We start from the raw sequence: 144,179 nt of genomic DNA, 5'->3' as shown, positions 1-144,179 counted from the left end.
CTGTCTGTGCAATTTAGCAAAATAACGAGAGAAAGCCCAAGAAAGAAAATGCTCGATTGATTGTTGTGGGATATAGAGCTGTGAGACATTTGCGTATGTTGAGAGCAGGAAGGCTATCACGCTATGTCCGGGAGGAAGACTGGATCGGGCGATATTTTGGTAAACAGATTCTGTTAGGACAGGAGTTTTGGCGCATACAAGCTGAGACAATAAGAAAGTGAGCGTTATCTATTTCTTGGCCGGGGGGGGGGGGGGCTATGAAATTTAGTAGAGTTAGACATGGTTGTTATTTTAGATAGCAATGTGAGTTGAATATAAGATTGATAACATTGCTAGATGCGTTTGCAATGGTATGTAGCTAAGCGCAGCGAAGTGTGCGTCAAACGTGGGGTAGGGTCCGTCAGCATTGCTAAGAAGAAAGCAGGTTCTGCTATTGTGGAACGGAATTCTGCAGCTTCTTTGCCGGACCGCAGTTAGAGTGAGGGTACAGAGGAACGCCGAATGCGTGCGGCTCTGCTTGGACTGCACGCTGTGTAAGTAAACGTCCAGTCGTTAATGGCGCCTACATACAACTAAGGCCTGCTTTCGGCTGCAGCTCGCAGTTGCGCTCCGGCCCGATCACGACAGCAGGTGTGTGTAGGTGAACACGTATTTGGATAGGAATTTCTCAGGTGTTACGTATGAATGGGGGAGCCGCCACCTCATGCTTGCTGAAGCCGAGCAGGCGTTGTGCGCGGCTTTCATCTGAGGGATGCACCACTTATCACTACCTCCTCTGTACTCTAATGGAGAGGGGGCTGTGGACTGTGCTTGCTCGCATTGAGTGCATTATTTCGGGAGCGGGTCTGTAGGCCGTGATATGCGCTGTTTGGATAGTTTACGAGTACTTAGCGTGTCTACAAGCCAATGTTCTGTATTATTTAGGAGCAGTTCGCAGGCCTGTACTGAAATTACTTCGGAATGTTAGAAGTTGTTTGTGTGTTCAAAAATGGGTTCAAATGGCTCTGAGCACTATGGGACTTAACATCTATAGTCATCAGTTCCCTAGAACCTAGAACTACTTAAACCTAACTAACCTAAGGACATCACACAACACCCAGTCATCACGAGGCAGAGAAAATCCCTGACCCCGCCGGGAATCGAACCCGGGAAGTTTGTGTGTCTGCAGTCTGTGTATTGTGACCCCAAGCATAATATGGCGAGTGTTTTTGCGTCTGTGTGATAAATATATGCGATCGCTAGAGAAAATGTTTGAAAATAAATAGAGTGAACTACTTCTTTTCTCCCCTCAGCTCCCCAGAGCAGACTGAGTCGTTTTCCCTCAGGATCTTGGTTTACGTCACGAAACGGACGACAGCATCATAGACCTCGTGGAGAACACACTGTTTGCCGCCATTACGGATAACTGTACTTCTGTCATCAGCTGGTATCGCTGTGGTGTCCTCTGATGGCCAGGAAATGTACTAAGACACTTGGGGTCTGGTGCTCATGGTGAACACACTAGGTAGCGTCATCTTAGATTACAGTACTTGCGTCTCTACAGCATCCTCTAGTGGCATCGATATGAACAGAGTCAGTTGGGCTATGGACTCAGTGGGGGATGCACTTGGTGGTGATGCTGCCTCTAATTGTTTAAATAAAGGATGGTGAATGATTTCGACAGTTGAGGATTAGCAAGCAGAGTCTTTGACATGGATTATTATTATTATTATTATTATTTTCGATTATTCCCATTTAAGGGAGCGTTTGAACTCGAATTCCTTTATGATGATTGTTTATGATTTTTCTGAGCCCAAATTTTCTTCATGTGTTCACTGTGTTGTTTCTTTCGCTCCGCTGTCCATTTGCATCCTGGTCTCTTCTGCGTTGTGGTGTCAAATTTATGTTTTTTGATGATGTTCCTGAATTCAGTTCTATTTTCTGCATCGTTTACTGTTATTTGTGCTTGTCTGAGGTCCTCTTCAACTTCTTTTATCCATTTTGTTTTTCCCCTGCCTGAGTTGATGACTTTAAGAATTCGCTTTGAAATTCTGTTTTCATTCATCCTGTGGATATGTCCGTAGAATTGCATTCTTCTTTTCCTTATTGTATCCGTAATCTTGTCTGTGTATTTATATAATTCTGTTGCTGGTCTCTTCTTCCAGATTCCTTGCTCTTGTATCAGGCCAAAAACTTTCCTGAGAATTTTCCTTTCTTGTTTCTCTATTTCTTTGATTTTAGTTTGCCCACCTATTTGTGTTGTTTTAGATCCATACAGTGCCTCCGGAAGTACGACGGTGTTGTAGTGCCTCAATTTTGCGTTAATGGATATGGACTTTTTGTTATAATAGTTCCACGTGAGTTTATATGCTTTCTGTAGTATTTTTTATTCTTTCCTCATTGGCCTTTAGGTTGATCCCTGATGGCTGGATGATTTCTCCCAGGTACTTAAAATGTGGTACTTGTACGATTTTCCCATGTGTTGTCACAATAGGCAATTTGTCTTGTGGCACTCTTTCTATGTACTGGGTTTTCTCATATGAGATTTGCAGGCCAGTTCTTTGTGCAATTTCGTGTAACTTCTCTATGGCGTTAGTGGCTTCTTTTCTATTACTTGTGAGGATTGCAGAAGCTAAACACTTCAAATTGAATCTATTATCTTTTCTAATGCCAATTTGGATTCCTTTGACTTCTTTTTCCCATGTCCTGATAATTTTTTCAAGAATGATATTAAAGAGTAATGGTGAAAGTCCGTCACCCTGTCGCACTCCATTTTGGATTTCAAATGGTTCCGAGAAATCCCCCATAAATTTAACCTTTGAGACTGTGTCAGTTAATGTTTGCTGAATGATTGCTCTTGTCTTTCTGTCAATGCTGAATTCTTCCAGCGTCTTGCAGAGCGCTACTCTGTCTATTGAGTCGTAGGCCTTTTTAAAATTTACAAAAGTGACCACTGTGTTTCGGGTGTTTCTCATCTGGAGAATCATTTTCAGATTCCAGATATGCTCTATGCATGATCCTCCCTTGCGAAAACCAGCCTGGTATTCTCCTATTTGTGGGTCAGCTTGTTCTTCTAATCTATTCATGAGAACTTTTGATAGGATTTTACATGTGTACGGTACGAGTGAGATACCCCTGTAATTATTTGGTTCAGTTTTGTCTCCTTTTTTGTGCAGTAGATGGATGAGTACGCATTGCCATTCAGAAGGGATCTGTTCTGTTTCCCAAATGTTTAATACGATTTTGTGAATTTTTCCTGTTAATCTTTCATCAATTAGTTTCCATAGTTCTGCAATAATTCCATCTTCTCCTGGGGTTCTATTGTTTTTCAGTGTCTTTATAATTTCTACTATTTCGTTGATGGTTGGCGGTTTAGCGTCGGGATTTGGTGTAGACGTCTGGTAGTGAATATCCTCTGTAGGTCTTTCGCAGTTGAGAAGTTTGTTGAAATAGTCTGTGAGGATTTGGCAGTTATTCTTCGTGTTAGTTTCTAGTGAACCATCCGGTTTCTTGAAGCAAAGATTGGGTGGCTGGTATCCCGCAATATGTTCTTTAAACGTCTTATAAAAATTCCTGGTGTTGTTCTTCTTAAAGTCTTGTTCTATCTCATCTAGTCGCCGTTTGTCGTAATTTCTTTTTTCCCTCCGAATAGTTTTCGATGTTTGTTTTCAGAGTAATAGAAATTCTTGCCATTTTTCTGATGTTTTGTGACTATTGAAGTTTTTCCAGGCATTGGTCCTTTCTTCTATTGCTTGTTCACATATTATATTCCACCACCTGTGTTTTCTCCTTCTCGGGGGTTGACCCAATTTCATGGTGGATTTGAGGACGTCCACAAGTTCTGTCCAGTTTGTGGTGTTTGTCTGACTAATTTCCTGTAAGATGTTTTCCTTGTTGTGTTTTATGTATTCGGGGTCTGGTCTCAGCACCTTATTTAGTTTTGGCTTTTTTTCTATTGGATTGTAATGTGGTCTTTATTTGTAGAAGATGGTGGTCTGATTCAAAAAATCCTCTTCTCGTTTTCACATTCAGAATTTCTGCTGTGTTACTCTTGGAGATGGCCACATGGTCTATCTGGAATTCACACAACATTGTGTTGGGTGACTTCCAAGTATACAGTTTCTTGTTTGGTTTTTTGAATTGTGTTGACATAATTACGAGGCCGAAATTTTCGCAAAAGCTTATCAATTTTTCCCCATTCTTGTTAGTTTTCTTGTGAGCTGTATGGATTCCGGTGATTTTCCTGTATTTTTTCTCTTTGCCTAATCGTGCGTTAAAGTCGCCTAACAAGGTTATTACATGGTGTTTGGCAATTTTGTTTGTCGTCTCTTCAAAGTATTTCCAGAAGTCATCCACTTTCTGGCGGTTCTTCATGTTATAGCTATTTGTGGGTGCGTGTGCGTTGATCAAGGTATATGCTTCGTTGGCCGATTTCACGGAGAGCGTTGATATACGTTCTGAGGCAGACTGGAAATCAATGACAGAGTCGCTGATAGACTTGTGGACTACAAATGCTGTACCAAACTGTTTGAGTCCTTTCATCATGTTTGGTTTTCAAGTTGAAAACTAACTTGGTGGTGGTCCTTCCGAGGAAAGATCACGAGGGATACGACTTGATTGTTGAGATCAAGAAGGTTGTTGCAGCCGCACCATCTAGATGAACAGACGCTGACCCCTAACCGCTGGATACCAGGCAGACGTTAGTGGATTTCGGTTGATAGTTTTGGTCCACCCCGGGTATTTTGTTTCCCCGGTACCCTCCATATCTGGAGAGCATTCCCCTATCCGCCACCTGGGGAGGCGCCCGATGCCCGATGGGAGACTATCAACTCCACACGAGGATTATTATTATTATTATTATTATTTAAGATTTGTTTGGCTATTTGGACGTAAATGTATTGCATTATTTATGAGGGGTTCGCATGTCTGTAGGCTGTGGAATGCATTATTTTTGACGGTTCACAATTAGCAAGCGTGTTGCAGGTCTGTATGCTGTGGGACATGTCAGAGCGTGTGTTCTATGATAAATATACTCCACCCCTAAATAAATTTCTCCTAAATAAATAAAGTACACTCATTCCTCTCTCCATCAGCCTAGTGCAGGATGAGTCCTTTTACCACCCGGCCCTAGGCGGCCTGGTGACTTAGGTTAGTGGCGGTGGAGAGCTTCGTTAGCAACACTTTTCTTATGTTGGTAGAGAAAGCAGAAGTGACCTTTCTTCACTGCCAGAATTCAAACTTGGCGCCAATTCCTAGGAGGTGGTGGCAGTCGGGTGGTTGATGTTAGTACAAGTATCCTTTCTTTCCCACAGTTTTCTTAGGTTGGTAGCGAAATCACAAGTGACCTGTCTTTACGCTATTTTCTTAGGTGTGACGCATTATCAAGTTGGAATTTGAATTTTGCGCAATTTTTTTGGGGATATGGTTAGGTTAGTGGAGGTAGACCAAGTGTACAATCTTACACCTTGTGGTGTAAGCCATCTTGAATAACGGTGCATGCATCACATTCTGACGTGAAGGTGGTGCTCTCTTTAAAAATGGTTTAAATGGCTCTGAGCACTATGTAACTTAACTTCTGAGGTCATCAGTCGCCTAGAACTTAGAACTAATTAAACCTGAGTAACCTAAGGACACCACACACATCCATGCCCGAGGCAGGATTTGAACCTGTGATCGTAGCGGTCGCTCGGCTCCAGACTGTAGCGCCTAGAACCGCACAGCCACTCCAGCCAGCTGGTGGTGCTCTCTGGTGTCATCAATGTGAAGTGGACTCTGAACCTTGTGGTGGTGGACACACTGGGTGCAGCCATCTTGAATAACAGTACTTGCATCATGATCTGATGTGACAGTGGCGTCCTCTAGTGGTGGCGCTGTCTACTGTGTCAGATGGAGTCCGGATCTAGTGGTGAATTCACTGGGTGTCGCCATCTTGGATTGCATCACAGATGAGAGCGCCCTCTGGTGGTGGCGATGTGTACTAAGTCAGTTGGAGTCCTGACCTTGTGGTGAACACACCTGCATGGAATCGTTTAAAAAAAGTGTTATGTCCAAGTCTTTTTCCCACAAATCCTTAGGAGGTGGTTTCAGTCTGGTGACTGAGGTTACTACGTCTTTTCTTTCGTGCCATATTGTTAGCTTAATAGAGATACCGGAAATGAATTTCTTTTACCGCCAATATTAAAAGTTGGTGCCAGTTTGTAGGAAGAGTTGGCGGTCGGGTGACTTAGGTTAGTGGAGGTAGGCCAAGTGAGTTATTTTCACGCTATTTTCTTTGCTTAGTAGAGATAAGAGTGGTGTGATGCATTATCCTGTTGTAATTCAAACTTGGCGCCATTTCGTAGGAGGAAGTGGCGGTCGGGTGACTTAGTTTAGAAGAGGGAGCCCAATTGACCTTCTTCCTGCGATTTTCTTAGATTAGCAGCGAAACATCAAGTGACTGATCTTCCTGCGATTTTCTGAGGTGTGGCACATTATCATGTTAGAATTTGAACCTCGCACCATTTCCTGTGGGGTGGGGTATTAGGTTAGTGGAGGTAGCACAATTGACCTTCTTCCCGCCAAAATTCAAACTTCCCGCCAAAATCCGCCATCTTGAATGATGTCACGGGTGTGCTCTATGGTGGCGACGATATCTACTAAGCAAGTTGGCATCTAGAGCTCATGGAGAACACACTTGCTTGAAATTGGTTACATAATAAAGACAAGTCCCGATTTTGCTTAGTGTGACGTGTTATCCTTTTGGAATTTTAACTTCCCGCCATTTTTCTGGGCGAGAGGATTGTGGCACTTTCTCGCAGAAATTGAAACTTCCCGCCAAAATCCGCCATCTTGGATGATGTCATGTGCTGTTGCCAAGTCTACAGGCCACCATCTTGGATGACGTCATCGCCGCCATCTTGGATAACGGTACTTTGCGCTAGGATACAGGTTGTTCCAATACTGTCTATCTATGAACTAAGTGTGCCAAGCCTGATATGAGAACACTGTTCATATTTCTGTTAATTAATTAATATATCTATAACTCTCGTAATACTTTGCCTACATAAATCCCAGTATACTTTGCGCATATAAATCCCTGTTGCAGTTTCGCAATCTTTTGAGCAAACGAAGTCGTTCGATTTACATCACGATAACATTCTGTTTGATTTTTATTTTGGCAGTTTTCTAATGATTTTTGTGTTTGTGTCTTTTAGCACTTCCATACTTGTTTCAGTGTGGTTCAATGCATATATCATCAACAGGATTTACATGTGAACAGAACTGGCAGCTTGTTAGGGAGCCTGAATGTCACTTAGAGAATTATCCAAGTAACTGACCATCAGCATAGCTTAAAGTTACATGAAACTTAATTTCATTCATAAGTCACGTCGTAATTCTGACATAGGACCTGTTTAACACCTTGGGAATGACGTCACATGCCACTAGAATAAAATCAGCAGGCTCATCTGAACCTGGGTAATCAGCCAGTTATGGTGACAGTCTTGGCACGCTACCGACAGTAGCAGCAAGCACACTCTTTGACAACTACAGGCAAGATAGCTCGATATTGCTTTTGTCTAGTATGAACGAGGCAAAACATTACTCAAGGTTTTTGTATACTTGTTATAAAGTAAATGGTAAACATAAAGTGGATCCTTGGGCCTGTAGCCCTGGATAGCCAGCGGCCACCAAATAAGTACATCCGCATGAGTAGTGAAACTGGGATTCTACGTTATTAGTGGAGATCCACATTGCTGCCATTTCAGATAAACGTAAGTAGATCTCATACGAATGCCAATGTGCTATTGCTGATAGCTTAGGTTCTTTTTTTGATGCCGATGTCCTCGAGGCCTTGGAATAAACGAATTAATATCAATAAATTTTTGAGGGTATGTGACCGCTATGTCAATATATAAAATTCTTCAGCCTTTCGGCCACTGTAGCAAATGGCCTTCCTCAGTGTCGAGTGTTAGACATCCTTTATTGGTGTTTGCTTTATTTCTGGCAACTGGTGAAAACAGGCGAATGAGAAACGGGTGGCAGTTGTGACGTAGCGCTGTTTACTTGCTGCCTAGTGCCGGCTGAGGCGTGCCAAATGGTTCAAACGGCTCTGAGCACTATGGGACTTAACATCTGAGGTGAACAGTCCCGCCGGTCGCTGTGGCCGAGCGGTTTTAGGCGCTTCAGTCTGGAACGGCGCTGCTGCTACGGTCGCAGGTTCGAATCCTGCCTCGGGCATGGATGTGTGTGATGTCCTTAGGTTTGTTAGGTTTAAGTAGTTCTAAGTCTAGGGGACTGATGACCTCAGATGTTAAATCCCATAGTGCTTAGAGCCATTTGAACCATTTTTTTGATCAGTCCCCTAGGCTTAGAACTACTTAAACCGAACTAACTTAAGGACATCACACTCATCCATGCCCGAGGCAGGATTCGAACCTGCGACCAAAGCAGAGGCGTGCCAGTACACAGTGTACCTACAGACGCTGCGGTCTCACGCGCGCTTGTGTGGATTGCTTTGCGAATGCTGTCGTCCAGTAGCCCCGTTAATACTGAGACGTATAACACCCCTCCTCCTTCTCTTCCTCAATACCCTATCAGATTACGAAAACAGGTTGTTTCGAAAGTAAACAAAAACTTAAGTTTTCTCATTCAGCAGTCAGGATAACACCCTAAGGCAGGCCACTTGCAACAGTGGCCGAAACGTTGGAGAATTTTACATACTGATAATGTGGTCACATACCTTGAAGAATTTTATTGACAGTAATGGCGACAGCGATAACCTACGCTTACATTAGCCCACCCGGCTAGCCGCGCGGTTTAACGTGCTGCTTCCCGAGCAGGAAGGCGTCCCGGTCGCTGGCACGAACACGCCTGGCGGATTAATGTCGAGGTCCGGAGTGCCGGCCAGCCTGTGGATTGTATTTAAGGAGGTTATCCATGTGCCTCGGCGAATGAGAGCTGGTTTCCCTTATTCCTCCTCATTTACACTGTGTTGGCGATTGTGGCGCAAACAGTATCTCCAACTCTCCACGCAAACATTTAGGGTTACATTCGTCTGGTATGAGACGCTTCCGGCGGGTCCACTAGGGGCCGAACCGCACACTAGCCCTGGGTTCGGTGTGGGGCGGCAGCGGGGTGGGTGGACTGCTGTGGCCTGTTGTGGAGCTGTGAACCACAGAGGGCTATGGCGGGACGAACCTCTCCGTTGTTTCTAGGTCCCCGGTTTAATACGATACAATACGTTTACATTTCACAAATTAATGTTTGTCTTAGATGTGAGCGTGTCTGTGTAGCCTTCTTTCACTGGTTTTAAACACTGCTGATCACCGATTTAGTCATGAAATGTTATGAAGGTACGTATATTCTTTGGTTGTATTAATCAGCATGCCGTTAAGACGCCTTCACAGATATCAATAACAAAAGATTTCCAATTTTCTTAATGCTCTGAGTCGGTGCAGACTGCAGAGAAACCGCATTACTGAGTAGAGCAGGTTAGTTGTCGACAGAAGGCATCTGAAAAAGATCGATAATTAAGCCCGTTAATTATTCAACACTTCAGTGAAACGTTTATCACCAATCACAATTTCTCGAATGTAATTATCTTAAAAGCTGGTTGTCGCATCCGGCCCACAGTCGACGTAATTGAAACACGTCCATGTCCCGCGCCTTTATCATCTCACAGGGTTTTCTGTAACTAACACAAAATATAAATCTTATAATAAAATATGCTTCTGTATTCTGAAAATACCATTCTTGTAAGATGAGTTTCACATAAAAAAGAAATGTTGTTTTACTCAATAGTGACTTGAAGTATGCGGAAGAAACTACTTTCTTCATTCCTAAATAACTTGTAGCACGAATCATACGTAACTGCAAATAAATCTCATCTAAAGCGCTTCACTAATTCTAAGGATACGTTTTCGAATTGAGGTTGTGAGATCCGTCTGTAGTCCCAAAAATACTTCCTGTATTTCATTGCTTGAATAGAATTTTTATAGGCAGAGGATTTCAGTAACACCTGCTGGATTGTGTGTGTGGAGCCTTATCAGAATTTAATGTTACTCCATTTGATTTGAAACACTTGTTGATGTTTTCGAATATTTCACTAGCTTCCTTTCCAGTGAGAGAAGTGGTACACCTTTTTATATCTACTCATACACCGTACGTGACAAAATTGGTTCTTCCGACAATACATGCCGATGACCAGTTTCGTATATAAGAAACAACAGACGACTCAGCGTAGAGACCTGTGGTCGACCATGTCTGATTGTTTCTAATTTTGAGAGCCTGTTGCTACGTTTTCGACATGGCACTGGTGCTGTCTCCTTTTCGTCATGTAGTTAAGATAAAAACCACGGGCTGCTGTATCTTGTATTCCATAACACGAAGATATAATGGTTGACAGTTATTACCAAGGATTTCATATTAGTATGGATAATTAAAATATAAGCATGGAGTAAACAGAAAATACTGACTAAAGAACAGCGGGTTAGTTCGAAGTCGATGTGCTGTTTGCCAATGCTATCATATGGTGGCAAGCTTGATACAGTCAAGTGAATAAATGAAGATATGTACGCTTTCAGCAGCCTATGCACAAAATAATCTGACGTATTCAGATCAAGTGCCTGGAATACCATCACGCAAAGCAGCAAACGCGTCCGGTCAATATAAAGGCAAAGGCACAATATGCGGAGGCCGTAACTTGCTCTCCAAAATTTGCACGCGTTCCATAATGCATGAACCTCGACACGCGAAGAGTCGGAAATCTTTTCGTCAGGACAGATCATCAGAGAGTCACGTTCGACATTATATAACTGCGTGGCTACCTACTAGTGAAAACATTAACAGCCACGGACGGTAAAGCGTCGCAAACAGCACTGGTTTGTACTTCCGTTTTATCCATAACTAGATGGAAGTGAGGGCACTAATTAAACAGTTTAAGAGAATATTTCGGCTCAATCACTACTGCAGTATTAATCACCTTAAAAGTTGATCACATTAAAACTTTTTTATGAGATCGGTTTTTAGGGTAGCTAATATTACGAAATGGTTTACCCGAAATATTTTGAGGAGTTATTATTTGTTGATGATGCTGTGGTCTCCAGTCCAAAGATCTGTTTGATGCAGCTCTCCACGCTACTCAATCTTGTGCAACCCTCTTCATCTTCTAATGACTACTGCAATTTACATCCATTTGAACCTGCTTACCGTCAAGCTATGGTTTGCACCTACAGCTTCTACCTCCATGCACTTCCCTCCTTTACTACAACTTCTTCATAGCTCAAGATCTGTCGTATCAACCGAATTCCTTTTCTTCCCAGTTCGATTCAGTCCTCCCTCATTAGTTATTCGGTCTATCTGCCTAATCTTCAACATACTCGTGTAGCACCTCATTTCAGAAGTTTCTGTCCTTTCTTGTCTAAACTGATTACCGTTTTCATATCCGTACAACGTTACATTCCAGTCTTTCAGAAAATCCTCAGAAAAATCTTCCCAACATTTAAATTTATATTCGATGATAACAAATTCCTCTCCTTCTCAAATTCTTTTCTAGCTATCGCCAGTATGAATTTCGTATCCTCTTTTCTTCGACCATCGTCAGTTTCTTCGGCCCAAATAATAAAACGCATCTCATTTTTAGTGTATCATTCCCTAATCTCGTATTCTCGACGTTGAATCATTTAATTCGACTACATCCCATTTTTCCAGTTTTGTTTCCTCTGTTGTTCACCTTATAAGCTCTTTCAAAGACCCTATCTCTTCCGTTCAAATGCTCTTCCTGGTCCGTTGCCGCCTCTGTCAGTATTAGTACGCCTTCGGCAGTCCTCAAAGTTTTAACTTATTCCGTATGAACTTGAAACCCCAACCCAAATTTATCTTTTGTTTCCGACACAGTTTACTCTCTGTATACATTGAATAGCACTTGGGACCGGCTATATCACTGTCTCACTTCCTTCTCAACTATTGTTTCCCTTTTATGTCCACTTCTTATAACTGCTGTCTGGTGTATGTACATATTATAAATAACCTTTCGGTCCCCGTATTTTATTTTTGATACCTACCGTATTTCAAAGAGTGTATTCCAGTCAACCGTGTCAAAGATTTCTCTAAATCCAAAAGTGCTATAAACGTAGGTTTGACTTTATTCATCCTATATGTTATAGGATATGTATTGCCTCAAATGTTCCCACATTTATACGGAACCTACTTTTTCAGTAATAAATTCTTGTCAGTATTTTGCGTTCACGGGTTTTTAAACTTATAGTTCAGTAATATTCACAACTGTCAGCAACTGCCTGTTTTGAAATTGGAAAAACTGGACTTGTGACATTCTACTTGAAGCCCAGAGCTACTTAGCTTCTCTCACAAATCCTGCGTCATGGCAGGCTATTCCAGGGATCACAATAATTCTGAGAAAATGTCGTCTATTTCAGGAATATTGTTTCGACTTAGATTCTTCAGTGACGGGTCAAATACTTCTCACGATATCATGACTCCCGTTTCATCTTCATTCACTTCCTCTTCGCCTTCTATAATAACTGTCTTCACTTTCGTTTCCTTAGTCTAACGCATATATACATTCCTTCGCCCTTTGGTTGTTGACATACACTACTGACCATTAAAATTGCTACACCACGAATATGACGTGCTACAGACGCGAAATTTAACCGACAAGAAGAAGATGCTGTGATATGCAAATGATTAGCTTTTCAGAGCATTCATACAAGGCTGGCGCCGGTGGCGACACCTACAACATGCTGACATGAGGGAAGTTTCCAACCGATTTCTCATACACAAGCAGCAGTTGACCGGCGTTGCCAGCTGAAACGTTGTTGTGATGCCTCGTATCAGGAGGAGAAATGCGTACCATCACGTTTCCGACTTTGATAAAGGTCGGATTGTGGCCTATCACGATTGCGGTTTATCGTATCGCGACACTGCTGCTCGCGTTGGTCGAGACCCAATGACTGTTAGCAGAATATGGAATCGGTGGGTTCAGGAGGGTAATACGGAACGCCGTGCTGGATCCCAACGGCCTCGTATCACTAGCAGTAGAGATGACAGGCATCTTATCCGCATGGCTGTAGCGGATCGTGCAGCCACGTCTCGATCCCTGAGTCAACAGATGGGGATGCTTGCAATACAACAACCATCTGCACGAACAGTTCGACGACTTTTGCAGCAGCATGGATTATCAGCTGGGAGACCATGGCTGCAGTTACCCTTGACGCTGCATCACAGACGGGAGCGTCTGCGATGGTGTACTCAACGACGAACCTGGGTACACGAATGGCAAAACCTCATTTTTCCGGATGAATCCAGGTTCTGTTTACAGCATCATGATGGTCGCATCCGTGTTTGGCGACATCTAGGTGAACGCACATTGGAAGCGTGTATTCGTCATCGCCATACTGGCGTATCACCCAGCGTGATGGTATGGAGTGCCATTGGTTACACCTCTCGGTCACCTCTTGTTCACATTGACGGCACTTTGAACAGTGGACGTTACATTTCAGATGTGTTGCGACCCGTGGCTCTACCATTAATTCGATCCCTGCGAAACCCTACATTTCAGCAGGATAATGCACGACCGCATGTTGCAGGTCCTGTACGGGCCTTTCTGGATACAGCACATTCTCCAGATCTCCCACCAATGGAAGACGTCTGGTCAATGGTGGCCGAGCAACTGGCTCGTCTCAATACGCCAGTCACTACTCTTGATGAATTGTGGTATGGTGTTGAAGCTGCATGGGCAGCTGTACCTGTAAACGCCATTGAAGCTCTGTTTGATTCAATGCCCAGACGTATCGAAGCCGTTGTTACGGCCAGAGGTGGTTGTTCTGGGTACTGATTTCTCAGGATCTATGTACCCAAATTGCGTGAAAATGTAATCACATGTCAATTCTAGTATAATATATTTGTAGCAATTTTAATGGCCAGTAATGTATGAGTTTTTAATACACATACAGATGCATACAGATGCTTCTCTTTAGTCACAGAGTTAAATAAAGTAAAAGTTGTTCGTAATTAAAGAGACTCTTCAATTAAATGTTGAAATGGCAAAACTTCATATGAAACACAAATGTACACCGGGTGTTTGGAAGGAAGTGCCCCATTTTCTTACAAGAAATAGTGTTGGTAAAAAAAAAAGAACGCTGCTCATCGGGGCTCAATTCGAAGCGGTACTCATCACTGAAGACAGCTGTGTTCCAGTCAGTGAGATTTGAGGTCGAAGGCATGTCTGGAGATGTCCCGGACAGCGCCACACGCCCGCCATGCGGCCCGACGTCCTCGGGTGACGGTCTGGAGTGACACTTCTTTTTCATAACAGGACGTCTTGGGTTGTCATCCACGGAAACTTACAGCACAGCCGTACGTCGACTATTTTCTACGCCACGTTTTGTTGCCCTTTATGACAAGCCATTCAGCACGATAATGCCCGCACGCACACGGCGAGGCTTTCTGTAGCTTGTCTTCGTGCTTGCCAGACCCTACTTTGGCCAGCGAGGTGGCCGGATCCCTCCCTAATTGAGAACGTTTGGAGCATTATGAGCAGCGCTTTCCAACCAGATCGTGATTTTAACGATCTAACAAACAAATATGGCACGATATCCCTCATGAGGATACCAACAACACTATCATTCACTGCAAAGTCAAATAACTGCTTGCAGAAGATATTGACTTACTCAGTTTGTGAAGCTCTTTCTTTTGAATAAGTCATACGAGTTTTCTGAAAGTTTACTCATTTGTTTATGTGTACATGTCCACCACATCAATCGATATCCGTCCCGTTCGGATAATTTCTTCGTGGTTCGTCGATTTTTGTGTCTTAGAGTGTACTGAATACCTTTTTATGATAACTTGGCCGGCGTCTGTGGCAGAGCGGTTCTAGGCGTTTCAGTCCGGAACCGCGCTGCTGCTACGGTCGCAGGTTCGAATCCTGCCTCGGGCATGGATGTGTGTGATGTCCTTAGGTTAGGTAGGTTGAAGTAGTTCTAAGTTTAGGGGACTGATGACCTCAGATGTTAAGTCCCATAGTGCTTAGAGCCATTTGAACCATTTATGATAACTTGTGTACTGTAAACAGTAACGGCCCTATATGATTCCAGAATTACCTTTTGCGTTCGTTGATTTCGTTCCGTTAAGATCCACGTTTTGAGTTTTAGCGCCAAAGTACACTGCGATACTGTAGACAATATCGTGTGGAATCAAAGAACATGGCCTCAGCTTGGGCGCCATTGTTTTCGGTGCTTTGATTCTGATAGTCTAATAGAGACAGTTGGATTTCGCAAGATCTCCGTTTGCGGATTACATGTTAATTTCTATTCCACTCTTGAGCGATTTTAGCTGATTTTCTATTTTGGGCTCATTTATCTCTTTATATATGTTTAACATCACCCATTTTTCGGATGAAAGGTAACGAATATTGTATGAGCCAGGAATAATTATTTGTCCTCAACCACGTTAATAGTAACTGATTCGCAAGCTGAGAATGCACAATGGTACCTCGGTCATAGCAGCTCGCAACTACCTCCAGATACTAGGAGAAGCATCAAGTGGAAAATGGCTCTGAGCACTATGGGACTCAACATCTATGGTCATCAGTCACCTAGAACTTAGAACTACTTAAACCTAACTAACCTAAGGACATCACACAACACCCAGCCATCACGAGGCAGAGAAAATCCCTGACCCCGCCGTGAATCGAACCCGGGAACCCGGGCGTGGCAAGCGAGAACGCTACCGCACGACCACGAGATGCGGGCCATCAAGTGGACATGCTTGTTACCCACAGCTGAAGAAGAGGACATGGCGCGCTACGCAGTTCGTGTGTGTGAAAGTGGACAAGTGGACGACTTTACGTAAGACGAGAACCCATAATCCATTTCGTTTTTTCTTTTTTTCTAATCACGTAGGAGATAGCAAACAGCTCGGAAGAGGAACTAAAAGGAGTGTTTTGAAATGAGGCTCTAAGATGAGCATATACGAAAGTAAAATACGTTTAGTAGAACATAGTGGGATTTACTGAGGCTATGCTCAGAGAATTACATTAGTAAATGAGGTTCTGAAATTAGTAGATGAGTTTTTCTTCTTAAGCAGCAACATAACATTACGGCCCAAGAATAGGGGATATAAGATACACAGATTGTGTACAGCAAGAACAGCATTTATGAAAAGAAAGGAATTATTAACATCTAATAAACTTTAAGGCTAGGAAGTCTTTTCTGAAGGTATTTGTCTGGAATGTAGCCTCGTACAGTGAAACATCGACGATAAACAGTTCAGGAAAGAAGAGAATAGAAGCTTTTGAAATTTGGTACTGCAAAAGAATGTTGAATATTGGATGGATAGATCGAGTAATTAATGAGGAGGGCCGGCCGGAGTGGCCGAGCGGTTCTAGGCGCTACTGTCTGGAACCGCGCGACCGCTACGGTGGCAGGTTCGAATCCTGCCGCGGGCATGGATGTGTGTGATGTCCTTAGGTTAGTTAGGTTTAAGTAGTTCTAAGTTCTAGGGGACTGATGACCTCAGAAGTTAAGTCCCATAGTGGTCAGAGCCATTTGAACCATAATGAGGAGGCACTGAATAGAATTGGTGAAACAAGAACTATTTGGCATAACTGGTTGACAGAACATCTAGCCTGTTGGTTTACACGACAGGCGGCGTCTAGGAATTGTCGATCGGTAAAAAACTGTGGAGGGAGATCAAAGGCTGAATACAGTAATGAAGTTCAAACGGATGTAAGCTGTAGCAGCAATGTAGAGATGAAGAGCCTCACACAGGATAGAGTAGCCTGGAGGACTGCACCAAATTAGTCTTCGGACTGAAGGTCACAACAACAAACAACTACTGACCGAACAGGAAAGCAGGGATATTTAAGTGGTCACAAAATTGTCCTTGGCCACACACAATAAGGTGGCGTCTGGAGTTTAGATACAGATGCATAAGTAAGTTGTTCTTGAGTGTATATCGACTATATCTAAGATATTTTCGCGAAACGAGTTCGCACGCTATAAAAAAGTGACATAGTGATGTATCCCTGAAAGTTTTTTTAATTATCACTAAAATTATTTTGTAAGTTGTCACTGATAAAAGTAAAACTTCGCAATCCTCAGAATTTTAACAGCTGCTGTGAAAGTGTTAGTTCCCACAACATGGCGTTGTATGAGACAAAGACAGTGTTACAGGAAACCAAATTTAATGATTTGACGAAATAAATGAAGAAATAAGAATATAAAGATTTCCACAAGACGCCACTGGATGCCTTCCTAGGTCTTCGTCATTATAACTCCATTCGCACATGTTTGCATTATGCTTCATGGTTCAAGAAGATTTTACATTTTAGTGACGCGTGGCACTGGAGGTCGTGTCCATTAATTGGATAATGCCAGGCTAATCAGTCGCTAATGAACCAAAACCGGCTCTGGAGGTAAGAGGCTTAACAGCTGACGCGCACGAGCTGGCGTGCATAGCGCGTGGTGATGGAAGATGTGCCTGCCATGTAGGGACAGCGTAACGAAATCCGCCGAGGGCGGCACGCGATCTGAACCTCACGCACACCACGCCCTCCAGGTGTCCACACTGCTAACGACGCAGTTAATTCTGCCTATAATTAGCTGTGTCACACTGTGATTAGATCCATTCGAAAAACGTGCGATGTTGTGTTCTGGTAAGTGCTTGCTGAAAACTTTATTTGACACCTCTCCGCCGATGATTAATGCGATGGAAAAATCACTGTTAACCATTCTCAGGACTTCTTGGACTGTATCCTCTTCTTCTGCTCTTTGGATGGGATTGAATCACTTGTTTATTTAATCGGCTCTCATATATTCGCTCGAAAATTAATCTTGGTTTCTAATTTCTATATTTTATCATGTAGAATGTGCATGTTCGCCTCTTGTGTCACAAACCAAATCCTGACTCTGTCCGGTAAGGCACAACTTTCCAATTTGGTGACGAGGACACTGTAAACCAGGGTGTTAGTGGAATTAAAGTCCAAGTGAAAGAAATAAGTTCCCAGACGCCAAAAGTCGATGATTCGACAACATAAGATGTATCTAGTCTGAATTGCCCATTTATACCATAGAAATCCTGTATCTGTTGAGTGTGCAGCTGAGATTGTAGTTAAGGAATTCTCACAAAACAATGAAGGAAAATTTTCAAGAACCAGTTGTGAAGGCGGACGTCTTATAAGGCAGTACATTGCCTTATCGTCAGAATTTGCACATTAGTATTAGGAAAATTTGAAGTACTTCCAGCGGTTTCCAAAAAATCTTTCTATGTCATACTGCTGAAGTATGGGGCAGAATTTCAAAACAACAGATTTGTTGTGCACTGCAAGTGTGTCCAGCAGAGTTCAAGAAGTCGTGAAGGCGAAGGTTTGAACACAGCCCGTATTAATGTCCACTAATAGATGACTGGCTGCTTTTGATCGGATAGTGTATGCAAAGAGATTCTGCATTGTGGGTAATAACAGCCGTCGACACAAGACAGACACATGATGAATTCGGCAGTGCATACCTATAGACATATTGGTCACGTGGAGTGCATTAGGTCTCCAGTCCAGAAACGTACAACACGGAGCAAGACAGGTTTCGTTGCTACTTTGAGAAATATTTGAATAAAGAAAAGAGTTGATACTAAAATATGTTGATTCTGAAAGGCAAACTGAAACTGTTTGAAATTCAGGAAAAATTATGAACCTTTCTGGACAATGATTTAGAAGTGCTATGACTAGTATCGCCTACGCTCGAAATTCGACCAACTAAATCAGTGCGCCTCATCCGAGATAAAAAAAAAAGAGTCGTTTATCTTACAGTGATATATTCCACCGAGATCTCTGAAATTTCACTATCATAAATAACCCATAGCAAATGCTGCATTTTAGCTATGAGTATTCTTGAAATAATTCTTTGATTTCTGTCTAATTGTTTGATCATTCGAAGTGAGTCCTTGATACAGTGCATTGAAAAATAAAGTTTGTGTTAATGGCGGCAACAAAACTTATGACAACACAATGTGAATGCCGTGGTAGTCGCGCAAAGTAACATCAGACGCCAAATGATATGCATTACTTTATCTGGACTACAAATTCATCAGACCGAAAATACAAAACTCAAAATTATTTGACGTTACGTTCAATGCACATTTAAATGTATCTGTAAAAACAACTATAGGATTATTATTACCAACGTCCACATTATTCCTGTTACTTTGTCTACACAGAAATTGTCCTCCATTCCGACTCGTTAGTACGTACAGTTCCATGTTATAAGGAAAGTAGTAACCTTTCAAAACCTGATTGATACGTTTGGTAGAAACCGGTAGCAATGTGGGAGACAGAGGAAAACTTTTCCTTTTGCCTGTCTTAATGTTTATGTACACACATAATTTTTTGTGCACATGGCAAAGTACCTTTTGAATTATATAAGTTTCATTGGCCTCCGTGTATAACTAAGTTTAAAAATCAGTTCTTCAATTTCTGATGTTCACGTATTAATATTGTGATCGTACAATAAACTAGATGCACTGTCATTATAAGTGTCCACATTACTCTCCCTTTCTCTGCGCAAAAATTGTCAGACTAGCTCTGCGGTTTTTACTCCGAACTGTCAGCATCTTTCTTGTAGCCATAGTCTAAAACAAACATAGTTTCCGTATAATAAGGGAAGTTGGAAGTCATTGTTATTTAAAATGAAGAAGATAAAAATCAGGTACTTACTTCAAATTTTGTGGTTAAGGTGGCAAATGACCACAAAGTTACTCTCACATACGAGTAAAAGGAAGCGAAATAACGACGTCTATATACAACTTTATTTGCAGACGTCGTTACTACGATATCTAATTTCCACTGCTGACATCAATCGCCCTAGGAGTTGTCACATTGCAGCTGCCCGGTATGGTTGTGTTACTGCAAATGAACCAAATAAACATGAACGTCCCTAGATTGCGATCCACGAAACTTTGTTACTTACGTGTGTCGGGAGATTTTAATGCGTGATAGAGAAGGTATCATCAGAGTTACAAATACAGAAACGTCTACGTCCTTTTATCTCTCTTCACGGCTACATACACACATGGTTTTTTCTTTGTGCACAACTATGGCAAAGTACTTTTCGAATTATATAAGTTCCATTGGCCTCCTTGTACAATTAATATTAACTCTCGAGCTGGCGCACCTGCATATAAAGTGAGCCAAGCAAAAATAAAATGTTTTTGTTTCACAACTGCAAACCTATACCAATTCCTTCAGTATTGCTTCAGGTAACACAGCGATAAATTGTGTTGTCGTACGTCCAAGTGAGCAGCAGTAATACATAATACAAAGCGAGCTAAGCGAGAAAAAACTTTTACGATCACTTCAAAAAAATGACCCCAGTTACGAACTAGCAACATAATCCCACCTTGAGGCAGTTGTCTACGAGATAATTAGTGATGGAATAAGCAGCTGACCGAGATCTGATGCAATTGCACTGCTTAATACTTCGAATGTGTCATTACTTAACACCTGTCCTAGGCAACAGAGAGTTGGAGTGAAAATTTATTTCATTATTGTTTAATAAAACAGTAGTTTAGCTCATATTATGCAAGATTATTTTCTCCTTGTTGAAATAAACTAAGATTATTGATTGGCGACTCCATGGAGTGTTCTGTGCACCACGACCAGATAATGGATATAATTGGAAAGAGAATCAGCATTGGTCGTATTTCTTTGTTTTATTATCCGCAAAATCGATTTTCGGTCACTTAGTGACCATCCTCAGTGCTGTAATATAGAATTAAAATTGGTAAGCACTGGTATCAACAAGCTTAGAGCGATCACATTTATGTGTTGATACCAGTGCCTACCAATTTTAATTGTATATTACAGCACTGAGGATGGTCACTGAGTGACTGAAAATCGATTTTGCGGATAATAAAACAAAATAATAATAATAATAATAATAAATAAAAAAAAATACGACCAATGCTGATTCTCCTTCCAAACTAAGATTAAACTGTGATTTTGATGATAACATAAGGAAACCTATTCTGTATATGTGTACAAAGTGCACAGCGCGCCCACTCGTGTTATAAAACACGGCGCGCCAGTTCGAAGGTTAAAAATCGGTACTTCATTTCTCGTGGTAAGTATTAATAATATGATTTTTTGGTAGTTCTCGATAACATAGACGTGACAGTGAAGAATCGAAGAGCAGCAAATCGCTAGAATTGCCGAGTGGCGTGAAATGACGTCATAGACGATGGGAACAGTAGAAGTGCGAGAATCGCGAAGTTGAAACGTAGTGACAGACGACGTGAGAACGGCTGGAGAATGCTTGCAGGAATGAGCAACTGGGCAGCGTCGCAAGTTGAAGTTCAGTCGCCTGTCAGCAGTAATAAAAACACCAAAGCGGCACTGCTAGCTTGTTATTTGGTACGTGACTAAGATGAATATCGTTCATAATGGTTACGCATTTAAAGTGGGGTGTACTGAACAATACGAACGAACGCCAAGAGTGGTGATACACTGCTGGCCACCGTAAATGCAACACACTGAAGGAAGCATCCGAATCAAGTGAAATTTACACCATGGGTTTGCAACGATGAGATATGCAACTGATTAGAATTTCAGCGCAGACGCACATCACGCGCGCCTGTGGCGCCACCTCATAGCGCCATTTAAGGCTTGGCGATTTCGACGAGTGTACGTTCGGCACGTGTGTTTACCTTGTGGTTGTTTCACAAGACGATCAGTAATGCCTCGTAGACAACAGCGAACATCGTTTGATCAAGTATCCGAGCTCGACAGAGGAAGGATAGTGGCTTACCGAGATTGTGGATTATCAGACAGAGAAATCACTAGTCATGTTGGACGAAACCAAACAACTGTAATGCGGATATGTGACCGTTGGATGCAGGAGGGTACGACGGACCGACGTGGTCGATCGCATTCACCTCGGTGCACCACTACACGTGCTGATAGGCAAATTGTGCGCATGGCAGTGACGGATCGCTCAGTGACATCCCGAACCATAGCACAGCACATTGCGTCTGTAACGCATCATCCAGTGTCTGCGCGTACCATTCGACGCCGTTTACAGCAGAGTGGTCTGTCCGCAAGACGTCCATTGCTTCGTCTACCATTGACGCAGAACCACAGACGTCTCCGTCCCCAATGGTGTGATGACAGACGGATGTGGACGGCAGAATGGAATGACGTTGTCTTTACTGACGAGGCACGCTTCTGTCTGCAGCACCACGATGGTCGGATTCGAGTGTGGAGACACCGTGGAGAGAGGATGCTGGACAGCTGCATTATGCACCGCCACACTGGTCTTGCACCGGGTATTATGGTATGGGGCGGTATTGGATATTACTCTCGCACGCCTCTAGTACGCATTGCCGGTACTTTAAATAGCCGGCGCTACATATCCGAGGTGCTGGAGCCAGTTGTCCTTCCTTACCTTCAGGGCTCGGCCACAGCCATATTTCAACAGGATAATGCGCGACCACATGTGGCACGCATTGTCCAAAGGTTCTTCGTCAATAACCACATTGAATTGCTTCCCTGGCCGGCTCGCTCTCCGGATCTTTCGCCGATAGAAAACATGTGGTCCATGGTTGCTCAACGAGTGACCCAGATTACATCCCCAGCTGCCACACCAGATGATCTTTGGCAACGTGTGGAAGCTGCTTGGGCTGCTGTACCCCAGGAACACATCCAACGTCTCTTTGACTCAATACCGAGACGTGTGGCAGCGGTGATCTCCAACAATGGAAGCTACTCTGGCTACTGATTCTGGCAGGAACCACATGTCACAGACGTCTGTAAACGTAATCATTTGATACTTGGTCAACATGTTATCTACAAAATAAATTTTGTTGTGCTACCTCTTGTCTTTCTAGGTGTTGCATTTATGGTGGCCAGCAGTGTATTTAAGCCATTTGTTATAGTTTTATTGACATTCTGGGAACAATGAGAATCGACCAGGTACGTTTCATTTGTTTTATTTCATATGTTTTGAAACCATTCAGATTTTCTTGTTGCGATTTTCATCGTTGAAGTTATCTGAATATCTTTTTTCGTCCCCGCGTAATATATTTTCAGTGAGTCATTCTGGACCTAATAAGGATTTGCTTATCAGCGTTATACACACTAGCAAAATACGCTTTGTCAGGTTTATATTCCTTGCATTTCATTTACCAGAAAAAATAATTTCCTCTGTGTATGTTAATAAACAAAAAGAGATGTCCAGCCTGTAAATTGTATGTATTATTACAAGTATGCCTCATATGGCGCAAATCAAATTTCTTACATCATTAAATCACTGCCAGATATGAATGGAGCTGTGGAATTAACGAAGGACTGACCCCAAGGTCTTTGAATTACTAAGCAGACACTATGCCACTTAGCCATCAAGACACAGACCAATGTATGACGTTAAATACTTGTTAGTCGCGGTGTGTTATGAACTAAATGAATAGTTCTAAGTGTAATTGTAAACAACTACTAAAGTCATTGTATGACAACTCTTTAGCAGTAAAACATGGCTTTTATGTTGGTTGTTGTGCAAGCAACACAGAAATTATACACTAGAACACCTAATGACGTTGTAGCTGTAGTAATCACAAAGAAATGTAAACGGTGAGGCATTCCTAACGGCATATCACAGCACATAATACGTATTTTACATAGAAAGGAATAATTTGTCGGTTTCGTCAAACGAACTTTTCCGGGTTAATTATATCTGCCCATTGTTTGCGTCTTACTTCATTTATCGGAAATTCTAGCGACGTGAAGTCACTTTCACTAGATTTAACACAGTCGAAAGCGAAGCAGCGTGGAATAATTCTGTACTGTACTTAAACACTGCGTGATCCCTATTAGTTACATCCATCAAAATTTAGTCTACAAAAATTGTGTCAGAATCTAATACGACAATCAACGTTGCTGATTCGACTGTACACATGATACTTTTATAGATGAGAGCTTACGTAAAATGAACCAACAAAGGACGTTCATAAGTGCACCAAGACCTACCGCATTTCTTCCTGCAAATAATTATGCCTCGGAGTAGGTGTTGGAAACGTTATAATTGGTCTCCAATAGCAACTAAAGCCACAGTAAACACAACAGAGGGAAAAATACGGGTTTCTGAGCTCTAAACTAATCAGTGTCTGTATCACCATTGGCCATTTTCTCTATACTTACTCTGTAGACAAGTTCACAATTCAGATAACACTAGGAGATATTGGTAAGTCGTGGTAAGACAACAGATACACCCAGGATATATAAATGGAAACCAAGGAGGAATGAACAGAAAATGAGACCGTGGAACAGTGATCCTCACAACCAATGTATTATTTAATGTAAACTGGTATACAGCCACTGCTTTGATTATAAAGTTAATGTTAAAATGCAGTACCACCACACTCTCAAACTGTAGGTTCCATCTAACACCTCAATTTTCCTGCATTTATTAATTTCTGTTTATCGTATTCATATAACTTAAGTTGTTCGTGTATTCTGTATTTACATTGACAACTGTCTCTTCTCTTTTAATTGGTTGTGTATCACTCTCCATGTTTCATACCTCTTGATGCAGCCTTGCCTAGTACTAAGTTTATCTTATTTCAATAGTTTTGTTTATCAATAGATACCGTTATGTAGGCATGTTATTCTTATATTGTGCTAAAGGTTTTCCTGTCAACTCCATTGTTATTTATGTACTGTTCAGTTTTTACTATTTCATTGCAAAGATGTTACTCACTGTATGTTTCTACTTCACTCTAGATGTGTTACTTCTCTTCCAGTGTTGTCTGCTAACATTTAACTTCTTTGGTGATAATACTCAGTAAATGCCTGAAGATGGCCTTGTAAGCCGAAAACCGGTTAGCAATAAAAATAATATTGTAGAACAAAAGCAAACTGGTGCTTTTCATTTATTACAACAAGAATAGGATCAGAACAATGAAAACAGGAAAGACGACTGACGTTAACGGGCTGGAAAACTAGGGAAGTCAGTCTTAGCCCTGAACTTAACGCTGGAACTAAAGGCATGATCAAAGGAAGAGAAATAAAACTTTTGCTCTACAATAACAGAGAACAAGAAAGAACGTGAACTAAGAAAGGATCGAATAAATGTACAGTGAATAAGACGAAGCAATCAGCTACAAACATCAACGTAAAAGGAATAATGCTGGTAGCGATCACCAACACAAGGGGGGATTTTAGTATTCTTTCTATTGATTTATTTAAGCAGAAAACAGGGAAAAGAGGAAATAATGACCTTTCAGTATGTAGCTTTAAATTAATTGGATCCGTTAATCACAACGCGATGGTAGTTAAGATGGAAGCCCGTATGGAATTGGAACTGAATAACAACATAATGGAACATCCCCTTTAAAAGGTGACTGGACTTTCTGATCCGTTTTTCAAGGATGAAGGATGCACAGATCGACTTCAGGACGGAAAGTTAAAATTGTTCGTTGAGAGAGAAGAAACAGATGTCGATTTACTAAGACCCAACGATACCCAGCTGTGTTCTGTGATCTGATTCAAGAACTAGATAGTGAAAATGGACCACTACAAGATGTGCACCAGGAAGAAATGGAGTAATTGAATGGAAAGGTACTCGCAAAAATGGACAAGAAAGAACAAGCTTGCTTAAATTTCGGATTCAAGTAAGAACTTAAGATGCCCGGTATAGCTGTTCGGATGAATTTTCAGAATGACTTGTCTTATTGATGTCATCTTAAAACGAAGCCTTAAGAACGTTACTTCCTCCCAAGAACTTGGTCCGAATGATCGAATATAAACGATGAAATTCAATATATATTTCGTTGGCGATGGGAGGAAAGGAGCATTATGACAGGAAAATACTACACAAGTGCGACAGTAATGTTTGAGATTTAGTTCGTATACAGAATTAATAAAGCCACCACTCATAGCGAGGCTTATAAAAAAAGGGAAATGTTGTAAATGTACAGTATAGGATTGCTTGCATATCATATGCTGGAGCATATTTAGTATGTTAGCCAACTTCAAGACATATTAGACGATGATTTCTTTAACAAGATTTCGAATGTTTTTACATTTAAGAAGAAGAGACAGAAAGTTGCCAAGCAGAGACAATAATTTTGTATTGGAGTAACATTTTGGATATTTAGTTGGAAATGACATGTAACTGGTAAGTAAATGAAACAAATTCAATACGAAAAAGCATGGAAACATTTTCATATATCATGATTATGCACAATCGTCAATAGAACAATCACAGGACTGTTGCACCGATATTCGATATCGTCACTCTCTTCTTTAGTACTAAAATATTTTGATTTTAATGTAACGTGTAATCGGGATTTTTGGGAAAAAGGTAAAGGATATTTAATACACTGTTGACGTCACGTATATTCTGCACGCTCGTAAATACGGCTTACACATACGCCGACGTTGATTACGGTTGCTACGCAGTTGTTGTAACGCAACATGTTAACAGAGTTTATAGAGGTGTCTTCACTTTTCTCCTTGGCCACTACCGGAAGGCACGGGCCAGGTTGGCCTTCGTCCACAATCACTATTATCCCAACTCGTTCATCGCGATGCTGCTGCATCAAGCGACTGTTTCGTTCCTGCACATTATTGTGCTCGGAATTATTTCTGTGTTGAATTTTTCCGTCGGGTGGGCCCCAATTTTGACTCGCTTGAATCGCCTTTTGGTTAGCCCACCCCACGTGTCGGTCTTATATCGACTACTTTTAGGTTGTTGGAATTTGGGATAGTTGTCCCCCATGATGTCTCCGGGTCTCTTCTTATTATTTCCTTGCTGATTATTGACGGACCCGTTCCTATTTGAGTTCGTGTACGTTGCATTCTGTTGTAGTTGCCTGCAATCACCGTTGCTATGATCACTGTTGGTATGGTAATCGTTCGTTTTTCTGATTCCGTTACTATTGCCGTTTTTATTATTATTAATTCCGCCGTTCTGCAGAGGGTGTTTGCCGTTACTGGAGCTAACCTTTCTTCTATCTTCATGGATCAGATCTAGTGAATGTACAATATCCAGTACTCTTGCCAAGTAAGCTTCATGGACGCTAATTAACTGCTCCCTGACTGGAATAGGTAATTTCGGTTTTAATATTCTTAACATCTCTATCGTTTTCATGGGTTCGCCCCAATAACGAGTTTTACTAATATAACTCTCTATGTATTTTCTCGCCCTACCTAAGTTCGGTTTGTACACAGTAGGATTGTGCACCTCTTGTCTTAGACGTTCTTGCGTACAAGTACTCCAATATTTTGCTAAGGAAATTTTCTCAAATTCTTCGAGTGTTTGATAGCTGTCCGCTGCCAAAAGTGCGGCTTCACCTATAATATGTGAAGTCATAAACTTTTTTTGGCACTCGGTCGAAACCTTGAGCAGGACGTGTCAAGAACTTTTGATGTAAATGACCGGATACACTGACAAATGGCCTTACATTAGTTAATTCAGCGATAGGTCCAGGTTGTACCTTATGCATCCTTGTCCAGGTATGTAAATTCCTTGTTGTTATAATTTCCTCTCAATGCAAGGAAGGTTTTGAAATTTTAATTTTCGAATCAGGAAACATTAATCAATTAATTACAGATGCAAGAAAAATACAATATAATAAAATAATGGTTTCTATTTAACTTTGTCTTTTGCGTAAATTCGAGCCGCGCGTTAGGGCACCACTTTATCGTCCCTCCCTCTTTTTTGTACTAAATGGTTTTTATGTTAATATGTGTTCGTGACTGTTGGGGAAAAGGTAAAGGATATTTAATAAACTATTGGCGTCGCGTATATTCTGCGCGCTCGTAAATGCGGCTTACACATTCGCCGACGATAATCAAGGTTTTTCTTGTAATGGTTTAATTACGTTACCTAAACTCGCGGATGGCTCACGGACAATCAGAAGTAGCATGAAACTATTACTGTTAGTGGCCGTTAAATTAACTGCTGCGAAGAGAGAAACGATATAACCTCCTACGTAACGTAAGAGTTTTTACGCAAGATAAATAATTTCATTGATATCGAACTAGATTACGCATTTCCTTGACAGAAATAAATTTAATTGCAAACTCAAAGGTATCGCGAAGTAAACCTAAGCCTTGTTGACTCCTGTAACTGAAGATATCGATGCAATTCCGTAAAAATTCTGATGAATTGAACTTTGCAAATATTAATGCTTGAAAATTATTAGCAATATTCAAAGTATTTATTATGTTAACTTGAGGGTGAAGCCCAGTATTTAGTATTTAATAACATTCCAGTTAATGGCCGCCTGTGCGCCATTACGACAAAAGAAAGCCAGATGAGTAATCTTCTACACAACTCACTTTAAATAATTATTTTTCACTTAAATGTTTCCACAGAGTGGGGGCGGTTTTGAATAAGAACAGAAGAAATTCACGTTTTACCGTATATTGTAACAGAAAATACGTACATCAAATACTTAGTGCGTCAGAACAGCTAAGCGATTTATTTCTTCAACAGCAGAGACAAAAAGTAGAATTTCATCTTTGAATCAAGTCTTTTTATAACCTTAACGAGATAGGATGTCCATGGTTACAGAGAATGTCTTTACATTGTATAGTTACTCTCTGATACTAAAATACATATTTTATTGTTATTTTTAACACAAAAAATATCATATTAAGGAGCTGTGGGTTTTATACCAATCTGTCGTATTAGCTACAGTTTTTATCGACAGAAACATACTCAGTTTAGTGCTTTCTTTAAACTTAACATTTACACGTCTGCTATAGGTTTAGTTTAAATTCTATAGGGCTTTCTAGGAGAGGTCACATACATTGTGCTGATGAACTGTTCGTGTGTCGGTCAATATGACTACGTCAGAGAGGGAGAAGTGGCCATCAATCTGAAGACCAAGCACCACTGAGCAAGAACATGGGTTGAGAATGCAAGATCACTCACTCAGTACCCTGACAAAACGAAAGACACCAGATAGCCCCTATGAAAGGGGAGGTTCTGGAATATTACAGATAGGGCAGGACTTCTGGAGGAGGTGATGTAACAAGAAAACTGGGACAAATGAAGCCATTGCCTCCCATTGGTGACACATGTACGCTCCAGCCTGCTATGAGTGCTGCTATTCAGGGAAATACTGGGTGGTAGCCTTAAATCTTTCAGCGCAAATATCTCTGCAACAACAATAGACACTGAAAAACGGCTTTCATGGGTAAGAATGTAAGGCAGGATCTCATGAAAATAAGTATTATGAGCCATTCTAAAATGTAAGCAAATATTGTATTCAACGCAAACTTATGTTTTTTGTAAATGGACACCCCGTATTATCTCTTGTGCAATCAGTAACACGAAAAATCACAAAAAGAAAGGCGTTGGTTGCATCGCAATACGTCATTTATACACCGAGAAATTGCTAAGCCAAATTGGCTCTTGAAATAAACGAAACGTGCCACTATAGCACATCCCGAGATGCAAGTGTTGACCCCACGTTGCCCTTAACCGCGATGTGATTGACATACTACGATGCAACAAACGCTGTACTTACTGCTGTTTACAATGTTATTCAGTTGACTGGAATCAGTGCAGATGTCCAGTCACACAACTTCATATAACTACCATTTGCCCCTCTGTAATATCCTTGGTGAGCCATTACTTACGTTTACCCTAGCCGATGATATTCGGATATTCGTTACCGTTATGTCCATTGTAGTACTATAGTAAAGATCAATAACGAATGAGTAAACCTTTTACTCATTTTTCATTCTGTGTAAGTGGATGTAAGTATTGTTCCCAATCCACAGAGTAACAGTGTAAACAGCAATAAGTACAACGTTTGTAGCATCGTAGTAGGTCAATCACATCGCGATTGCGAGCAACATGGGGTTCGTGCTTGCATCTCAGGATGTGCAACAGTGACGCATTTCGATTATTTGAAGCTTCAACTTCGCTTTGCAGTTTGTCGATATGTAATTGATGTATTGCTATAAAACCAACGCCACTTTTTGTGGTGTTTGATGTTGTTGATTGCATAAGAAATATTATGGTGTGTCCATTAAGGAAAACGTAAGTATGTGTTGAAAATAATATTTGTTTATATTTTAGAATGTCGCATAGTATTTACTTTCATGAGCCGCTGCCCTACATTCATAACTGTGAAAATCGGTTTTCAATATCTATAACTGTTCGCTGAAACGTTTAAGTGGACCACCCTACACAGGGTGAAGAAAAATGTCTGTCACAAAATTTCGGGCAGTCAACGGACGTTAGAGATTGGCAATCTGGCAACACTGTAATCAAGTGTACGGTAACTATGTCAGTAAAAAGTGCACTGCTGTGCATATGGTGATATATCTTGACAGAGGTACTTACCATACACGTGATTACAGTGTTGTCAGATTGCCAGTCTTTAACATCCATTTACCGCCCGCAATATGCGGAGGACGAAATGTTGTGGAGACATTATTGTATTACCAGTATGCGAGGAATCGCGCTGCGAATTCCGAGTGCGCGAATTTTAGACTTTCTCAGATGTTTGATATATCCAGGGTATTCAGGTGAGTGATGCCGTCTGTGCAACTTAAAGACTAACAAACAGAGACCACTTGCGGCATAAAATGGTTCAGCCACCTCCAATCCGTGGACTCTGACGCACAGCTGCTGGCTGCTGCCTAAGCTGAGGGTTGCATGCAGTCAACTTGGTGCCTCCACTCCGCTGGTTTACCAGCTGAGTGACTAGTTTCCGTTGTCAGATTCATCTCTAGTGGGTCGTAAGTCCAAGCCTGCCCAGCTACGCTATCGCTATCATGCAACCTCTATGAGCTTACATTGCTGCTGACCATTTCCCAGAGTGGGCTCAAACTGACATTTTTGATCATGCTGAGAACTAGGGTTAACACCATCTACCTCACTTTGTCGTCACTGTGGCCGAACCATGAGCAGCGCCCACAGTAAACCAGAGCGGTCGGTTTCTCCCCTGTCGCATGATATCAGCAGCTGCGCCCCCCTGCACGTGTTGCCTGCAGGGCAAGCGAAATGCCGACACCAACAAACTGCACGCTCGCGGCCCTGTGCGTCATCGAGGCCAATAACCTTCTCCCTGACTACGTCTCAGTCCATGTAAATCACATGAATATAGAGCTGTTATAACCAGGGATGTTTTACTGACAGTTCGCTGTACCATTCCAGCCACCACCACACCCACAACCTACATCTAGATGGGGAGACGGTTCTCCGTGCTGATTTGCCACTAGTCGATCCTCCCATCACCGCAGGGATCAATCTGACGGGACACGTATCTCATCAAATGACGTCCAGAAATGGAGTGCTAGTGTGATGTTGATATGACATGTCAGTCACCTAGCGAATCCCTTGCGGTCTCGTTTGGCTGTTGACTGACAACGAGAAGCGAGTACCTGTTTGCTGCATTTATTAAAATTATACAATGCACAGCCACGGAACCCAACAGCCAGTGGAATGGATAAATTATTGCGCAACCAAGCTGTCGATATAGCTCTATTCTACTCTCCAGGGCAGTCACTCGCCAGTTCCCATTACACATGCAACGTCTACTGTCTGCAGTAATCACACTTCAGAGGCAGTGTCCAAGGCATTTCGGATTCGATCGTGGGAATACAGTCACATATTTACTCAAGCATAGAAGCTGCAGGAAGGCCATCCAAGATGGAATGGAAAATGAGAACGACACAAGTGATAGCAGACATGAGAATGAACGCAGGGATCAAAGGCAAACCCTGAAACTGAGTAGAAAAAAGGCTGACATACCTCCAGAAGACGAAGTTAGAATGTTCTTTGCGAAAAAGCATTTGAATCACTTAGCATGACGTTTGAAAATCTTTGGAAAGGTCCCGCAGTGCGACTGTTGAACCAGTAGTGAATGAATTCCCAAAAATACTCTTCCAGTTAGAATGTTCTTCACTAAGACTCGGAGTGTGAACTGACAATGAACCCCAAATGACCAAACTGTGAACTATGAATGGCCTCCAAACGACTTCTCAATCTGCTTTGGAAGACCCCAAACAGCACCTACTTGGCAATTTTTTCCCCAATCTGTCCTTAAGGGTGCTGAATTCTTTATTACATTGTCTAATCACTAGTGTACTCAAATTCTTCGTCATCCAGTGAATGATGGGCGTGTGTATCACGTCCTCTCTGAAACGGTACAAGATGACAACCTTTCCAATTTTGCTAGCCCTGGACGGCGCCTACCGTGTATCACGAGAATTCAAGCGACGTTTTCCTAGCAGTTGAAATGTCACATTTTCTTGAAAAAAACATTGGGAACGCCGCTAGAGCCACAAAGAAGATGGCAGCTTAACACAATCCCGTTTGTTCACTGCTGGAAGGCCTTTACACTCCAGCTCAAGTGTCTCAGGACCTAATAACTCGGCGTCGTCCTTCAGCAGTCAGACTTTAAATAAGATAACCCTTTCAGACCGAGTCAGAATTCAAAACCTCTCCATCTTCTGCGGCTTTCGGGAAAGTGTCACAGTATCCAGGCGGGACATGACTGCAACCATTTCGTCTAAAGCGACGGACTGCAAAGGATTAAAGTACAAGTGTTCCACAATGCGTTTCTTTTAAGGTTGATGGAAATATATGCTATCATACATAGGTAATTTGTTTTCCTTTGCAATGTGTACACAGCTCATGTGGCTGACTGGAATTTTATTTAAGACTTTTCTTAGGGAAAATTTGTGGTACAATTGGAAGTGTAAAGGGGACGTCTTTTAGTTCTGCTTTTATGATTTCCTGAGATAGATTGGAAGTGCCAATGGTAATTTTGAGATTGATTAAGGATGTTCAAGTATAGTTAGCAATGTAAAAATCTACTGTGAGATGGGTCTAAAATTTGATTGTATGTAGCAGAAGGCGCTTAAGGTCAGAAAATTACTATTTCAGTTTTTTTGCATTACAAACGCAGTATTTGGTTTAAGAAGCGAAATTAAATTCTGCTATAAATTTAAAGACATCTTATCTAGTATTTGTGTTCTGCTGTTACTACTGAGGAGTTGGTGATGAATGATTTTTGCAGAACGATTAATCGCTGATTCGCAGTGAACAATTGCAAGATCATTCATACAGCAGTGCAGTGCAAAATACTTACCTGTGTGAACAGCAGTGAAATAAGGTGCACACGGAGCAGAATGTTGCAGCACACTGACGACGCTGTCCTAGCGAAGGCCAGTAGTTTCGCACGCAAAGCAGTAATGCTGTATATTAAACGACGACAAACACAGCACCACACGTAATAGCTATGCAGTGAACAGTTGAACTGCAGCAGACTGAATGTTGTTAAACTGGCAAGGGGATCGCAACTGCTGATCGTCAATGACTTCCTCCAAATTTATTGTACGTGCAGAGCTTCACCAGAAACGAATGTAACGGAAGCGAGAGCTCCAGATGGCCAAGTGATAAAAAACAAATGTATTTTAGCGACAAAGGGAAGTGGCTCAGTAGTTAGCACACTGGAGTCGCATTCGGGATGACGGCGGTTCAAAACCGCCCTCGACCATCCTGATTTAGGTTTTCCGTGATTTCCTTAAATCTATTCAGGCAAGGACACGGCTGACTCCCTTTCCCAACCTTGCCTAATTCGATGGGACCGATGACCTCGCTGTTTGGTCCCCCTCTCCACATCAACCAATCAACCATTTTTGGTGCGGGCCGGGGGAGGCATGAGGCATTTAGTTAGCGTAATTTCCAGGCAGCGGCTGGCGCAGTGAAACGAGTATACAACAGTAATCCGAGGATCATGGGGCGAATCCCACTGCCGATCTTTATTTATTTTCAATTATTACGTTACTTTTGTACTGCAAATACGAGGCGTATTCCGAAAGTAAGGTCCGATCGGTGGTTAAATGAAAACCACAGGGAAAATCCGATAAATCTTTGTATAGGTGTGTTGCACAGTCTCTAGTATGTCCGTTGATTGCGTCACGTCTGTCTTTTCAGTTCTGAGCGCATAGTGAGCACATGAATATGGCTAGAAAACTCTCTCTCCCGCCAAGTATGAGTGCCCGTGAGAGATATCGCCTGATTAGATGCAGCCCACGCAACACAACTTTCATGCATTTCCTCCTCCAGGAGAGTTCTGGGCCACACTCTGCGGGGGCAATGAGACACCCCTGCAGCGCTTTCGATGGGAAGTGTCTGATTGCCCTCCGTACAGCCCGGACTTTGACCCCTCTGATTTTCATTTCTGCTGACATAAACCGCTGGCTATGAAGTCGACGTTTTGGCACAGACTATGAACTGCAGATCAGCATAGACAACTGGCGAAAACTGCAGGCGGCTGCCTTCTATGACGAGGATATTCTAAAGCTGGTACAACGCTACGACGAATGTCTCAGACGGAGCGGCGACTATGTAGAGACGTTGCTGGAAGCTATAGCTAACTGTTGCAAATAAAACACTTTTTATTTTCACCGTGGTTTCCATTTCACAACCGATCAGAACTAATTTTCGGAATACGCATTGCATCTAGAAACAATGCTAAATGTATTGTATTTATTAATATTTTCATAAAAGGCAGGGAAAGGAAAGGCAAAGGAAAATTGGGGATTACAAATAAATTTCCAAGGACACTTACAGCGTACACGAGAATTCCGGAAATAAGTTTCCAAGAAGGGATTTAACTAAAGAGTATAGGACTTCGTATTCTGTTAGTTTCATTTCGACCTTCGAGCAGCCCTCGGCATCTGCACACGAACAGTAGCTTTCCGGTGAAGGTAAAATAGGCCCGTCGGCCGCTGGGGACAAAGTTAGCTACGACTCATTCCGTCAATTCCGTTATATCCCGTTTAGGAAAATGTTAATAATGTAAACTATTGAGTATTATTTCAGTTTATTTGCAGTAAAAGTAACATAAAAATTGAAAATAAAATATGCCCAGAGATACATTCTCATGCCCCTTGTAGTACCGTTCAGTACTCTTTCTGCCGGGCCGACCGCTGCGCTAACATGCAGGGCTAAAAGCCGTGCCCAGCCCACGCCAGATATGCTATTTTTCTTTTTTCAAAAACACTTGGCCATCTGCAGCTCTTACTTCTGTTACTTTCATTTCCGGTCAAGCTCTGCATGTAACATAAATTTGGACGAAAACGTTTATGTCGAGTAGGCGCGCACGCCTGTACAAACTGCTGTACATGGCGAATTCTGTGGTGGCGCTGTCTTAACGAGGCCTACGAGAAAGACAGCCCCCGGCGCGTACCTCACGATGGTAGGCCGAGTTCGCTCGCTCTCTCACTCGCTCAGCTCAGCAGATAAACTGTGTTTCTACACCCGTTAACTCGTAACTGGATGTGTACGTACAAACTAGAATTCCATCTTCTACTGGAATCCATTATTACGGAATGCTACTATTATTAGTCCTACAACGATAGGAAGTGCATAGGCCTACTAATAATTTGTTACGGCTGTAATAGGGTACAATTGTTACGGCTGTACTGGGGTACAATAAAATTAAAATCATGTCAAAATGATTGTCATCACATCACATCTTGTATGAAATAAGAACTGTTAAGCAGAAGTGACTAAATGCTAAAAAGAAGTCTTTATACGATATATTTAGAGAAATGATGCTAAATTTTGTTGTACGATTAGTAATCAGTAAGACTTCATAATACCAGATTCCAGTAGAAGATGCTATTCTCGTTAGAACGTATACACCCACTTGCGAGTTAACGGGTTTCGAAACGCATTTTGTCTGCTGAGTTGAGTGAGCGAGCTCAGGCCTACCACCGTGACGTACGCCCCGCGGCCAGTTTTTCTAGTGGGCCTTGTGTCTTAAGGGGCGACGTATGAGAAAATACACGGTTACGTATAACTTTTACTGTTTGAGAGGTAAAGGAACCGAATTCTGTACATATTGTCATTAAGTTATTGGCTATAATCTGCAATTTTTTCAATTTTTTCTGTCAAATGATTTGTTCAGGACGTTGCTAGATACTTGCAGGATGCATTACATCACTATCTTAATGTGAAAAGTTGTTCTTAGTAATTAGATAAACAAATCTGTGTACTAGTTTCTCAATACCACTCTTAGAACTCTCTTAACAGTGTTTTAAATTTACATGTATGATATGTAGCTATTTATCTTTCACAAAGTTTAAATAAGTAGACAGTAATACATTCTGAAAAATTTGAACCTGTCTTATAAACATAGGAAGTTTGTAATGACAAAGTCTGTGGCAACTTTCACCTTTTTATCTGCAATACTTCAGCAGAAAATATTCCTTACACGGTGAAAAATGAAAGTTGTGGGACAGGCAGGAAAAAGATTTTATTAATATTTATGCTAGAGGCAAGTACCTTAATGTTGACCATGAGCATACGTTTGTTTTTTTCTTGTTTTTTTCTCTGCATTAGCTCTTTTCTTCTAGTCTGTTCCTTCTCGTTTGTCCTTTTCTCAATGTGTTTCAGTGACACTTCAGAACTAGTAACAATAAGATTTCAGAGTAGCAACCTCCATCAAACACCTGTCGTAAGGGTCCTTAATATTCCACTGTTACCACCATTGAACATCATACAAGCATCGTGTGATGAAATTTTAATAATAGTAATTGGATGAAATATTGTCTTTGGTCGTATTTTATAAATGAGGTTATTGAAGCTTTCGTTCAGATGTTGTGTTCAACCAAGTCTGCATTTCTTTTAAAAAATCGTAATTAATCGCATTATAAATGGTCTCCCAGCCTTTTATACTCTACAGATGTATTCTTTGATGGCAGGAAATGATAAAATATCGCAAAAAAGGACAGAGTTGTGCAGAAAAGTGGGGTGTGGCGCTGCGCATTGATTGAAGCAAGGTGGCTTTTACATCACATGTAGCACGTATTAAACTCTCAAAATTGCAGACAATGTTTTAACTTGCTACGGAGCTATATGGTGTCAAAAAAATTCATCATTTTTGACAAATTTTTCGTTATTTCCCCTACAACTGCTAGTGCGACGTGAGATTCAAACCAGCATAATCCACTCGGCGTCACTAATGGCGACAAATGATAGACGACCGAACTGTGCACTCGACATACAAATGGAGTGTGTTTCACTAAAGGTGCCTAGGAATTTTGTTTATGTTCTGGAAGCGTGTTTTTTTCTGACTATCCTTCTAGCATGAATGAGGTAGGCTGTGTGTCTAAGTAGATATGTTATCTCTCATGAAAGCATCCTCATCATTTAATGTGATAGTTCCAATTTGTGTAAATTTCCTTGGATGATGAACTATGATGACAAGAGAATTTTTACTTCATGACACGAAGAAAAGAGTGTCATTAATGCTTTATGATTATTTTTTAATTACGGAATTTGGCCAATTGTAGACAGTATTTGCCACAGTTTTTCTTACCTCCCTAGAACTACATCGTGCGTTGGCTGATGGCCTGCCTTTGCTCAGTTGACTTCACTCTCCTAGGCTGTGGTTTCTGTTGTTGGACAGGAAACTTGGCAGTATTGATCAGTAGCGTAAAATTTCCCTGTCCTGTACGGAGTCTTCTGTGATTTTAAGTCTTCTTAAGTTCCTTCTTGTCCCTTTTATCCATCCTGAGGAGTTTTTTAATTTGAAAATGAAACAAAAAATTTTCTTTGTTAGCCTGTTGTCATTCATTCTGCCAATAAGACCGTAAGATTTTAATCTCCTCTTCCTTATTGTGTCTGTGATTGTTTCTATGTTTCTGTATAGATCTTCATTTCGCCTCTTTGTCCAGTTGTTATCTTAGTTGTCTTGTGGTCCCAAAATTTTTTAAAAGTAATTTCCTTTGTTTTTCTTTCACTTCTTTAGTATGTATTCATAGGATCTGTAACTGTCCACGATTAAAATGTGTACAAGACTGTAAGTTCAGATAATCTCCTCAGATACATGACATCCTGCGATGCAGTTTCTGGAGGTGTCTTTCATGTCGCTAGCAGTGGTAAATGTTGGGAGGAAAGAGACACTGAAGTCGTCGTAATTCACTGCAAAAAATATTCTGACCTATGAAAATTAATGAAAAATTGTGTGAATTAAATTGTTATATTTCTTGTAGTATTACACCTCTATTCCTTTCAATATTTTAAAAAGAATGATGACTGTAATTATAAAACATTGGCAATATCTAAAAATTATTTCCACACGTTTACCATAATTAATTGAGGTTGAGAATCGCTATTACGTTTTTTACTGTGTTTTCATTAAAGAGTTGCTATTGATATTGTGTATTGAAAGATCAGTAAGGAATATTGCTGTTCGACAGACAAATTTTAAGGGACGAGTTTAATTCTGTTAAACAAAGAAATTAGAAAACAAACAAATACACTATTATGTGAGGACGAAAGTGTAACTGGACTGATTTATAACACAGCCGGGGCCTTGTCATATTACACCTCCCCTGGCTGTAGTGGAAATTAATCTGTATAGTTTTGTGATTGACAGTTGTGTTTGGGTGTTTTTGTCTTGCTACACTTCGCTGTCAGTTAGAAAATCACTTGAGCATCTGTTCATCTGCTACCAGCTCACTTTCCTTTCATTTGTCAGGAATAAGATTTGAAATCAATGAGAGAATCGAACTACTCTCGGGTTAGTGTCGAACTAACAAGAAGTCCGACGCCACTGTGAGCATTTAAAATAATCAGTGTAACATTTATGAGATAATTGTGGAGAAATAGATAATGAGGTGACTTACGAGAACCATTTGGACTTGTCTTCATAATGTATTGTAATTCCATTTATATGACATTCAGATTCTCAAATCGATAACGTAACCAAATCAAGTCATGGGAAGATGTAAGAAGTGTTTTGTTATCAAAAGGAAAGGCGGAAACAATTTCAACCAAGGGGAAATTCTAAGTGCTGAAACCGTAACGCGTTTTAAGTCTTTATGTCATTGCTTGAGTAGACTGTTTCATAGCTAGTGGAGTTTAATTACGCGTTTTGAATCGTAAAATAACCTACTGACCCTTGACAATATTTAATGATACCCCGTTTATCTCGAACTATTTTTTTGTGATATCCTTTCTCTCCAGTGAAGGACCTGGTCAAACTGTTTGTTCCTATACTTTTATCATTTGAAAAAGGACGAAATCTGCATCTTCTGACAATATAAGTAGAAGACGCGAGCATTATTACAACTGTTAAAAACCCGCAACTTCTCTCCTAGTCTCTCTCACGTTTGTGCACTGGTCTACCACCAAACATATGAAACTAAGACATAAATGTAATCTTTGTCTTAAATGAGTGTGTTAAAACATCACGACACAACAGATGTTAAAAGAATAGTTCACGACAATTTGGCTGGTTGATAACATACACAATGCGCATACGTCAGAAGTACTTCACCTGTCACCCCTTCAGAACAAGCGTCGGAGACTTCCCAACTTGATCGTGTGGGTGGACATTATTGGGTGATCCAAAGTGTCCATTTTTTCGTGTGAAAGGAACCACGACCAGTAAGTTACTCTAAGAAGAAGACTCCGCAAGTTGAAACGAAAATTTGCCAATACTGTTACCACTGTCCATGCACAAGATACGTCTCACAGAATCATCATGGATTGTAAATCCCAAAAGAGAACTTCTGTACTCTCCAAAGGGCTGCTGGACAGATGACGGTTACGCCCTGATATATTGCCTAAGGATGACGCATCATGAATAGCCTCCCAACACAGTTAAGAAGGAACAAGCACAAATGAACATGGTGAGAAAGGTGGCAGGTGGCACTTGCACAGCAAATATATCAGTTATTCGTGGAGCATTTCCTGTATCGATACACTCGGCAGCAAAAAATTTGCGCGCCACTTTCGCTCCGCAACGCTCGTGTGAAGAAAGCTGAGGTTTATTTGAACGGAGCTATAAGAACCATTAGTGGCAAAGTAACATCTACACCTACATGCTGGCAGCCAATACTATCGAACATCTGTCCAGCTCGTCTTCGTCGAAAGATGGCTCTGTACAATCTTTGCCAACAAGCTTATAAAAATGAACCAGTCGCTCTTCAGAAAGGTTTATTCTCGCTGCCTAGAAAACGCTTCAAATTTAGAAGACCAGCCTATGAAGAATGAGTCCAAATGCTCTTCACTGGATTCAACCCGATGCTGCTTGGAAAAGTGAGTAGCAACCAGGGAAATCCAGAAGCACGAACTTATTGACAAACCAACTGTTAAGGTTCCTGACTTTCATCTTCCGAGAGAGGTGTGGATAGAGCTTAGTAGGTACCTGACTGAAGAAGGTAAGCGCAAATACAACAGGCCCAAGTGGGGTTTTTGCACTGACGGTACGTGTGACTGTGGTGACATTCAGACAATAAACTACATCGTAAATGAGTGTCCTAGCAGACAATTCCCTGGTAGCATCAAGAGTCTACACGAAGCATCCAAAGAGACGCTACACTAGATTCAGTCTTCCGACGGAGGTGTGTCGTCTGGGCCGTTTGATATTTATGTAGCGTAAATAATTACATATGTGTATTTTTGTTTTAATGTCTATTGGATTTGTTATAATTGATACGTATGATAACAACAACATCAATTGCTTAATGCTTACCTTGTGGAAGCCATAATCCAGTTAGAAGATTCTTTTGCAATTTTACTGCAGCTCTTCTATCTACACCTTTGTTTAACTATTCTCTCTCAAAAATCTGTAAGAATTGCATTATTTGTCGGTTACCATTACGTATTGCTACGATCCGTTGTCAGCTACGTACGTTCTCACATGTTTTGTTACTCATCGGATGTCCATCAAACACAAAAAGAAAGAACCAAAATACGTTAACGTTTCCTATCTTACAAACTGGTAGAAGAACTGTAGAAGATGTCATATTTAAAAAAATCGTATTCGCTTCATTGTCAGCTGAGTTACAGGTTGTTCTGCTGGTAGTCAGAATGTGTTATAACGTGGAATATGCAAACTCACAGTAACGGGTTGCCTTCCTGCCCGACATGTAACTTACGTGTCATAGTGCCTCTGGATGAGTGTTAAAACTACATAATAGTTTTTCACTTAGCAAGAGATCAGTGGTCAACTCATTGATTTAACTAATTCTGGTGTGTCGTCGCTCAGTTCCATTCTCCCTTCAGTCGAGTTATGGTCCCACTCCTCAGTCGTGAGATGACAAAATGTAGTGGGAAGGCAGGACATTGCTGATCACTGTGTCTCATGCAGGCATTCTCAACAGCTTCATCTGCATGCTCGTTTTCTTGAACTCCCATATGATGCAGTGAACAACTAAAGCTGTCTTCTTATCTGAGATTACCTTGAACACCACATTGCTTTCCTACGCACAGTGGTATGCCTTTGTCTTTCTTCGACATAACTGACTTACCCAACCGATTACAAGGTTACAAAGTTTAAAGGGGTCTCTGAACCAATGAGTAACTTCTCATTTTTCAGATTATTGTATCGTTGCCACAGGTGAAAGGAAGAACCAATACCAAAAACTTCCTAGGACCGACTGGAGATTGAAACCTAAACTTTTAGATTTTTGGTCTGACACACACACGTTTTTATGTTGAGGTAATACGGTACTGAAGTGCTGCACTTAGTGTCAAACTCTTTCTATTTATTCTTTTACTTCTTCAGTCTCTAGATATCGATTCCTGGACGTAGGCCTCTTACAAAGATTTCCATTTTGATCTTTGCTGGGCGGTATGGATCCAGTTTTTTTCTGCATGTTGTTGGTTGTCGTATCCCCCATGTCACCAGAGGACTCCGACGCTTCGCTTGGAGTCCCCCGGAGGCCACTGAGTGAGTGTTTGGACCATTTGAAGTTGCTCCTGGCCTCGTGTCCTGCTCCGTGGCACCTCAGTCTCGCAGTCCGCTCATCAACGTCAAAGACCTCCGTTATTCTTCTTATGTCTCGTTTCTCGATCCAGTTTCCTGCTCTTTGATGCATCGAACTTACATGTTGAAAACAACTGGAAACATTTGGTTGCTTTGCAGATGAGTTAATCTGATAAACACATGATGTTAAGCATGTAACGTAGGAAAAGTTTGGAAAAGGTTTGAAATCATGTTTAAAATTTTCTGGAAATCGCTAAGTGCTGTCACTATAGGCTGGTAAATTTGCACTCCGTTTTAGTAAACGCTTGTTTCTCAAACATGTTTATGGTGTCATATGTCCTGGACTATGCCGGCCGTGGTGGCCGAGCGTTTCTAGGCCCTTCAGTCCGGAACCGTGCTGCTGCTACGGTCGCAGGTTCGAATCCTGCCTCGGGCATGGATGTGTGTGATGTCCTTAGGTTAGTTAGGTTTAAGTAGTTCTAGGTCTAGGGGACTGATGACCTCAGAAGTTAAGTCCCATAGTGCTCGGAGCCATTTGAACTTTTTTGTCCTGGACTATGTTTCCTGCAATGATATGATTTTGCAGGGACATTGAGTGGTTTAAGTGGATACTGTGTGCAAAGCTTGACGTGACTACAGTTAGTACTAATCTACAGATAACTGCCGTAAGGCGCAAGCACTGTATATGGCATTGTGCGGGAGACAGTACCTTGCAAATCACTGCATGGAGTTGTGCCCCGTCGTTCGGACAAGGAGGCCAGTGGTGTGTCGCTTAAATGTGTGTGTGTGTGTGTGTGTATGTATGTCGTTCCTTGTTCGCAGTGTGATCGAGCATACTTCTTTGGTGTGTGTTATTTCCGTTCACTGCGTATATGCGAAGGATCAAAGTGTTTTCTGTGTTGACCTACGCGAGGAAAGAGTCGTATGTGGAAGCTCACTTTGCCTCCATACCAAAATTTTACCGTCTGAGCATTCCAAATGATTTGACAATGTAATGACTATCTGATCAAAGGTATCCAGAGACCTATTAGTGAAGTTACGGAGGCTTCATGAATGCTTGTACTCTGCTGGGAACGCTTCCCTTCAAGTGTCTGAATGTTTGTTGATGAATGGCAGTTCATTGCCGAATACAGAGAAGACAGGCTGGACGTTGGTGTATGGAGCCAAGCCGACATTCCGACTCAGTCCTCAAAAGATTCCACCGGGCTAAGATCTGGACTGCGAGTAGACCAGTCCATTACAGGAACGTTACTGTCCACAAACCATTACCTCACAGACGCTGCTTTATGGTAGGGTGCCCTGTCATGCTGACACAGGGTGACATTTATTGAACTATATGAAAAAAGTAAATTAATTACTTTATTCAACATGTAAATGTCACTACAGATATTCGGATTTAGGTTATGACACGTTCGATATGCCTGCCATCACTGGCGATGATATGGCACTGACGAATAGCGAGATTCTGCATGACCCGATGAAGTGTCGGGACATCGATGCTGTCTATGACTTCCTGAATGGCTGTTTTCAGCTCAGCAGTGGTTTTGGGGTTATTCCTGTACATCTTTTCTTTAATATATCCCCATTAAAAAGGAGTTGCATGTGTTCAGAACCGGAGAATACGATGGCCAATAGAGGCCCATGCCAGTATCTGGGTATCCCAGAGCCAGAATGCGATCCCCAAAGAGCTCCTCCAGGACATCAAACACTCTCCTGATTCGATTGGGTCGAGATACGTCTTGAATGAACCACACCTTGTAGAAATCGGGTTAACTTTGGATAATGGGGATGAAATCATCTTCCAAAACCTTCATGTACTGTTCGGTACTCACCGTGCCATCAAGAAATATCGCACATTTGCAAAAACAGACATAATGTCTGATGAGATACCGCAATAACTGGTTATACAATGTTACTTATAATCCGTCTTGATTGCAAAATGTTTATTCACACGTGCTGCGTCACTGTATGTGAAAGTTGCTCTGTGTGGACGGGTTACTCCTGTAACCGAAATTGCAGATCTGAGGATGGTTCTAGAGGAACCGAAACCGGTCACGTGAATAAACATTTTGCAATCAAGACGGATTACAAGTAACATTAAATATCGCGGTTAAACCGTGACATGGCGCCTAAAACCGCGCGGGCCACTCCGCGAGGCACATTTTCTTCAGTACGCACTACAAGTACTGAATTTAAACATCTCTTATCTCGTGTGTTTGAACTTGTGAAGCTACAGTATCACACGTATGTTTTCCGCTGTGACTGGAAACCACACCTCTGTTTATGACTTAGCCTACTGCTCCATACAGTACGACATCCGAATCTATTATTACCCTTTGACTGTCAGAGGGCCGCGGAAAACTGACGATAGAAGCGTGCTTATATTTCTTGATCTCTTGATTCATGATTTACTAGAAATGTACCAAGCATCTCGAGACATGCACTTTATCTTTCTATTCCTAGGTTACAATGCCGAACAGTTTTATTTCAAGAAGCTGAGCACATTGTGATACAGTGACAAACAAGACTTTGGATTGCTGATTACTTAACTTTAATAATAGTTTGATGAATTACATACATTTGTGTAGAACTTGTATGTAAACCTGTAAATAACAGTTATAATGAATTGTTCTTAAGTTTTTAAAATCTTCTTAATTCTCTCTCTCTCTCTCAAGATTTCGAGATTTTTTGTACCTTCATGCAAATGAAAGATGATGCATGTACGGGTTCTGGATGTACCATATGAAAAAGCAATAATGTTTTTGTAGAAGAAATTTTAGTGAACTACACATTAAACTTTATTATATTTCTGTACACGAAAGATAAATTAACGCAATATGTTTCTCCTCTTTGTGCAAAATACACTGTAATCACATGTGGACTGAAATGACTGAATAAAATAATAGAATATATATAGACAAATTCGATTACACCTACATTAGCTGAAGAACACTTGCTACTGCACAACTATAAACACAAGGAATCGACAAGAACTTTGAAGATAAAGAAATATTTACATTTTTAACAAAAAAACACTTGTAGCATCTGCAGCTGTTTGTTGAAGATAACCTTACAATCCTACACATAGTAAATAATTATTAATATAGTGTTGAAATATTTAACTGTTTAAACATTGTAATTTATGCATTTAAAAAAGATAGAACAGAAAATGGTTTTAAGTCTTTCAGTCAATTTCAATTATTTCCATGACAATTTATACGTGGCTGCAACCATAGATGCAAGAGAATGTAATTCACAGAACTATCGTTATCCAGATGATCATTTCTTTAAGTACCACGAATAAAAAGCTACTATTTTTAGTTTTTTCCCGGAAAGTAATAGTCGATGGGATACTAGAAGAATCAAAGAACGATTTTTCTCCTGCGATTGCACAGGTTCTTGACTGCCACTGTTATCTTCTAACAATTTAGTCATATCCTCTTTTGAAGCTCTGGTTCTATTGTGGGGTTGATAGCTTTACATTAAAATGAAAGCCACATTATGGATTAACGTGCCTTCTTTTTGGTCCCTTCTCTAAAGATATTATATCTAGTTTTAGTGTAGCCAGATAACTCTAGACTCACATCATGAAAATGATAGCAGTCAAATAGCTGTGTAATCACTCAATGTGCCTGAATTTCCATTATACATTTACATGATCCCATTTACTTTCCTTGGTTTTGTGATGTAAACTATTAACCACACAATTCTTTTAGAAGCATATTACAGCAAAACAGGACGGTAGAAAATCAGTAATACTATAGCATGTAAGTTTTGATCATAATTTCCAAATCCTCTAAAGTTCGCCAAATTCAAGAGACTAAGAAAGGCCTCCAGAAAGCACTCAAGTTAACAGCAAGTATATTTGAGATTATGAAGCATGAGCAATGTTGTTGAATCAATTTGGAAACGAGAGATACTAAATGTGCCTACAAAGCACCATCACCCTTGAGGTTCGTATTTGGACGATTCTTCCCAAATGAACTATTACCCTCATAAGCTTCTTGCACAGTACAAGATTATGTAGAATGTAACCCTTAAATTAAAGAAATTTTTCAGAAAAGGAGTATATTATTTACACTGCAGATAACATTTATAAGGTTTAAAGTTAGAAAATTTGCCAAGTGAATCATACCATCTATGAAAGCCTGATTGTTCAGTACATCAAGAGTTCTCCACAGTAGGGCAGACTGCCACCTGTTATTTAAGTAAGGAGCTGTGCTATTCAGTTATTAACGTCTGTGATGTCACATTTGATAAGATGTTGACGAGTACTAGATTCGATACCTGCCCCAGAAAATTAATTTGAATTACAAATCTGCCAGAACAAATATTCACCCACAGCCAAACATCGTAAAAAGAAAATGAGAAACATATTTAATTGGAAATAGTAGGGCATCTTGAGAAGGAAAGCAAGAGCAATATACAATACTAAGGACTAGATATTACACTTATTGACAACAGTATGCATGAACATTTTCAGGTCAATGTCACCTTGTTGATTACATAACTCATAACCTGTTTCTAAACATTTTCTGTAAGTAGACAATAAACTGGAACCTTTCACAATGCTTTATCATTAAGAAGAGGAAACATCAGTTTGACACATTCTGTAGCAAAAATAAGAAAAAAGTCATCAAATATTTGTGTTGAATGGTGCTACATTACAGTGAAGTAACTGTGTGTTTTATTTAATGAAAATGTTATCAGTGTATGTTCATTTCTGAAACAATGTGGACAATAAAGTGAGAAAACCCACGGACCACTCCTTCAAATCACAAGTTTGATGGTCTGATACACTTTATGGTCCCTGCTGTTGTATCCCAGGTAATGTGGATCGAAAATCTCACAAGAGTGCAGTGATGTTCACCTGGAAAACAATATGAGCTTTGGAATGCAGAATGTGTCGCAACCCTAGACCATGAAGAGTGGAGATTGTAGCTCTGTGCTGCACAGTAGTTTATCTTTGACGTGTGCAGTATTTGTCCAGGAGCGATGAGCCAGCATCGCTGACCTGAGTCATGACTCGCTGACCATACTGGCTCTAGTGCAGGAGCGCGAACAGCGACGCAATCGCAACGCTGAGCATTGCCCCCACCACGTGCTCTGCGCCAGCGCAATACTTTGCACTTTGTTCCGTTTTCGTGTACTTGTTCAAGTCTAGCTGCAAATTCTTCAGCTCATCCTCCACTCTCTCCAGCGTCATGTTCGAAGAGTTCCGTGATCGTAATAGGATCCATGAGATTTCTGCACAGAGAAAGAAGAGGTTTGATTCACTTGAGTAACAGAACAAAAAAGTCTTGTTTTTGTTTTTAGCACAAACATATATGGCTGTCATTTACACATAGAACTCTTTTGAAGAAATTACTCCAACTTTCTTGTGCTAGCAAATCTCAAACATAATGTGTGTTGTATGTGAGCTGCTACAGTATATAAGTGATGCAAGATAACTTATAAATTCATAACTTCAGTTTAAATATTTCGAGATGATGGTACATAATACATTTCTTTGTTCTGTTTGCATCCTGGTACCAAGTGAAATCCCCTGGCCACAGTACCGTAGCACACCACTTAAGGAGGCAAAATAAATTATTAAATGGAGATGGGCTGTGCCATTTTGTTTAGGACAGTTGTAGGAGAATGACACGATACTATGGTTCAGTGATTTCAACATGTACCAAAACTGCACGCATATACCTGCATCCATAAAAATTAAATTTTTTCGAGATGATTATTAAAGCTTCTTGAATAACCCATCAGACTGTTTACATTGCATAATTGAATGTGCAATATATGTATTGTAGTTTTACACTTTGTGAAAGAACTGTTGAGAGTGTCTCAGAAGTTGTGCCTATTACTCCACTCCCAGCATTACTCACATGAAGTGGCAAGTCACAGTAGTGCACAGTATCAGAAGACCACACAATGTAAACAGAAAACGTGATTTTTAACAATGACAATCCACTCGAGAATGGTATTAATTCAGTTAAAGTGTGTGTGTGTGTCTTAACAAGAATGGTGGTTTATGTATGTGCAGTTGTAAACGAGGATGACTAATACTGGAAAAATGACTTCATTTAATGAACGAACTATATCAGGAGATTCATGGAGAAATAAACATGACTGTGCTGAACAACAATAAAGCTAACTGACTGACCTGTAGAAGCTGCACTGTCCGGGCGCTTAACGCAGGACCACACAATGGAGTAGTTGTCGTAGTCTGTACTCAGAATCCAGTAGTTACCTGCAACATTACCATTACCTCCTGTAGTCAACAGTGACAACTTCATGAATAGTATACCACCTTGCCATACATAATGTCACTACTCAGATAGACAGATATCCCACCAGTATTTGTCCTTATTGCTTGGTAGTATTTGCCTAAAAACTCCACTGGTGGTCTTACTTTCTAGCTTGAAATAAGGAAGATTAGAGTTTCGAGTCCACTCAAAATTATGGCAATTACAATAAAAAAACAAGCCTATTGATAATCATGGAAATAAGCAGCTATGTCTTTGCATATACGGGAATGAATAAAAGTAAAGCGAAGAAGATTGTTCCGCACAGAAAAAGGAACAAAAAGTTGATATCGGCGTCTCTCCAGAAACGGATGTCGAGTCTCAATCAAGCAGTTAACAATACCAGTAAATAAAATAGCAGGAATTTCTTTCCTGTTAGAAAAGATCTTGAAAGTGATCTCCATGGCAGGCAGTGCAAGCTTTCACATGCCACATAATGGATTGCCGCTTCCTAATGTTCCAGGCTGTAAACGAATAGTGTCACAAGCTATACCACAGTTCAAGGGCCTGCAACTGGTTCAGCTTACACTACGCTTTTCAGATGCCCTCACAGTAAAAATTGGGGAGCTTTAAGTCTGATGATCGAGGTGACCTCATACTTATTTCCTTTATGGCGTTATGGCAAACAAAGCAAACGATCGAAGTGTAGGGAAGCCAAAATTCCTACCTGAACACTGAAATTAAATAATTCCTGATGTCATGATTGAACCATCCCCCAGAATTACTGTAACGAACAGAGTATTGAGCTGGTGTATGATACCAGCTCTACCACAGGTAGCGTCGTCTGAAGAGTACTGGATATACACTCCTGGAAATGGAAAAAAGAACACATTGACACCGGTGTGTCAGACCCACCATACTTGCTCCGGACACTGCGAGAGGGCTGTACAAGCAATGATCACACGCACGGCACAGCGGACACACCAGGAACCGCGGTGTTGGCCGTCGAATGGCGCTAGCTGCGCAGCATTTGTGCACCGCCGCCGTCAGTGTCAGCCAGTTTGCCGTGGCATACGGAGCTCCATCGCAGTCTTTAACACTGGTAGCATGCCGCGACAGCGTGGACGTGAACCGTATGTGCAGTTGACGGACTTTGAGCGAGGGCGTATAGTGGGCATGCGGGAGGCCGGGTGGACGTACCGCCGAATTGCTCAACACGTTGGGCGTGAGGTCTCCACAGTACATCGATGTTGTCGCCAGTGGTCGGTGGAAGGTGCACGTGCCCGTCGACCTGGGACCGGACCGCAGCGACGCACGGATGCACGCCAAGACCGTAGGATCCTACACAGTGCCGTAGGGGACCGCACCGCCACTTCCCAGCAAATTAGGGACACTGTTGCTCCTGGGGTATCGGCGAGGACCATTCGCAACCGTCTCCATGAAGCTGGGCTACGGTCCCGCACACCGTTAGGCCGTCTTCCGCTCACGCCCCAACATCGTGCAGCCCGCCTCCAGTGGTGTCGCGACAGGCGTGAATGGAGGGACGAATGGAGACGTGTCGTCTTCAGCGATGAGAGTCGCTTCTGCCTTGGTGCCAAAGATGGTCGTATGCGTGTTTGGCGCCGTGCAGGTGAGCGCCACAATCAGGACTGCATACGACCGAGGCACACAGGGCCAACACCCGGCATCATGGTGTGGGGAGCGATCTCCTACAGTGGCCGTACACCACTGGTGATCGTCGAGGGGACACTGAATAGTGCACGGTACATCCAAACCGTCATCGAACCCATCGTTCTACCATTCCTAGACCGGCAAGGGAACTTGCTGTTCCAACAGGACAATGCACGTCCGCATGTATCCCGTGCCACCAAACGTGCTCTAGAAGGTGTAAGTCAACTACCCTGGCCAGCAAGATCTCCGGATCTGTCCCCCATTGAGCATGTTTGGGACTGGATGAAGCGTCGTCTCACGCGGTCTGCACGTCCAGCACGAACGCTGGTCCAACTGAGGCGCCAGGTGGAAATGGCATGGCAAGCCGTTCCACAGGACTACATGCAGCATCTCTACGATCGTCTCCATGGGAGAATAGCAGCCTGCATTGCTGCGAAAGGTGGATATACAGTGTACTAGTGCCGACATTGTGCATGCTCTGTTGCCTGTGTCTATGTGCCTGTGGTTCTGTCAGTGTGATCATGTGATGTATCTGACCCCAGGAATGTGTCAATAAAGTTTCCCCTTCCTGGGACAATGAATTCACGGTGTTCTTATTTCAATTTCCAGGAGTGTATATACACATATACACTGCTGGTCATTAAAATTGCTACACCAAGAAGAAATGTAGATGATAAACGGGTATTCATTGGACAAATATATTATACTAGAACTGACATGTGATTACATTTTCATGCATTTTAGGTGCATAGATCCTGCAGAATCAGTACACAGAACAACCACCTCTGGCCGTAATAACGGCCTTGATACGCCTGGGCATCGCTGTACATGTACATGTACAGCTAGCTACCCATGCAGCTTCAACACGATACCACAGCTCATCAAGAGTAGTGACTGGCGTATTGTGACGTGCCAGTTGCTCGGCCACCATTGACCAGACGTTTTCAATTGGTGAGAGATCTGGAGAATGTGCTGGCCAGGGCAGCAGTCGAACATTTTCTGTATCCAGAAAGGCGCGTACAGGACCTGCAACATGCGGTCGTACATTATCCTGCTGAAATGTAGGGTTTCGCAGGGGTCGAATGAAGGGTAGAACCACGGATCGTAACAGATCTGAAATGTAACATTCACTGTTCAAAGTGCAGTCAATGCGAACAAGAGGTGACCGAGACGTGTAACAAGTGGCACCCCATACCATCGCGCCGGGTGATACGTCAGTATGGCGATAACGAATACACGCTTCCAATGTGCGTTCACTGCGATGTCGCCAAACACGGGTGCGACCATCATGATGCTGTAAACAGAACCTGGATTCATCCGAGAAAATGACGTTTTGCCATTCGTGCAACCAGGTTCGTCGTTGAGTACACCGTCGCAGGCGCTCCTGTCTCTGATGCAGCGTCAAGGGTAACCGCAGCCATGGTCTACGAGCTGATAGTCCATGCTGCTGCAAACGTCGTAGAACTGTTCGTACAGATGGTTGTTGTCTTGCAAACGTCCCCATCTGTTGACTCAGAGATCGAGACGAGGATGCACAATCCGTTACAGCCATGCGGATAAGATGCCTGCCATCTCGACTGCTAGTGATACAAGGCCGTTGGGATCCAGCACGGCGTTCCGTATTACCCTCCTGAACCCACCGATTCCATATTCTGCCAGCAGTCATTGGATCTCGACCAACGCGAGCAGCAATATCGCGATACGATAAACCGCAATCGCGGCAATCTGCAATCCGACCTTTATCAAAGTCGGAAACGTGATGGAACGCATTTCTCCTCCTTACATGAGGCATCACAACGTTTCACCAGGCAACGCCGGTCAACTGCTGTCTGTGTATGAGAAATCAGTTGGAAACTTTCCTCATGTCAGCACGTTGTAGGTGTCGCCACCGAAGCCAACCTTGTATGAATGCTCTGGAAAGCTAATCATTTGCTTATCACAGCATCTTCTTCCTGTAGGATAAATTTCGCGTCTGTAGCACGTCATCTTCGTGGTGTAGCAATTCTAATGGCCAGTAGTGTATACTGTAATAGAGCCTCAACATTCATATTCATTTTCCCGTCAGGAATTCTCATGAGGTTTGTCCTCCTTAATGTTCACCCCATATGCATGAGGTTGGTTCAGCACATACCCCTGTTTGGTGAGAGATGTCGCTATTAAACCAAGTGGAGGTTAATAGTGTGTGTCTCCATTTTTTACTAACACAAAAAAGGCACAATTTAATAAGACATTTGAATTTAAACGGCCATTTCAAATTTTGTTATATAGTTTCCAAAGAATTTTAATCTGCAGTCTGTTTCACTGAGTAAGTGAAACCATTCGTTTTTGGGTGGAAACTTATGACGAGCTAAAATCTAAATTGGGTGCTGTACACGGTGGACCTTCGCCATCTATGACAGATATTGCTTCAACGAAGTTAAAGGTGGTCGCCAGTCCTTTCCTGATGGTGATCGGCATATCTGGTTACCGATGGAATCATCAAGTCCACGACATGAGTGTCACTGATCGTTTAACATAAGTGCGCGTAGAAGCAGACGTGTGTATCGAGGGGAACGACAGTATTTTACACAATGGGTTGGCAATGAAAAAATTTTCGGCTCTACAGATGACGTGAGTACAAATGAATAATTGAGTGTGGCTTTCAAGTCCAAATACGTGCTTGGAGACATTTAAGTGAGATACAAAGGACACTTTGCAGTGAGTAGTCACCGTCACTGGACATTACATCCGGAAACCAAGTTACAATCAAAGCTAAAGGTTGCTTCTGGTGAACCTGCTCCAGGGAAATAAAAATGTTCCAATCAGCCAGGAATAGTACGGGTATCATACTAAAGGGCATTATTAAATAAAGAGTCCTTTTCTTATGCCACGCCTAGCGAGATAAAACATTCGAGCTTTCGACAGTCTTCACGGCAGTCGTCCTCAAGAATTAGCAAAGATATCTCTTAGGCAAGCAGCAGCGTCCAGAACGTTCGAGAGATGAGCCTAAATCCATCGGCATACGAACCATGCTTTTGAACATTAACGTTGAGCGTGGCGAGTTCAAGGTGCTGCTGAAGACCCAGAAACGATACGACTTTGCGTAAGGTACGCGCGTCCCAACGTGGTATAGCCGATCGCAGCACGCTCCAGTGGCATTTATCAGCCATCTGGCTCGTAAATCACACTATGAAATGGACGGGCATAAAATTCCTTTATTAAAACGCACATTTCCGCCATTTTCCATGTATTATGTTGAACAATGTAAACTCCATGTAGAAATTTCAACAATTTAGGAAAAGATGGACAGCTATGTGCGATAAAGAAGACTTGTTAAGTTGCAGAGAGGCGCGATTAAAACACAATTACACAAATCTTTCAGCCAGGGCCTTCATCAGCAAAAAGGAAACCAACATCATTCATACAAACAAGCAAACACACTTCATGCACACATGACACCAACTCCAACAGCTCAGTCTACAATGCTTCTACCATGTGGGATGGCAATAGAAATATGGAGGGGGCGGGAAAAGGGAATGAATAGTAGGATATGGATGGGGAGAGAGATGAACACTGTCTGGCAAAGGGTTCAGGGACTAGAATGCAAATAGGCGCAGTATCAAGAGATGGTGGGGCAGGTAGGTTGGGGAAAAAAGGAGTGAAAGAAAGAGGAACAGGGAAAAATGGGCGGATGCGTTGGCAGACGGCGGCAAACAAAGAGGCTGGGAGATGAGAATATGGAGGACATGATAGACAGAAGGGTTGGAAACTGTTAGGTGAAGGATTTGGAGATAATATAATACCAAAGGTTGAGGCCTGGATAATTACGGGATCAGAGAATTCGTTGTAAACGTAACTTCAATCTGCGCAGTTCAGAAAAGCTGGTGGTGGAGGAGAGGATCAAGATAGCTTGGGTAGTGAAGTAGCCATTGAAATCAAGCATGTCACGCTCAGTTGCATGTTGTGCCAGTGGGTGGTCTACTTTTCTCTTGCCCACAGATTGGTGGTGCCCATTCATCCTGGTGGACAGCTGATTGGTGGTCATACAAATATAAAAGGCTGTACAATGGTTGCAGCAGCGCTCATAATGACATGGCTGCTTTCACAGGTGACCTGGCCCCTGATGGGATAGAATAAAGATGTGACAGTAACGGAAGCGCTGGGTGGGTGGATTGGGCAGGTCTTTCACCTGGTCTTCCACAGGCATATTAGCCTGCCGGCAAGGGATTGGGGTTGTGAGTGGCCTAGGGATGGACTAGGATGTTGTGGAGGTTGGCTGGGCGATGGAACATAAATTTAGGAGGGGTGTAAGGATCTTGTATAGAATATCCCTTGTGTCATGGCATGATGATTGGTAATCAAAGCTCTGGCGAAGGATATGGTTCAGTTGTTCCAGTCCAAGCTGGTACTGGGTAACAAACGGAGCAATCTTCTGAGGCCAGTCCTTGGGTGTGGCAGGAGGATGGGGATGTGAGGGGAAATGGTATAGGAGACCTGTTTGCAGACTAGGTCTGAGGGGTATTGCCTGTCTGTGAAGGCACCAGTGATAGCAGCATACTGAGAAAGCGAGTTTTTGTCACTGCAGATACACCCTCCCTGGGTGGCCAGGCTATACAGGACGCATTTTTTGGCGTAATAGGTATGACAATTGTTGAAATGCAGGTACTTTTGTTGGGGTTTAATGTGGTCAGACGCGCAGATTGAGCCATCAGAGGAGGAGGTCAATGTCTATGGAGGTGGCATGCTGGGTTGAAGAGGACCAGGTGAAGCGGATGGTTAGAAGGCATGAAGATTGTGAAGGAACAAAGATATGGTGTCTTGGCCCTGAGTCCAAACCATGAAGATACCATCATTGAATCTCCTCTATATAGCCAATGAACAGATTGGCATAGAAGGGCGCTGTGACAGTGCCCATGGCTCTGTAGTTGACTTGTTTGTCTACCTTCCCATCAGAGAAGAATTACTCATGGATTAGGATAAAGTTAGTAAGGTGTATGAGGAATGAGGCTGCAGGTTTTGGGGTCTGACGGACAATGGGAAACGTAATAATGTTCAGTAGCGGTAAGACCATGGGCATGAAGGGTGCTGGTATATAGGGAGGTGGCACTATCAATGACATGTAGGGATCTAGAAGGCAAAGGGGTGGGGGTGATGGGTAGTTGATGAAGGAAGTCGTTGTTATCTTTGATGTGGGATGCTAGATTACAGGCAATTGGTTGGATGTGTCAATGAGGGCCAAAATTCTTTCAGTGGGGGCAAAATAACTAACCATAATGGGGGCTCCAGGATTGTTGGGTTTGTGGATTTTGGGGAGCATATAGAGAGTTGGTGTGTGGGTGTCGTAGGGGTGAGGAGGGAGAGTGATTCAGGGGAGAGGTTCTGGGAAGGGGCTAAGGCTTTAAGCAGAAACTTCTGGGATTAGATCACTCTGGTAGAGTTTATAGGTCGAGGAACCAGACAACTAGTGGACATCTTCTTACAGGTAGTCACCGTCTTTTATAACAACAGTGGCGGAACCTCATGATTTAATTTGGGTGAAGGGCTAAAGGTGAGGCCTTTGGATAGGAAAAACTTCTGTGGAGCTGAGGGTTTTGGTAGAAAGATTACCAACAATGTTGTGGGAACGTTTCGGCTCTGGATTTGATGGGAGTTTTGGGGGATACTTCAAGTTGAAAAGGTGACACAGTTTAGGTGTTACGAGGAGTGGACAAGGGGGAACATTGTGGGAAAGATATGGGCTGGATAGTGGTGTCCTGAGGTGGCAGTAGGATGCCAGCAGGTTAGATAACTTGTGGCGGTGGTGTCTGAAATGCTCCTCCAGATCCTGGACAGAAAGAAACTAAATTTCACAGATGTGGTGTATGGAGTGGGAATTGCACAGTAATAGTGTCTTGCAGAGGGAGCGGAAGTGGTTCTGGGATGCCTGTACCGTGGAGATGTGTTTTTGCCGTACAAGGTTTGTGAGGGCCAGGGACTGCCAGAATCTGAGTAGTTTAAGGTCGTTTTTAAAGGAAGGGCGGGATTCAGAGGAAGGAATTTTTATGGTTACGCCATGGGGGCGAGAGTGTTCCATGGTTTAGGCAGCATTTGAGAAATAGAATGTGGGGCTGGGTTTTAGCCAGAGAATGGGATACTTTTCTTAACTGGTGCAGAAAGATAGAGCAGGGGTCCATTGTGAAGGAACGGAGTAAAAAACCGGGAATGACACGGAAATGGGCAAAATAGGTGTTAATGGTTGTGAAAGGAGCTGGATAAGAGAAAAGACGCGTACGAAATACGTAAAGACACACAGAAACACATATAGATACGCAAAAATACGCACAGACATGCAAAAATACGCACAAATACGAAAAATACGTAAAAATACGATAAATGCGCGAAATTGCGTGAAACCACGTAAAAATACGCACAAATACGTTAAAACGTACAGAAACGCGGGCGAAAAGGAACAGGTGGTATATGGGAGTATAAACCTTGCAATAAGTGAAGAGAGGGGGAGGGAGGTATGGGTTAGGTCGAGGATCACAATTTCTTGTGGCATTGGCAGGTGCGGAAAATAAGATGAGGGATGAAATGGGGTCAGTAGGAGTAAATATTATTATAACTATCAGAAGGAAAGATTTGGGGCATCAGAAGCTGTATCAACAATCCGTGCAGTCACGAAGCCTGTGTCGTGCGCTGACGATCGTTGATACAGTGTCGCTCGGAAGTACATGAGGTTTGGAAGGCGGTGCATAAAAACAGGAAAGAAGAAAAAGATCGGATAATGAGAAGAGTAATACTATAGAGAAGAGTACCAAAGGAAAACATCACAGTGTCATGGGATGGAAGAAAAGCTGTTCGCCAAAATTAAACAATAGAAACTCCAACGTAGGAATATGAACAATGTAGGAACAGATAAATTATTGTTACTTATAGTAATTCTCCCCTCCCTTAATTATCCCGGCCTCATCCTATGGTAATATACTGTTCCCACACCCTCCACCCAACAGTTTGCTCCCCCCCCCCCCCCTTTCCTGTCATCCCACTCCAGTTGCATTCTGGCCTGAGCTGCTGGAATTATCATGTGTGTGTGAGCTGTGTTTGCTTGAGTGAATGAATAGCGGGTGTTTCTCTTTTGCTGATGAGGGGTGTGTCCGAAAGCTTTGTGTAAGTATCTTAACTGAGGCTGCCTACAATTTTACGTGTCTTCTTTACGGTAAGTAGTAATCTACCTTTACCTATGCTGTTATGTTGTTCAGTCTGAAGTATACGTAAATATAAAACTACTTCGTTATTCATGAACATGATATAAGGTGAAAGGAACAGTATCATGTGCAGTCAATAAGAACATCAGCATATGGAAGTTCCATTGCAAATAGTTCTCCGCGTAAGATAAAAATTATTTCATCTTTCTCTCTTTTTAGCAAAACCCTAAGGTCATACTTACTTGAGCACTGTTCCTATTCAGTAGCAGAATCTTTATATGCGAAATACAAAACTTCAAACAAGGAAGTGCAAAATATCTTACTGCAAGTAGTGCAAGGTGTCTTGTACATAAAGCCAGTCTAACAAACTCGCTCCTCAGAAAGAGAGCACTTATATTTGCGTAACATCGAATTATATACTTCTGTCAAGCTAATAAGGAATCACAACCTATTTGAAAATGCATTGGTCAGTACAACAATATTTTGAGCCACTGAGACGCGAATCAGTAACATGTCACCTGTTACCCTACAATTCTGCCTCTCTACTCACTGCGCTACACCGACCATGAATGTATAACGACCATATTTTGCATCTTAACATCTCTTGAACGCTTTAACCGTAAATGTGTTATTAAGTAATTATAACAAACTGTAACAAAAACAATTCCCTTTGTGGAATGCTCAATGAGCTGTTGGCTTGAAACGGCATACTTTTGTAATATGCAATTTACAATAATTCTTTAACCACGAATGCGGCATTTCCCGTAATTTTACTACAACACAATTAATCACCTCATTAATGAGGGGTTTTTGAGAGATCCTCAAGTTACTGGTGACTAGACGCTATATATGGATTTCATCATGTGACATAGGTGGCGTTCTTCCATCTCACTGGGTGACGTTCAAAAGCACGTTCATAATATCTGACATGCCAGATACTGCCCTGCGCGTTCGGACAGATGCCCCGTGTTTTCTCCACGCTATGACGTCAGACACTCGGCACGCTCAACACCTAACATTTGAAATTACAATGAAATGAACACCCTTAGCTGCTAACAGGCGTTGACATACGTCAACAGGGACAGATGAAAATGTGTGCCCCGACCGGGACTCGAACCCGGGATCTCCTGCTTGGATGGCAGACGCTCTATCCATCTGAGCCACCGAGGACACAGAGGATAGCGCGACTGTGGGATTTATCTCTGGCACGCCTCCCGCCTCAGGAATATGAGGCGGTCGACTCCCTTTTCCCGACAGAAGTTTAAATTCTTGAGGACGATGGCGGTGACAGCTGTAGAAAGCTCGAGAAATTTATTTCAGTTGCTGCGACTTGCTAATAGAGAACGTCACGTGCATACTCAAGTCTTAAAGAAGGGGAGAAAGAACGATCACTTGACAATAGACTACTGCTTTGACATACTGCACCGCTTTTGCAAGAAACTTGAGAAAACACAGTCCGCTTTATTAAAGACTTAAGTGCTGCTCCATCACGACAGTGCATCAGCACGATCATCGGGAAATTTTTTGCACCACTCCCGTGTTCGCCCCGCCTGCCTCTTAGTAATTTCTATTCCCAAACATAAAAAAACGGCTCTCCAGGAAAAATATTTTGCTCAAATGAGGCAATCATCGAAATAGGGGGGTAGTGACGTGACCTGCATATTGGGAAGCGTTTACATCTCTTAAATGATTGCTAGCATAAAATAATTTGTGGCTTTATTTCTGAGAGTGTGTACCGCAAATGGCGTTTTATATTCTGGAAAAGTGTCGTCATACGTTAACAGTGGAATGTCACTGGGATCAAGTGAATTTAGGAGACTCCTGGAAGACTTAGATAGGCCACAAGATGTGAAGCTGAAGTAACAGTTCATCAAGTGCGCATTTAGATGTCTTCGTTCTCCACCAGCCAGACATGAGTCATGTAATGCCGAAGCAATTCTGCTGTCAACCGATTCGTTAAAATTGTATCTTAAAAAAGGGCTTCAGTAGTCATAGAGTCGCTAACTAAGACTCGATATTTAATAATTATTTCCACTCACGACAGAATACCTGTAACGACATACCCAAGAATGCAGCCAAGTACTAAATTGACAAATTGTCGCCGTCATTTGTTCAAGACATTTATTCGTTGTAGAAACAATTTTATACTTAATATAAATTGCATATTTTAACAACGCATATTTCAGTCATGTTACATCCTGCTGTTTTAGGAATTCGACGTGGTTACCTTCGGAGAAACTTACAAGAACTCAGTGTCACACAAAGTAAGCTTGAGTTTCTTTGGCCATCATAGTGCTTTAATATACATAGTCGTATAGAAATTGGTTTATGCCTGCGTGGATCCTATCTGATAATAGGACGTACAGTCATATTTAGTCAGGTCTAGTTTCACGCGGAATTTAAACCTCAATGGAACTTGGCCTCAAACGAAGCAATGCCAGAGGTGAAATTGATTGCCTTAGAAAATTGGTACTAGTCTGGGATTGAAACTCAGAACTCTGCAGTGGTAATGTGGGACGTAAGTAATCAGCAAATATTAATTTCAGTTAAATATATTACGTTATGACTGACGTACCAACGAAGTTTGGCACAGTTTGTATTCTCATTTTTCGACTGCTGTTGTAGAGATCGATCCAAAACAATCCTATGTTGATTCAGTGGTAAGAATGGAACACAGCTGTAACGGCTCAAGAATGGAGAAGGAAACTGGCCAACGCCTGTGCCTTAATAGACTTAGGGACACAAGAAAAGATCCAAATCTGGATAGCGGGGCAATGATTGGGACAGCGGTTCTCCTGAATGCGAACAGAATGCCTTCACCATTGCGTTATTTGTCTGCCACAGGAGTGACAGATGAGACCCATTCGGACTATGCATTGATTTGTTTTCCGCCCTGAAATGTAGAAATAAGGATCTTCTCGCCAAGCCGTAAAGGCCCAAAATGTCTACCGGTCGTTGTGTCATTCTCTGCCCTGCGGCGTCATGCGGATGCGGTATGCAGGGTCATCGTGGCCAACACACCGCTCTCCCGATCGTTTTGCCGACTACACAGATCGTGGAGTGGCTATTGCTTGGTGAAGTAGCTCGTCGAAACCTGTACAAGTAGCCATACCGAATTTATGGGAGCATTGCGTATTTTAACACTAAAGTATCAAACATTAAAAAAATAATTTCATATTTCGCTTGAGACAGTTTACAGTGTGGAGGGAAGGGTAAACTCACCAACACTGGGAGAGTTCGGGAAGTGTACGCTGAGCTTCCCGTCGGTGTGCAGCTGGCTCGCGAACTCTGCCCAGCCCGTGGTGGTGTTCACCTCGTGCGTCGTGTTGTCCTTCATGGAGTTGACGACTGTGATGTTGTTACTCGACATGGAGTACTCCGCCGTTACACAAACGCCACCCTCCTCGTAGGGCATGCTGCCCATCTTGGCGTACTCGTACCACTTCCCCATGTACTACGAAATCAACCACAAACACCATCTTTAACCACACAATATTTATTCATGAACAGGCTGATTCAGCTGCCCCTACTGCTGGGTGTTACGCTGCTGCGACGTCTTCAAATACAACATGGAAGATTTTCGTATTCTTTCGCTCGGTATCTACAGAAAAAATGAGAAGAACCTTTTTGTAGGAAATGTAATGTAGTTGAATTATGTACTGGGATAAGTTTTCGCTAAATGCTGTAGTTTTCGAATTACTCAAGAAAAAACCTACAAAAGCGATCTTTAAGTACGATTTTCTTGAGTAACTCGAGAACTATGGTCTCCAGCGAAAACTTATCCCAGTACAAAATTTAACTACACTAAATTTCCTACAAAACGGGCGTGTTCAATTTTCTGTAGGACTAACAGTTCACACATAGCGTGCGAAAGAATAAGAAAATCTTGCATGTGAAGACTTTATGGATTGCTTAAAAGCAAAAATAGGGGCAGCTGAATGACTCTGTGTAAGCTAACTTATTAGTAATACTTAAAGACCTTCAGCGCGCAATGGGATGATAAAGATTCAGTGGAAGATTTTGTGGACGTTCTTCCAATTTTAATGTTATTTCGAGCGAGTGTCACGATAACCAAGTAATTTTCGTTACTCCGAATGCTTCAATAAGAACTTTGTTACTTGTGACACAGTCGGAGCTGATTACTGTGTCATAAAGCAAAATTACTCCAGTTTTTACTCAATACTTGGGTAGTATCGCATCACGACACTGCAGGTGCAAGCGCAGGTGTTCCAAAATGTAAGTTTAAATTAGTCCGGAACATCCTTTCTCAGTTTTGGTACGAAAAATATGTGTGTTCGACAACCTTCAATGGAATTTTCGTACCTCGTACAGTAGACTCATTAGTATATTTACCATTCACCCATGTAAATGGTTTAGTATCTTGAAACACCATTATATATATATATATATATACTTACTATTACTTACTTTCGACTTAACAGTGACGGTCAGTAGCCCATGCAAAATGACACAAGTCGAAGTCCATAAAGAAAGTACTATCTATATGATTTTAAATAGTAATTAAATTTTTAATAAATTTTAATAATAAAGTGTGCTCGCTGTTGACCTATGCCTAACGCAAAAAGCGAACTTAAACTATAAGTTGCAACTATTATTTGTTAGAGAATGACACCAGAAAAAGGTTCCAAATCTGACTTCAAGTCAGCGAAAAATACGCCGTGATTGACTACCGTCTATATATTCATTTATTGCTACATCCGCACAAAAAGTATCGACCTTTGATTACAAGTATCAGTTCCTTTAATGATGCCTCTCAACACGAAGTCAGTGTAGTTTTCCCTCATAATTTGAAGATGGTTGCTGAGAACTGGAATGTAATGTCTGAAAAATAAATATCCAGAGTTACAATAGCTGCATGGTTGTAAAAATAGTTCGTGCTCCTTGTACTTATCGTACAAAAAATTAAAGTACGAAGTACTCCATTTACATATTACAATTTTGACATTGCTTGGCAATTATTAAGGAGCAAACACAGACATAAGAACAGGGCCCACCCATAACAATGTCTGGACTATTTTACTTTTATTTTTATCATTTAGTTTACATATCAGACAGCCAGAACCAAACTAGAAAAGTAATACATGCGATTACTAAACCAAATTTATCCATGCTCAAACAGTGTACATATTAGGTGGTATTAAAATGCTAAACACTTACTTCAGATTTAAGAAAAAATGTACGTAGAAGTACAAGCACAATTGACCTGATGTGATATTGGGTCATTATCTTCTGTTTTTACACAGGTTACCGCAAAGTAAAAATTAAGGAACACGCAGATATGGCACCTGGCATACATACGGTATTGTCCAGAAGCTCTCACAGTCAGTGGGAACAGACTTTGTTTGTACATCAAGCAGTTACTTGAAAAGTGGGGTCCGCAGCTCGTGGTCGTGTGGTAGCGTTCTCCCTTCCCGCGCCCGGGTTCCCAGGTTCGATTCCCGGCGGGGTCAGGGATTTTCTCTGGCTCGTGATGACTGGGTGTTGTGTGATGTCCTTTGGTTAGTTCTAAGTTCTAGGGGACTGATGACCATAGATGTTAAGTCCCATAGTGCACAGAGCCATTTTTTTTTTTTTTTTTTTGAAAAGTGGGTGATTATTTTGTACGTTGTATTTTTCGATGTAAGATAGCGTTGATACAAGAGGGGAGTTGCTGTTTTAGTTCGTTTAATATCTTGCACAAAACGACGCTACCACGAAAAAAGATTGATCTGAATTACCCTCACATAGCGAGTGGCGCGAACGAGCTTGTGAGTCCGATTGCTGTCCTGTGTAGATGGTTGCAAACTTCCCATGATGAAAACACATTCATATGAACTTTAGGTACAGTGTCACATGTTTAGCTTTTAAACCACTGTCTTTGAGGTGAAAGGGGCGACCCGAAGGGGGCGACCCGAAGGGAGCGACCCGAAGGGGGCGACCCGAAGGGGGCGACGTAAAAGGGGGGACGCGAAAGGGGGCGGGAAGGAGGCTGCACACCTCATTCTTCTTTCGACCTGTTAATTGTCATTTGGTACAAGTAGCTGTAGTGTGCAACTCATCCATTGTGAGGAGGTATGAACCGACCTGGAAAGTAAGTTACACAATACTATGGCAGATAAAGGTAGCTTTATTGAATGCTGCACTACGAAGTGTAACAAATGCGAGACTCTGCCTTCCAAACAGTCATTAAATCTGTGTTGAGAAGTCTGAACTTTCTACCACTCGTTCCATTCCTCAATGACAAAAATACGCTCCTTGGTCACGGAGACATTCAAGAGCGCCGCCCAGGGTGGCCGAGCGGTTCTAGGCGCTACAGTCTGGAACCGCGCGACTGCTACGGTCGCAGGTTCGAATCATGACTCGGGCATTGATGTGTGTAATGTCCTTAGGTTAGTTACGTTTAAGTAGTTTTAAGTTCTAGGGGACTGATTACCTCAGATGTTAAGTCCCATAGTGCTCAGAGCCATTTGAACCATTTGAACATTCAAGAGCCACTGCGTGATTGTCGTCGTCGTCGTTGTCGTCATAGAAAAATAGATGTTCTTCCAATGTGCCTAAAAGATTGAAACCGCGTGGAGCAAGATCTGGACTGTGCAGCGATCAGAATCCATTGACATCTGCGCAGCCACACTGAAACTATAGGCATCATTTCGTTATGGCTGGATGCGACATTGTATGTGGTACATACAGGGTATCCCAGGAGGAATGGGCAATATTCAAGGATATGACAGGAACGATCATTCGAGACTCTAGTAAATGTGGGCTGTAACATGTGTACCTTAAGAGCTAAGAGCGCTTCATCATCGATACTGAAAAAAACATCTCTTCTACTGCAGGCTCTCCGGATTCCTTATTTTGGGAGTAGTGGTATGGACCAAAGCAAGAAAAACATACAGTAAATATGTAAGTGTATCTTAAGAGCTACATCTACATCCATACTCCGCAAGCCACCTGTCGGTATGTGGCGGAGGGTACCTTGAGTACCTCTATCGGTTCTCCCCTCTGTTCCAGTCTCGTATTGTTCGTGGAAAGAAGGATTGCCGGTATGCTACTGTGTGGGCTCTAATCTCTCTGATTTTATCCTCATGGTCTCTTCGCGAGATATACGTAGGAGGGAGCAATGTACTGCTTGACTCTTCGGTGAAGGTATGTTGTCGAAACTTCAACACAAGCCCGTACCGAGCTATTGAGCGTCTCTCCTGCAGAGTCTTCCACTGGAGTTTATCTATCATCTCCGTAACACTTTCGCGATTACTAAATGATCCTGTAACGAAGCGCGCTGCTCTCCGTTGTATCTTCTCTATCTCTTCTATCAACCCTATCTGGTACGCATCCCGCACAGCTGAGCAGTATTCAAGCAGTGGGCGAACAAGCGGACTGTAACCTACTTCCTTTGTTTTAGGATTGCATCTCCTTAGGATTCTTCCAATGAGTCTCAGTCTGGCATCTGCTTTACCGACGATCAACTTTATATGGTCATTCCATTTTAAATCACTCCTAATGCGCACTCCCAGATAATTTATGGAATTAACTGCTTCCAGTTGCTGACCTGCTATATTGTAGCTAAATGATATGGGATGTTTCTTTCTATGTATTCGCAGCACATTACACTTATTTACATTGAGATTCAATTGCCATTCCCTGCACCATCCGTCAATTCGCTGCAGATCCTCCTGCATTTCAGTACAATTTTCCAATGTTACAAACTCTCGATATACCACAGCATCATCCGCAAACAGCCTCAGTGAACTTCCGATGTCATCCACAAGGTCATTTATGTATATTGTGAATAGCAACGGTCCTCCGACACTCCCCTGCGGCACATCTGAAATCACTCTTACTTCGGAAGACTTCTCTCCATTGAGAATGACATGCTGCGTTCTGTTATCTAGGAATTCTTCAATTCAATCACACGATTGGTCTCTTACTTTGTCCATTAAACGACTGTGGGGAACTGTATCGAACGCCTTGCGGAAGTCAAGAAACACGGCATCTACCTGTGAACCCGTGTTTATAGCCCTCTGAGTCTCGTTAACGAATAGCGCGAGCTGGGTTTCACACGACCGTCCTTTTCGAAACCCATGCTGATTCCTACAGAGTAGATTTCTAGACTCCAGAAAAGTTATTATACTCGAACATAATACGTGTTCCAAAGTTCTACAACTAATCGACGTTAGAGATATAGGTCTATAGTTCTGCACATATGTTCGACGTCCCTTCTTGAAAACGGGGATGACCTGTGCCCTTTTCCAATCCTTTAGAACGCTACGCTCTTCTAGAGCCCTATGGTACACCGCTGCAAGAAGGGGGGGGGGGGGGGGCAAGTTTCTTCGCGTACTCTGTGTAAAATCGAACTGGTATCCCATCAGGTCCAGCGGCCTTTCCTCTTTTGAGCGATTTTAATTGTTTCTATATCCCTCTGTCGTCTATTTCGATATCTATCATTTTGTCATCTGTGCGGCAATCTAGAGAAGGAACTACAGTGTAGTCTTCCTCTGTGAAACAGCTTTGAAAAAAGACATTTAGTATTTCGGCCTTTAGTCTGTCATCCTCTGTTTCAGTACCATTTTGGTCACAGAGTGTCTGGGCATTTTGTTTTGATCCACCTACCGCTTTGACATAAGACCAAAATTTCTTAGGATTTCCTGCCAAGTCAGTACATAGAACTTTACTTTAGAATTCATTGAACGCCCCTCGCATATCCCTCCTCACACTACATTTCGCTTCGCGTAATTTTTGTTTGTCTGCAAGGCTTTGGCTATGTTTATGTTTGCCGGCCGCGGTGGTCTAGCGGTTCGAGGCGCTCAGTCCGGAACCGCGCGACTGCTACGGTCGCAGGTTCGAATCCTGCCTCGGGCATGGATGTGTGTGATGTCCTTAGATTAGTTAGGTTTAAGTAGTTCTAAGTTCTAGGGGACTGATGACCACAGATGTTAAGTCCCATAGTGCTCAGAGCCATTTGAACCATTTTTTGTTTATGTTTCCTGTGAAGTTCCCTTTGCTTCCGCAGTAGTTTTCTAACTCGGTTGTTGTACCACGGTGGCTCTTTTCCATCTCTTACGATATTGCTTGGCACATACTCATCTAACGCATTAAGTAGAAGACGCGTTTCACAGTAGCGAAGTGCACATAGCTCTTACGGTATGCATTTTAGGGTGCTACGAATGATCTTTCCTGTCATACCCCTGAATATTGATCATTCCTCCAGGGGCTCTCCGTAGACCATCAAAGTTTCACGGTGAATCTATGTGCAATTTAGACGTTTCTTCCAAAAAAAAATCTTGCTGTGCCACATACATCAATTTTTGGGAACGTTTCCAGTTGCCGCACCATCTCACTTGCACACTGTGATGAAATGACTAGCAGTAGCTCTGAGGAACTGTGTCCGCAGGGAACCCAGAACATGTACTCTCTTGTGACAATGCTCCACTCTTGTTGCACAAAGGGCTTAGCGTGAGGTGGTATGTATAAATTACTTTCTGAAGTCCCTACATTTTGATGGAACCTCTGGTGTGTTAGAATGCAGAAAATGTTCAGCGCAATTGCATTCCGCTGCACATCAGCCGCCATTTGGATTGTTTTCGTAAAGTGTATGTTGAGATTCTTCCGTAGTGTCAGACGTTGATAGCTGATAGCATACTTAACGAGTTAGATGTAATCAAGAGCCGTGCCAAAACGGTGAGGTTGCGCGATGGCCACCGCTTCTGCGGTAAGCTATGACATGTTCTAAAACTGGGAATGAATGGTTCTATTTCGATGTCACGACAGACCTAGCCATGTATGGTTGATCAGTTTTTTCAACCTGTCAGTGAATATTTTAATCTAATTTGGCCACTGCACCTACAAGGATTGTGTGTATTGTGTACTGAACTGGGGACCTAGAAACGACGAAGAGGCTTCGTCCCGCCGTAGCCCTCAGTGGTCCACAACACCACAACAGGCCACAGCAGTCCACCCACCTCATCGCCGCCCCATACCGAACCCAGTGTTATTGTGGAGTTCAGCCCCGAGTTTATTGTATTCGAAATGAGAAAATGTTCAAGGATTCTGCAACAAACAGAATTTAGGGATGTGAGGGGTCCACTTGTACGTGGGGCCCGATTTTGCAATATATTTAATGAAAAATGACATGAAATGGCTATCACATGGGGAAGAGATTGTATCTTTGACACCACTGAATCAAAGATGCTGTCTGAGTGGCAGAATCGATCGTAAGCAGGGGCGTGCGAAGCGCAGTAGCAGTCGCTGTTGCACTCTGTTAAAGGTAGGATGTAAGACTTTAAGCTAGTGGCTAGCTGTGAGAATTTAACTGTTGGCCTATGGACGCAGCATAATACAGCTTTGTAAGGTAATGAAATTTTGTATATTTAGTTTTAAGTATGCAGCAATGCAATGTGGATTTTACTATTTCTAACAGTACTGACCCTTGAATGTAGGAACCAGTATTTGCCATCAGATTTAATGTGTAGGTTGATTAGGTATACCCGATTTGTAATATTTTGAGTGTTTTGTAATCCTAATACAGACAAGTTAGAGTTTGGAATCTATTTTGTTAAACGTTGTTAGACTCTTTGTCGTGTAACAATCTGTCTTTAATTACGTCAATAAGTGAGAATTGTAGAAAAATTGGAAAGTTCACTGGTTTTGAAGTTAATGTAAAATGTTTCATATTAAATTTTGTGAAGGAGGAACTTTATTTTGAATACAATTTTCTAACTGAAGAATTAGGTCGTAGCATATCCTGTTATCAGTACCTCATCCTCTACCATCTCGTGTGACATTCTTTGTAAGAAGCCGTTTTACGGCCGTCATTGCACTTCTCTGAGACAAGATTGAATATTTTGTATGCCTACTGTGGAGAGAACAGAATACCAAGATTACATCCGTTGCGACTCAGGAGCTAAGAAAAATGCATTTCATTGTTTATTTACATAGGGAATTTTATCAGTTTACTGGACAGGGCCGCAGAACTCGGTGCTCGCGAGACTGAGGAAATTTCAGAAGAACTGATCTGATTATAGGCGTTACATATTGGTTTTCCAGATTAAGTTGTTTAATTTTTCTTTGGATTACAGTAAAAGTTATTAAGCACACCATTTGCTCAACAACACGTCACACAGTAAATATGAATAGCACAAAGTAATTTTTAAAGAACATTACACTTGTAACAAAGACAATATATTTTTAAAGGATGTTGCAGGGATATTAGTCTAATTTTGGGGGTTCGCGTTCTTACCCTTCACGTATACTGGAGTCAGTAGCGCTTTTTTTGCAGTCGCTTGGGAATTTGTGCTGGGCGAGAGATTCGCGATAAATACAGGGGCCAATGCTGTAGAGTACTCTTTGTATTTCCCTTCATGGTTGATGTCTTATCAGACGGCGATGTCATCTTTCAGCAGTATAATTGTCCGTACCTCGGAGCCAGAACGGCATTACAGTGGTTTGAGGAGCATTATAGTGAACTTACGTTGATGTCTTGGTGACCATATTCGCCTGATGTTAATCCTATGGAACTACCTGGATCGCTATGGGTGACCATCACCGCGTATACAAATCAGCGGTCCGTTATTTACGCAAGTTACATGACGTATGCGTAGAAATCTAACGCTACTTATCTCCACAAACCTACCAACAAAGTATCGGATCCCTGATACGCAGAATCAATGATACATTTCGTTATGAAGACGGACAAACAAGCAATTATGCAAGTAGTCATAATGGTTTGACTCATCAGTGCATTTCCAAAGGGGTCGTAGTGCACCATTTACATTTGAGACGTACTCCACGAGCAGTTTATATGAAATGGTTCAAATGACTCTGAGCACTATCGGACTTAACTCCTGAGATCAGCAGTCCCCTAGAACTTATAACTACTTAAACCTAACTAACCTAAGGACATCACACACATCCATGCCCGAGGCAGGATTCGAACCTGCGAGCGTAGCGGTCGCGCGGTTCCAGACTGTAGCGCCTAGAACCGCTTGGCCACTCCTGCAGGCAGTTTATATGACATTTGCGATAGTGCAGCGCCTACGTTGTTCAGAAATATGATGCAAATACGAAAACAGTTTGTTGACACATTGTTGACGACATATGGACGTTTGTGTCTGGCCGTGAGTCGTGCACTCTGATGGCCTACTGTATGACGACCGCTGGCGCTAAGCGGGAAATCCTGGTTCGAGTCCTGGTGCGACACAAATTTTCATTGTCATTCCGTTATACAGCTGACAGTTGTCCATATTCGCAACTGCGAATACATTTCATGTGTTCAGTTTATGTAGCTGGCCGCGGTGGTCTCGCGGTTCTAGGCGCTCAGTCCGGAACCGCGCGACTGCTGCGGTCGCAGGTTCGAATCCTGCCTCGGGCATGGATGTGTGTGATGTCCTTAGGTTAGTTAGGTTTAAGTAGTTCTAAGTTCTAGGGGGCTGATGACCACAGATGTTAAGTCCCATAGTGCTCACAGCCATTTCAGTTTATGTACCTACATCAGTTTACGTACCGTACCTATAAAGCCAAAGGATTGTCGTGAAGACGATGGTAACATAGGCAACAAGTCTAAAGAGCTTCACGCACATACTACGCAATTCACTCTTCATTATCTAGGCAATGTAGGGTACTTTATCAAATGCCATTGACAAGTACAGTTGCAGATACCCTATTTCCGCCATGTTGGGCAAAATACTAGATACTTTGAGGAAGCACAATGTTATCCACGAAAGTAGTCAGAACCCAGTTTCATCAGGGAAACAACATACAACTCCACTGTCTTTGTGGCATGGCAACACCTTCTGAAGGACAGTACAGAGATGGAAGTAACGTACATGACACCTTCACGGTCATTGACTATGTAGTCTGTGTCTTGTTCCAGTAGGTTTTCACCATGGTAACCGATCTCAGATTAAAAAGGACGTAAGGGCTGGAGTAAATGTGTCTACTGTTCAGTCCGTTTACCGGAGAAGCAATTAAACAAATAAAAGAAAAGTTTAGAAACAGAATCAAATTTCATGGTAAAAAAAAAAAAAACTTTGTGTTCTGCCTTATAGGTCTTGTCATGGGGGAAGCCGCGTCAGAGTGATCCACCGCATGAGCGTCTAGGGAAGTGATTCCAGTGGTGATGTCAGGTTGCCTTCCACTGATGATAATGAAATGATAATGAGGACAATACAACACCCAGACCCTGAGCGGAGAAAATCTCCAACCCAGCCGGGAATTAAACCCAGGTCCCTGGCGTGACAGACCGCCGTGCTAACCACTCAGCTATCGGGCGGACATTTCATGGTGGAACAATATAAATAATAGGATTAACTGGTCACATTGCTGATGTTTACGGAAGGCAGAATTATAGGAATTGTTAACTAGATGTTAAAGAAAGTGATCAGTTTGGTGAGCACAAAATATCGATTGGGAGTAAGAAAGACGCAAGCGTAGCAAAGCAGCAGAAAAGAGATTAGTGTCAAACTTATGACAACTGGGAACCACTGAGATGCAACAACATGATCGATTATCGAACCAAAGTAGACTGTGACGCCAAACAACAAGCGTTTTGACCCTAACCAAAATTTAAATCAAGTCAATTCAATTCAGTTTTTTTTTCTTACACACAAACATTTATGGCAACAGTAAAACGTTGACGCTTACTTGCTGATTCTAAGACTATTGAGATCCATGTAACAAATCCGGTTACGAATTTTGAAACCACATTAACAAATTATCCCTAATTTTGCTACCAAAGCTGAGCATTGATAACCGCCAAAGACCATAATCGGATAATAGATTTCGTGAGGGACCAATTTGAGTAGTTCGAAAATTTTATGAGAAATAAACTGAGCCGTGCGTCGGCTCGCCTTCTTTCGATACCTGACGAGAGCAGTCAAAGACCGTGTTGCTGCAGCGTTTTTTTGGTACGCCGCTCGGGGTGGAAAAGTGCAGAGATGGTGTGATGCACCGCGTGGAACGATGTTGTCGAACAATGTCGTACGGCAGCATGTTGCGTGGCTTGCATTGAAGTTTTCTACCAGGCAAGGTTTAAATTTGGCTGCAGCTTGCTGAGCCATATGCACTGATGATTTATGGCTCCCCATCTGTGAGGGAGGATTGTGTTCAATTTGGTGAGCACTTATTTGTTAATCTGAGCCAGTGCATCTTTTTCTGTGGGAGACTCCTTTTCAGTTCCCTGTCCCTGGCAGTGCTTTGATGATAAGGGATTTATTTCTGTTGAACATTTTATTAAGTGCATGTTCTTCTTGTGGAACCAGTTTATATTCTGGTTGGTTACCAGAAGCTCGTTAACTTAAAGTAAAAACTGACCAGGCACTGATAGTTGTGCGCTTGTGACTTACCGCGTTCAGTGTACAGCCAAGCTCAGCTTAATCAGTAATTATTCTCGGCGTTCATTTCATATTTTACTGTGGTTATATTTATATACACTTAAGTGTATGGCTTTTGTGTAACTTTGCTTTCTGTATATTGTAGTCAAGTTGCCCATTGCTGCTAGTGGTGTCTGCAACTTGTAACACACGCACACCACCTGTACCAAGACAAGTTTATTTTATGTGTTCCCTTACTACAGAGGATTCGCGAATGAGGTATTTCATTTGACACTTGCCCGTCTATCAATCTTGTTAATAATCAGATCACTAAAGTTGTAACTGAAGTGTGTTACTTTGTTCTTTTTTTGTTTTAAAAGTTTTGTTAATTGTACTCGTAATTGCTTACTTGGGATTGTAACCTCAGTGGGCAGTATTTTTAAAATTATTTTTATTAATTTTAATTGCTTGCTGGCTTCAATAATAAAGTTCTTCTTATTTAATTATACTTTGGCTAGTTCAGAGTGTTCTGTTCACTCTGTGTTTAACCACCTGAAATGTGTCTTTTAAATGGCTGTGCTAAATTTCTTTTGTGGAGACCGTTGGAAAATAAAATGTAGTTATTGTATTTAAAACTTTACTCCACGGGAACCAGTACCTACCGCTACCCTGCACCATGTAACTGCTACCATAGTCAAAATTGATCATCATATCATACAAAGGAAGATACATCGTGTTATTCAGAGTCAAATAAAAGAATGTTCTGAGAAGCAACTTTTATTCGACTCATGCTGGAAAACGAAAGATCGTGTTTTATACATACGACAGCCGTTAAAATAGTCTAAAATTCTGAACGGACGCTTTCTCCTTCAAAGAGATGCTTTGTTAAGAAAAAAAGTCTGGCATGGTGTCGGTTGACATCGAGACCTGATTTCTGTATCTGAACTGATTGAACAATGTCGCTGCCGCTTTCGGCAGTTGGCAGGAGAGCTGTTTTTTGAGATCAGAAGATCATTCAGATGTCATTAACTCCTCACGGTTGGGGTTCCGAGTCATGCAGAACTATTTAAAGGACATCACATTTGCCATTGACTGTGGAAATTATTTATTTCGCCGTTGGAATTTCGGCCTTACGGCCAGTATCAAGTGGTATTGATAAATATTTTGGTTCTGCACATATCAAACTTTATAATCCTACAATATCCGCTGATGATGGCATGCAGGTATGTATTATAAAGGTTTTACATTTGCTGTAACAAAATCTTTTGCGGTACCACTTGGTAATGATCTTCAGGCCGAAATTGCAATCCTATAGTGAAATAAATAATTCGTACATTCAATGGCGAATATGATGTCCTTTAAAAAGGAATGTCCTTTAAAAAGAAAAAGTTCTAGGGACTGGTCATTCTGAGGTCATGAAAGCGAGAAGTATGGCCGCCTCAGCCCATTTTCTCTTCGGATCTATGCCGTCGCACGTACCTGGTGCGATCGGCTCCTGGCGCTTGCCGCCTAGAGCCTCGTTATGGCACCGCCGTTCATTACGTTAGTCACAGACACTAATGACGCCCACAGTAAAGCGCCACTTAACTCTGAGAGGGCAACTTCGCGCAGGAGCGTTGTTGCAGCCTGCTGGGTATCGACTGCTGCGAACCACCATCAGCTTCACCAAGAAGACTTTGGCTCCTCCTCACCCTCTCTCTTTGTCACTGCGCCTGCTTTATCGTGTGTTCAATTCTCCGACCTGCTATTTATCTCTAAATCTTTCCTGCATAGTATTACCAGTGCAGAGGTAGAACTCTAGTGTAACGGCACGTTGCCTGCCGCTTTGTTACTACCTCCTGTTTAGAAGCTCACAAATAATGCCTCCCCACCCCCTTCCCCCCGTGTTTACCAATGTTTTGCATGACATTTTCTGCCGCCATTTCGTTGCAGTAACTATAGGTTGTGGGGGCTGCTAACAGCAATGTGTAAGGTTCTCATTTTCAATATTCGAAATTTTAAATGTTTTCTTCGTGTATTTCAACCTGTCCACCCTGTCTGTCCCTGAAATAATTAGGTCGCTAGAAGTAGGGCGAGGCGTAAGTGGACCACAAATAGCCAAGCTCTCCCTCTCCCTCCGACCCCCCTCCCCCCCTTTCAAGGCCCAACATCAATATGCGGCAATCAGTTTCACGACTATGCCACTCCTAACCAACCTATGATCGCATCGTTGTAGCTAGTATAAAAGGCACTCTCTGAGAAAACGTGAGGCTTGGAGGCTTGTCCACTTGATCTTCCATCAGTAGTCATTTAGGCGTGTACTCCGTGGCGATTGTCGGGGAGACGGGGAGGGGCATGGTGTAACCATTCTCAGAGTTGAAAAATAATGGTAATTTGAATTGCTAGGAAATTGCTGGATGGTAATTGCGTAATTTAGTACCAAATGGTGCCGTCGAAATAGCAGATATAGTATCCTGGTTTTCACGAGAATGCTCAATGCGAGTCATGTGAGAGGCCCCAAAATGACGAACTGTGGCTAACAGCCCTGAAGATGACAGTGCTAGTGAACCATATACTTGGTACCTGTTGCTTTCCATGAGAAGACTAGTAATGGATAACCTGTACGAGCAATTTGCACCCCAAGAAGTATGTCTAAAACTGCTAAGGGCTTCAAACTTTCCCCAAGTAATCGTTTTTGAGCTGACGAATACAGGGCAACTATCTGTTCACTGTCGAAGAGGAAACCCGAAACAACTTGACTGTATGACTACCTCAACAGCTCTGGTTGAACCGTGGTGCAACGACGTGTATGGCTCGTGTTTGAGCGCGACAAACTAGGAAGCCTTGGCAGAGTGCACAAGAGAAGCCCATCCGTATAAATCCTTAGAACTGTTGCTGGGCTATGGCGCCAGACTGGAAGCTGTACCAACTACTCAAGTCGTAAACGTAATGGGCGGTACAGCTCGTTAAAATTAAGTTTCTTGTCCTTGGCACTGGGCGGATCCACCTTTTCATTCCGAAGAGGTGGCGGTCTCAGTTGGCTATCGCCAGCCGATCAGGACACTTCCAGCCGTCTCTTTACTGCATGTCATGGCACGGCAGTCTTCGTGCATAGTACACAAAAGAATCCCCAGCCCATTTGGTCCAGGAAGGGGGAGGAGGGGAGAGGAGAGGAGGGAAAGACTGTTTAGAACACGCTAACCTGAAGAAGAGACAGGAGCACACACACACACACACACACAGAGGTAGTTAGAGAGAAAGAGAGAGAGAGAGAGAGAGAGAGAGAGAGAGAGAGAGAGAAGGAGAGATAGAGAGACAAAGAGACAGATATAGAGAGGGGGAAAGAGGGGGAGAGAGGGGGAGAGAGAGGGAAAGAGGGGGGAAAGAGGGGGACAAGAGGGGGAAAGAGGGGGGAAAGAGGGGGGAGACAGAGAACTGGGAGACAGAGAGGGGGGAGACAGAGAGGGGGGAGACAGGGGGGCAGAGACAGAGAGGGGGGCAGAGACAGAGAGGGGGGAGACAGAGAGAGGGGCAGAGACAGAGAGGGGGGCAGAGACAGAGAGGGGGACAGAGACAGAGAGGGGGGCAGAGACAGAGAGGGGGGCAGAGACAGAGAGAGAGGGGTCAGAGACAGAGAGGGGGGCAGAGACAGAGAGGGGGGAGACAGAGAGAGGGGCAGAGACAGAGAGGGGGCAGAGACAGAGAGAGAGGGGGCAGAGACAGAGAGGGGGGCAGAGACAGAGAGGGGGGAGACAGAGAGAGGGGCAGAGACAGAGAGGGGACAGAGACAGAGAGGGGGACAGAGACAGAGAGGGGGGCAGAGACAGAGAGAGAGGGGGCAGAGACAGAGAGGGAGGGGGCAGAGACAGAGAGGGGGGGGGCAGAGACAGAGAGAGAGGGGGCAGAGACAGAGAGGGAGGGGGCAGAGACAGAGAGAGAGAGGGGCAGAGACAGAGGGGTCAGAGACAGAGAGAGAGGGGGCAGAGACAGAGAGAGAGGGGGGGAGAGACAGAGAGAGAGGGGGAAGAGACAGAGAGAGATGGGGGAGAGACAGAGAGAGAGGGGGGAGAGACAGAGAGAGAGGGGGGGAGAGACAGAGAGAGAGGGGGGAGAGACAGAGAGAGAGGGGGGAGAGACAGAGAGAGAGGGGGGGAGAGACCGAGAGAGAGGGGGGAGAGAGAGGGGTGGGAGAGACAGAAAGAGAAGGGGGAGAGAAAGAGAGAGGGGGGAGAAAGAGAGAGGGGGGAGAGAAAGAGGGTCGAGGGAGAGAGGGGGGAGGGAGAGAGGGGGGCGAGAGGGGGAGCGAGGGGGAGAGAGAGCGAGATAATGATGAGCTGCGACACTAAACGAGGCTATTCAGGTTGTGATGGGGTCTATTGGAAGTGACACAGCTCGAACGGTTCGCTCCTACATCTGAAAAGCTTGAGCCTTTTTTAACTTTCACACTTTAATTTATATGAAAGTACTTAGCAGATAATTCCGAGATATTCCTAATGTTAGCATTCTATATTTCTTCTTTTTTTTTGCTATGGTTGAAAGAACTCTACAGTATGATCGGAAGTAGAGGACCAAATAATCCACAGTCATGAAGTTCGACTGGAATCATTTAAGAATACCAGTTAAGACATCACGCCGAAGGTTGTTATCATTAAATTTAAATTCTGTGTGTATCTATGTGGAAGGGGGATTTTTGGTAGAGTTAAGTTACGTGGCGATGCATTCTTTGCGAGTTGTGTGCGATCAGCCTTACCAGCGTGGCGTTGAAGTCATTAATGGCGCTCCTGTCGGCGCACCCCATGGTTTCCTGCGCCGAGCAGCTTACAGACAGCACCACCAATGCAGCGGTCACAGAAAGAAGGCCCCGGCGAATCATGGTTCCTCCTGCCGGCAAACCAACCGCGTCAACACAGTTCTCAGTAATTTGGGAAAACCTATATAAAGCATGAAGATAAGTTTTAATCAAAGCTGTATAGATCATGAAGGAACTATTGAATTCATCCCACAGGATAGTGGCGCATGGGTTACAGCCGACCCCTCTGACTGACAATTTTTGGTGTATCATCTTATCACTCGATTGGTTGGTTCAGGTGACGGAAATCAATAGCAATCGAAACCGTTAACAGGCAATGTGTGCAGTACGAAAAGCGGTAAAGTACAGTTGCAGCACTGAGGAAGAAACAAAAAGGTCTTTGCAGGGGTATGTGACTAATGATTCTATTCTTGTGATAAATTAAGTGCCCCTGTAGCATGTATACCGCTAATATTTCAGTTAATATTTTATGAATTACAAATGTTTTTCCTGTAAAATTGTGTAACACTAAATATGGAGTACTGTAGGTTTATGCCAGTTAATTGTGGAGAAGAAAAAATTCAGGGTGGGAACTTTTTTCCAACGACGCTCGATGCCGTCGACATAATATGTGTGCGGTGTAATTGCAACTCGTGGCACAGTTACATTTCTGCACAGCCTAGCAGTTGTCTTCACTGCTGGTTAAGCATTCCTGCTGTGGGAGGGGTTACGCGCATCTCTTACTTTGCTACACACGGCAGGTCGTGTACGACAGCAGGGGGTACCGCTGTCAGGATAAAAGTTGATCTTGCCGTGAGCTCTGACGTGTGGATAGTAACTTTTGCATTTCGATAATTTGAGTGCTGAATTCCCTATTTAAGTTCATCTTGTTTATGGGCTCGGAATTATTAAATTTGATCAACTAATACATTTAAAACCTAGCTATTACCGTTCCCGCATTACTGTGTCTCAATCTGCTAGAATGGAAGAGAAAGAAAAGTGGAAAACACATGTTTCTACACCTCCTCCTGCCCCTGTCTCTTCCTCTCGCTCTGTCCTTCACCTCCTCCTAGTCATCTCCGTCTTCTCCTCCGACCGCTCTCTCCATCTCCTCCTGCCCCCTACCTATCGATCACCTCCTTTCCGCTTTCTACGTCCATTTTGGCCCATCCCTCTCTCCGTCTCCTCTTACTCCCACTGTCTGAACCTGACCCTTGTTTATTATTATGGCAAATTCTGTTGTAGTATCCCAATCGTAAGCTAATAAGCCATAAATACCACTTTCCTGTTTGCTAACAACATTTCTCGATTGTATAAAAAAATTATGACCTATATTTAGCAAAACGTTTAAACAAACATGCAAACATTTGAATTAAACTGGTAGAGTACTATTCGAGACTTTTGGTAACAACGTGTTCCTTTCACATATTATATATGTATTTATGTATTGTGTATATTAAAAATATATATCCTAAATCCGTCCGAATGTTCATTAGAGTACTGTATAAAAATTTGAAGTAAATTGGTAGAGAAGTTTTAGAGATTTTTAGGAATAACTTTCCCCCTTTACACTCAACATACGTATTCATATATATTATATGTTTAAATACAGGTACATAAAACATGTGCGTATTCGAATGAAACATTGTGTCAACGTTTCCAAGGGAACGGTGAAGAACATTCGGAGGTTTATGATTTTGTACAAACGACATGAACTCTTATGCTAAAAACGTATCCTTTTTATTAATCTACATATTTATTTACATAGCGTATGGTGGTCCAGTAGATATATAAATTCAGGCCCGTATTCGAATGCAACGTTGTGTCAAAGTTTCAAAGAAATGGGTGAAGAACTTTCGGAGATGGACGATTTTGAACAAACGAACATTATATTCACATCGATTCTTAAGGATATACGCCCACTTCCACCGTCTCCTGCACCATATAAGCAGCATCACCTGTTACTGGACCATCCCTTCGGCAGAAACTTGAGTTTGCACACTCTAAATCGTAGTGTGACAGGAGTGGACGCGTTAGGACACCATCCAACCTTGAATGCTGTCAGACCATTCGAAGAGTTCCGCTGGCTGCTGGCAATGCACAGATTCTTATTTGCCCTCGGAATGTTGGTCAAAAGACGTCGACTCTCTGTAGCGCACGTCGATGGCCGGACATGGTTTCGATTTGCTCCTCAAGACACCCCCTACAACCTCTCTAAGTGTGTCAGTGTCGTTTTATTACACTATATAAGTAGTGCTATTGAGCGTCTGTTGAAATAATTCGTAATGACTTTGAAATACCAACGCTATTTTGATGACGGTTGGCACAAAACCGTAACCCGAGGGCCACATCAGGTTGAGGTGAATAAATAAGCGCGAGCGATGTGAACCAGCTGGAAAACGCAAATTCCTATAGCTGACTACCGAAGATAACTACAGGCCGCCCATGCACTATGTTAACTACTTCTGTGTGTCCACCTATTTTTCATTGCCCACACGTGTCGAACAAGTGCTCTTGTAAAGACAAGTAGGTACGCAAGTACGCACAGGCAAGCTGTGTAGTTTGAATAACTAATGAAGGCGTATTGCAAGTAACTGGTGACTAATGTGCTTTAGGCGCAACTTCATACAGGGAATGGGCAATGTTTCGAGTCCTTGTCGTCGCCCACTTCAGAGTGGGGTGCGCCCATGGATCGCCAATCAACCATCCTCGTTGCAAACGTACCCATTTCTCACTGCCGGTGTTGTCGGACGAAATCGGTACGTGATGTCTTAATTACAACAGGGATTTACCGACGGCGCTCTGTTCTCAGTTTGTGTGTGCTCAGCGGAGTGGGAGATTCTGATTCTCAAACATGTTTTACATCCAAACGGTAAATTTCTGACCATGGGTTCCTTAGATTCCGTGTTCCAGCATAGCTATGGAACTCAAGTAAGTTTAACTAAACTTGGTACGTATACGTATATATTACCTGTAAATACACGCTCTTTGGGCAAGGCACCTCTTGCACACTCTATAGGCGAAGTGCAACCAACACGTAAGAATAATCGAATATATACAATATTATTCTCTAATGCATAGTAATGCGTCTTGCTTGCTCAAAAATGGATTCGCACAAGATATATTTATTCTTGAACTTTGAGGGAAAACCGAAAAATTATGTAGAGTCGAATGTTTGTTGTTACATTAATATTACAATTAACTTCTAACATTTAATTTCATAATTTGTATACCGTATTTACTCATGTGTCCGTACTATTTACAGATTTCCTTTCCTTCTCTTATCTCATGTGAAATAACAGGTGTAAATACCAGTCAACCAGAGGTAATATGCTACTGGATAATAAGTAAAGACCCTCGTAAGAAATTAACCAGGTCATACATTATAGAATCTCGCGGTCTCTCGGCTATAAGTCGAAATTACACCCTTTAGCCGCGCGGAGTAGCCGTGCGGTTTGAGGCGTAATGTCACGGACTGCGCGACCACTCCCGCCGGAGGCTCGAGTCCTCCATCGGGCATGGGTGTGTGTGTTGTTCTTAGCATAGGTTAGTTTAAGTAGTGTGTAAGTCTAGGGACCGATGACGGAAGCAGTTTGGTCCCTTAGGAATTCTCACACATTTAGACCCTTTAGAGGTGTATCACATACGCAGCAATGGGTGTTACACTGTAACAGAATAGGAGAGCGAAGGAGAGACTACTGAAAAGAATTCTGAATATTACGGAATTTATTTAGACGAGCAAAGAGAACAAAATTTAAATACAGAAGTAGTGCAAAACAGTGAAAACCCACAGTGATGTAAAATCTGACAATGTTTTACTACTGACCCGTGCAGACGCTAGAACGCGTAACACTTAACATTTACCATATTTTCCACTATCCGCACTTATTGGTTGCGCTTACTGCAATAAGCCATTAGGCTACAGTGCAATAGTGAACGACAAACGTTTGGACAGAGGAAGGGTGACAAGTATCACTACGTAAATTTAAGACCTGTCTTCCAAACCAATATCGTTAATGCGCATGACTCCAAGATAATCTACATCACGGTGGAGTAATTCACTATCATTTGGTTAGCGGAGGAAGATGAAATTATGACGAAGTTCCTGGTCACCAGGCGGATAAATATGCTTTTGTGTCGTTAATCTTCTGACTGGCTTGGCGTTGTCGTCACCATTTCCTATACTATGGCAATCTCTTGATCTTACCGCAGCAATTACACTGATCGTCATACATTATGTGTTTTTTATATAATTTTTAACTATTTCTATTAAAAATGTAGTATCATCCCGTCTCTTCCACTTTGTATTTCCAAAATGTAGTATCATTCCGTCTCTCCCACTTAGTGCTTACCACACTCTTTTCAGCGTTGGTACTGCAGAGAGTATTTATTATGAGTCCACTTGAAGAAATCCAAATTCCCCATAATGTGTTGTGGAGCGACTTTCTAAACCTTCCGTCTGATGAATGGAAACCTTAAAGACTGTGCAGTACATAAGTGCAAAATGTCGCACTCTGAAGCTCGTATCCCCAGGCAGTCACAAGTACTATGGTTCAAATGGCTCTGAGCACTATGGGACGCAACTTCTGAGGTCATTAGTCCCCTAGAACTTAGAACTAGTTAAACCTAAGGACATCACAAACATCCATGCCCGAGGCAGGATTCGAACCTGCGACCGTAGCGGTCCTGCGGTTCCAGACTGCAGCGCCTTTAACCGCACGGCCACTTCGGCCGGCCAAGTACTATGGAACTGACTGACTACTCCTGGTCGAAGACCTAACATTGTTACACGACAATGAAATACAATGCATAGTATAAAAAAACAGGTGAGGTATAAAGTGCAGACACGCACTGATTTGTGTATAGTGCCGAGATACGAAAGTCGGCTCAGTAGGATACATGAGGTGCGTTCCGATCCGTAACTATCGCGATGTAGGCAGCCCGCTATGCATATGCGAATAGTACACTATTGCTACACAAATCTCTGTACAAAGCTGGAGGTTTCTGGTGGTGTTGCCTGCGATTCGGCGCTCAGAAATATGACGTTTATGTCAGAGACAAACAGTTTAATAGAGTAAGAACTACATGGTAGAAGAGATACCGAAGGTTGTATAGGGGCTACTGAGGAGAAGTATAACCAAACGAGGTGTCCGCCTCCTGCAACTGAGTGGTCAGCACGACAGAATGTCAATCCTAAGGGCTCGGGTTCGATTCTCGGCTGGGTCGGAAATTTTCTCCGCTCGGGGACTCGGTGTTGTGTTGTCCTAACCATCATAATTTCATCCCCATCGACGCGCAAGTCGCCGAAGTGGCGCCAAAACGAAAGACTTGCAACCGGCGAACGGGCTACACGACGGGAGGCCCTAGTCACACGACCAAACGAGGTGCTTCTTAGATTGTAAGACATTTTTGATACGGCACTAAGGTGAGAGCCCACGCAGAAACAGTAGTGGTACTCGTACGGCGAAAATCTGGAATTTGCGGTGTGCGTTTTTCCAGACCTCTAGGTATTGCATAGTGTCACGTAAGGCAAATCGAAGACTTTAAATGGCTTCTGTCGGATTTACGCTCTAGAGGTGTGGCCATTCGAAGCACGCTATAGAAGAGGACATACTCGGTAAGGAAAAAATGGCTCTGAGCACTATTTGACTTAACTTCTGAGGTCATCAGTCGCCTAGAACTTAGAACTAATTAAACCTAACTAACCTAAGGACATCACACACATGCATGCCCGAGGCAGGATTCGAACCTGTGACCGTAGCGGTCGCTCGGTTCCAGACTGTAGCGCCTAGCACCGCACGGCCACTCCGGCCGGCGGTGAAGAAAAAGTACATTTTTTGCAGCCCTGTCTCGCAATAGTGTCTAGAGTACAGCTTGGCTAGAAATGGGGTATCTCAGCATCGTTTTGAGCTGTGCTGTACCTGATCGCTTTTGCCGAGAGGTACAGCGAATTCTGAACAGGCAGGTACTGTAAAGGTCCCGATTATTTGGGTTCGACCTCAATACGTGTCTATTGAGGACGAAAGCCCCAATCCAATGAAGCACCAAGTTCGGATATAGGTTTCAAGGACACAGTCGTTATTAATATGGAAAGTCCGTTACTACATTTTTACAGCGCTGTCTCTCTTATCTCACTACAACAATCGTGTATAGAAAAGACGCTGCAGGACGGTACATACCGCTGGGAACAGATGGCATTAAACACTGGCAAGGCATATGGACTCAGAGATTCAGAGTCTCAGGCCCATACTAGACCCAACAGAAACAGGTGTAGTCCAAAGGATTAAACTAATGCGGGCGGTTATCTTCCTCCGAATAACAACACGTCTTTTGACTGCCTAGTTTAGTATTACCCTTACAGAGACTTCACCTATATTTGCTTGTTTACACCTTACTGCGCTCAGCAACAGAGGTTATCAGCGTCTCAGATTAAATTTACTCGTTAGCGGACACTTCACACCTTGGAACTTAATCACTCCAATAAGAGCGTTTGACGTCACACGCACGGGCACACAGTTGCCAATGAGCCTCGAAGCGTCATTTCGCTTGTAGAGTAGGTATCGTGTAGTGTACATGCGTCATCTTCTGTCGTATAGCACTCAGCTATATGATTTCTTCGCAACTGACTACGATGCAAACAGGGTGCAGGTCAACATCTTCTCATAAAATGGTGCAGAAAGTACGTATAATCAGGAAGAGGGACCAAATGAGCCATAAAAAAGGGGCCGCACAACGCATGATGTGTTCGAACTTCAAATAAACAAGGGCCGCTCTGGTAAGTACATACTGTACGTAGATCACTTCCAGTAGCTGCCCTTACTCTTTGAGAATGCCAGCCGCTGTGACCGAGTGGTTCTAGGCGCTTCAATCTGGAGCCACGCGACCGCTACGGTCGCAGGTTCGAATCCTGCCTCGGGCATGGATGTGTGTGATGTTCTTAGGTTAGTTAGGTTTAATTAGTTCTAAGTTCTAGGGGACTGATGACCTCAGAAAAATGGTTCAAATGGTTCTGAGCACTATGGGACTTAACATCTGAGGTCATCAGTCCCCTAGAACTTAGAACTACTTAAACCTAACTAACCTAAGGACATGACACACATCCATGCCCGAGGCAGAAGAGAATTTCTACAGTGGTAATTCGTCAACTCTTACGAGCCGCGCGGAGTGGCCGCGCAGTTTGAGGCGCCATGTCACGGACTGCGCTACCTACAGTGACCCTACGACATGGAGGCAGCAACATCGGAATGTACTACAGATTTGTTAATCAAGAGATCTCGTGAAATACTGCAAAACTATTGCGGAAGCATATCGACATGATACAAAATAATCAAAGAGTCTGGTGCACCAAAAATTATTTTCTTTCTTTCTTTCTTGGGGCCTTTGTCCCGCTTCAACGCGGAGTCGGCCGTGTTACTATTGATTTGGCAGTGTTAGTCGCAGAGAATGGCCAGATGCCCTTCCTGCCGCCACCCCGAACCCCTCCCCACCCCCCCCCCCCCCTCCCCACCCAGACGGAATTAGTGTACCCTAGCTGTCTGCATCTAGTGTAAGCCATGGAATAGTGCGCACGTTTTTCAAATGTCTGCGAGTCCTGTAACTGATGCAGAACGTGGGGACCAGCCCAGTATTCACCTAGTGGGATGTGGAAAACCGCCTAAAACCATATCCAGGCAGGCCGGCATACCGGCCCTCGTCGTAAATTCGATCTGTGGCCAGCGCGCCTACCCGAGTCCAGGAAGCACCGCATTAGCTCTCTCGGCTACCATGGCGGGTCGTGGACAAAAAATTATAGGTAATTTAAATTATGGTACATGTTATTTAACGCAGTCCAAAGTATAAGTTAGTTTGAGAGATCATAGGTTGATTGTGAATTAGCCAAATCTACAAATATGTCCTTTTACACTGTGCATTCCATTGTTATATTTACGTACCAGATGCAAACTTCTATTTTTCCAGTGTGGTTTGTTATTTTCAATTTAAGCTGGAAGATGTTAACAGGAATGTCCTCACCCAAAACTCCAAGGCTTCAAACACACTTGATTTTATTACGTCATAATGACTGTACTCCTTGTTAGCGGTATTGCAATGCTGAACTATGCCAAAACAGTAACGAAAGGAAATAAGGGACAAATATGTTCAAAAAAATGGCTCTGAGCACTGTGGGACTTAACTTCTGAGGTCATCAGTCCCCTAGAACTTAGAACTACTTAAACCTAACTAACCTAAGGACATCACACACATCAATGCCCGAGGCAGGATTCTAACCTGCGACCGCAGCGGTCGCACGGTTCCAGACTGTAGCGCCTAGAACCGCTCGGCCACTCCGGCCGGCTGTTCAAAACTGAACTCGAAATTTGTTGTCTCGACCTACTGGACATTATAAACAAAGGTAACATGTACCATAAAAAATAAATTCTCCCAAAAGTAGACACACAGCATCTCGTGAAATCGGTATTTCATTGTACAGGAGGAAAGTTAACTACTTCACACAGTCGATGTTTGAAGTACGTAGACCAGAAATGTCTTAGCCAGAACATCAGAGGAACAGCTTAGTCAACTGTTTCGAAAAAAAGAGAAAAATAAGGTGTTGACATTACAGTACGTTAAAAGTTAGCACAATTTGTTTCCTTTTTCGTAAATAATAACATCCTTTCTGCGTGCAGTTATCTGACTGTATATTATCTGTTATTTTATCTGTGCGAGTCAACATCAAAGGTTAACTAGGTGGTTTCCGACACTGGGCATCTGTGGTAGTGGATCGCGTATAAATCAAAGACTGATTCATTGAAAATGCAATAGAAGACATAAAACACTCGTTTTGCTTCTTTTCGTGTCTTTGCCACATGACAGATGAGAAATTTTCAGTCACATCGACTTGTCTGACAATATTGCACAATGTGTCTCTTTACACAGACCTGGTTACAACGGTAAATGAACTTAGGCGCATAAAGGTCCGATTACATTCGAATTCTTACCCTCACCTAAACGTAAAAGTGGAATGCTGTATTGGAAACGTTTGTTGAGTGGTGCGATGAGAACGACATGCGAGAGAAAATTCTCTGTTTTTGGAGAATTTGTTACATGTTGTGAAGGTTCCAGACGTTACGCAGATGTAGACTCCAGGGACTGTCGTGCCTAGACGGAGGATGCGTCAGCGGGGTAGGCGAGCGCCAAGGAGGCGGACAGCGCGCTGCCTGCAGACGCTGTTGTCGTGCCACAAGAGCTGATTCAAGTCTTTAAGCTTTTGACCCGTATACATTCCTGACTGACGTATTATTTCATTTGCCCAGTGACAGAATTATTACTAATAACGTTACATGATTTCACTTGAAGTCCAAATAGCGATCGAATATTACGAGGCTCGGTGACTGTAAATATTTTTGCAGAATATACGCAAACTAGCTTAGAGCCCACTGCTTCACTCGGGTACAATGTATGGTCTGCACAGATATTTCTGTTTTTCTTTACTCGAATTTTTATATTGTCCACACATAGCAACATCTTCTACACTTTTTACGCTAATTAAGGCCCTAGAAGAATGGTCTTCTCCGGGTGTAATTCTGACCAAAAAGTATTTCTGGTAGCTGGAGTCCAAAGTTTTTGTTAGTCATGCCTTCTGCGCTCTTATGGTGATATTTAGAAATTTTCATGCCCTAACACGCATTTATTTAGATCTAATTGAAAAGTGAAATACAATTTCTTATAATTTAGCTTCAATTTTTTTTTGAAAACGAAATATTTTCTTAAAAATTTCCGTCCCCTATTTCACCCCCTTGGGGTTGAATTTCCAAAAACAATGAAACATGTATTTTTTTAATTTCCAGCAGAGAAGCCTAATGTACATTTTCATAGATATAGCGTTGGAAATGCTCTCATAATGAAATAATTTTATAAAACTTCTCATTCCCAATCTCTCTCCCTTTGGGGGCTAAATTTCCAAAAACACTGAAACGTTTTTTTTCATTTCTAACCAAGACCTCAAATACCAATTTCCAAAGATGTAGCTTTAAAAATGCTTTGGAAATTCTTTAATAATGGTTTACTGTCAAATAAGTTTCACATACTATTTTACCCTCCTAGTCGCTGAATTTCCAAAAACACTGAAACACGTATTTTTTTATTTGCAACTCAGAAGTCAAATGCCAAATTTCATAGATGTAGCTTTAAAAATACCCAAGGAGCTCTTCAATAATGATTTATTTCCAAAACAAACTTTCACCCTACATGAGTTAAGTTTCCAAAAATGCTGAAAAACTTATTTCTTTATTTCTGACAGAGAAACCAGATAAAAATCTTCGTAGGTCGAGCTTAAAATTGCCTTTATAGCAACCAATATGTCAAAAAATCTTTCATCTTCTGTTTCACCCCCTTTGGGATGGAGTATTGAAAAATCCTTTCTTAAACGGCGCCTACAGTATAAAATCAACATCCTCGGCAAATTTCAAGTTTCTATCCGTAGTGGTTTGGGCTGTCAGATGATGCGGCAGTGAGTGAGTTAGTCGTTCGGGACATTGCCTTTTATATATAGAGAAGAATATTTGTGTTGTGCCGTTCAAAGTTTTTTTTTATTTTTTTACATACATTAAGTTTATGAATGATTACGTGAAATTTGTTTTCAATTCAATGCATGTCTGAACTTTCTTTTTAATTATGAATTTTTCCTTGATTGGGACGGACTGCTGCTTGTGAAAGTTTCATGCCCGGAGCGGCGAAACTTAATTGCCGTAGAAAACTGGATCACCGAAACGCCTTCAGATCGCATATTTTAGGCCTTCAATATGATTTTTGTACTGAAACATTTAGAACACTAGAGGAGAGGTCCCCAAACACAGTTCAGTGTTTTACCATGATAGTACTTACTTTTCTAGCCTTCTCATTAGTGTATATACTGTCCTGTTAACTGATATAATCTGATATCACTACTGAGTGCACCATAAATGTCCTGTGAAGAACTTACTATACTGAAATTCATCACATAGAACACATTTATGTATCCACTGTCAAAGAGCTGTATTTACTGAAACTGTTTTTAACCTTCTATACCTTGATGATGATCAAACGCACAAACCGGTTCATGCTGAAGTGTTTCAATAAAACAGCTGATGGTCCAATATACATTTCGTAAAGTATTTCCCGTCTGTTAACACTCACTTATGAAATATGTTTACTGCCAGTATTGGTCTATAATTTACAGCATCCGCTCTTTTGTTCTTTATGCATTGTCACTAATTGTTACTTATTTCAGTGAACTGAAATATTGTGATGTATTTGAACATACCGTATCGAAGAACCACATTTTCAGTGACATAGGCTAGCCAATAACTCAATTTCTGTGATCGAGGCCAGTAGACTTCCTTAGAGTTTTGTGCGATTATGAGATCCGAAAGACGAATAACAACCGCGTGAGATCAAATGAGAAGCAGCTGTGGCAAATGATGATGCAACACGCAAGCTACATAAGATTTCAAAGCCAAATAGGGCTAGCACAGTCACTTACCGGCTTTCTCAGTCATAGGCTCCCAGAGGTGATTACCAAAATTCGTTTGCGTTGCAGAGCAAAGAGCCAAAAGTCTTACAGACAGGACTATGGAGAAACAAGCAGGCTGACGGGCACTCGATACTTAAGACTTTGGGAAAACAATTCAGGTCAGGCCGTGACTAGGTTAGGTAAGCAGCTGCTAACAGAAGTAACATTGCGCCGAGCCGATACAAAGGAAACACGCGGCCGTCAGACGCGCACGGCAGCAGGAAAAGTCGGTAAAACGCCTGGCCACTTTACGTAACTTTAGCGACCGCATTCACATACGAAGCGGAAACCGACCTCAGAGGTCTACTGCAATACTTCCTTCTCTGGTATTCCACGCCTTTTCAATGAGAAAACGTGGAATTGTGTTTACAAAAGTGCTTCAAATGGTTCAAATGGCTCTGAGCACTATGGAACTTAACTTCTGAGGTCATCAGTCCCCTAAAACTTAGAACTACTTAAACCTAACTAACCTAAGGACATCACACAAACATCCATGCCCGAGGCAGGATTCGAACCTGCGACCGTAGCGTTCGCGCGGTTCCGGTCTATAGCGCCTAGAACAGCTTGGCCACTTCGGCCGGCAAAAGTGCTTCAGTTCGGCAAATAAGTGTGGTCAATGACCGAGCATTACCATCCAAATACCACAATCAGATACATAGATTTAGCGTGATAAATGTATATACGCGCTAAAAGTCATGTAGAGCTACATTCAAATGTCTAGCTAACGTTTAAAACCGTATCTATGTCCGTATTATAAAAGAGCAACAGTCTAAGACCTCCGAGTTTGCAGCAATCAGTACGTCGTTATTAAAGGAGAATAATCGCAAAAAAACGAAGTTAGCGTATGACGTACCTCAAGGTATTAATATACACTCAAGGGAAAAAAAAAACGACGTATCTCGAAGGAATTATCCGAATGGGGCGATGTGTAGATGTGATGTTCATGTGCAGAGACACATATGATAATTTCATAAAAATAGGGTCAATAGTTAAAGAGAAAGAACTTCACAAACTGAGCAAGTCAATAACACGTTGGTCCACCTCTGGCCCTTATGGAAGCAATTATACGAGTTAGCATTGATTAACAGTGTTGTTGAATGTCCTGAGGGATACCGTGCCAAATTCTGTCCAATTGGCGCGTTAGATCGTCAAAACTGCGGGATGGTTGGAGGGCCCTGCCCATAATGTTTCAAACGTTCTCAATTCTAGAGAGATCCGACGACTCTGCTGGCCAACGCAGGGTTTGACAAACACAAGGACAAGCAGTAGAAACTCTCGCCGTCTGCTGACGAGTATTATCTCGCTGAAATGTAAGCCCAGGATGGCCTGCCCATGGAGGGCAGTAAAACGGGGCGTAGTATATCTTCGACGTACCGCTGTGCTGTAAGTGTGTCGCGGATGACAGCCAAAGGGGTCCCTCTAAGGAAAGAAATCGCACCACACCATCACACCTGGCTGTCGGGCCATATAGTGGGCGACGACCGCGTTGGTATCCCATTATTGTCCGGAGGGTCTCTAGACACGTCTTCGGCCTGGAATCTCATTGACTGGAGTAGCATTATCTTCAGTGATAAGACCCGCTTTACGTGTTATAGTTGTGCACGTAACAGTACTTGTATCAAAAGTAATTGCTTTGGCTGCATAAAAGCGCAGAAGTTGTGCGATCGACTAATGTTTACTACTTATAAAATTCAGTATATTCTGTAAGGATATAAAACACACTGAACTAACACTGAATGATGTACGGTTCCAGTCATGTGAAAAATAATAAAACCAAAGGAAAAGCAAAGAGTAGATTCCAGTTTCTCTCTTACACATTCATTTATCATTCTTTCCCAACCAATACTACCAATTCTACCGTTAATACTACCGTTCACTACGTCATTTATGAAGTGTACCAAAACTACCAGTTTTACTGGGGAGCGGTGTGTGACTTCAGGCCTCCGCTGGTAGCGACTGAAGGAACTGTCACAGCACAAAGGTACGTCCTCAAGCGTTACCACTCGTGCTGAAGTACTCTGGTACCAGATTTCAATACGATTATTCTCGTCCGCACATGGCACGTGTCGCTATAACATGACTGCGTGATGGCGAAGTACTCTGGTGGCCAGCAAGAACTCCAGACTTGTCCCCGGTAGGACATGTGTGGGGCTGGGTCGGACGTCAACTCCGTTCCAAGGACTCTATCCAGAATATCAAGGGGCAGTGACAACGGTTGTGGGCAGGCTCGCCTCAGAGGAGGACGCAACGGCTTTAAGCGTGCGCGCAGCAGAGGGAGTGCAACGTCATTATTATGAGTGGACTCATACTGCCAAGTTATTTGTGAATGTGACTCGATTTTGTAATCACTGCAGTATCCTAACCCTATCAAGCCGTGGTGCTCCATTTCGTCTTCTCCTCCCTTTCTGAGTGTTTCACTTATCAGACAGAGTAAAAGATTTGAATGGTAACTTATTAGAAACTAAACATGTAGCACAGCGACAAGAATGGGAAACGAACGCTCCTGGTTTTATTAATGAAGGTGTTTATTTGAAACGGTTAATAAAACCTCAAGTGAAAACCGTATTTTGTAGTTGGATGTAACACACGGTTGAGTCTCAAGGAAGCTTTGACTAAATCCTAAATGTAACGTTAACCACTGATATCGGTAGAGCAGAATGCCTGCCCATATAGTGCTTAAGGAATTGTTATAAAACGCTATTGGATTTCCTTTCTCGTTCACTGAGCGAACGCTGGAGTTCCTTTTGAACGAGTCCACGCTACTAACCACCAATCCCATGAGATATAGATACAGATTACAAGCATTAAAATTCAGAGACACTTCAACAGCTGACACAGCAGATCGTTCTCGCCGCTATTTTCTGGCCTATGAGTTTATTTAAACACAGCTGCACTATAAGATGTTATCGGGCAGACAGAATTCAATTTTACAAATAGGACTTGGGAAATGGACTGAATCGAAGCATTGTGATGACTTCAACGAATATTCCTCGTAAACGTGTGTGTTAATTTGATGACTAATCCTCTTTGTGACGTGCAGCCCCTTTAGCTCCCCCCTCTGCCGTTGTTAAGCCTGCGTATCCGACTCACTTGTTCTGACTCAAGCCTGTGACCAACGGTGCTATTTTAAGCTACTCCCTCGTACCTAATCACTTGTCTGATATCGCGGCATTTTTTTCTCTTCAACGTTGCATTTGTAGAATTGTTACGAAGTTCCAGACCGACTCACTTTGAGTTTTCATAGTTCTTTGATATTGTGTGTTCAGCAACCAGGCAGCAAATACCCAGCACATAAGAAATAAACTCGAACGAAAGGGTAGTGCCCATATTATGTAATGTATACCACTTTTGCTGTGGAAATGAAGCAGATTTGTTAGTACACTCAGGTTCTGCAAGAAATCCGTGGTGTACTCAGTTGGCACCTTCCACCAATATTAATCCCTTCCATTCGCGATTCTTAAGAAAACCTAGCGTAAAGAGGCACTAATTCTACTCTGGGACCCGTCTTCGGGAAGTGGTCCGACCAACCCCAAAACACTTAAGGAAAACCCTGAACTGTCTCCTTTCAAAAGGACGTTTAACTTTAAGTCTTTCTTCCATCTGAACGCGCTGTGCTACTCTTTACATACTATGGCCTCTCCGTTTTACGTACATGGTTCTTAGATTCTACTGAGCAGGTTCCCTAAATGTTTATAGCAATAATTCAGACCTGACTAAATTTTAGTGAATATTCATAGCTTTCATTAATCAAGCAGTTGTTCTACGAGGCCTGTTCAGAAAGTAAGCTCCGATTGATTGCCAAATTGAAACCACAGTGAACATCAGAAATGTTTTACTTGTAACAATTAGCTACACCTTTCAGCTACTTCTCTACGTAGTCGCCGTTCTGACTTAGACTTTTGTCATAGCGTTGTACCAACTTTTCAATAGCCTCATCATAGAAGGCAGCCGCCAGTGCTTTCCGCCAATTCTCCATGCTGGCCTACACCTCGTTGTTTGTGTCAAAATGTTGTCTTCAAAGACAGCGGTTCATGTGACCAGAGATGAAACTCAGGAGGAGACAATTGCGGACTGTATTGTGGGTAATCTAACATTTCCATTTGAAAACGATGCAGGAGCATCTTCATTGCCCCTGCAGAATGCGGCTGAGAATTGTCGTGAAGACGAAACAGCACGACAGTTATGTAATGTTAGCTGCATAGCTTCAGGCGAAATTTCTCACCAGGCCCTCGTACTTGGCGGCAGACACTATTTTCTAGACATGTTTACGCACTCACTGCGAGCTCAGAAATGAGAAGAGCGACGTGATGCTAACTGGGGTTATACTAGAGACACTACCTAACACATCTGTGCAAAGCTTTATCGGATTTTCATAGTCGTTTCCATTTCGCGACCGATCGGAGCTTACTTTCTGAACGCCCCTCGTATATATGCTTGTTTTCGTAGAGAATCTCTCATGACTTAGAATCGAGTAAGAGTTTTACAAGCTACAGCCTTCGCAGAGAAAATTAACTTCAGCACTGTCACAACGATCTTCGGCGACTACATGTTACGGAACACCGAACAGTCACACGTACGTACCTTCCCCTTCACTGACAGCTGTGTTATCGCCGGTACACTGGCCACTTCTTTTGCAATTGCTTTACATTAGTAAATAGAAATGGTCATCAGACGCTGCATTGAACGTTCTTTTCGGCGTGACAATTTATAGGTGCTGTGGACCCAGATCTCGTATTCATGGACGACAATGCTCGACCACATAGAGCATGGGTGCTTGATGTTTTCTTGTAAACAGAAGATATTGCACTCATGGCGTGACCTGACCCCTCTCCCGATTTTAATCCCATAGAGCATGTCTGGGATGCACTAGGGAGACGGGTTGCACTACGTCCGCATCCACCAACCACTCTACAAGACTTGCGAGCAGCTCTGCGAGGAGAATGGGCGCTATTGTCCGAACAGGACATTGATGACATCATTTGCAGAATGGTCTGTCATTGTCAGGCCTGTACTGTTGCCAGAGGTGGTCACATCCCCATTCTGAGGACATTAACCAACGGTTTGCTATTAGAGTAGAGACACAAGGAACCGCTCAGTCTCACTTATTTTACCATTAAACACACACACACACACACACACACACACACACACACAAACACACACACACACACACACACACACACAAAGCACACCCTCGCGCGTGCGTTTGTGTAAGCGTCAAAAAGTCACCATGTAATTTTTTTGGAATATCGCTTCTAAAAAGTACAGAATCTACAGATAAACATTTCTTATCCTATTTGTTCTGTTTGACCAATGGTTTGCTTTTTATGCAAACGATCTCTGGAAACAGAGCACAGAATCACATTGAAACTTCCCGGTACGTGTTGGCAATACGCTGCAGATACATACAACGGACAACATGCCAGATCCTCTTTACGTTTTCCAAGTACGCCTGTGACAGCAAACTGATGTCACTATTGTAATCCTGCTGGCAAAATCCGGACGAATTACCATGTTTGCAGAGTTACAACCCTCTTTCATTTAGTGCATTCTGCGTGACATGTGCTTCGTTGAGATTTAGCTCTCCCATAAAATCTGCAGGTTGTGATCACTTTACGTATGATCAAAGCTGCTTTATGTACTGACGTGCTTGTGAGGGACGGAAAAGTAGCGATGGCTCTAAATTTTGGTTTGCGTTGAAAATCGAACATACTTTTTCGATTCCTTTCACTTGAGGTTTTGCGAAGAATTGTGTGCGTATATTGCAGTACAATCTACTTAGACACATTCACCTTGGTCAGTCGAGTTTGGCAAGTGGCGACTGTTCCATTGAATCTGGTCTGAAATTACCTTTCGCACAACGAGCTTTGTATTCTTTTTACACCTAAAGTTGATTCGACATTTGTCGGATGTGACAGTCCAGTGACTGGATGGAACCATGCAGGTCCCAATACTTACCGCCACATACACTGGTGTCCAAAATTAAAGCAACAAACGGAAATTTTGCGAGGTTGTGCTTATTTTAACACAAAACAGTATAAATAGATAACAGTAAAGTAGAAACAACGTAAAAAATAAAGAATAGACAACTGCAACATGCATAACGGTAGACAAAAATGTTGTTCGTTTTTTCCAACGGATTTTCACACTCATTCCGACAACTGGTTAATGTACTGAGCATGGGGTGTGACCACCTCTAGTAGCATAGACGGGCCATGCTGCGAATGATGTCATCAATCTCATGTTGAGGCAATAACGCCCGTTCTTCTTGCAGAGCTGCTCGCAAGTCTTGTAGAGTGGTGGGTGGATGTTGACGTGATGCAACCCTTCTCCCTAGTGCATCCCAGACATGCTCTATGGGGCTAAAATCTGGAGAGCGATCAGGTCACGCCATGTGTGCGATATCTTGTGTTTCCAAGAAAACATCAAGCACGCGTGCTCTATGAGGTCAAGCATTGTCATCCATTAATATAAAATCTGGGTCCACAGCTACTCGTAGCAACCACACGAGGTCCCAAGGTCTCTTCAAGATACTTGACAGCAGTTAAACTCTGCCGATTCACCAGTACAATTTCATGAAGAGGTGTTCGAGTAGTCAGCGTAATCCCTGTTCACACCGACAGGAATCTTCCTCGATATCGGTCTCTTTCCACAATATTTGGACACGAAATCGTGTCATAAGTTCTCTCTAGATTCAAATCCGCAAAAAATCACTCTCCAGAGCAAATCGGGATTCATTTGTGAAAAGAAAATTGGCCCATTGTGGCGACCGTCCACGTGGCTTGTTGACGACTCCACTCTAGACGATTCATTCTGTGAAGACGCGTTTAAGGTACACATACAGCAGGTCTCTGACAATAAAGGTCACTCTCCCGAAGCCTTCTGTACACCGATTGTCTCTATACAACACGTCCAGTGGATGCTGCAAGGTCAGATGCCAGTTGCCGAGCAGTACGAAGTCGGTAGCGCTATGCCTTTACAGCCAAATAACAATCCTATCTCTCTGAGGTCACAAGTGGTCAGCCCTACCCTGGTCTTCGGGTTATGCTTTTGTTCTCTATAAACTGTCGCCACATCCGAGAAACAACAGAACGATTCAAATTAAACCATGGAGCCACATCAGTTTGCGACTGTCCAGCTTCCATTTTTCCTATGGCCCCACCCCGGGAAGGTGTCTCTTCTGTGCCGTACTGCACACAGCGATTCTGGATGTGAGACTACCCGACAACTCTACCCCACAATAAACATAAATAACCTTGTGGATAACATCGGAAATTCACTGAAACTTTTTGCGGATGATGCTGTAGTATATCGAGAGGTTGTAACAATGGAAAATTGTACTGAAATGAAGGAGGATCTGCAACGAATTGACGCATGGTGCAGGGAATGGCAATTGAATCTCAATGTAGACAAGTGTAATGTGCTGCGAATACATTGAAAGAAAGATACTTTATCATTTAGCTACAATATAGCAGGTCAGCAACTGGAAGCAGTTAATTCCATTAATTATCTGTGAGTAGGCATTAGGAGTGATTTAAAATGGAATGACCATATAAAATTAATCGTCGGTAAAGCAGATGCCAGACTGAGATTCATTGGAAGAATCCTAAGGAAACGCAGTCCGAAAACAAAGGAAGTAGGTGACAGCACACTTGTTCGCTCACTGCTGAATACTGCTCACCGGTGTGGGATCAGTGCCAGATAGGATTGATAAAAGATATAGAGGAAATCCAACGGAGAGCAGCGCGCTTCGTTACAGGGTCATTTAGTAATCGCGAAAGCGTTACGGAGATGATAGATAAACTCCAATGGAAGACTCTGCAGGAGAGACGCTCAGTAGTTCTGTACGGGATTTTGTTGAAGTTTCGAGAACATACCTTCACCGAGGAGTCAAGCAGTATATTTCTCCATCCTACGTATATCTCGCTAAGAGACCACGAGGATAAAATCAGAGAGATTAGACCCCCACACAAAGGCATACCGACAATCTTTCTTTCAACGAACAATACGAGACTGGAATAGAAGGGAGAACCAATAGAGGTACTCAAGGTACCCTCCGCCACACACCGTCAGGTGACTTGCGGAGTGTGGATGTAGATGTAGATGTAGATTTGATAGATACCCTGACGTCATCGCTGGCATGGTTTCCCCTTGACGGGAATGCCATCTTCCGTCCAGAACAAGAGCGTACGGATATCTGTGAACAGCTTGTATGATTATATTGTGAATTAGGCATAGGACGGGGAAATAGTGGTCTGCTGCTTTGATTTTGGACGTCAGTGTATATTAAGAGATTCATGCGACATTTAAGGCAATTAAAAACTATGTTCTTTCTGTTCCCTTCCTACAGTACCAGTTTACGCCAGTGCTGTCTTCCTAAACAGATGATAGCGCTTATGTGGTTCAAAGACAAGAGCCTCAGTTTCCTGTAGATGTTTTGCATACTATGTTGTAAGGTACCACGCCAAAAACAAGAGGACCAGGCATTGGAAACAAAGAGTCGTGGCGTATGACCACATGTTAGGGGAACCACATTTCTTGTATCGACGTGTCTTCTACCTTGCTAGATACTGACATGGAATTGCTCAAGGCTGAATAGCTGAACATGATTTGCACGTTAGCACGGATACTCTAAAACGTAACTCACGACGTAGCGGATGATTCTTGGCATGTGGATTTCGCAACGACGCTTCACCGAGGAAAATATTTTTGCTCTCCCACTTCTTAGAAACTCTTAACCTATTCATCGTCAAAACTGAACGTCTCACTGCGGATACACTAAGCCACAAAAGCCGTACGTGGATTCACCAAGCCACAAAAGCGGCAGGACAGATGAAGAGATCGAAAAAATTGCAACTGATCCTTTTCAGGTGCTTCTGACATGAGCTTCATAGTTTAAAGCGGGATCTGTAATGCCGCTAAAGATATGACTGGTTTTCTTTTTCTTTCTATGTCTCTGGCATGAAGTGCACTACAGAATACTATCCATATGATCACTAGCTATTAAACCTATTTCGTCATTCCTCTGACATTTGGAAACTGAAGCGGAAACTGTATAAAATATTTTTGGAATTGATTCCTTTTCTGTCTCCAGAACGTTTTGATTTTTTTAAATGCTACAATCTAAACGCTTTCTTATGGTTCATTCGTTGAATAAAGTGCGACAAAGTTACATATTATTTTTGCTTCTCAAGGAACAAAGAACTTTCATTACAGTATAAACTAGGGATGCCAGGTTTTCAAGCTAAAAATACGGGACGTTTTGGAATAGGCCGACTGTGGCAGTATCGGCATTTTCTACCTTTAGGAGGCAGTTATCTGCAACTGTACATAAAATGTACACGAATAATGACTGTTCCCAGAAACTATTACACATTGAAACATCTTTTGCCGCGCGGGATTAGCCGAGCGGTCTCAGGCGCTGCAGTCATGGACTGTGCGGCTGGTCTCGGTGGAGGTTCGAGTCCTCCCTCGGGCATGGGTGTGTGTGTTTGTCCTTAACATAATTTAGGTTAAGTAGTGTGTAAGCTTAGGGACTGATGACCTTAGCACGGGGTTAAGTTCCATAAGATTTCACACACATCTGAACATTTGAAACGCCTTTTACAGAACATACTGAAAATTAACAAGAATTCGTCTCTGTACATGGTCCTTAAAATTAGTTTATTACAACAACTTTCTTAGAATTATAGCTACGCAATATATCATACGTACGGAAAATTTAGCACAAATAAATAAAACTGTATGAAGCACGAGGGAAAACGTGAAATACGTTAGATGGGTGAAATAAGGAAAAACCAATAAAATATGGGAGACACGTCGAAAAAACGGGAAACAGGACAAAAACGTGGATAAAATGCGGGAGGGCCCGTAAAATACGGGAGATCTGGCAACCCTACTGTTGTAAACTACGCGGTCGAGCGGAAGTTACTGTATAAACCTGCATAACTAGTCAGTAACAGATACGTTAAAATTTTCACCAGGAACGAGTCTGCAGCGTATGTAGGCCCACGGGAACCACGAAATGATATTAAAAGTCGCAGACATGATTAGGCTATTCCTCATTTTCTGACTATTTGAATGTTTCAACATGACATTGTATGTAGCTAATGTTACTGCGAATTAACCGTTCCTCTTTGTTTCTTACACTTTTACATTTACTCCGAAAGGTAGCTTATGGTGTGTCGTGGAGTGTACTTCTGGTACCATGTCCATTATAATTATCTGGGCTGTTATGCCGTGGTCGGTTGATGAATTCTGAGGTGATTCCCAACGTTTCGTCTCAGACTGCGGGAGACATCTTCAAGGGGGTCCGTAGCTTGATGGAAGGTCCAACAGTTTCCACTTTAGTACTTCTGGTACCGCTATTGGTTCACCACTTTCCTGTTCCATTCGCGAATGACGCGTGGGACGAATGCCGAAAGTTCCGTACGACATTAAATTCCCGATTTGCTCTTCGTGATCATTTTGCGAGCGGTGTATAGAAAGAAGTAATATGGTGCTCGACTCTTGTTGGGACGTACGCTCTTGAAGAAATTTCAACAGTCAACTCCACGTTGCACAACGTCTCGCTCGTAGTGTCTGCCGCTGGGGTGGGTTGAGTATCTCCGTAACGCACTCGCACCGACTAAACGATGCCGTGACGAAACGCACCGCTCTTCGTTCGATCTGTCCACTCCTCCATTAGTCCACCTTGGTAAGGGCACCCAGATTAAGTCACTTATTTCGTGGATGAATTACACTTCTTTAAGATTCTCCCAATAAATCGCAGGCTGGCATCTGCTATTCGTACAATTTGTTTTAATTGGTTATTCCACTTTAGTTTAGGTTTTGCGGTAGTTACTGTTTCCACTGATTTGTAGCCAACAGTGTAATCGTACAGTAGTGGATCCCTTTGCCTATTTATGTGCAAAACGTCGCATTTAGTTTCGTTCAGAGTCAACTGCCACCTATCGTCCGTCAATCCTCTGGACCGCTTCCTGCATTTCCTTACTCTGCATGCGTTGCAACCTTCTTATACAAAATTCGTTCGCAAATAGCCACACGGAGATTCCAACTTTATCCACTGGGTTATTACATTATTAATGTAAGTGGTATGAAACTTCCTGGCAGATTAAAACTGTGTGCCGGACCGAGACTCGAACGCGGGACCTTTGCCTTTCGCGGGCAAGTGCTCTACCAACTGAGCTACCCAAGCACGACTCACGTCCCGTCCTCACAGCTTTACTTCCGCCAGTACCTCGTCTCCTACCTTCCAGAGACGAGGTACTGGCGGAAGTAAAGCTGTGAGGGCGGGGCATGAGTTGTGCTTGGGTAGCTCAGTTGGTAGAGCACTTGCCCGCGAAAGGCAAAGGTCCCGAGTTCGAGTCTCGGTCCGGCACACAGTTTTAATCTGCCAGGAAGTTTCACATCAGTGTACACTCCGCTGCAGAGTGGAAATCTCATTCTGAATATAAGTGGTAGTTTATCGAGCCGTACAGCCATCCCTTGGGGTACTCCCGAAATTACCGTTACGTCCATCGGTTTTGTTCCGTTAAGAACGACATGTTGAGTTCTATCTGCAACAAGTCCTGTTTGCAGTCACAACTCTGGTCCGATACTCGGTATACTCGTATTCTTTTCGTTAAACGATGGTGTGGGAACTGTGGAATGGCTGCCCGAACTCAAGAAACACGGCATGAAACTAAGTCCTTCCGTCTACGTTTCTCTGGATCCCATGAACGGAGAGAGCTAACTCATTTTCGTAAGATGTTGATTTTTAGGGATCCATACTTCTATCGGTGAAAACGTAGCCGTTAAAGAACCACTTCGTTGTCCATGCGTACGCCTGCCTGCCTGTCCGACTGTTCAGAACCCTTTTCCTCACGTAACGCATGAAGTTCAAAATTGCGTCACATCTTGATGTCTGCGATTCATTAGTGATGTAAAGAAGTGAACCTTCTAAGTCAGTGCAATCAAAATATAAGACAAACTCAGTCATGAAAGCATATAGCGTACTTTCCGTTGACCTACAACCATGAAATTTACGAAGAAGCAAAGTTTCACACTAAAACCAAAGGAAAATATCCGAAAATTGTTAATTTTTATTTAAATCACGCGAAAAAGAACCGACATTTGTTATTTGACTGCCTGTCGTCCCTCTGTTAAGACGCCTTTTTCTCTGGAGTAGTTAGACATATCATGTTGAAGTTTGTATCACGTAATAAGGTCTATGTACCTTGGCGAAATAACTATATCTTCTGGGTCAATACAGTTAAGAGACACGGTTATTTATGTCATAGTTTTATTTTCGCGAACTCAATCATCAAAACCTACAGTTACTCCCCGTTCGTCTAGAATCATGAAATTTGTCAAGAAGGAAGGTTACACAGCACAAGTAAAGAGGAAAATCCGAAACTGTTAACTTTTAATTACATCACACGGAAAAAAATTATTTGTCATTTGTTATCCGACTCTCTGTTCCTCCATCTTTAACACCACTTTCTCTCAGGAGTGAGTAGACGTATCAAGTTTAAATTCATGTCACATACTGAGGCCTGTAGTGCTCTAGAAGCAAAAAAATTTTAAGTGTCGAAGTTGATGCAGTCAGAAGATTAGTTCATTTATACAATATATTTTGATGCTTGCAAACTCACTCATTAAAACGTATAGGGCACTTCCCCTTGACGTAGAATCATAAAATTTGGCAAGAAGAAAGGTTTCTCAGTACAAGTAAAGGGAAAGCATCTGAAAGATGTTAATTTGTAATTATGTCGCACAAAAAAGTACTTCTTTTGTTATTTGTAGCCCAACATCGAAGTAAAACATTCTTGAAAGTCTTGAGATCCCTAGGACCGATATCTTGTCAGCATCAGTGTCGATAACAGGCAAAAATCGTCACGATTCTCGATTCCTGGAATGGATGAAATGTCTTGATACATAATCAGGTTTGTAAGAAACCCTCAGTAAGCGAGTCCTGCTCGTACCTGGCCAAGTTTTGGGGGAGATTTTCGTTCTGCAAGAACGTCATAACCGGTGCGCATAAAACGCATTCCGTAGGTCTAAAAACGTCTGCGACGTAGACTTATAATTATGCGCGTCTGCTAGACAATCTTTCTTGAAGACGGGAAGGAGTTGCGCTTATTTTCAGTCGCTAGATACCCTTCGCTGCTCCAGTAACATACGATAAACTGATGCTAGAAGATAAGCAAGTTCTTTCGCATCGTCTCTATAGAACATCACAGGTACCTCTTACAGAACGTAACTAAGATTAGGATTTACAGTCCCGCAACATCGAGGTCATTAGAGACTGCACACAAACTCGCATTGTTTCAAGGATGGGGAAGAAAATTGGTCGTATCTTTTCAAAGGAATCGTTCCCGCATTTTCGTGGAGTGATTTAGGGAAATTACGGAATTCCTAAATCGGGGTGATCAGAAGCGAATTTAAACCGTCGTCCTCGCGAATAAGAGTCCAGTGTGCCATCTCTCTCGGTAAACGTGCAGTTGCGGACGGTTGGTACGTTTATTCCAAACGGGAAGTTAGATGACTAGTCAGTACTCCACCGGAGTTGCAACAGCCTGTTGTCGGGAACCGTGAACTACTTCCTGAGTAGTGCACACAGAACATCCTGTGAGGTCATTCGCAACGATGCGCTGGTCCGACCGACGAATGGGAGATACACTTTATTCACGTGTGGGCTTACGCTACGTGTTTCTAATGACACCAGCAAAATATTTCGCGGAGAACACATTCTAACATACGGTTTACTTCTCACAATGGCTTCGTCAATTTATCTTCTCTTTTTCAATAACAGGTACGCAACCAAACAAAGGGTAATAAAGTTGCGCGCTCCCAGTGTCTGCAGGAAGCGGCTCATAAGGACGAAAGGAATTTATGAAATTGAGAGCTCAGGATCTCCGGAGATATTTCAATGGAGATGGAACGCGATCTAAATTGGGAAAGATTGCAACTGGAAGAAATCGACCGTGGCCGAGGACAAACTGCCTCAAACTCCCTGCAAGGCATTCAACGAAATCAGCCAGAAACTATACCGGAATAGCCAGCCGCAAATTTCAACCCAGCTATCATATGCGAGTCTAGCACTTTCTTCACTACCACATTAACGAAAATTAGTTTATCCTTCTGTCGACGCTGGGATCATTAGAAACGGAAAGAAATCCGTCGTAACTTTTTCAAACGAATCATCACGGCATCTGTCTTTGACGATTTTAGGAAAAAAAAAGAAACTAAAAAAAAGATATGTGGATGCCTCGGCCTGGTTTGAACCAATGTTCGCTCGAATGTGAGTCAGTGTCTTCTCATGGCACCAATTTTAGGTGCTACAGCCAATGAACTCGCAAAAAATAAAAAAATACAGCACGAATTAAAATTGCAAAGTTAACTACCATTAATCTTAAGAGTAAGCGAACCACTTGACAAAAATTTTAATTTATGAAAAATTACAAGCAAAATGCAGTTTTCAGAGTGAAGTTTTCACTCTGCAGCGGAGTGTGCCCTGATAGGAAACTTCCTGGCTGATTAAAACTGTGTGCCGGACCGAGACTCGAACTCGGGATCTTTGCCTTTCGCGGGAAAGTGCTCTACCACCTGAGGTCTGCAAGCACGACCCACGCAACGTCCTCACAGCTTTACTCCCATCAGTACCTCATGTGGCAGTTCTGCATGTTTCGCAGGAGAGCTTCTGTGAAGTTTGGAAGCTAGGAGACGAGGTACTGGCAGACGTAAAGCTGTGAGGACGGGGCGTGAGTCGTGCTTGCGGACCTCAGGTGGTAGAGCACTTCCCCGCGAAAGGCAAAGGTCCCGAGTTCGAGTCTCGGTCTGGTACACAGTTTTAATCTGATAGGAAGTTTCAAAATGGAGTTTTGTTCGAAATATTCCCCCGGTAAAGAGATCCTGTTACTTGATATTTTTCAAAGAAGTCATGCAGCGTCCTTTACATGCTGTTACGGCAGTTCTCGAAAACTAAACAAAGCTCTAGAGCGTGATGGAATGCCTATGAGATTCTGTACTCAAATTGCTGCTTTGTTAGCCTTTCTTTCAACTATTAAGTACATCTCTCGAATATAAGTGTCATGCCCAATAGCTGGAAGAAAGTACAGGTCACGGCCGTCTACGCAAAGAACGGTAGCACAAGTGGCGCACAAAACTACCGTTCAGTGTCCTTTACATCCATCCGTAGTAGAATATTAGAACATACCCCGAGCTCAAACATAATGAGATATCACGTAGGGAAGGACTTCCTCCATGCCAACCTGATGGATTCCGAGACCACAGATCATGTGAAACCTACCTCGCATTTTTCTCACATGAGACACAAAGTCATGGACCAGGCAGTCAGATTCAGTATTCCTCGGTTTCCGAAAAGAATGTGAGTCAACATCAGATCCACTTTTATGAACAAAAGTACAATTGTATGGAGTATCAAGCGAAATTTGAGGCTAAATTGTGGACTTTTTGGTAGGTAGGGGGCAACAAGTTATCTCGGATGGAGACTCATGGACAGGTGTAGAAATGTGTCCTGCAGGGAAGTGTGCTGGAACCCTTATTGTTCGTGTTCTGTATTAATGACCAGTAACCTCTCACTTTTGCAAATGATGCAGTTATCTATAATGATGCGCTGTCTGGAAGAAGTTGCGCAAATAATCAATGAGACTTGATAAATATTCAAAGTGGTACAAAGATTCGCAACTCGTTCTAAATGTTCAGAAATGTAAAACTGAACGCTTTGCGAAACGGAAAAAAGTAGTATCCTTTGACTAGAATATCAACGAGTCACAACTGATATCTGTCAACTCATACAAATATTTGGGCTAACAATTTGTAGGGATACGAAATGGAAAGCTCTCATACGCTCAGTTGTAGACAAAGCAGGTGTCAGGCTGCGGTTCATTCATTAATAGGGAAATGCAATCAATCTAAGAAGGAGAATGCATACGAAACATTCGTGCGAGCTGTCGCAGTATATTGCTCAAGTTTGTGAGACCCGTACCAAATAGAACTAACCGGGTATACTGAAAGGATACAGAGAAGGGCAGTACGAATGATCGCGCGTTTGTTTCACGCACTGGAAAGTGCCACGAAGATGCTGAGAGAGCTCAACTGGCAGACGCTTGAAGATAGACGTAAGATAGGCCGTGACGGCCTACTTAAGGAATTTCTAGAACCTACTTTAAATGAGCAATGTAGGAATATATTGCATTCCTATAAACATCGCTAAAGCAATATAATACACACACAGCAATATTTAAACTGTCTTTCTTCCCGCGCTCTATAAGTGAATGCAACTGGGAAAAGCCCTAATGAGTTGTACAGTGTGAAATACCCTCAATCATGCACTTCACAGTGGTTTGCATACTATAAATGTGTCCAAATTACGTTAATAACAAAGTATGTAGGCACACAGTCTTAACACCTTCCATTCCTGAATGGAAGGAAAATAAAGGCTAACATATTTTATAATAAAAAATAGTTTCTTCCACGTACTGTGTAATGACTGGAACGGCACAGACAAAATTTTAACCATAAGCTATTTCAGACAGAACGTAAGCTTGCATTAGTCACTGGCTAAAGTAGCCCAGTCCTCCGAAACTTACGGTGGCAGAGCGGTCTGAAGTCGGTCGGTGACCTGTGCGCTTTAGCAGCGTTCCTGCGGGCGGGCGTGGCGGGCGGCGGTTGCGCTGAGGTGGCACCAGTTGCACAACACGTGCTGCACCTGTGGCTTCCGGAGCGCGACTGAGGGGCGCGCAGGCCGAGGTGTGACCGTCGGCGCAGGTCGGGTCGCGTCGGATCGAGCCGGCTCGGGTCGGAAGTCTGGTCGACTGGCGCCTGTCATCGACCAGGCGCCAAGTCTTGACACCAAGTGCGTAGTCCGGATGACTGCGCGTCACGTGCTTTTTACGTTCCTCGTCGGATATGCCGATACCAGAAAACTGAGACTTTCAACTACTCGATGAAGTTTCAAATGGTTGAAAAATCACTCAACGGGAAACTCAAAGCTAGATCCACAGGTTGTGCAGTTTGCGGGCGGCTCTAAACCTAACGGATAGATGAAACTTCGACGGTTTAAATGTCAATATCGCTGCTCATTTCTTAAATAGCTCCCTGTTTTATACTTTTACAACTACGAAACATGCCTCCATAATAACTTCCCTGCTACACACGATTTACTGGGAGCTAACATCGCCGTAGTTGCCAGAAACATCATCATCTTGCCCAACGTAAAGTCCCGAGCGACTGGAAAAAAGCGCAGGTGACGCCTGTATATAAGAAGGGTAGAAGGACGGATCCTCAAAATTACAGACCAATATCCTTAACATCAGTTTTTCCAGGATTCTCGAACATATTCTCAGTTCGAATATAATGAATTTCCTTGAGACAGAGAAGTTGCTGTCCATGCATCAGCACGGCTTTAGAAAGCATCGCTCCTGCTAAACGCAACTCGCCCTTTTTTCACATGGTATCTTGCGAACCATGGATGAAGGGTATCAGACGGATGCGATATTCCTTGATTTCCGGAAAGCGTTTGACTCGGTGCCCCACCGCAGACTCCTAACTAAGGTACGAGCAGATGGGATTGGTTCCCCAGTATGTGAGTGGCTCGAAGACTTCTTGAGTAATAGAACCCAGTACGTTGTCCTCGATGGTGAGTGTTCATCGGAGGTGAGGGTATCATCTGGAGTGCCCCAGGGAAGTGTGGTAGGTCCGCTGTTGTTTTCTATCTACATAAATGATCTTTTGGATAGGGTGGATAGCAATGTGCGGTTGTTTGCTGATGATGCTATGGTGTACGGGAAGGTGACGTCGTTGAGTGACTGTAGGAGGATACAAGATGACTTGGACAGGATTTGTGATTGGTGTAAAGAATGGCAGCTAACTCTAAATATAGATAAACGTAAATTAATGCAGGTGAACAGGAAAAAGAATCCGGTAATGTTTGAATACTCCATTAGTAGTGTAGCCCTTGACACAGTCACGTCGATTAAATATTTGGACGTAACATTGCAGAACGATACGAAGTGGGACGCGCATGTAATGGCAGTTGTGGGGAAGGCGGATAGCTGTCTTCGGTTCATTGGTAGAATTTTGGGAAAATGTGGTTCATCTGTAAAAGAGACCGCTTATAAAACATTAATACGACCTATTCTTGAGTACTGCTGGAGCGTTTGGGATCCCTATCAGGTCGGATTGAGGGAGGACATAGAAGCAATTCAGAGGCAGGCTGCTAGATTTGTTACTGGTAGGTTTGGTCATCACGCGAGTGTTACGGAAATGCTTCAGGAACTCGGGTGGGAGTCTCTGAAGGAAAGGAGGCGTTCTTTTCGTGAATTGCTACTGAGGAAATTTAGAGAACCAGCATTTGAGGCTGACTGCAGTACAATTTTACTGCCGTCAACTTACATTTCGCGGAAAGACCACAAAGACAAGATAAGAGAGTTTAGGGCTCGTACAGAGGCATATAGGCAGTCATTTTTCCCTCGTTCTGTTTGGGAGTGGAACACGGAGAGAAGATGCTAGTTGTGGTACGAGGTACCCTCCGCCACGCACCGTATGGTGGATTGCGGAGTATGTATGTAGATGTAGATATCGTCGTCTTAGCGCCAGCCATACCCTCGTCATCCACATTTTGATCGAACAATCGTCAAAAGAAATCATTTTATCGTATTTTGATCCTATTTGCTGCATCCATATTTTTCAAGCCACTGCAGATTGCATGGTAGACGGTACTTCTCACTGTACCACTTATCTTCAGCTCTTCCAGTTCCATTCACATATTCAGGTGAAATTGTTCCCTTTTGAATATCAAACGTTGATTTATATATCCATACTAGTAATAAAACTGTAAAACTGTCATGTGTATACATTAAAAATATTTGTCAAAAACTGATAGTAGATGATGCACAGAGTGTAACACAATACAATAAGACTATTTTAAAAAAAGTCTCCAAAATCACTAGACGAATTTTCATGGGGTTTTCACAGGTTACTTGAATATAGCTTGGGACGACATGCAGACTTCATTTGATCAAAATCGGATTACGGAGAAAAAGATATCTTAATTAAAAACTATAAGCTTACGGGTGGAGGCCACGACGTTGGGGTCACGGATTTACTTCAGACTTTAGTAGGCCACTAAAATTGTCTTGTGACAGCCAGAGCGAGAGCACCAGCAGCAGCGAGTACTGTTTGTATAAAGCGTTTTTGTACTTATTTGCTGCGCTTAGCTTTTAAATAGTTTTTCTGGGAAAACCTAGCGTAGTTTTCGCGTCTCGTATTTCAGTGAGTGTTTCTTGATTATCAGAGTAGCTCATCAGAAGATTATCTTGGGAATTTGTCACCGTATAGAGTAGGGTAAACATAGTCATGTGTAGGGACTGTGGTTGTTGTGAGCGGACGCAAGGAGAATTGGCCACTCTTCGGGGTCAGGTGGAGGCTTTGTCTGTTAGGCTCATCGAGCTCGAGGCGCAGGCGTCGGCTCGTAGTGGCGTTGGGGCAACTGTGGTGAGACCTATGCCTACTTCGGTGGCCTTGGAATCACATGGAACCCCTGATGTCGCTGCGTCTTCCGGCAATGAGCATCTTACCGGTCAGCCATCACTCCAGGGTGAATGGCGGACAGTGGTGGGCTCGCGCGTGCATGGCCGAAAGGCGAAGGTGGGATCTGGCCGCGTGGCAGCTGCCTTACCCCTTTCCAACAGGTACGGGGTGCTTCCTAGTGGTGATGACATCGTTTCCGAGCCACCACAGGATGCCTCGCCTGTTGGGCCAGTGGCCGATTCTCCGGCAAGGTCCCGACAGTCACAGAGGGCGGGCCTATTAGTTATAGGGAGCTCCAACGTTAGGCGGGTTATGGAGCCCCTCAGGAAAATAGCGGGTAGGTCGGGGAAGAATGCCAGTGTGCACTCGGTGTGCTTGCCAGGGGGTCTCGTCCGTAATGTGGAGGAGGCCCTTCCGGCAGCTATTGAACGCACTGGGTGTGACCGGCTGCAGATACTAGCACATGTCGGAACGAATGACGCCTGCCGCTTGGGTTCTGAGGCCATCCTTGGTTCCTTCCGGCGGCTGGCTGATTTGGTGAAGACAACCAGCATCGCACGCGGAGTGCAAGCTGAGCTTAATATCTGCAGCATAGTGCCCAGAGTCGATCGCGGTCCTCTGGTTTGGAGCCGTGTGGAGGGTCTAAACCAGAGGCTCAGACGACTCTGCGACTATAATGGTTGCAAATTCATCGACCTCCGTTATTGGGTGGAGAACTGTAGGGCCCCCCTAGACAGGTCAGGCGTGCACTACACACCGGAAGCAGCTACTAGGGTAGCAGAGTACGTGTGGCGTGCACACGGGGGTTTTTTAGGTTAGAGGGACCCCCCCTTGGGCGAAACGATGAAATACCTGACGGCTTACCAGAGAGGACATTATCATCGTTGATAAAGAACGTCCGTCCTCAGAGACCAAAAACAGGAAAAGTTAACGTAATATTGGTAAACTGCAGGAGTATCCAGGGCAAGGTTCCTGAATTAGTATCTCTTATTGAAGGAAATAGTGCGCATATAGTATTAGGAACGGAAAGTTGGTTAAAACCGGAAGTGAACAGTAACGAAATCCTAGACACAGAATGGAATATTACCGCAAGGATAGGATAAACGCCAATGGTGGAGGAGTATTTATAGCAGTAAAGAATTCAATAATATCCAGTGAAGTTATTAGCGAATGCGAATGTGAAATAATCTGGGTTAAGTTAAGTATCAAAGGTGGGTCAGATATGATAGTCGGATGCTTCTATAGACCACCTGCATCAGCAACCGTAGTAGTTGAGCGCCTCAGAGAGAACCTGCAGAACGTCGTGAAGAAGTTTCGTGATCATACTATTGTAATAGGGGGAGACTTCAATCTACCAGGTATAGAATGGGATAGTCACACAATCAGAACTGGAGCCAGGGACAGAGACTCTTGTGACATTATCCTGACTGCCTTGTCCGAGAATTACTTCGAGCAGATAGTTAGAGAACCAACTCGTGAAGCTAACGTTTTAGACCTCATAGCAACAAATAGACCGGAACTTTTCGACTCCGTGAATGTAGAAGAGGGTATCAGTGATCATAAGTCAGTGGTTGCATCAATGACTACAAGTGTAATAAGAAATGCCAAGAAAGGAAGGAAAATATATTTGCTTAACAAGAGTGATAGGGCACAAATCGCAGAATATCTGAGTGACCACCATCAGACGTTCATTTCTGAGGAAGAGGATGTGGAACAAAAATGGAAAAAATTCAGAAACATCGTCCAGTACGCCTTAGATAAGTTCGTACCGACTAAGGTCCAAAGCGAGGGGAAAGATCCACCGTGGTATAACAATCATGTACGAAAGGTACTACGGAAACAAAGAAAGCTTCATCATAGGTTTAAGAGTAGTCGAATCATAGCTGATAAGGAAAAGCTGAACGAAGCGAAAAAGAGCGTAAAGAGAGCAATGAGAGAAGCATTCAACGAATTCGAACATAAAACATTGGCAAACAATCTAAACAAGAACCCTAAAAAGTTTTGGTCATATGTAAAATCGGTAAGCGGATCTAAATCCCCTATTCAGTCACTCGTTGACCACGATGGCACCGAAACAGAGGACGACCGAAGAGAGGCAGAAATACTGAATTCAGTGTTCCGAAACTGTTTCACTGCGGAAAATCGTAACACGGTCCCTGACTTCAGCCGTCGCACGGACGCCAAAATGGAAAATATTGAAATAAACGATATCGGAATTGAAAAACAACTGCTATCACTTAGTAGCGGAAAAGCATCCGGACCAGACGAGATACCCTTAAGATTCTACAGTGATTATACTAAAGAACTTACCCCCTTTCTATCAGCAATTTATCGTAGATCGCTGGAAGAACGTAAAGTACCTAGCGACTGGAAGAAAGCGCAGGTCGTTCCCATTTTCAAGAAGGGTCATAAATCAGATGCGAATAATTATAGGCCTATTTCGCTTACGTCAATCTGTTGTAGAATAATGGAACATGTTTTGTGTTCTCGTATTATGACGTTCTTAGATAATACAAATCTCCTTCATCATAACCAATGGATTCCGCAAACAGAGATCATGTGAAACTCAGCTCGCCCTATTTGCCCAAGAAATTCACAGTGCCGTAGACACTGGCGAGCAGATTGATGCCGTATTCCTGGACTTCAGGAAGGCATTTGATACGGTTCCGCACTTACGTTTAGTGAAAAAAATACGAGCTTACGGAATATCGGACCAGGTTTGTGATTGGATTCAGGATTTCCTAGAAGAAAGAACACAACATGTCATTCTTAACGGTTCAAAATCTGCAGATGTAGAGGTAATTTCGGGAGTACCGCAGGGAAGCGTGATAGGACCTTTATTGTTTACAATATACATAAATGACTTAGTTGACAACATCGGTAGCTCCGTGAGGCTATTTGCAGATGACACGGTTGTCTACAAGAAAGTAGCAACATCAGAAGACTCGTACGTACTCCAGGAGGACCTGCACAGGATTAATGCATGGTGCGACAGCTGGCAGCTTTCCCTAAACGTAGATAAATGTAATATAATGTGCATACATAGGGGCAGAAATCCATTCCAGTACGATTATGCCATAGGTGGTAAATCATTGGAAGCGGTAACGACCGTAAAATACTTAGGAGTTACTATCCGGAGCGATCTGAAGTGGAATGATCACATAAAACAAATAGTGGGAAAAGCAGGCGCCAGGTTGAGATTCATAGGAAGAATTCTAAGAAAATGTGACTCATCGACGAAAGAAGTAGCTTACAAAACGCTTGTTCGTCCGATTCTTGAGTATTGCTCATCAGTATGGGACCCTTACCAGGTTGGATTAATAGAAGAGATAGACATGATCCAGCGAAAAGCAGCGCGATTCGTCATGGGGACATTTAGTCAGCGCGAGAGCGTTACGGAGATGCTGAACAAGCTCCAGTGGCGGACACTTCAAGAAAGGCGTTACGCAATACGGAGAGGTTTATTATCGAAATTACGAGAGAGCACATTCCGGGAAGAGATGGGCAACATATTACTACCGCCCACATATATCTCGCGTAATGATCACAACGAAAAGATCCGAGAAATTAGAGCAAATACGGAGACTTACAAGCAGTCGTTCTTCCCACGCACAATTCGTGAATGGAACAGGGAAGGGGGGATCAGATAGTGGTACAATAAGTACCCTCCGCCACACACCGTAAGGTGGCTCGCGGAGTATAGATGTAGATGTAGATGTAAAACAACGCAACGTGCATGTAATAAGGTGCTCTACTCTGGCCACACCGAGGAAATCTGCAACAGAAGTCTTACGCATTTATATTGTAACTGATGTAGCTCTGCATAGGGGCCGGAAGTTAGAGCTCATGGTGGTCAAGTGGTTTATAGCCAGCACCGTAGCTCAGCGTGTTCGGGCAACAACAAACAAAATAAGATTTGTGAGAAAACAAAAAAAGTTGGTTGACATTCGAGTTCCTTCAGACGATTCGACTACCACTTAAATCTTCGTTCTTGTAGTACTAGTGTAAATTCTGTGATATTCAAAATTTTTGCACCTACACCGTTGGTACTTGCTACATTAGCAACGTCTCACGGTTACGCAGGGTAACTGCCAAAATGGGGCAGCCTATGTGTCTGCAGAAAAGTATGACCCGTATACATTTTCAGAAAAACTTTACACGTTCCTTCATTTACTTGTCGATAGTTATGAATGTTTTTATAATAATTAAATTTAATTAAAAATATTAAGCAGTCAAATTTCGAAAATTCACTAAAACTTCAAGTAAATGCAGGTGTTTTTTTAATTATATTAGCTCTCAAATGTCATGTAAATTAAATAATATGACCAGTGATGAAAAAAGGTGATGAAAAAAGTTTAGATTAAAAACTAAGCTTGAGCAAGAGTCCAACCGTCGCCTCGTATTACGTAGGCGCGAACGCTAACAACTTCTTTTTTTAAAAAGTGTTCTCATTGTATTCGTTAGTGTTCGTTGCATTTGTTCGGGGCGGACGTCCCTTGACATCCGTTCAAGTACATGGTCAATCCATTCACTCATTTTTTTTATTTCAGAGGGCAGCTAACCCTCTGATCGAAAGTGCCTTTTTTTCATATTTTGTTCGTTATTGTGCGGTGTATTAGGTCGTAGCGGACATCAAATGACATCCGTTGAAGTTCGTTCTTGATCCGTTCACTCAGCTTTTTTTATTACAGAGACGAGCCAGCTCTCTGACGGAACACGCTGAGCTACCGTGCCGGCTTGACCACCAGGGACTCTTAACGTCCTGCATCTACTCACAGGTACATCAGTTACATAACAGACGAGTAAAATTTCTTTTGAGATTTTCTCGGAATTGCCAGAATAGTGCTCATATTATGTTGTTTTAGTGGCCTACTAAAGGTGTACAAAGTCTGAAGTACATCTGTGATCGCAGCGTCGTGGCCTCCCCTTGTTAGTAGTTCGAACGTTCACCTCATTGACACAATCATCAAGTCGTAGCACACCAAAGAACCAATAGATGACACTGTTAGTTTCTTAGTACTCTAAACAACCAATAGATGGCACTGCGTCAGTAAGAGAATTAAGCGGAGCAATCTTACATACACAAATACAAACTAACACTGAATATACTTGCCTAGGAAATACATATTTCCTGATTTCACATTGTATATTAAAAACTTAACAAAATTGCTTTGATACTTTGGATAAATTTTATTTATATTTGACCTCTCGGCTAGAAGAAAAACCGAATTAATTGACTTTGATTTCTGATTCGGATGGCTACTTATTACATTTTGATTTAATTTTGTTTGGGAATAAGTCTGCCTAGAAAACAGTCGAGTCCTCCTCAGTGCCCTACAATGCCTGAAAAGACTGAGCACTATGCGGCCACAAGACTCCAACGAAGTTCATGAGGCGAGAATTACTGCAGCTCGAGAACATCAGGCTTTAAATCGCTCTTTGGAAACTCCTATCGAAAGCGAGGTGTAACGTAACTCTGATCGAGAGAGTCATGCATTATCTTGCTCCTCACTACATATTATATAGATGTGATCCAGCCATAGATACTTCGGCTACCTGCGTACAGTTCTTGATATTCTGAGTGTGTGTTGTCTAGTTACCAGCACAATTTGGTACATACAATTTGACCGCATATCGTTGATTGATTTCACGATTATCTGCGGGTTCGTCTCGTATGAGGAAGAATATGGCGAGAAAAGGAATATTCCTTTCTACGGTCACTTCCAGAGCCGACGGCCTTGCCGCAGTGGTAACACCGGTTCCCGTCAGGACTGGCACTTGGATGGGTGACCATCCGGTCTGCCGAGCTCTGTTGGCAAGCGGGGTGCACTCAGCCTTTGCCTTTGTGAGGCAAACTGAGGAGCTACCTGATTGAGCGTTAGCGGCTCCGGTCTCGTAAACTGACATAGGACCGGGAGTGCGGTGTGCTGACCACATGCCCCTCCATTTCCGCATCCAGTGACGCCCGTCGTCTGAGGGTGACACGGCGGCCGGTCGGTACCGTTAGGCCTTCATGGCCTGTTCGGACGTAGTTTAGTTTAGTTTTTTGGTCACTTCCAGAAACTGTCGTAAAATTGTCAGTCATTGATTTTCTCCGCCGTGCAGAGAGTGTGTGATGCAGCTTAAACAGGCACTTGACAAGATTAGTGAATCGGTTTCTGCACTGTTTCAGACATTTCAAAAATTAATGTACCATGGGATTATTTCGCAGGTGTTTGAATTTTCATCAGAATTCAGCTGCTATCTCTTATGTCCTTGTAACACAAAAATATGTTGTTTTTTTAATAACATCGTCGAAGTATTGTATAACCAAAGCCACACTACTAACTTTTAAAATTTCTCAAAATTTAATAACATTATCATGTATAAAATTCCATATTAACCACAACTGCAATAATCTGCCTCTAGGATACATAAGGTGGTATACATAATACAACGAATAGTAGCTTTTTACATAAATAGGGCTTATTTTCACCAACGATATACAGTGGTAGGCTACGTAATACTAAGGCTGAACTCATTCCCTAAAAACTGAACTTTATTCTGGAGTGGCCTGTGAGCGACTGATTACATTCTTCCAGACATACACTACAATAAAATTTCATTCTTTTATTTCGCTGACAGATCGTAATCGCCGTGGGAGCTGTGGTGTAGCTTCAGCCTACTTTTTGTGGTGAAAGGCCGTCGACGTGATAAACCTGTGCTGCCCTAAATACAGGCTTCAGCGTTCGCCGACCTCCACAAAATACTAGCAACAAGTAAAAGCAAACAAACACTGTATAATATTGATGTAATAAACTCTTTAGTTTAATTACCTACAGTATCACGTGCATCGTGTAGGCGGCAAGCTCTCATTGTGATACCGCGCCACTTCAGAGCTACTACAACATGGAGCGTGGGCTGAATGATTTCTTAAACATCTCTGTGGTAATTAGCCCACCTTTGTCTTAGCCAGGCGAAGTAAGTTCCACATTCCTCCCGTTCTTTAAAATTTGTAAGTAGGCTTTCACGAGATATTTTCATAAGAAGGCAAAAACCTCCGCTCTGAATGTAGAAAGTTTTATTTATTAAAACCACGTTCGGTTTCATGCCAATTTGCGCGCATTCTCACGTGATTTAAACGGGGATTAGAAAGGAACTATTTTACAATATTTCTTTTTCTACTGGCTCAGTAAATATTGTTAAATATGTAGTAAACTAGACCTGTGTAGTAGTTACTTACATAAATTGTGTCTACAACATTATTTTACGCTGCCCTGAAGCCTCTCCTCATCCTACCCATCATTTATAAGTTAAAATCCTGTACAAGCGTTTGTCAAATTGATAAAAAGTGGCTGTCCTTAAAAAACGAGTATTTTGTGAAGAGAAAATAAAATAAGCCCTACAAAGCGTACGAAATTGTTTATGAGCACCAATAAGAACACACATTTTATCGGCTCGGAGGGATGCGGGCACTATCATAAGGAACAGAACATTGCAAGCAGCCATGTGGTCAATTGCATTGGCGGCGGTATCCGAAAACCCGGCGAGATTGCGCTAGAGAATGTGGGACTAGTGCACTGAACAGTGAAGCATGGAAGAGGGGGAGGTTCTGTAAAAATAAATTACAATTTAAATCAGCAAGTGATGTAAAACATAGACGATATGTGGACAGAGCGTTAATACCGTAATTCCCGTATGATGCAGACTACTGAGGTTTATAATGGACGTTATACCACACAATTTGAAAAACAGCAAAGAATTTGTTATATCCTAGCCAGTAATGCCACCCGAGCCCGCTGCCAAAAGGTTGGCAGCATCAAAGTCCGGACGCCGTCCGCATAGGCAGCGCCAGCGAGACAGGAAATCGCCGCAGGTCTGCGCGCGCCACCGCTGGCTTCTGGTTTCTTAAGCGCTGGAGTCGCGAGCGCTGGGACAGTTGTATTCGCCGCTCAGTTGTAGACTCGCCACCGAATTGTGTACTTGCTAGTCAGTTGTGTGTTCATCGCAGCAGAGTTGTTGTTTGTCGTCAGCCGACGTTGACCTAGCCGCTCCGACTCGAACTAGACAGATTTCTGTTCACTACTGTGTTTCTGTATCTTCGTTAATAAAGATAAGTACCGACTTTTATTTAATCCGAATGTTTGGGTTTTCATCTTTCTGTTCACTGTTCCAGCGGACCGGTCGGCCCGCTATTAAAAGTGTGGCGGTGACTTCGTAAGCCGTTCTACAGCGAATTGCTTGTCGCTACGAACACCGCCACAAAACTGGCGACGAGAACTTCCGAACTCGTGTGCAGGGCTGGTTCAACTTGTTTCTGGTTATACTAATTATAGCGATAAAAATTTGGGGGCTGGTTTAATTTGTGTTCACTATGTCTGCCGAATTACAACAGTTGATCTTGTTACAGAGTCAGCAAATACAAAGTCTGGTGGAAGCAATTGCCAAACAAGCGGCTAATCCACCAACACAAAAGGAACAAGCACAGGCAGCACCACCTTTCCGTGCTTTTGATGCATCACGAGAAGAATGGCGAGAATATTTCGCGCAGTTGCAGGCGCACATGACAGTCTACAAAATCACAGGTACTGAGCGGCAGCTTTATTTAATTTCCACTGCAGGCGTGGAAGTCTATCGACTACTTTGTAAGTTGTTCCCGGAATCCCAGCCAGAAGCTTTAGACTATGACGTTGTTGTTAACAAGCTTGCTGAGTATTTCGAGTCGCGAGTTCATGTGGCAGCAGCCAGATTCAAGTTCTTCAGATTAAAGAAACTGCCACATCAATCTAATAAACAGTGTTTAACAGATTCACGGGGCCTCACCCGTCAGTGCCGATTTAATTGTGTGTGTGGAGCTTCCTACTGTGATGTCATGTTACGAGACGCTATTACTCAAAACATTGCAGATTCTCGTATTCGTGCTGCTATCTTAAAGTTGCCTGACCCGTCATTAGAGACTGTGATGAACATCATTGAAGCCCAAGATACTTTTGACTATGCTGAGTGTGAGTTAGATCAGCCATGTATTTCTCAAATTGCCTGTGCTAAGCAAGTTATGTCACGCCCGCGGCCCCACCGGCAGAGTCAGACTGTAAACACTAGCCGGCCGCGTCATGTTAAACACATTCGTCAGCCGCGTGTGCAAAATGATAGAGTTAAGTCTTGCCCTAAGTGTGTTCTTGCTCATCCTCGTGAACGTTGCCCGTTAAGAAACGCGGTTTGTCACTTTTGTCAAAGGAAAGGACACATCCAGACTGTTTGTTTGCGTAAACGCAAGAACAATTCTAGTGCTGCCCAGCCCATGGATATTCATGTTCTTCAAAGCCAGCCCGCCCAGAAGGTCGCGTTTAAAGACTCTTCCACGGTTCGTGTGGGTAATAAACTTGTTCGCAATAAGCCACCCACCCAGCCCTCTGCTATGCGACCCAAGCGTAATTCAAACGCTGTAAAAAGTAATGTACAGACTGCAAGTGCAGCGGGAGTTGTTGTTCCACCCGCCCAACCCACGAGTTGTCGTAAGCAGCGAACACGCGCTAAACGCGCTGATTTTGTGTCTTCCGCCTCCACTGCACCGATCCAGAGACAGTGTAATAAACTATTTGTGAAGCTACGCATCCAGGATAAGACCTTCAATTTTCAATTAGACACTGGTGCGTCTGTGACTCTCATAAATAGTGCTACGTATGCGGCTATCGGCCGCCCTAAACTTTCAGCGGCAAAACATTCTTTGGCTACTTATAGTGGAGAACAAATTCCTGTGTTAGGTGTATGTAGCGTGCCAACCACATTCCGTGGCAATACAAAAACGGTTTCATTCACAGTGCTCCGCGCTACAGACAGTGTAAACATTTTCGGATTAGACTGTTTTGACTTGTTTGGCCTGTCTATCCAAGACAATGTGTTGCAAATTACTTCTGTTGTTGTTCCTCAAGACAGCATAACCGATTTGTGTAAACGGTACAGTGACATATTTAAAGACGAACTAGGTTGTGCTGCGAACTTTGCCGCTCATATTACGTTAAAAGATAATGCTCAGCCTCGATTTTGTCGTGCTCGTCCAGTGCCTCACGCCCTCCGGGCACCTGTAGAAGATGAACTTCGTCGTTGGCAAAACAACGGTGTTATTCAACCCGTTTCAGCGAGCCAGTGGGCTTCTCCCTTAGTTATTATAAAGAAACCGGCTGGCAAGTTAAGTTTGTGTGCTGATTTTAAGTCGACAGTTAATCCTCAGACTGTCATTGATTCTTTTCCTTTGCCTAGACCGGACGAGCTGATGGATAAGTTAGGGGAAGCTCGTTTCTTTTCCAAAATTGATCTCCGTGAAGCATATTTGCAATTGCCCCTCGACGAGCAATCACAACAGTATTTTGTCATAAACACGTCGTTGGGGTTGTTCCGTTTTCTGCGTTTGCCTTTTGGTTGTGCGTCAGCTCCAGCTGTTTTTCAGCGTTTTTTGTCACAACTTCTGGCTAATGTGCCATCGTGTTGCAACTATTTAGACGATATTGTTGTGTCCGGTCGGACGCCTGCTGAACATTTCCGTAATTTTGAGTGTTTGTTTGCAGTGTTGTCTCAGGCAGGCCTACGTTGCAACATCGATAAATGTTCATTTTTCCTTACGGAGATGGAGTATCTGGGACATGTTATTAATGCTCAAGGCATTCATCCCTCCCAGTCACATTTAGCAGCTATTCGTGATTTGCGCGCCCCTCGCAATCTGCATGAATTGCAAGCAGTTCTTGGCAAATTGACATATTATATTAGGTTTATACCTAATGCATCACAGATTGCTGCACCGTTGCATCGTCTCCGCCGTAAGAATGTTCCGTTTGTGTGGTCAGCTGATTGCCAATCTGCCTTTCAGCAGCTTAAAGAGGCTTTATTGAATGATCGTTGTCTGGTCCATTACGACCCTAACAAGCCTCTGGTGTTAGCTTGTGACGCATCTTCTTTCGGCCTCGGTGCTGTGTTGTCTCACCGAGTCGGTAACACCGAACGTCCTATTGCGTTCGCATCTAAATTGCTAAACAAAGCTCAGTGTAATTATAGCCAATTGGACAAGGAAGCGTTGGCTATTGTGTTCGGTGTCACAAAATTCCATCACTACCTCTATGGTAGACCATTCTATTTAGTCACAGATCACAAGCCCCTGACGTCACTGTTTCATCCGTCTAAACCAGTTCCTCAGCGGACAGCTCAGAGACTACAACGTTGGGCTCTTTTGTTATCACAATACCAGTATGAGATACTGTATCGCCCTACAGCTCAGCATGCAAACGCTGACGCGCTTTCTAGATTGCCGATTGCTGCGGATGATGTCTTCGATTCCTCTGAAGACTCTTGCCATCAGATTGGCGCCGATGAGCATCAATCCCTCCGAGATTTTCCGATTGATTATCGTCTGGTGGCACGTGAGACAGCTACGGATCCTCATCTGAGTTTACTATTACGTTTTGTTCAACGTGGTTGGCCGTCCAAGGCAAAGGACATATCGGATCATGTGGTTCGTCGCTATTATCCGCAACGTCATCGTCTGTTTCGCACGGAGTTTTGCTGTTACGCACCGAGAATGACCAGCTTCGTGTAGTGGTTCCCCAAGTGCTCCAATCCAAGGTCCTCGACTTGTTGCATCAAGGTCATTGGGGAGTGGTCCGCACCAAGCAGCTTGCCCGCCGTCATTGTACATGGATCGGCATTGATAAGCAGATTACGCAGATGTCTACAGATTGTTCGACGTGTGCCGAACACCAAGCTGCTCCGCCTCAACGCTATTTTGAGTGGACACGCCCTGCCGGTCCCTGGCAGCGAGTACATATTGATTTCGCTGGTCCATATTGGAATTCTCGTTGGCTCATCGTGATAGATGCATTTAGTAATTTTCCGTTTGTTGTGCCCATGCAGTCTACAACGTCTGCACAAACTATACAGGCGTTGACTTCAATTTTTTGTATTGAGGGTCTTCCAGAAGTTTTAGTGTCTGACAATGGTCCACAATTTACCTCTGCTGAATTTGAAAGTTTTTGTTCTGCCAATGGCATTCGCCATGTTCTTACTCCGCCGTTCCACCCTCAATCGAATGGTGCAGCGGAACGTTTTGTACGCACATTCAAGGATCATATGGACCGCCTTCGTGCTACGCACTCTCGTCAGCAGGCCCTCATCACGTTCCTGTCGTCGTACCGGACCACGCCACGCGACGGCCCTTCGCCTGCGGAGCTTCTCCACGGCCGTCGTCATCGCACCCTACTACGGTTGTTGCACCCCCCAGATCGACCCGCCGCTTCTGAGCATCGCACGCGTTTTCAGCGCAACGACGCCGTTTTTTTCAGAGTTTATCACGGTCGCCGTCGTTGGGAACGTGGTACCGTGATAAGTGTCCAGGGTCGCGGTTTTTATACTGTTCAAGGTGCTACTGGGGTGCACAGGAGGCATCAGAACCAGTTGCGCCGCGCTGGCCGCCCGGATTCTGCCGCTCGTTCTTTGTCCACAGATTTGGTCCGCGGCGGGTTCCAGCCGCGCCTTCCGACTTCGCTGCCGCCCCCAGGGCAGCAGCAGCAGCCGTCGCCGCTACCACGCCGACAGCCCGTCCCGTTGATGCCTCCCGCGCAGCTTCATTCGGGAGCGCCCCAGGTGGTCGCTCCGGCGCCTGCGGTCCCTCTTCAGTCTCCACCGCCTTCGGAGCTGATGGACGTCGACCCCTCAGCCGGGCCGCCTTCCCAAGCGGTGGCTGTGCAGCCTGTCCTGCAGCCACTTTCCTTGGGCTCCCCCAAGGAGTCTGACACCGCAGCGCCTTGTCCGGCGCCCACTCAGCAGCCGTCGACGCAGCGTCAGGAGACGCTGCCTCTCTTCGTGGGTCCCGACGCCCCGTCGCGTCCAGTACCAGAAGCTGCGGCCGTGGTCACAGGCGTGCACCCTGACCTCGGTTTTCAGTCGGTGTTTCCCGAGGCCCCGCGCAGCCAATGCTGGGGTGCGGACCGGGGACTGCCACCGACAACGGTCTCCGCCCCGGTCTCTTCTGCTACGCCTGCGGCCAGACCCCTCCCCCGCCGTCGACGCTCGCCACGTCATTATTCAACGACGGTGCGGCGATTTGGGGGGGGGAGGACTGTTATATCCTAGCCAGTAATGCCACCCGAGCCCGCTGCCAAAAGGTTCGCAGCATCAAAGTCCGGACGCCGTCCGCATAGGCAGCGCCAGCGAGACAGGAAATCGCCGCAGGTCTGCGCGCGCCACCGCTGGCTTCTGGTTTCTTAAGCGCTGGAGTCGCGAGCGCTGGGACAGTTCTGTATTCGCCGCTCAGTTGTAGACTCGCCACCGAATTGTGTACTTGCTAGTCAGTTGTGTGTTCATCGCAGCAGAGTTGTTGTTTGTCGTCAGCCGACGTTGACCTAGCCGCTCCGACTCGAACTAGACAGATTTCTGTTCACTACTGTGTTTCTGTATCTTCGTTAATAAAGATAAGTACCGACTTTTATTTAATCCGAGTGTTTGGGTTTTCATCTTTCTGTTCACTGTTCCAGCGGACCGGTCGGCCCGCTATTAAAAGTGTGGCGGTGACTTCGTAAGCCGTTCTACAGCGAATTGCTTGTCGCTACGAACACCGCCACAAAAGAATTTATAAACAGTAAAAGCTTATACCTCGTATGTGCAGTAAAATACGTTGTCAAAAACAAGAACAATGGGCTGTCTGTTTAAGTAATCAAAATTTCCTAAATTACTTCTGTATCTCAGTTATCTGTGAGTGTTCAAGATGAGCTCAGGAGGTTTTTGTAATAATATAATATATTAACGTTGTTACCTTTATTATCCAAAAATATGATTTGCATACTGTCGAGTATATCGGTGATCTGACGTCATGGACCGCGTAAATGCGCAATTGTTGCTGATGCTGAATTCGCGCCCTTGGAATACTCCGTAAGCTGAATTGAAAAACTTCTATTGCCTTGGCCTATATATTTGGCGTCACTTTGCTGAAATGAGATGTAGTAGACACCCGATAACTTAAACCTATCCCGAAGCATACTTTCCACATGTTTACATTTTTAGCCGTTGTTCATAGGAATATCATAAGCCAGAATTATGTTTTCTGAAACCAAGCATTCGCCTATTCAATCAAAAATATCTCCGTGTCCGCATCGCCGATAACCGATAATATGGTGTGTTATTAATTGTGCTTATGTACATTTTCGATCGCTTTGTAGGACTCATTTTATTCTCTCCGACCAAATATTGTCTTTTTTAGGGAACTCCCTTTTTATCAGTTTGACAAACGCTTCCAGCGAGTTTTAATTTTGTCAGTGGCATGAAGTACGGGGAGAGGCTTCAGGACATCGTGTAAAATAATGTTGTAGACACAATTTGTGTAAGTACCTAATGCACAGGACTATGCTATTCCATACAGGAATATTTACTAAGCCAGTGTAAAACGAAAGATTGTAAAATAGTTCCTTTCTAAACCCTGTTTAGATCACCTGAGGATGCACCTAAATTGGCTTGAAACGGGTGGTGGTTTTTAAAAACTTTCTACAGCTAGAGCGGAGTTTTTTTGGCCTTCTTATGGAAATGTGGACATTTGGCTGCTGTTGTCCGCAGTTCTAAATGTCAGGGGGCTGTTTGCGTCGATCTTGAAGTGTTTACAAGTTCAGTTTTTTCAATACCTCCGTGATGCTCTCCAGTTAGTTGTACAAATCTGTGACGATTCATGATGACCTGTACAGGGTATTTCGAAAACACTTTTACATTTCTTCCAACAAAACAAGAAAAAAAGTTCACAGAAACATATTTTCGAAAATCTTTAGTTTCCGATTTGTTAACGAAAGTCTGAAATTTAGGTTACTGGAAGTCATGAACACACAAACTCATAATAAACGCTCTAAATGTCTTCTTGTTTCTAAACACTCATCCACTTGTCGACTCATGGGCTGTTTCACCCTTTCAAATACTCTGTGACGGTTTCGACTGGTTTCGCGGGATTTCATGGCACGCCGATGAAGAGTTTCTGCATCCGGATGGTTTGCTGTATGGACCAATTGCTTTAGGTGCCCCAGAGATAACAGTCCGAAAAACTGTGGTGGAGAAAATTTGCAGACAGTGGAACTGGTCGTCCTCTACAATCCATCTGTGAAGCTAGATACCAGCCGGTGTATCTCGTACGTTGAGACTGAAATGTTCTAGAGCTGCGTTACGCATAAATTACATGTTTCTTATTGTTTGCAGGGGCACATCTTCTAGTAGGTCTTGGGGGATGTTATGAATAAAGTCGTGTAGTCAGTGTTACGGCATAAAGTCAAGAGCCGGCACGCCAGTCGGGAACGGCAGAGAAGAGACGGCTGTGAGAAGACGTCAGCCAATCGCACGCTGCAAGATCACCACGTGTCCGAAAGAACAGACACCATCTTCGTATAGAGAAGGCTTACCGGCCAATGATCTTCTTCAGTGCGGATGCACTCACATTGGTGAAACTCTTACGGGAATCGGTAGATTGACTGCCGCGGTTAATCAGTATAGTGGGCTGGGGCACTACAAATGTAGTACGCGAACAGTGAGTTGGAAACGTAGGTCTCACGGGGAGCGTGCCAGAGATAAAACCCTGCAGTAGCACTATACTCTGTGTCCTCGATGGCTCAGTCAGTTACACTTATTAACATTCAGGATCAATTGCCTGTCCCTGCACCATTCCCCAATCCTCTGCAGGTCCTTTTACCAACTGCTACAGCCTCCTGGCGTTGCCACTTTCTTGTAGACATCCGCTTCATAAGCGTAAAAGGGATCTTTAATGTTAATTTACAACGTTTAAATATTTTGTAAAATCACAAGCTTTGGACAAGCAACTTACTATTTTCAGGTACTAAAAACGACATTAACTACAGGCCAAGCGTCCAGACATGATAATTTTTATGTAGGTCAGCGTTATTCAGGAACTGCATCAAAATTATAAAATCCAGGAAAATATCTGATTATACATTAGGCAATATGTTAACAAGGGAAGTACAATGTATTGTCGGCTAGGCTCTCTTTACTTCCTCTGTTCGCACTGTGTTACGTGGCTGCTATTGGTACACCATTCCTTGGAGACTTGTTACACAACTTCGTTCAACGTCTGACCATGATTACGTGTGACAGCTGCGCCGTCTCAGGTGCCTCCCCCCCCCCCCCCCCCCGGAGGTTCGGATCCTCCCTCCGGTATGGTTGCGTGTGTTGTCCTTAGCGTAAGTTGTCTTAAGTAGTGTGTAAGTCTAGGGGCCGATGACCTCAGCATTTTGGTCCCGTAGGAACTTACCACAAATTTCGAAAAAAAATTTTCTGTTTTCACGCCGACCAATCTTCTGCTTAATCCATGCAACTGATTGGCACATACACAATATTGCCCTGCCATAACTTATGTCAGCGGTGAAACATCACATGAACACCTGGTATCAGTTATACGTAGAGTTTTAAAACTACTGTAGGCTATTAAAGGCTATCGTAAGTAAGGGTAGACTACGACAGTTTTCCTAACAGCTTTGGTCGGTTAAGCTTGTGTCCGTGTTACCTGTACATTAGGTGTGCTGCATACCTATCGGGCGTTACTTCATAACGATCGCGTTCTTTACGTACGCGCTCAGTATCTTGCCAGATTCCTCCTATAAACCGAATGCTGTGAACCATTTAGAAACTGAGAGGATATATAAAGAGCCGTGTAACCTACGGAAATGTTTTTATCTAATAGTTATCCTACTGTCTCCTACTTACAACCAAACAGTATTTATAACAAAATTGAAACTGTCAGTGTTTAATTCAGGTATTATTCTAAAATTGTTGATTTTTAACGAAACAGAAGGATGTTGCAGGAAAAATGAAGACAATAATATAGACTTATTATATGGCGCTAGAAAACGCAAGTTCCTCAACAAAAAGGTAAAATAAAAAAAAATGCAAAACGAACCTTGAAAGATTACAGTCAAACCTCCTTGCCTAGGGACGCCAAATGAACGTTGATGTCGTCAAGCCCTTAATGAAAATTGCGCAACGGATAACTGGGGAGGGGAGCTTGAGAGCGCCACCTAGAAAGCGTGCCCTTTCTGTACGATACTAGGTAAGGGGCTGGAGGACTCACACGCTGATGTGTGGGTCCCTGAATTCTATATCTTTTATTTTAAATGAATTCCTTTAACTTGACTCCTTTGTGATTTTTAGGGTATGTTAAAGACTGGTGACAATTGATTACGTATTAATTTTAAACATTATCACTCGACTTTACAGCGACTGCAGCAATTGTTCCATTTTACAGATATTACAATTTTACAACTTATAGCTCGGGTATATTATATACTAATCTGCACGCACATTTCTACGGGCAAGACGGAATTGAGTTTCCCAAATGTATACCACCGAAGTCTCCCAATATTTTACATGGGACATCCACTATGTGAGGAGGATAACGGGCAAACTGAAGACCAGATACATTAACACAGGGGGGTCAAATTTCCGAAATTAAACGAGAACATTCATTTCCTTACACAATCTGAAGCTGGAAATAAAAGAATTAGTGCAAATATTCCAATACCTCTCTTCCACGCGTGAACATCGAGACAGACGCACTGAGGGCATGTCTGCTCACTTACCCGTCCTCTGTAACACTGCCAGAATATCGCGGGCACCCAGAGGTCTTCCTCGGCCCCGGTGGAGGGGATGGTCAAACCATTTGGCCGTGAGCAACCTCTCCATCCCAAATCTTGTGACACTGGAACTTCTTTGACTTTTACCTGCGTCTGCTGTCTCTCTGATCCCCTACCCAGGAGTAAGGTTGGCACTGCTATATTACAGAACTACTTCCCAACTCCGATTTGGCCACGCTTTATGGAAAGGTGTGTGGAGGATTGGGAAAGTTCATGTGCAGATTCACATTCACGTACAACAAATGCATAATACACGACACATATAAATATGTATTATGAAGCCTGACACATTTCTTTCCATCCGTCCACATGGGTTCTGTTGCACCCGTGGCCGGCCGCGTCGTGCAATACAATTGGCGGCGGAGCCGCCTCCATTTGTATTTCCCGCTGCGAGCGAGCAGCGAAACCTGCTGCTTATGGAGCGGAAACTACTGTACCGTTTCAACCTATATCAGACATCGCTTCAATACTTCATCGAATTTATATCAAAAATGTTTCTATTATTATTAGACAATTTTCTCATTTATCATTTTGATCATGTTGGATTCTCAGTTGAGTACAAAATAACAATAATTTATATATATAATTTAATTATATATATATAATTTTTTATGTTTGTGCATGTAAACTATACTTGCATCAAAAGTAATTGCTTTGCTTACATAAAAACTCGGAAGTTACGTGATCAGCTAATTTTTATTATCGAAAAGACGGAATTTATGTTTTAATTTATGTCTTATAAGGTCATAAAATACACAATGGACTAACACTGAATGACGCGCGGTTCTAATTACGTGCAAAACAAACAACCAAACAAATAAAATCTTCAAGAGAAGTCGTCGGCTCCGAATTTCTCTCTTACACAATCATTTTTGTTTATTTTCCTGCCAAAGCTGCCATTAACGTTTAGTACGTCATTTATGTGGTGTATCAAAATTACTGAACCGTGGTTTTGGTAGATCGCAAGTCTAGTTCTACACCATCTCCAGCACTCCAATGCGACCAGTCTGCCTTTTTAAGGGGGTGATATTTTGTCCTGTGAGCTTAAACATCATTAACAGCGTTCCAGTCGCTGTAACCCTCTACCCAAGCGTAGGTAATTCGCGAGCGTTGTGTTCTGGAAAAGGCGTCTTTGAGAGGGTAAATGAAATGCAATGTCGTGTGGCTAGGGCCTCCCGTGGAGTAGACCGGTCGGTCACCTGGTGCAAGTCTTTTTAATTGACGCCGCTTCGGCGACTTGCGTGTCGATGAGGGTGATATGGTGACGAAGACAGCACAACGCTTCTCATTCTGATGCACAGTTGCATGTGATACGTCACGAACCCAATTCATGGGAATCGAAAAGCAATTTGTAAGTTAAATTATGACATTAACGCTTGTTCCAGTGGTCTCTCCCCATTGAGGGACAAATAATGGTGCCGTAAGGTATGAAACCGAGATTCTAACACACAATCTTAAGCACCAAAGAAGTAGCGTGCGTTAGCGATTCCGGGATACTAAGGCGGACAGTTTACAGGCGGCGAGGTGGATTTACGGGCGTCATTCGCAGAAGAACGTTTGCGCATAGACCTTGGGTCGCTCTCTCGTGACAGTGGGTCATTCGTTGTGGCTGCTCAGTAAGATGTAAGATTACCCAGTACCGCTCGTACTGCCGCTCATTTCACCGGCAGAACGAAACGAGCTGAGTCAATATGAGCGGCGGCTACAACTGTCTTATCCTGTTAACTACAACCGATGATTGGTTTCTTGCAGGCTGAATATGTTAGACCCTAAGGCGTTGATTGACGTTTGCCAGGCGTTATGGCTACAGACAAAATCGAGAACTAATTCTTAATATTTATGGACAGGTTATCGAAGGAGAAACATGTTTGCGTTCCCAGAAAGATTGTTTTACTCTGTAGGAGGAGACGAGTGAGACATTGTACTGATAAAAACCAAGAGGTAACAAAGAAAATAGAAGACCACGAGAGGAGCGCTCGCATTAAAACAAGGTGCAAGACAGGGGTGTCATCATATTCACTGTTCAGCGTGTGTAACGAAGATGCAGCGAAGGAAATAAAATAAAGATTCACAAGAGAGATTAAAATTCAAAGTGAAACAATATCATTGGTAAAATTCGCTGCTACACGCTGTTTCTCTGTGAAAGTGAGAAAGAACTACTGGACTTGTTGAATGGAATGAATAAACTACTGAGTGCAGAAAGTAGACACATATAAGGAGGTCACTAAATAAGTCATGGCAACTATGGTACATCGAGTGAACGTGTGATATCATCATAATTGCAGTAAATATATTCGAAAGCCCGCTACAAACATTACCAAAATTAGCCAAGAGATTGCTACGGCATGCGAGGATGGCTCGCTACCAGCGACTGACATATTCAATGTGACGTTGATCATATACAAGATGGATCCTCCCCCACTCACCCTTCAGTCCATGCGATTTTGACCTCACTCCACAACTGAGCATACCATTGTGTGTGGGGGCCTTTGCAAACAGGAGGAATGTCCTCGCGGCATTTTGGCGACAGGTGGCAGACACTGATGGCAATGCCAGTGGTATTCATCACCTTCCCCATCGTTGCTTGTATGCATTGGTGGACTATTTCTAAGCACAGTAGTTGACTTTGATTCATTATTGTTCCATTCTTACTCGTGTGCAATAAATTTACACAGAGTTCCATTGCGTGCGTTTCATTTCAACCTTTACCATGACCTCATGTATTGGAACCCTATTTTATGTTGGCATTCAGAGACACACTGCCATACTCGTTCAGAGCACATCGTGGAATTCTTATGTCATCGCATTATCTCAAGATATACAATAGTTGCCATGACGTATGGAATAATCCTCCTACACTGATGATCCAAATCATTACAACCACCTACTTGAAAGAGAGTTGATCCACTTTGGGAACGCAGTTCAGCAGTGATTGTGCGTGCCATGGCTTCGGCAAGTACTTGACAGGTTTCCAGAATTTTGTGGCACCACACGTCTACGCACACACTTCCCCTAATTTACGGGTAGTTGGTTTTTGGGCACGGAGCTGGCGTCCGATTGGCTCCCATTTGGATTTCATCGGATTCATATATGCCGAATTTCGTGGCCAAGACATCAACGTGTGTTTACTATCATGATCCTCCAACCATTGCAACACGATTCAGGGACAAGGACAAGGACAAGGACAGTGTCCTGCTGGAAGATGCCATCGCTGTTGTGGAAGACATCAAGTACAAGGGGTTTCAGGTGGTCCCTAATAACGTCCACGTAGTCCACAACTGTCTTGGTGCCTTCGATTTCTACCGCAGGTCCCGTGGAAACCCAGGTGAATGTCCACCGTAACGTAATACTGATTCCACTGGCCTGACGCGCTGTGTGTTTCGAGCGGCCATTCGCCTGCATGACGGCGTACCTGCACACGACCACCCATCTGGTTTAACAATAAACAGGATCCTTCCGATCAGGTGACTCGATTCCATTCATCCGGTGTCCAATCTCGATGATTCCGTGCCCACTGTAATAATACTTGACGATGTTGTCTGCTCTACGTGGTAACACGTAGGGGTCCTCTGCTGCAGAACACCTTGTTCAACACTTTGTGTTGAACGGTATGCTCCAAAACACTTGTACCTCCGCCAGCACTGTGCTCTGTGGTCAGATCTGCCACGGATCGCCACCTATCCTGCTTTAGAGAGCGGGCAAGCCTCCGATTTCTATGTTCTGTGATGAGGTATGGACCTCCAACTTCTTGTCGCCTACCACTTTCCATAGATGCTCACGACAGTGGCACGCGAACAGCCGAACAGCGTCGCCGTTTCCTTTACGCTCTCTCCCAAGCACTGGGTCACAACAATCTGGCTGAGCCTCGGTAAAAATTGCCGTTTTGAAGAGCGCGCCGCAGCGCGTAGTGTGAAGCAGTCGCCCTCCGTTTCTGGCAGTTGCGCCGCTGTGGCAATCGCAGCTTTGGTGTCTTCTTCAGTTGGGAAAGGGGAAAGGTTGCCTGTTCACGTGCATTTAAGGGGCGCTATGAGCTCGCCAGTCGTTCAGTCTGGGTCAGTCTCTCGTCCCCAGCTTGCTAGTCTGTCTCTCGTCCGCATTTGTTAGGCAGTTAGTGTCTGTCTGTCGTTCGGAGTCCTAGTATGTCTGTTGTTCGGATCAACCTTTAAAGCAGGCAAAATGAGATCTTTCCACTCCGCCAGTAAGAGAACTCAGCGAGTGGTCACCCGGTCGGGGCTTAGTTCCTGCATCTGAGTCTGCGCGTTAGGCCGCTAGTCTGCTTGAGTTTACTCGGGCAATGGTCATTGGCGGTTGGATCGATCGGTTGATCGGTCGCGCACTGAGACAAAAGATGACTTTCCGTCTTGAGCGTCGGCGCATGTGAGGTAACCACGTGAGTCCAATGAACCGTGGCGTATAGCGAGGGGTAGTGACTTTGCGGTCGACACGAGAGCAACAGGAGTCAACCCACGACATCAGTGCGGCCGTGCGAGCTGCGACGCAGTGAAACGGGAGATCGGCGCACCTTCCTGCGTCCGTTGAAGAGGCTGGCAGCGGACGGTTCGGGAGAGCGACTTCGGGGTGCGGCGCCAGGTCGTCTTGAGAAATCGCAGTTTATTAGAAGTTAAGTGATTGGTGATTTGTTGTTTGATTTACTCTTGTTAAATTCTACTTGTTTTCTTGGTGAGGTCACCAGCCGTTTTGCTTTGAGGTCGTCCCGCCATTCTTCTCCGTTTGCCCACCCGCGGGAAGGTGGTGGTTGTTTATAAATTGGGTGGTCCGTTTTTCACTTGTGGAGTAGGGGCGGGTTAGAGCAACCCGCAGTTCGGGTTGTTCGGTAATCTCCCTATCAGTCTACCGTACGTTAGTAGCTGCCTCTGTCATCTTTGTCGGATTTGGTGTGTTAAAGAATTTATTGCTTGCAGTGTAACGGCGTAATACCTGAAATATGTTTTGATCTTTGGAAACTTTGATATTATTCCCTGTGATCTTGAGAGGCGGTATCTGTGTATGTGTACTGTAGAGCATCTTAACTATTGTTTGGCCAACCTTGTAGAATTTTATATAAGATTGCATTCCATGGGCTTTTATTTAAATGATCATTTTAGTATATAAAGTTACCACCCTTTCACCGTGAGACTTTTCTTAGAAGTTAAAGTCAAGTTGCACCTTCGATGTTTTGTACCATTTCCATCCCTCCTACGGGGGGTGCATAGTTTGTGTGCTTGTGTAGATTGTTAAAACTCTTAGTTTAAAGTAATCTGGTGTGTTGCAGATTTGCACCAGTGTAGTCTTTCAGAGGCTGTTGTGAGCGGTCGTAACTACAGCCGTGTCAAAAGGGAGCGGCATGGTTCTCTGCCCGAAAGCTCATACAGTCAAAACTTGTTTCTTTCTGCCTATGAATAAATTGTAACTTTAATATTTAGAGGGTGCTTTCTGATTATAATTTTAAATCTGCTTCTTTTAAAAAATGTTTTTAGGCACTATTAAAGTGAATAAAATTCCCATTTGTTAAAAGGAATTTGGTTATGATTTCATCAGTTACTCCCTGGCAACTACTTCCATGCTTACAGAGTGTGATTAAATGTGTTAATGTTCTTGATGAATCGCTAGTAAATAAAATAAATTCTTAAGAATATTCTTTGAAAATAAATCACGGTTCACTGGCTTTTGTCAATAACTCAGTGGACTCCCGCATTTGCGCCGCTTATCGTAGCCAGAATGATTTCGCATTCGTCTCTGCTCCGCTCACACTCTTCTCCTACCGCGCCACTCTCACTTGGCGCCGCCAGGCAGCGTACAGTCTCGTGATGGGCAGTGGTCATAATGTTTTGCTTCATCAGTGTACACGAAACGCAATAACAGCACAAATGAGGTTAGTTATAAACATAGTGTCGAAACTGAGAAATCACGTAATGGACGAAGTAAACGAATTCAGAAACATTGGAGATAAAGTAATACATGATAGGCGAAGCACTGAGTACGTAAGAGGCAGTCTAGCACAGGCAAAGAGGGCATTCCTCGTTAAAAGAAGTCTACTCGCTTCCTAGATACGCCCTAACTTGAGAATGAAATTTCACAGAATACAGAATAGGTCTGCAGCACAGTGGCATAGCTAGGCAGCTTCGTAGTTAAATCTCAGCACCAGGTGGTGCTGAGATTTAACTTGTCACCAGACCCCACCCCCACCCCCACCTTCTCCCACCAGCCCCACACAAGCATAAAATAATTCTTTTTTGGGAAAGCAATGCTTTGATACATTTGGCTCAGCAAGCAAAGTAGAATGTTAACTATTAATATTAACCATAAGTAAAACACATTTTTATGAATGACACACTTAACAAATGACCAAAGATATTAGTAGCAATAGGTGCGTTTAACATAAGCAACTTAGAATATCTTCTTTCTAACTGTTCCTGCTGTAAAATTGGAAACTGCGTCATCAGAACTGGTATCTTTAGCTACACAACTTCGATTGAGGAAATAGGCATAAATAGGCATACTAAAGAGTCGTGCTTTACTCATATAGGACCTAGGATAGTTCTTAATTACTTGGAGTGACGCCACTGCAACACAGGAAGTTATCATCACGTTCAGTTTCAGAGAAACGTCTCACATGTCTTTCATCATCGACGCAGAGTAATTCCGCAAGAATTTTCAAGGATTTTCCATAAAGAAAAAAGAAATCCCTTGTCACCTTCATAATGACACAGAGTAGAAAAAAGCATAAACGTAAAATATCCACGAATAAGTCCATTTATTTAGGTAGTACACATGAATAAATATATCACATTTCCTGTAAACTACCTCTTATCGTCTAAGTGTGAGGAATGAAATGACGAAACTCTTGCCACAGAACCCAGCAAGCTTTGTCACCACCACGGAGCTGGTGCCCAGTGCGGACCGCACCCCCTGCTGAAGCATAATACTGGACGCAATTGATTCGTGAATTGAGACAAAATCGGAACGCAAGAGAATCTAAACATTTCAGATAAGGTCTTACAGGAGTATTCTGAAAAACTAAGTAGACTGATAAGAAACGAGGAGATGCTGCAGAGAATTGGTAGGAAAAGATAAGCTCATCGAAAAAAAAAATTGCCACCGCAGTGTGCATGCGCGCGCACTGCCTCTATGTGAGCATAAAGCTTTAGCGAACCGTGAGATATTTATGTTTTAAGCGGATATTGCTCTTAAATATGAGTAAATGTAAGGACGTGACAGAATGGCAAAAATGGACCATCGTGTTTGGCCGCTCCGCTGGCCATACGGTGTGTGAAGCTGCTGGATTTGTTGGTATTTAGTGACGGAATGTTCAGCGTGGCTACAGGCAGCAGTGTAATACACGTGGCCACGAAACACGACATCAGAATTGTGGTCAGAGAAATATCGTGAGTGAGAGAGTTACCGGAGACGCGTTTCACGGCTTGTTAATCGAAATTACTTTCAAACACGACAGGAATTGCTGCAGGCATGAATGAACGTCCATCCCAACCTGTTATTGAGTGAACATTGGGCGGGAACTGGATCCAATGGACATATGGAGCCGGTCACCTCTCAAGAGACCATTACTCCCACAGGCACATAATGACAACAGCAAAGTCCGTTGGGATGAAAGAATATGTGACTGGTTTTCTGAACACTCCTCAACCATGTTACATCTTGAATGTCCTGCAAACTCACCTGACTTGACCCCGTAGAAAATCTATGGGACATGTTCGAACAACGGATAAAACGTTCACATAGCATCCCCGCAATTTGGTGGAACTGCCCGATGAAATCCTCAGCGAGTGGCTTAACCTGGATACGACGCCCTTGCACAACTGCCGAATCCAGGGGTTTATCAAGCCCAGGAGCGGAATTACACCGTATTAAAGATGGCTGTAATGATTTCGCTTAGGGCGTCCAATGTTTCGCTCGGTAAGCTTGTATGTAAATATCACTAACCATAAGATAAAGATCACGGGTCAAAAGTTCAGCTGTCATAGAATAACTGCTATGATAATAGAGGAAGCCACAAAGGGCTGAGATGAAGAGACTGGTACTGCAGTGGAATTTGTGGCAGGCCGCATCAAACTACACAGAAGAATAATGGAAAAAGAAAATATAATTAAAATAAGAACACTCAAAGACCTAAGTCGAAACAAGGCCCCGGGAGTAGACAACATTGCATTAGAACTACTGACGGCCTTGGGAGAGCCAGGCCTAACAAAACACTACCATCTAGTGAACAAGATGTATGAGACAGGCGAAATACCCTCAGACTTCAAGAAGAATATAATAATTCCAGTCCCAAAGAAAGCAGGTGTTGACAGATGTGAAAATTACCGAACTGTTAGTTTAATAAGCCACGGCTGCAAGATACTAACGCGAATTCTTTACAGACGAATATAAAAACTGGTAGAAGCCGACCTCGGGGAAGATCAGTTTGGATTCCGTAGAAATGTTGGAACACGTGAGTCAATACTGACCCTAAGACTTATCTTAGAAAATAGATTAAAGAAAGGCAAACCTACATTTCTACCATTTGTAGACTTAGAGAAAGCTTTTGACAATGTTGACTAGAATACTCTCTTTCAAATTCTGAAGGTGGCAGGGGTAAAATATAGGGAGCGAAAGGCTATTTACAATTTGTACAGAAACCAGATGGCAGTTATAAGAGTCGAGGAGCATGAAAGTGCAGCAGTGGCTGGGAAGGGAGTGAGACAGGGGTGTAGCTTATCCCCGATGTTATTCAATCTGTATCTTGAGCAAGCAGTAAAGGAAACAAAAGAAAAATTCGGAGTAGGGATTAAAATGCATGGAGAAGAAATAAAAACTTTGAGGTTCGCCGATGACATTGTAATTCTGTCAGAGACAGCAAAGGACCTGGAAGAGCAGCTGAACGGAATGGACAGTGTCTTGAAAGGAGGATATAAGATGAACATCAAAAACGCAAAACGAGTATAATGGAATGAAGTCGAATTAAATCGTGTGATGCTGCGGGAATTAGATTAGGAAATGAGACGCTTAAAGTAGTAAATGAGTTTTGCCATTTGGGGAGCAAAATAACTGATGATGGTCGAAATAGAGAGGATATAAAATGTAGACTGGCAATGGCAAGGAAAGCGTTTCTGAAGAAGAGAAAATTGTTATCATCGAGTATAGATTTAAGTGCCAGGAAGTCGTTTCTGAAATTATTCATATGGAGTGTAGCCATGTATGGAAGTGAAACATGGTAGATAAATAGTATGGACAAGAAGAGAATAGAAGGTTTCGAAATGTGGTGCTATAGAAGAATGCTGAAGATTAGATGGGTAGATCACATAACAAATGAGGAGGTATTGACTAGAAATGGGTAGAAGAGAAATTTGTGCCACAACTTGACTAGAAGAAGGGATCGCTTGGTAGAACATATTCTGAGGCATCAAGGGATCACCAATTTAGTATTGGAGGGTAGCGTGGGGGGTAAAAATCGTAGAGGGAGACCAAGAGATGAATACACTAAGCAGATTCAGAAGGTTGTAGGCTGCAGTAAGTACTGGGAGATGAAGAAACTTGCACAGGATAGAGTAGCATGGAGAGCTGCATCAAACCAGTCTCAGGACTGAAGACCACAACAACAACAACAACAATTAAAATAAGAAAAGTGATAGGGTGTCGGGAGCTAAGGGCTAGCCTTTGTTATTGTTTAATGTAATATCGTGACGGAGCTCTGGATTACGTGATATTCGATTACTGAAGTGCGTTCACACCGAGAATAATGTAGCATTTCGTCTCGTATGTGCACCTTGTTCTATTCACTAACTTCACTAAACTCCGCATTTGGATTTTGATGAGGAATAAGGGAATAATGTGTAATGACGCAGCAGATGTTTCGGAAATATGACGCAAGTACCGTAGGTATTAATACTGCATCAATGCTGGCGGAATTTGTAAGACAATAAAGAACTCCGTAATAGTCCCAGTAAAGGACGTTTTGACGGTGCGTTCCTCCTGTGGTATCACGTAAGGAGTGATACGACCAGTTTCGCGGCAGAAGATGCATCTTCGCGAAAAAAGAACTCTCTCAAACCAAGACTAAGTGTACGCATAGTTGACAAAAAGTGTGAAAGGTCCCTACGGAACTGTAGAAGCCTACATGGAGAACATTCCAGCAGCAATAACTGCCACCCCTGCCGTGAAGAAGAAGTACGGAAAAGTCTGCAGTGTAGCCCAGCTTCACTTGCATCTGGTTAATTTATTGGAACCAAACAGTAGGCAGATGATTTGCGAAAATTGAACTTGGCCTCAGCAGGAAAGCCGACCGCGCAGTAAGCATTTCATGTAACACCTCAACTGATATTGACAACAGAATAAAAACCTCGGAGGCATTACCTTTCAGCCTGCTCTCGTGTTTTCCAACAACATTAGATATGTTCAAAATAAATGTGTGTGTATTCCTAAAGGACCGAACTGCTGAGGTAATCTGTCCCTAGGCTTGCACACTACTTAAACTAACTTATGCTAAGAACAAAAGAACAAAAAAACAACACACACACACACGAGACAGGACACGTACCTCCTGCGGGAGGAGACACGCAGTCCGCGACATGGCGCCTCAAACCGCACGGTCACACAGGCACCAAAGCTCACTGTTATTGCGCCTTTGTGGTCAACTTCCGATACAAGTGTGCGCGATCGCTATCCACCTCTATCAGCGTTACCACCATTTTGCAAGAAGAATAGTATAAGATTCCCTTGAAAGCCATACCTAACTCGTATTTATCCATTCGGAGACGACTGGAAAATGTCCTGCCAAAGATTTTCCTACACCATATTGGGCATGGTAATATGTTCTTAATGCTTCCATATTTTTGTCCACATCGTGCAATACAAGAAAGTGCACAGGCTGTCAGACACACTCAGGAACAATGAAATATCAAATCGTCATAAAGTGTCAGTCTTCCTCTTTTGTGTATGCTTAGCTCACGAAGTATGTGCTTGAGACCATGTTCAATAACCTAGATGCCAGATGACAAGCAACAGTGACTTTCAGTTTTGTAAGTGATGTGGCGGAAAATAGAAAGGTTTGAGCGTTTGGGCACATGTTGGACAACTAGAGATGGGTTGCGAATCTTAACTTTAGGCTTCCAAAAAATCAATAATGATGGACCCTAATATACATCTGTATTCTGGATCAGAACAACAAAGTGACTGACTTCTAGTTGTTTACAGGACAGCTATATATGGCAACAACATGTCAGAAAAACGAGTTCCAGAATGAAATTTTCACTCTGCAGCGGAATATGCTTTGGTATGAAACATCCTGGCAGATTAAAACTGTGCGTCGCACCGAGACTCGAACTCCAGGACTTTGCCTTCCGGGAGCAAGTGCTCTACTGGCAGACAGTTTTGATCTGCCAAGAAGTTTCATAGGGGTACGAGTTCTTTCACATCTTCTGTCTCGTGAATTGTTGTCGTATCGTTGTGTCACCTTAGATTCCGGCTACGGACTACAATTGTCGTCTCTAACATAATTGTTATGATCTGTTCTTGTGCTATACGTTTTTTTTTCTTTTTTTCTTTTTTTTACGGAATATGTTAAGCTGATTGCTTTGGAAAGTATAAGCACCATTACATTCCTGTAAAGCGAAGTTAGTACTGCGCGTTAACGAGGAACGTATGAACGTACTCTGCTGTTGCTAATGGAGCCGTATTGTACTTACGCCTAACTGCGAAACGACAACGTCCACTCCTCTTTCCATGCTGAACTGCCGATCACTTTGTTGTTCTGAGTTAGGTACATTCGCCATTCGGTCGCGCAATGAGATGTCCGCTGTCGGAGAGGCGAGGGACAGAATAATACCAAAGTGTCCTGAGCGCATGCGCACCACGAGTAGTTAAATTCTATCAATAAACGTCTTTATGAGTGATTTAAAGTGGAATGACCATATAAAATTAATCGTCGGTAAACAGATCCCAGACTGAGATTCATTGGAAGAATCCTAAGGATATGCAGTGCGAAAACAAAGGAAGTAGATTACAGTACACTTGTTCGCCCGCTGCTTGAATACTGTTCACCGGTGTGGGATCCGTACCAGATAGGGTTGATAGATGAGATAGAGAAGATTCAACGGAGAGCAGCGCGATTCGTTACAGGATCATTTAGTAATCGCTAAAGCGTTACGGAGATTATAGATAAACTCCAGTGGTAGACTTCGCAAGAGAGACGCTCAGTAGTTCGGTACGGGCTTTTGTTGAAGTTTCGAGAACATACCTTCACCGAGAAGTCAAGCAGTATATTGCTCCCTCCTACGTATATCTCACGACGAGACCATGAGGATAAAATCAGAGAGATTAGAGCCCGCACAGAGGCATACCGACAATCTTCCTTTCCACGAGCAATACGAGACTGGAATAGAAGGGAGAACCGATAGAGGTACTCAAGGTACCCTCCGCCACACACCGTCAGGTGGCTTACAGAGTATGGATGTAGATGTAGATGAACCGTCCCACTGTTAGGATGGTTAGTAGGCCAATGTTAGTAGCTCACAGTGGTAACGTCGACGTCAGCTAACTAGAGGTGAGGAATAAGCTATGAATACTCCTTTGAACTCGGCATTGGGACCCTCTTTCATCTCATCTCTGACCACGCCGCCACCGTAAGCCCGGAGACTCGGCTCGCACTTTGAGCCACTGGACGTTTAACTTAAAAGTGGTCACTTGAGTCTGTTGTCGGATACATGCAGGGCCGGTTTAAGGCCCAAGCGACACAAGCAGCTGTTTGAGGCGCCATGCCGAGAGAGGCGCCTTAACTGCAATATTTCCGTTCAGAACCTATCACAATGCTGGGAATGGAAGATACCACTTATGAAATGAATATTTAAAAAAGGGGGCAGATCAAAACCCGAAAATTATAGAGGCATGTAATTATTAAATACAGCGTATAAGATCTATGGCTAGAATAATAACCGATAGATAAAAACCCATAATGGAGTGCCTGCTGTTAGAAGAACAAAATGAATTCAGAACGGGAGAAGCTGTACAGACAACATAGTTATGCTATAGCAAATTATAGGAAAACAATAGGAATTCAATAAAGACACACATATCCTTTTCGTCGATTATGTAAAGGCTTTTGATGAAGGAAAGAGACAGCTGTTATGGGAAATTTTAATAAGAATAGGTATACCAATACACATTGTACAGGTAGTTCAAAAGATCTATGCTAATACAAGAATCCAAATAATTGGGGATACTGAAGAAACAACAAAGGTTATTAATTTAGGAGTTCGACAAGGTTGCAGCCTCTCTCCACTGCTTTTTGATATATACACTGTCCAAATTAAACGGCAATGGAGAATGAAACTGAAGAACTATACATATAGCTTCAACCAAAAAGATTACATTATGAATTCGTTATTCGCCGATGACCAAGTGTTAATTTCGAATAATGAAGATGGACTGCAGAGAGCTGCCTACGAACTACACCAAACATGCCAGGATATACAGGGTGGTCCATTGATAGTGATCGGGCCAAATATCTCACGAAATAAGCGTCAAAACGCAAAAACTACAAAGAACGAAACTCGTCTAACGGATTTCAACTGCGTTTTTTAAGATAGAAACCCCCATTTTTAATTATATATTCGTGCAGTACGTAAAAAAATGTGAATGTTTTAGTTGGACCACTTTTTCCGCTTTGTGATAGATGGCACTGTAATAGTCACAAACGTACGGCTCACAATTTTAGACGAACAGTTGGTAACATGTAGGTCTTTTTAAATTAAAACTCAGAACGTAGGTACCTTTGAACATTTTATTTCTGTTGTTCTAATGTGATTCATGTACTTTGTGAGCTTATCATTTCTGAGAACGCATGCTGTTACAGCGTGATTACCTGTAAATACCACATTAATGCAATAAATGCTCAGAATGATGTCCGTCAACCTCAGTGCATTTGGCAATACCTGTAACGACATTCCTCTAAACAGCGAGTTGTTCGCCTTCTGTAACGTTCGCACACGCATTGACAATGCGCTGACGCATGTTGTCAGGCGTTGTCGGTGGATCACGATAGCAAATATCCTTCAACTTTCTGCACAGAAAGATATCCGGGGACGTCAGATCCGGTGAACGTGCGGGCCATGGTATGTCGCTTCGACGACCAATCCACCTGTCATGAAATATGCTATTCAATACCGCTTCAACCGCACGCCAGCTATGTGCAGCACATCCATCATGTTGGAAGTACATCGCCATTATGTCACGCAGTGACACATCTCTTTGTAACATCGGTAGAACATTACGTAGGAAATCTGCATACATTGAACCATTTAGATCATCATCATCATCATTTAAGACTGATTATGCCTTTCAGCGTTCAATCTGGAGCATACTCCCCCTTATAAAATTCCTCCATGATCCCCTATTCAGTGCTAACACTGGTGCCTCCTCTGATGTTACGTCTATTACATCAAAATCATTCTTTACCGAATCCAGGTACCTTCTCCTTGGTCTGCCCCGACTCCTCCAACCCTCTACTGCTGAATCCATGAGTCTCTTGGGTAGCCTTGCTTCTCCCATGCGTGTAACATGACCCCACCATCTAAGCCTGTTCGCCCTGACTGCTACATCTATAGAGTTCATTCCCAGTTTTTCTTTGATTTCCTCATTGTGTACACCCTCCTGCCATTGTTCCCATCTACTAGTACCTGCAATCGTCCTAGCTACTTTCATATCCGTAACCTCAACCTTATTGATAAGGTAACCTGAATCCACCCAGCTTTCGCTCCCATACAACAAAGTTGCTCGAAAGATTGAACGGTGCACAGATAACTTAGTCTTGGTACTGACTTCCTTCTTGCAGAAGAGAGCAGTTCGTAACTGAGCACTCACTGCATTAGCTTTGCTACACCTCGCTTATACTTGCCATCCTGTGAGAATATGCATCCTAAGTACTTGAAACTGTCCACCTGTTCTAACTTTGTTCCTCCTATTTGGCACTCAATCAGTTTATATCTCTTTCCCACCGACATAACTTTCGTTTTGGAGATACTAATCTTCATACCATAGTCCTTACATTTCTGATCTAGCTCTGAAACATTACTTTGCAAACTTTCAATCGAATCTGCCATCACAACTAAGTCATCCGCATATGCAAGACTGCTTATTTTGTGTTCACATATCTTAATCTCACCCAGCCAGTCTACTGTTTTCAACATATGATCCATAAATAATATGAACCATTTAGATTGCCATCGATAAAATGAGGGCCAATTATCATTCCTCCCATAATGCCGCACCATACATTAACTCGTCAAAGTCGTTGATGTTCCACTTGTCGCAGCCATCGTGGATTTTTCGCTTCCCAATAGTGCATATTATGCCGGTTTATGTTACCGCTGTTGGTGAATGACGCTTCGTCACCAAATAGAACGCGTGCAAAAAATCTGCCATCGTCCCGTAATTTCTCTTGTGACTAGTGGCAGAACTGTACACGATGTTCAAAGTCGTCGCTATGCAATTCCTGGTGCATTGAAATATGGTACGGGTGCAATCGCATTCTCAACACCGACGTTTTTGAGATTCACGATTCTCGCGTAATTTGTGTGCTACTGATGTGCGGATTAGCCGCGACAGCAGCTAAGACACCTGTTTGGGCATCATCATTTGTTGAAGGTCGTAGTTGACGTTTCACATGTGGCTGAACGCTTCCTATTTACTTAAATAACGTAACTATCCGGCGAACGGTCCGGACACTTGGATGATGTCGTCCAGGATGCCGTGCAGCATACATAGCACACGCCCGTTGGGCATTTTGATCACAATAGTCATACATCAACACGATATCGACGTTTTCTGCAATTGGGAAACGGTCCATTTTAACACGGGTAATGTATCACGAAGCAAATACCGTCCGCACTGGAGGAATGTTACTTGATATCACGTTTTTATACGTTTGTGACTATTACAGCACCATCTATCACAAAGCGAAAAAAGTGGTCCAACTAAAACATTGATATTTCTTCACCTACTAAACTTATGTAGAAAAAATTGGGGGTTCCTATTTAAAAAACGCAGTTGAAATCCGGTTGACCTATGGCAGCGCCATGTAGCGGGACAACCATAGCGCGATCTGGTTTCTCCCTTCAAGCTAGACAAGTTTCGTTCTTTGTAGTTTTTTCGATTGACGCTTATTTCGTGAGATATTTGGCTCGGTCAAGATCAATGGACCCCCCTGTTTAATATGTCAATATCGATACAAAAAACAAAATCCGTGGCTTTCTGTGGAAAAAATTCAGTAAGAACAAAAGTAATTATAGACAAAAAGATTATAGAGGAAGTTGATAGATCGAAATTTCTATGAACTGTGGTGCCGTACAGGCGAGACCTAGATCAAAAAGACAAAATTGAGAAATTTAACTACTATATGGCACTCTCAAAAGAGTCCTCCAACGTAAAGTAAGAACAGAAACATATCTAAAATTTTATAAGTTATGTCAGTGCCAACATTACTATATGTAAGTGAATCTTGGGTAATGAAAAAGAATCATAAAATAAGATACAAGCTAATGAAATGAAATTCTTCACGTACATAGCAGGATACACCAAGCTAGACTATAAAAGAAATACAGATATCAGGAAGGAATTAAATACTTTCGATATAAAGAGTAAGGTTGACGAATAGGACAAAAATGGATATCCCATCTGTTACGAATGGACAAATCAAGATTACCACTACATTTTTCGCGATATACTCCGCAAGGCAAAAGATGTATTGGAAGACCTGCAAAGCAATGGAAGGACCAGGTGTAGCTGCAACAGGCTGAGGGAAAGCCTAATGCATGACGGAAGAAGAAGAAGAAGAAGAATAACATATCACAATCAATAGCTTCCACATGAGGCGCTAGCGTGAGAGGGGCGTCAGTGGCGTGCAAGTACATAATTTGCGCACAGTGGGCATTACGATTAGTAGCGAAAACTGACACGGATGAAACTCTATGAGGGAAAAGGAGGCGGGGTGCGGGGAAAAAAAAATGTTCTCGAACCGACGATCGTGGGCACAAGTTGCAAGTATGCTACACCAGCGTAGGTAGGAGAGCCTGTGCACCAGTACCGATGACTGGCGCGCTTCCGCTACATACGCAACTGTTGGGTACGACAATTTTTATATACTAATACAATGAATTTCGGAAGCTCGTGGGAGAGGTCTCGGAACCATTCGAAATCAAGACAGGGGTGAGATGGGGAGATTCTATTTAATGTCTATTTAATGTTGTTCTGTAGAAAATAATCAGTACGCGGGACAAAGGACACAATGCGGGGAGACACAAGGATAGAACTGTCAACATACGATGTCTGGCCTTTGCTGATGAAATAATCATCATAACAAATAACAGAAAAGACGCGAAAGAAGCCCCAGAGACACCACACGAAATCTCAGCCATAATAGGACTACAAGACTCGTACAAAAATCTCAATATATAAACACAAAATCCATGAACAGACACCTTCTGAAAGAAACTATGAGAATACAAAACAAGTAGAAAGTTTCAAATTACCTGGGAGACATTACACAGAAAACAGGACTGAACTCGACATCCACTGAAGAAAGGATCACAAAACTACGAAAAGCATACCGTCGTTCATGGAACCATTACAAGAAAAGAAGAATTTCCATCGTTTTCAAGTCAAGACACTATAATACAATCGTCTTAACAGGGCCTTCGTACGCTTTAGAAACAACACTGGGTAATCCAGGGAAGAACGAGAATCAAGGAGATGGAAAAACAGGGTAGGTAAATACTGAAAAAGGTCTGTGGTGCGGTTCAGAAGAGGTGATATGGGTAGAGAGATATAGATAAAACCTGTACGAACACACAATTAGGATTACAAATAACATCAAGAGAAGAAGGGCAAAGTTCTGAGGACATGTTCATAGGATGAACGAAATCAGTGTGACTTGGAAGACTTTTAACACAGTGACAACTAGCACTGTGAAAACCAACTGGCTAAAGGAAACCATGGAATACTTCTAGAAGTTAAATATCTCCACAGATAACATGATAGAACGGAAAAAATACAGCGGAAAAGTCAGGAAACAGAAATTTCAGCAAACGCCCAAACAGAAGAAAACAGGAAACAAGTGGACAGAAGAACGGAAGAAGGAATACAGTGAATACATGAGATGTTTTTGGAAAGAAAAAAAAATAGACAGAAAAGGATGCTATGTTAACTGATTGTGTTTTAGTGCTTTCCTTAAGGGAGAAATAACGGTGTTGATAATGATAATAAAAATAATAATGATAAGAACAGCTACCCTGACTACAGACCAGTACCCTGTAACGGGTAAATCGTACTGTTACTCGGAATCTCCAGAAAAAGCAAGCCCCGCGGATAAATTTAAGACAACTTTGGCATACAACAGGAACACACGACTTAGAATAAACGGTGAACTCACATTGGCTACCTCGAATACCCACAGTATAACACATAAAGAAGTAGAACTATAAAATGAAACAAATTGACATAGATTGAAGGCGTTGTCATTAAATAGTGAGCTAAGAATAACGAATACAGTCTTCAGGCATAAACAGATCCATAAAAATTACGGGTCGGCTAGAGTCTCGGCCATAATTATAGACTACGTTATTGCAAGTAAGAAGGTTTGGTCTTTAGTGCTGGACCAAGGGTCTCCAGATGTCCAGATGTCTGTTCAGATACTTTCTTGTTGTTCTCAAAAATAAAACTTCTTAAAAGATGGAAGATAGCTTCCTAACAGGAATAAAATAATGGGGATGTAAAATTTAAAGTACATTTACTTCAAGAAGAAAGTATCAGGTTGATATATCATAAAAGGCTTGAAGAATACATAAGTTTAAATACAAAAACGGATAACATTAACCAGGAATGGAATAATATAAAGGAAACACTACTTAAAGCATAAATAGAAGCAGCTGACATAAGAAAGAAAAGTTCTTTCGAAAGGGGCCTGCGATACTGGGATGATGAACCACGTACTCTAGTTGAAGATAAGAAACATGTATACTTAAAAATGTTGAATTCCTCAGACGATCAAGACCTGAGACTAGATTATAAAACGAAGTCAGCTCTAGTCAAAAGGAAAGCCAGAAAAGTTAAAAACCTTAGTTGGGAAACATAGGTTACAGATATTGAACATGATGTAAGAGGACAACAAGGCAAATCAGACAAAATAATGAAACATTTAAACAAAGAAGATAAGGAAAACCTGCAGGTAAATGCAATATCTGAATCTAATTGGTTACAACACTCGGGCCGGATGTGCTAGGTACACAGGTGGCTCTGCCTGAAACAGATAGGAACGTAGACTTACAGGATGCAATAAAGTCTCGCAAGGACAGCTAGGCTTCAGGGTGTGACAAAATCAATATTGGACAGATATTTTATTTATTTTTTTTTGGGGGGGGTGGGGGTCATCAGTCTTCTGACTGCTTTGATGCGGCCAGCCACGAATTCCTCATCCCAGAGCAGCACTTGCAACCTACGTCATCAATTATTTGCTGGATGTATTCCAATCTCTGTCTTCCTCTACAGTTTTTCCCCCACTGCAACTCCCTCTAGTACTATGGAAGTCGTTCCCTCATGTCTTAATAGATAATACATGCACCAAATA

The 144,179-nt window shown here is 42.9% G+C and overlaps 2 protein-coding genes and 1 non-coding gene across 3 annotated transcripts; 1 reads left to right on the top strand and 2 right to left on the bottom strand.

The window, feature by feature from the left end:
• Window positions 1–44,492: 44,492 nt before the first annotated feature.
• On the bottom strand, window positions 44,493–104,144 carry LOC126475491 (lazarillo protein). The gene is made up of 5 exons (XM_050103401.1): window positions 103,991–104,144; window positions 75,830–75,960; window positions 60,017–60,248; window positions 47,876–47,962; window positions 44,493–46,965 (listed from the first exon to the last, which is right to left on the bottom strand). The coding sequence occupies exons 2-5, from the start codon at window positions 75,950–75,952 to the stop codon at window positions 46,763–46,765; spliced, it is 645 nt and encodes a 214-aa protein (XP_049959358.1). The 5' UTR covers window positions 75,953–75,960; window positions 103,991–104,144; the 3' UTR covers window positions 44,493–46,762.
• On the bottom strand, window positions 57,891–57,964 carry Trnag-ucc (transfer RNA glycine (anticodon UCC)). The gene has a single exon. It is a non-coding gene; the product is annotated as a tRNA-Gly (tRNA).
• Window positions 104,145–111,027: 6,883 nt separating the features above from the next.
• Window positions 111,028–122,163, top strand: LOC126415796 (uncharacterized). The gene is made up of 3 exons (XM_050083460.1): window positions 111,028–111,055; window positions 119,401–119,839; window positions 122,127–122,163. Exons 1-3 carry the CDS (start codon window positions 111,028–111,030, stop codon window positions 122,161–122,163), a joined length of 504 nt encoding a protein of 167 aa, XP_049939417.1.
• Window positions 122,164–144,179: the final 22,016 nt, after the last annotated feature.

The sequence above is a fragment of the Schistocerca serialis genome, chromosome 1 (genome assembly GCF_023864345.2).
Source record: "Schistocerca serialis cubense isolate TAMUIC-IGC-003099 chromosome 1, iqSchSeri2.2, whole genome shotgun sequence".
Classification (NCBI taxonomy): Eukaryota; Metazoa; Arthropoda; class Insecta; order Orthoptera; family Acrididae; genus Schistocerca; species Schistocerca serialis.
This window is presented reverse-complemented; position numbering and strand designations above follow the sequence as displayed.

Excerpts from the sequence above, each read along its gene's own strand:
- LOC126415796 (XM_050083460.1), top strand. The coding sequence starts at position 111,028 with ATGGGGCAGCCTATGTGTCTGCAGAAAA. Across the intron at positions 111,056-119,400 it reads GCCTATGTGTCTGCAGAAAA|ATTTGGTCCGCGGCGGGTTC; the intron begins GTATGACCCGTA and ends CTTTGTCCACAG. Across the intron at positions 119,840-122,126 it reads CACCCTGACCTCGGTTTTCA|GGGCACATCTTCTAGTAGGT; the intron begins GTCGGTGTTTCC and ends TATTGTTTGCAG.
- LOC126475491 (XM_050103401.1), bottom strand. The coding sequence starts at position 75,952 with ATGATTCGCCGGGGCCTTCTTTCTGTGACCGCTGCATTGGTGGTGCTG. Across the intron at positions 60,249-75,829 it reads ATGACTTCAACGCCACGCTG|TACATGGGGAAGTGGTACGA; the intron begins GTAAGGCTGATC and ends TTGATTTCGTAG. Across the intron at positions 47,963-60,016 it reads CCCGAACTCTCCCAGTGTTG|GTAACTACTGGATTCTGAGT; the intron begins GTGAGTTTACCC and ends GTAATGTTGCAG.